At 44.8% G+C, this 144,179-nt stretch overlaps 2 protein-coding genes, 2 pseudogenes and 2 gene segments (V, D, J or C); 5 read left to right on the top strand and 1 right to left on the bottom strand.

Annotated features, from left to right (window-relative positions):
• Positions 1–20,961: 20,961 nt before the first annotated feature.
• On the top strand, positions 20,962–21,561 carry LOC119519391. The segment is given in 2 exon segments: positions 20,962–21,032; positions 21,155–21,561. Coding segments are annotated over 2 exon segments (390 nt in total).
• An 18,421-nt stretch (positions 21,562–39,982) lies between these two features.
• On the bottom strand, positions 39,983–40,581 carry LOC119519317. The segment is given in 2 exon segments: positions 39,983–40,290; positions 40,448–40,581. Coding segments are annotated over 2 exon segments (354 nt in total).
• Positions 40,582–55,823: 15,242 nt separating this feature from the next.
• LOC119519316 (translation initiation factor IF-2-like) lies at positions 55,824–57,196 on the top strand. Its single transcript, XM_037816880.1, has 2 exons — positions 55,824–55,920; positions 56,118–57,196. The coding sequence occupies exons 1-2, from the start codon at positions 55,824–55,826 to the stop codon at positions 57,194–57,196; spliced, it is 1,176 nt and encodes a 391-aa protein (XP_037672808.1).
• A 19,605-nt stretch (positions 57,197–76,801) lies between these two features.
• On the top strand, positions 76,802–102,904 carry LOC119519315 (keratin, type I cytoskeletal 9-like). Its single transcript, XM_037816879.1, has 5 exons — positions 76,802–76,848; positions 77,587–77,658; positions 96,733–97,059; positions 101,255–101,317; positions 101,622–102,904. The coding sequence occupies exons 1-5, from the start codon at positions 76,802–76,804 to the stop codon at positions 101,647–101,649; spliced, it is 537 nt and encodes a 178-aa protein (XP_037672807.1). The 3' UTR covers positions 101,650–102,904.
• A 1,915-nt stretch (positions 102,905–104,819) lies between these two features.
• LOC119519314 lies at positions 104,820–106,342 on the top strand (annotated as a pseudogene).
• A 1,974-nt stretch (positions 106,343–108,316) lies between these two features.
• Positions 108,317–132,655, top strand: LOC119519312 (annotated as a pseudogene).
• The last annotated feature ends 11,524 nt before the right edge of the window (positions 132,656–144,179 follow it).

Raw genomic sequence — 144,179 nt, 5'->3', positions numbered from 1 at the left:
ACTTACTTTAAAGAAATAGAAAAACCAACAAGCAAATTTATTTGGAAGGGCAAGTTGCCCCAAACAGCCAAAAATATCTTGAGAAAGAGGAATGAAGTGGGAGGTCTCACACTACCTGATTTTGAAACATATTACAAAGCTACAGTGCTCAAAACAGCATGGGACTGGCATAAGGATAGATGTACTGGCCAATGGAATCAAATTGGGTGTTCAGAAGTAGACCCTCACATCTACAGACAATTGACCTTTGATAAGGCAGTCAAGCCAAATCAACTGGGAAAGAGCAGCCTGTTCAATAAATGGTGTTTGGATAACTGGATATACACTTCCAAAAGAATAAAAGAATGCCTATCTCACACCTTATACAAAAATTAACTTGAAATGGATCAAAGACCTAAACAGTAGCACCAAGACCATAAGACCCTTAGAAGAAAATGTTGGGCAATATCTTAAAGATCTTGTGATAGGAGGTGGTTTCCTAGACCTCACACCCAAAGCAAGAGCAACCAAAGAACAAATAGACAAATGGGATTACCTCAAATTTAAATACTTTTTTACATCAAAGGACTTTGTCATAAAAGTAAAACGGCAACCTACACAATGGGAGATGATATTTGGAAACCACATATCAGATAAGGGTTTTAAATCCCAAATATGTAAAGAGATCCTACAACTCAATAACAGAAAGACAAACAATCCAATTTAAAAATGGGCAAAAGATATGGACAGACACTTTTCTGAAGAGGAAATCAAAAGGCTCAAAAAAAAAAAATGAAAAAATGCTCAACTTCACTGGCTATTAGGGAAATGCAAATCAAAACCACAGTGAGATATCATCTCACACTTACAGAATGGCCATTATCCAAAAAACAGAAAATGACAAGTGCTGGAGAGGATGTGGAGAAAGAGGCACACTTATTCATTGTTGGTAGGAATGTAGAATGGTGCAACCACTCTGGAAGACAGTGTTGAGGTTCCTCAGTGTGCTGGTTTGAATGTAATACGACCCCAAAAATGCCATTATCTTTGATGTAATCGTGTGGGCAGATGTATCAGCATTGATTAGATTGTAATTCTTTGGGTGTTTCCATGAAGATGTGCCCCACCCAAGTGTGGGTGATGACTCTGATTGGATAATTTCCATGGAGTCTTATCCCACCCATTCAGGGTGGGTCTAAATTAAATCACTGGAGCCATATAAATGAGCTGACAAAGGGAACTCAGTGCAGCTGTGAGTGACATTTTGAAGAGGAGCTACAGCTAAAAGGGACACTTTGAAGAATGCACAGAAGCTGAGAGAGTAGCTGTGATTGAGAGACAGTTTGAAGATAGTTGTTGAAAGCAGACTCTTTCTCCAGAGAAGCCAAGAGAGGACAAATACCCCAAGAGCAGCTAAGAGTGACATTTTTGAGGAACTGCAGCCTAGAGAGGAACATCCTGGGAGAAAGCCATTTTGAAGCCAGAACTTCGGAGCAGATGCCAGCCACATGCCTTCCCAGCTAACAGAGGTTTTCTGGACACCATTGGCCATCCTCCAGTGAAGGTACCTTTTGTTGATGGACACCTTATGGCCTTAAGGTTATATCTTTGTAACCAAATAACCCCTCTTTCATAAAAGCCAATCCATTTCTGGTGTTTTGCATTCTAGTAGCATTAGCAAATTAGAACACTCAGGAAGCTAAGTATAGATTTGCCATATGACCCAGCTATTCCATTGCTAGGTATATACTCAGACGAATTAAAACTTAAGACACAAATGAACGTTTGTAAACCAATGTTTATTGCAGCATTCACAATTGCCAAGAGATGGAAACAGCCCAAATATTCATCAACAGATGAGTGTATAAACAAACTGTGGTATATACACATGATGGAATATTATGCAGTTGTAAGACAGAACAAAGACTTGGATCATGTAATAATGTGGATGAACCTTGGGGACATTATGTTGAATGAAGTTAGCCAGAAACAAAAGGACAGATACTGTATGATCTCACTAATATGAACAGACATGAACAAACTTTGAGAGTTAAAAGCTGACAACACAGGCTACCAGGAGATAGAAAGAGGATAGAGATCAGGCATTTAATGCTGAAGGATTACAGAATGTTTAGGATTGATTGCATAGATCCAGAAATAGATAGCATAATACAGTGTGATGATACCACAGTATTGTAAGTATACCAAACAAAGATGTCTGTGAGTAAAGCTGAAAAAGGTGGTATAGGAGAATGTATGACACCAGAGAGAAAGATTGATGATAAAGTCTGGGACTGTATAACTTGGCAAAAACTGGAGTGACCAATGGCTGTTACTAAATGTACAAATATAAAAATGTTTTTGCATGTGGGAGAGCAAATGAATGTCAACCATGCAGAGAGTTGAAAAAGAGATGGTATTTCAGAAAAAACATAATCAAAGCAAACTGGAGTCTATGGTCAACAGTAACATTTTAATATGCTTCCATTAAATGTAGCAAAGACAATAAACCAATGCTAATTGTGCATGAGAGGGGGATATGGGGAGGGATATGGGATTCTTGGCAGTGGTGTTGTTTTCTGCTCTTACTATAATATTCTATTGTATGACATGTTATTTTTCTTTTATCATCTTTTTTATTATTCACACAAAAAAACTTTTTTGTAGTAATCAATATGTTCAAGTGCTGATTATGGTGATAAATGCATAACTTTATGATGATGCCATGAATGACTGTACATTGTGGATAAATGCATGGTATATGAACATAACTCTATAAAATTGTAGGAAAAATATATATATAGGAGTAAAAGTGTTTGAGAAAACATGGAGGGGGGATGTACCTATGTACTGTTGATGAGGAGGCAGAATGGTGTAGCCTTTCTTTTTTTTTTTTTTTTTTTTTTTTTTTTAAATCATCATTTTATTGAGATATATTCACATACCACGCAGTCATACAAAACAAATTGTGCTTTCGATTGTTTACAGTATCATTACATAGTTGTACATTCATCACCTAAATCAATCCCTGACACCTTCATTAGCACACACACAAAAATAACAAGAATAATAATTAGAGTGAAAAAGAGCAATTGAAGTAAAAAAGAACACTGGGTACCTTTGTCTGTCTGTTTCCCTCCCCTACTTTTCTACACATTCATCCATAAACTAGACAAAGTGGTGTTTGGTCCTTATGGCTTTCCCAATCCCATTGTCACCCCTCATAAGCTACATTTTTATACAACTGTCTTCGAGATTCATGGGTTCTGGGTTGTAGTTTGATAGTTTCAGGTATCCACCACCAGCTACCCCAATTCTTTAGAACCTAAAAAGGGTTGTCTAAAGTGTGCATAAGAGTGCCCACCAGAGTGACCTCTCGGCTCCTTTTGGAATCTCTCTGCCACTGAAGCTTATTTCATTTCCTTTCACATCCCCCTTTTGGTCAAGAAGATGTTCTCCGTCCCACGGTGCCAGGTCTACATTCCTCCCTGGGAGTCATATTCCACGTTGCCAGGGAGATTCACTTCCCTGGGTGTCTGATCCCACGTAGGGGGGAGGGCAGTGATTCCACCTTTCAAGTTGGCTTAGCCAGAGAGAGAGGGCCACATCTGAGCAACAAAGAGGCATTCAGGAGGAGACTCTTAGGCACAAATACAGGGAGGCCTAGCCTCTCCTTTGCAGCAACCGTCTTCCCAAGGGTAAAACTTATGGTAGAGGGCTCAACCCATCAAACCACCAGTCCCCTATGTCTGTGGTCATGTTAGCAACCATGGAGGTGGGGTAGGCGAATACCCCTGCATTCTCCACAGGCTCCTCAAGGGGGCACTACATCTTTTTTTTTTTTTTCCCCTTGTTTGTCTTTTTTCTTTTTTTTTTTTTTTTTTAACTTTCCCTTCTTTTTTCAAATCACCTGTATGAAAAAAAAAGTTAAAAAGAAAACAAACATACAATAAAAGAGCATTTCAAAGAGACCATAGCAAGGGAGTAAGAAAAAGACAACTAACCTAAGATAACTGCTTAACTTCCAACATGTTCCTACTTTACCCCAAGAAAGTTACATAATATAGCAACATTTCAGTGAACTTGTTCCTACTACAACCATCAGAAATTAACAGACCATAGTCATTTCTGGGCATCCCCAGAACGTTAAATAGCTTATCTGTTCTTCCTGGATTATTGTTCCCCCTTCCTTAATTGCTCTCTACTGCTAGTTCCCCTACATTCTACATTATAAACCATTTGTTTTACATTTTTCAAAGTTCACATTAGTGGTAGCATATAATATTTCTCTTTTTGTGCCTGGCTTATTTCGCTCAGCATTATGTCTTCAAGGTTCATCCATGTTGTCATATGTTTCACCAGATCGTTCCTTCTTACTGCCGCGTAGTATTCCATCGTGTGTATATACCACATTTTATTTATCCACTCATCTGTTGAAGGACATTTGGGTTGTTTCCATCTCTTGGCAATTGTGAATAATGCTGCTATGAACATTGGCGTGCAGATATCTGTTCGTGTCACTGCTTTCCGATCTTCCGGGTATATACCGAGGATTGCAATCGCTGGATCGAATGGTAGCTCTATATCTAGTTTTCTAAGGAACTGCCAGACTGACTTCCAGAGTGGCTGAACCATTATACAGTCCCACCAACAATGAATAAGAGTTCCAATTTCTCCACATCCCCTCCAGCATTTGTAGTTTCCTGTTTGTTTAATGGCAGCCATTCTAACCGGTGTTAGATGGTATCTCATTGTGGTCTTAATTTGCATCTCTCTAATAGCTAGTGAAGCTGAACATTTTTTCATGTGTTTCTTGGTCATTTGTATTTCCTCTTCAGAGAACTGTCTTTTCATATCTTTTGCCCATTTTATAATTGGGCTGTCTGTACTATTGTCATTGAGTTGTAGGATTTCTTTGTATATGCAAGATATCAGTCTTTTGTCAGATACATGGTTTCCAAAAATTTTTTCCCATTGAGTTGGCTGCCTCTTTACCTTTTTGAGAAATTCCTTTGAGGTGCAGAAACTTCTAAGCTTGAGGAGTTCCCATTTATCTATTTTCTCTTTTGTTGCTTGTGCTTTGGGTGTAAAGTCTAGGAAGTGGCCTCCTAATACAAGGTCTTGAAGATGTTTTCCTACATTATCTTCTAGGAGTTTTATGGTACTTTCTTTTATATTGAGATCTTTGGTCCATTTTGAGTTAATTTTTGTGTAGGGGGTGAGGTAGGGGTCCTCTTTCATTCTTTTGGATATGGATATCCAACTCTCCCAGCCCCATTTGTTGAAAAGACCATTATGGCTCAGTTCGGTGACTTTGGGGGCCTTATCAAAGATCAGTCGGCCATAGATCTGAGGGTCTATCTCTGAATTCTCAATTCGATTCCATTGATCTATATGTCTATCTTTGTGCCAGTACCATGCTGTCTTGGCAACTGTGGCTTTATAATAAGCTTCAAAGTCAGGGAGTGTAAGTCCTCCCACTTCGTTTTTCTTTTTTAGAGTGTCTTTAGCAATTCGAGGCATCTTCCCTTTCCAAATAAATTTGATAACTAGCTTTTCCAAGTCTGCAAAGTAGGTTGTTGGAATTTTGATTGGGATTGCATTGAATCTGTAGATGAGTTTGGGTAGAATTGACATCTTAATGACATTTAGCCTTCCTATCCATGAACATGGAATATTTTTCCATCTTTTAAGGTCCCCTTCTATTTCTTTTAGTAGAGTTATGTAGTTTTCTTTGTATAGGTCTTTTACATCTTTGGTTAAGTTGATTCCTAGGTACTTGATTTTTTTAGTTGCTATTGAAAATGGTATCTTTTTCTTGAGTGTCTCTTCAGTTTGTTCATTTCTAGCATATAGAAACATTACTGACTTATGTGCATTAATCTTGTATCCCGCTACTTTGCTAAATTTGTTTATTAGCTCTAGTAGGTGTATCATTGATTTCTCAGGGTTTTCTAGATATAAGATCATATCATCTGCAAACAATGACAGTTTTACTTCTTCTTTTCCAATTTGGATGCCTTTTATTTCTTTGTCTTGCCGGATTGCCCTGGCTAGCACTTCCAGCACAATGTTGAATAACAGTGGTGACAGCGGGCATCCTTGTCTTGTTCCTGATCTTAGAGGGAAGGCTTTCAGTCTCTCACCATTGAGTACTATGCTGGCTGTGGGTTTTTCATATATGCTCTTTATCATGTTGAGGAAGTTTCCTTCAATTCCTACCTTTTGAAGTGTTTTTATCAAAAAGGGATGTTGGATTTTGTCAAATGCTTTTTCAGCATCTATTGAGATGATCAATTGATTTTTCCCTTTCGAGTTTTTAATGTGTTGTAATACATTGATTGTTTTTCTGATGTTGAACTATCCTTGCATGCCTGGAATGAACCCCACTTGGTCATGGTGTATGATTTTTTTAATGTGACTTTGGATTCGATTTGCAAGTATTTTGTTGAGGATTTTTGCATCTATATTCATTAGGGAGATTGGCCGGTAGTTTTCCTTTTTTGTAGCATCTTTGCCTGGTTTTGGTATTAGATTGATGTTAGCTTCATAAAATGAGTTAGGTAGTGTTCCATTTTTTTCAATGTTTTGAAAGAGTTTGAGTAAGATTGGTGTCAGTTCTTTCTGGAAAGTTTGGTAGAATTCCCCTGTGAAGCCATCTGGCCCTGGGCATTTATTTGTGGGAAGATTTTTGATGACTGATTGGATCTCTTTGCTTGTGATGGGTTGGTTGAGGTCTTCTATTTCTTCTCTGGTCAGTCTAGGTTGTTCATATGTTTCCAGGAAATTGTCCATTTCTTCTACATTATCCAGTTTGTTGCCATACAGTTGTTCATAATATCCTCTTATAATTTTTTTAATTTCTTCAGGATCTGCAGTTATGTCACCTTTTTCATTCATTATTTTGTTTATATGGGTCTTCTCTCTTTTTGATTTTGTCAGTCTAGCTAGGGGCTTGTCAATCTTGTTGATCTTCTCAAAGAACCAACTTTTGGTGATATTTATCCTTTCTATTGTTTTTTTGTTCTCTATGTCATTTATTTCTGCTTTAATCCTTGTTATTTCTTTTCTTCTACTTGGTTTAGGATTGGTTTGCTGTTCATTTTCTAGCTTCTTCAGTTGATCCATTAGATCTTTGATTTTGGCTCTTTCTTCCTTTTTAATATATGCGTTTAGTGCTATAAATTTCCCCCTTAGCACTGCTTTTGCTGCATCCCATAGGTTTTGGTATGTTGTGTTCTCATTTTCATTCGTCTCTATATATTTAGCAATTTCTCTTGCTATTTCTTCTTTAACCCACTGATTGTTTAGGAGTGTGTTGTTTAACCTCCAGGTATTTGTGAATTTTCTAAGTCTCTGATGGTTATTGACTTCTAATTGTATTCCATTGTGGTCAGAGAATGTGCTTTGAATAATTTCAATCTTTTTAAATTTATTGAGGCTTGTTTTATGTCCCAGCATATGATCTATTCTGGAGAAAGTTCCGTGAGCAATAGAAAAGTATGTGTATCCTGGTGATTTGGGATGTAATGTCCTGTAGATGTCTGTTAAATCTAATTCATTTATCAGATTGTTTAGGTTTTCAATTTCCTTATTGGTCTTCTGTCTGGTTGATCTATCTATAGGAGAGAGTGATGTGTTGAAGTCTCCCACAATTATTGTGGAAACATCAATTGCTTCCTTTAGTTTTGCCAATGTTTCTCTCATGTATTTTGTGGCACCTTGATTGGGTGCATAGACATTTACGATTGTTATTTCTTCTTGCTGAATTGCCCCTTTTATTAGTATGTAGTGGCCTTCTTTGTCTCTCAAAACATCCCTGCATTTGAAGTCTATTTTATCTGAGATTAATATTGCTACACCTGCTTTCTTTTGGCTGTAGCTTGCATGAAATATTTTTTTCCATCCTTTCACTTTCAATTTCTTTGTGTCCCTGTGTCTAAGATGAGTCTCTTGTATGCAACATATTGATGGTTAATTTTTTTTGATCCATTCTGCGAATCTATATCTTTTAATTGGGGAGTTTAATCCATTTACATTCAACGTTAAAACCGTGAAGGCATTTCTTGAATCGGCCATCTTATCCTTTGGATTATGTTTGCCATATTTTTCCCTCTCTCTATTAATATCCTTTATTGTACCCATACCGAATCTCTTTAGTACTGAACCTTTCTCCAAGTCTCTCTGTCCTGTCTTTGTTTCTCTGTCTGTAGGGCTCCCTTTAGTATCTCCAGTAGGGCAGGTCTCTTGTTAGCAAATTCTCTCAGCATTTCTTTGTCTGTGAAAAATTTAAGCTCTCCCTCAAATTTGAAGGAGAGCTTTGCTGGATAAAGTATTCTTGGCTGGAAATTCCTCTCTCTCAGAATTTTAAATATATCGTGCCATTGCCTTCTCGCCTCCATGGTGGCTGCTGAGTAGTCACTACTTAGTCTTATGCTGTTTCCTTTGTATGTGGTGAATTGCTTTTCTCTTGCTGCTTTCAGAACTTGCTCCTTCTCTTCTATGTTTGACAGTGTGATCAGTATATGTCTCGGAGGGGGTTTTTTTGGATTTATTCTATTTGGAGTTCGCTGAGCATTTATGATTTGTGTATTTATGTTGTTTAGAAGATTTGGGAAGTTTTCCCCAACAATTTCTTTGAATACTCTTCCTAGACCTTTACCCTTTTCTTCCCCTTCTGGGACACCAATGAGTCTTATATTCGGACGCTTCATATTATCTATCATATCCCTGAGGTCCATTTCGAGTTTTTCAATTTTTTTCCCCATTCTTTCTTTTATGCTTTCATTTTCCATTCTGTCATCTTCCAGGTCACTGATTCGTTGTTCAACTTCCTCTAGTCTTGTACTATGAGTGTCCAGAATCTTTTTAATTTGGTCAACAGTTTCTTTAATTTCCATAAGATCATCCATTTTTTTATTTAGTCTTGCAATGTCTTCTTTATGCTCTTCTAGGGTCTTCTTGATTTCCTTCATATCCCGTACTAGGGTCTCATTGTTCATCTTTAGTTCTTTGAGTAGCTGCTCTAGGTGTGTCTCTTCTGGTCTTTTGATTTGGGTGCTTGGGCTTGGGTTATCCATATCGTCTGGTTTTTTCATATGCTTTATAATTTTCTGTTGTTTTTGGCCTCGTGGCATTTGCTGTCCTTGATAGGGTTCTTTTAGGGTTTGTAGACCAGTTGAAGTCCTTATCTCTAATTTATCAGATCTACAGCTTCGTGGAGTACACTTTCTCTAACTAACCAGCAGGTGGCGTCCACGAGCCACCTGTTCTCCACAAGCCAGATCTCCCCTGCTTAGCCTTTTTGGTGAGTGGGGGAGTGAGTCTTGTGGGGCCCACTTGGTGTCCCAAGCTTGCGTGTGTAGTTGGTGTTGCCTGCCCTGTATGTGGGGCGTGTTTCTGGGCAGTCGGGGAGGGGAGGTGGCCCTAACAATCAAATCTCCCTGATGATCCTAGAGTTTTAAAGCTACTGCAATAGTCTAATCCTTCAGTTCAGTCCTGCCACAGTTTGTCTCTGCCACTGACCCACAAGTCTTTGGTATTGGCGTATGGCTCCTGAGACTTGCAAGTGGGCCCCTCTTCCAGGCTGTGCACCCCGGGTCCTCTGTTGAGGGATGACTGTGCTATGTCACAGGTGAGTGCCGTCCCCCCAGGGCAGTTCTGGGCTGCTGGGCTGTGTTGGGAGGCTCCCAGTCTGCTCAAATGATGGCTGAATGGGGCTCTGTTAATTCACACTGCTCCCCCTTCCCAGCTCTGGGACATTCAGCTGAGGTTGCAGGGAAGGCTAATGTCCACGCCCTGTTTTGTGGTGTGTGCCTGTTATTTGAAGCACTTCCGTCACACTGGGTTGTCTGGGGCAGCTCTGGGCTATGGGGCTGGCGATGGGCAGGAGTGTTTCCTGTCCACCAGGATGGTGGCTGTGAGCGGACACCCCCCTTTTCTTGGGAAGTTGTGTTGTTTAGTGAATTTTCTCAGCCACTGGATTATTGCCTTTTGTCTCAGAGCTCTCTTATTTCTGCTCTTGACTTGACGTGCCCAAATTTCAATTCTTTGAAGCTTTCTGTATTGAGCTTCTTAGAGTAATTGTTTTAGAAAAAGCAAAAAGGATTTAAAAAAAAAAAAAAAAAAAAAAAAAACGGCCCTCCTCAGAGATCTAATGGGTTATTGAAATGCTAATAGACAAAGCAACCAGGGCCATTAAGGAAAGGTGCCCTGGGCAGAGAGATCAGCCTTGCTTCGGGATTTGCATATGCGCCTCAAGGCCTGATCTCCGCCCTTACCCTTTCTGTGTTCACCAGAACTCCAAAAATCCTCTGCTTTTACTTTGGAGCTTCTCATGTTGTTTTCCTTCTATGCCCGTCTCCTCTCTGCTGGGCTGGCTGCTCTCAGAGTCTCTGGTGTCTGGCCTCAGTCTATCTATGGTTGGAGTTTGAATCAGTAGAATGAGTTTCCGATGAGAGCAGCCACTGCAATTCTCCCTTCTCCTTCCTGGAGCTGATAGCCCCTCCTCCCCCGGGACTGAGCCTGGCAGGGAGGGGCGCGGGTCCCCTGGCCGCAAAAACTTACAGGTTTCGGTGATCTCAGCAGTTCCACGTTTTCATGAGTGTTGTATGAAGTATGCCCAAAGACAGATTGCTCTGTGGTGTCCAGTCCACGCAGTTCCTGGCTTTTTACCTACTTTCCTGGAGGAGTAACTAAAACATACAGCTCACCAGTCTGCCATCTTGCCCCGCCTCCAGTGTAGCCTTTCTGAAGGTCAGTGTGCTGATTCCACAAAAAGCTAAGTATGTAGGGGCCATAAGGTCCTGCAATCTCATTATGGGGTATGTCATTGGTAGATCTGAGAGCAGAGACATGAATAGACATTTGCACATTGGTGTTTATGGAGGCAGTACTCATGATCTGCAGTGGGTAGAGGTGGCCTAAGGGCACATAGACTGAGGAACAGGATGATGAACTGTGGTTTGGTCATAAAATGGAATATTGAGCAACTATGAGAAAGAGTGAAGCTGTGAGACATACAATGAGGTGAATGGATCCTGTACACAGCATTTGAGTGAAGTACACCAAAAATAAAGACAAACACTATAATGCCTCACCAATATGGACTAACTACAATGTATAAACTCAGAATTGAACCTTCAAACACAAAGAAGGGAATGATTATTGTAATGGTCCCTAGACTGTAAGCTCTTACAGTAGTCAAATCTATTCCTGAATTGTAACAGCTATCTCCAAACTCTGAGATGCTGATCCCTCAGTGTATAACCTGATTGGTCTCTGGAACATTGGGTATCTCTATGACACCTGAAACTCAGAGCTGGAGCTCGGCAGACATGAATGTCAGTATTAGCACATATAGCAACTGTTATTAAAAAAAAAGCTGAAACAGAGCCCAGACTTCAATTAGTGATATGAATGATGTGGATCTTGTTAAGACTAGGGCAAACCGGGCCAAAGGGTAAAGGTCAAAACTGACTGTGTTTTAAAACTTCAACTTCCATGTGAGACCAAGGGAAGAGATGTCTATTTGGTGCAGGACCTATATTTTCTAAACAATGTAACTCTACAATTGGTTTGTTCAAATACCACAATTACATGGAACTTTGAATAGGAAGCGAGATGTGGTAAGTTAGTATAGGTTAGAGTTAAGTAGTGACACATCCCGAAGTAATTTGGGCAGAGAATCAAAATATATTTACAGGGCCTCCCTGAGGAGCTGGGGGAAAGTGCAGAAGTGTTGGACTTCCTCACCTGGACTGATGCTGATGTCACAAACATTAGGACTGGTGGTTTGATGTGCTGAGCCCTCTATCATGGGACTTGCCCTTATGAAGCTCGTTACTGTAAAGAAGAGGCTAAGCTTGCATATTGTTGTGCCTGAGTCTCCCCCTGTACCTCTTTGTTGCTCAAATGTGGCCTCTCTCTCTCTAACTGAGCCACCTCAGCAGTTGAACTCACTGTCCTCCCCCCTGTGTGGGACCAGACTTCCAGGGTGTAAATCTCCCTGGTAACACAGGATATGACTCCCAGGGATGAATATGGACCCAGTATTGTAGGACTGAGAATATCTTCTTGACCAAAAGGGGGATGCAAATTGACATGACATTGTTTCAGTGGCTGAGAGATTTCAAATGGAGTCCAGAGGTCACTCTGGTGGACATTCTTATGCACTATATAGATAAACCTCTTAGGGTTTAATGTATTGGAATAGCTAGAATACCTGAAACTATCAAACTCCAAGCCAGTAGTCTGGACTCCTGAAAATGATTGTATAACAATGTAGATTACAAGGGGTGACAGTGTGATTGTGAAAACCTTGTGGATCACACTCCCTTTATCTAGTGTATGGATGGATGAGTAGAAAAATGGGGACAAAAACTAAACAAAAAATAGGGTGGGATAGGGGGATGATGTGTGTGTTCTTTTTTACTTTTAGTTTTTATTCTGATTCTGATTCTTTCTGATGTAAGGAAAATGTTCAGAAATAGAGTGTGGTGATGAATGCATAACTATATGATTGTACTGTGAACAGTTTATTGTACACCATGGATGATTGTGTGGTATGTGAATATATTTTGATAAAGCTGAATTTAATTTAAAATTAAGAACATTGCCTTTTCTGTGGTGCATAACATTTTCAAACCAGCACAAGCGACTTCGTGTGTTTTGTATCAGTTAAAATCTTTATGTGTCACTGAGTATATGGGGTACATATGTTTATGATTTAGACATTCTATTTTTATAAGTTTTTTCTGTCTTACTCACTGCATAATATTCTTGGACACCAACTACATATGTCAGCCTACATGGCTTCAAGCACATCTGATTTTTTCTCTCTTTTTCTGAATAGATGATATCTATTGCACCTGCAGTTCAGTGAATTCCTTACAATCTCTCTCTTGGTCTAATCTTCTACTAAGCTGACACATAATTTGTTTTTAATTTCATGAATGTTTACTTTTCATTTCCAGAGTTTCCATGTGGCTCTTTTTTTCATTGGTTCCATTTCTCTGATTTTATCACCTGAATATCTGTGTGTGTGTATATATATATATATATATATATATATACACTTTGCTTCAAAATGCTGTCAACTAATTCCAACATTTGCAAAATTTCATAATCTATCTCTATTGAGCAATTTTCTTTCTTAACTGCAGATCTTTTGCTTATCTCTGGGCTCCAGCCAAAGGATGCGACTGTTCAGAAATAGACTATGGCAATGAGAGTGATGAGATTTTGAGCTCTGTGGGTCATTCTATGCCTACATTTACATATGACTATTTTTACTATTCTCCTTGTCACTCCATTATCTAAAGTGGATATGTAGATTTAGTAGAAGAAATTCATGCATAATTATAACATTGAATACAATGAAAACTTCAAAGGAAATATTTAAAAGATAGCCATTCTCCAAAGTCTTATCAGTTAAAGTCCAATAAAATTTACAGATGATGTCTCAGTTTGCCAGAGATGCTATACAAAAATAACATACACAGCTTGGCTTATACAACAGGAATTATTTGTCTCATACATTTGGAGGTTAGAAGTCCAAAGTCAACTTGTTATCAGGATCATGTTTTCTCTGAATTCTGTAGCATTCTAGTGGTGGCTGCTGGCCATCCATCAGTCAATGTCTGCCCCTGTCACATGGCCATCCACCTTCTTCTGTCTCCTACTTACTGTGTCCAGGTTTCCTCTGATTATAAGGTCTCTATTGATATGGGATTATGACCTACCTGATTAGGTTTAGCCTCATCTTAACTAATAACTTTCTCAAAGATCTTACTTATGAAAGAGCCACATTTACAGGATCAGAGGTTAGAACCTGAACATTCCTTTGAGGGCTCCATGAGTCAATTCAAATGGGGGGGGGGCAATTGAATTGTTATTGAAAACAAAATAATATAAAATCCCTAAGTGTATGTTTTCCCTACTTTAGTTCTTCCATTTTCTAAATTTTATGCTGCCCTCATAATCATTTGATTTTTTTATTACATTTTCTTTAACTTTCCAGTTCCACTTCAGTATCTGCTGTGGAACACATATCTTTAAATTATTTAATCACAAAATATAAAAGTAAATTAGCAATCATTTCATCTAAAATTCTCATTTTACATTTTCATGTATCTGGCTCAAACTTCCATCCATCTTTCCATCCATGAATACATTTAACCAGAAAATATTTACTGAGGGCCCATTCTTGGTGACCCAGTGGACTCAGTTGGTCAGGGAGGGCATAATACAAAACAAAGAAGAGGAGTTACTTCTGTCAAGGAGATCACACTTGAAGACACTAGAAATGAAGTATAAACTGATAGGCAACTTACTACAACAGAAAGTAAACAAAAATGTGTGAAAGCAACTGTCCTTGACAGGGAATATCCAGAAAGAGTTTACCTAAGTACGATCATGTACCTGGAGATGGGGGTGGAAGGTTGCACAGGTGCAAAGGGAGTGAGGGCTCCCCCAGAAGAGGAAGGGACCACCACCAAGACAGGGGCTTGTGGAAGGGCTGCACCAGCCCCTGGTGTTGGGAAGATCAGTGGTGTGGGATCAGAGAGGAGAGGACACTGGGCACTTGTACAAGAACAGGAAAGAATTTCCTCTTTCTCAACTCTTCTGATGGAGTCTCCCAGACTTTCCTTTTTTTTTTTTTTTTTCATTTTTATTGAGATTGTTCAGATACCATACAATTATCCAAAGATCCAAAGTGTACAATCACTTGCCCCTGGGTACCCTCATACAGCTGTGCAACCATCACACTTAATTTTTGTTCAATTTTTAGAAACTTTTCATTACTCCAGACAAGAAATAAAGTGAAAGATGAAAAAAGAAATAAAGAAAAGGAAACTCTAATCCTCCCCTATCCCTAACCAACCCCCCTCAATTGTTGACTCATAGTATTGATATAGTACATTTGTTACTGTTTATGAAAAACTGTTGAAATACTACTAACTGTAGTATATAGTTTGTAATAGGTATATAGTTCTTCCCCATATGCCCCTCTATTATTAACTTCTAATTGTATTGTCATACATTTGTTCTGGTTCATGGAAGAGATTTCGAGTATTTGTACCATTGATCATGGACATTGCCCGCCATAGGATTGAGTTTTATACATTCCCATCTTTTGACCTCCAACTTTCCTTCTGGTGACATATATGACTCTGAGCTTCCCCTTTCCACCTCATTCACACACCATTCGGTGCTGTTAGTTATTCTCACATCTTACTACCAACACCCCTGTTCATTTCCAAACATTTACGTTCACCCTAATTGAACATTCTGCTCATACTAAGCAACCACTCCCCATTCTTAAGCCTTGTCCTATATCTTGGTACCTTATATTTCATGTCTATGAGTTTACATATTATAATTAGTTCCTTTCAGTGAGATCCTGCAATAATTGTCCTTATGTGTCTGGCTTATTTCACTCAGTATATTGCCCTCAAGGTTTTGTCATCAACCCATTTTTTTTTAATATGGTTTTTTTCACTCACCATACATTCCATCCCAAGTAAATAATCGATGGTTTTCTGCATGGTCATACATTTATGTGTTCACCACCTTCACCATTATCTATATAAGAGCATCTACATTTCTTCCACAAGGCAGGGGGGAGAGTCAAAGAAGGTAGAGAGGCAAAAGAAAGAGGAAAAAAAAAGACAGCTAGGAAGCAGCAAAAGGAAAAAATAACCTTAAATCAAAGTATCCCAGACTTTCCTTTTAAATCAAATATCATTGAAAAGTAAAGGCAGGTATGGTATAGCAAAATAATTGTCAATCTAAAAAATAAATCTATCCATAATGAGACATAAAACAAATTGTTTGAAATAAATGCCATCCACAATCATCCAGTTTAGAGATAACATTGGAAATATTTTGACATATTACATCTTTCCAGTTTTTTGTTTTCCTAGTTCCTCTGCAATTTCTTTCACAGTGGGGAATAAGGAGGTCAGACTGTGCAAATATTTTATAATCCCCTTTTCTGGCTTTGTAATGCACAGTCAACATCTCTGCATTGTTTCCAGGTTTCTTAACCAATTAATATAATTACTGATTCATATATTTATGTTGGATTTTTATGTATTTTCTCTATGACAACTACATGTTTATTTTCTCAGAGACTACTTCTTCTCAACTATCCTAGTCCCCTTTCCCTTGGAAAAACTCCTAAGCTGAAATATCTGATTCAAGAAAGGAAATAAAATATTGTGAAGACCTCATTCTCCTACCACCAAGACACACTAAAAATTAAATGCAAATAATAATTACAACAAATTATAGTAAATATATAATAATAATATGGAGGCATTTTCCATATTTTTCAAGGCACAATTAGACCACTTCCTGTTTCATACTTTAGATGAAATTCCTCCAAAGTGCTTCAAGCCTCATAAATTCTTTCAAGGAATACCTTTGTTACTCTTTCACCCTGTAGACTGACCCTGACCTGGCCTACAGGCCTGCTGACAATAGCATAGACTACATTGTGCTAAAAAGATAGAAGAACCTCTGATTCCCAAACCCTCACACCCAAAACACACACACATACACAATACATGCCCACAAACTCAGGGACATGGAGCTGGTGCAGAGCCTCATCATAAGCTCTGGGGTCCCCGCTGATGAGCAGTGCTAAGAAATGTATGTCAGGGTGGAGAAGCTCAGTGCTTCTCTGTAAAGTCTCCTGGATTCCCCATCCCTGCCTCAGCCCTCAGAGCCTCACAGCTGTGCTGGAGGCTCAGATCTGGGAGGAAAAACTGTAATACTCAGGACTTCATCATGTGTCTGTATTTTCTATTTAAAAATCCCTGATGCAAATTATTAAAATAATTTCTGCCTTAAACTGTCTCTTTATTCAATTTGAGGTTCAAAGTAAATAACCTACTCAGAGCCAGGTGGACATGGGTGTAATTATTTTGTCATTGGAAACCCTGAAGTAAATGATTAAAAATAAGGAACATGGAAATTGAAATTTTAGGGGCAACTTCTCAGGCTGTTGTGGCTCAGAAGCCCTCACTGACCATGTCCCCAGGTGTTATGGTCACTCTCACCTGTGGTGCCAGCACTGGGGAGGTCACCAATGGTTACTCTCCATACTGGTTCCAGCAGAAGCCCATCCAGGCCCCAGGACACTGATTCACTGACACACAAAACAAGCACCCATGGGCCCTGGCCCAGTTCTCAGGTTCCCTCCTCAGGGGCAAAGCAGCCTTCATCCTCTCAGGGCCCAGCCTGTGGATGAAGCTGAGCACAACTGCTGGTGGGTTTACAGGGGAGATGGACACAGAGACAGAGCAGATGGGGAAGAGCAAGACAGAAACCATCCATGGTCCAGGCCTGGGTACAGATATGATGACATGTTATGGGGATCACAGGACCTGACACACAGTCTCAAGGCAGCAGAAATGTGGACCATCCACAGAGAGAAAGGGACAGGAAAGAGTCTGAATTGATTCCTATTCTGGGGTGAGTCCCAAAGTGGAGGGAATCTGTGTATGACTTGGAAGGAACTGGTCTAGGAAAAGTAGAAAACAACTATGTTCTCATTCAGAAGGAGCAGCCACAGCTGGGTCAGATTCAAGGGCAGCCTCCATCAGTGGGGTATTTTGCCAATTAAGAGCAGAGGGAGGGACCCCTCCTTCTGTGTATCACTGAAGTTCATTATATTGTCTTGCATTTTAAAGCAATACAATATGGTGCATAAAATTTTAAAAATATAAAAATTATGTTTGGGGCTAAGGATGCTCATTCTCAAGAGCTCCCATCAGACTCACCTGCACTCTAAGACATGGCATCAACATTGCAGGAAAAAGCATAAACTGGAATTAGCAGAAGCCAGGGAGCTCTCCTGGTTTCTCCTGTTCTATTACTCAGACTCAAGCTAGCAACTGGGATCTGGGTTTTCTAGTCACTTCTCAGGATCAAAAGAGGCATCAACAAATACAGCACATTTGCTCCTTTCTGGGCTCCAGCCTGAGGATGAGGCTGATGATCACTGTTGGATATGGGAGGGCAGCTCCAGAGCTCACACAGGGCCCAGGACCAGGGGGAAGTGAGACACAAACCCCCTCTGCTCCCTGAATGAGCCCCTCCCTTTGTGACCTGAAGAAATAAGATACAATGAAAGAAAGAAGAAGGGCTTTGAAGGGACTGCTGAGACTTGTGAAAACATGAATAGTGGAATTGTTTCAATTGTTTGGACCAGGAGACTATAAAGGGAAATAAAGGAAACCAATATTCCTCTTTCCCGGAGATTGCAATATTCACCTTCATTCCATAGCCTTGGGGCTGGTGAGCTATTGCAGCTAAGAGGGGAGCTCTCTTCTCATTGCTGGTGAGGCAACCACCTCTGCTGGAACAACCATCCCTCCATCTGGAATCTGGAGCCCCCACAATCCAACTGCATCCTGATGAGCTGCAATACCAGTTGATCAGGTTGAGCTGGGACCCCCAAATGGGAGGGCCCAGACATGTCAGAAATGCCAGGTAGGTCTATAGCCTTGAGGCCATCATAGGAAACTGTGCCCAATCCTGAGATGGCCCCATCATCATGGAAAATGCCCAGGCTTCAGAAAAGCTGAGGAAATTGCATGGCCACTGAGCTGGCATGGGCCTGCAGCTCTGTCCTGCAAGACTCAAGGCCCCCCAGAGGCCAGGCTTCCTCTCCCATTGGGCCTGGGTCAGCATATCACCCCTCCTCTTTCTCCTGCTTACCTGGGTGGAGCCAGGGATGGAAGGGTCCAGGAGAGACAGCTCTAATGCAAATGTAGCAACTCCTCCCCAAGATTGTTTTGGGAAATGTAAAGAGACTGGGGGGAGGGGGGAAGCTCAGTCTCCATCAGAGCTCCAGGAGGCAGAGTACGAGCCTCTCCTTGACCAGCCCTCTCCTCCTCCCCCTCCCCACTCTCTACACAGGGGAGAGCCCACCTCATCTGGGGGGTGAGGGGTGGAACTTCCACAACCAGCTCTGACCCATGTCCATCTCTGTCTGGCACTCAGAGTCCTCTCCCTGCCCCTCCAGGGCCTGGTCTCAGGCCTGTAGCCCAGGTGAGTATGGTTCAGCTGCCCTCCACTTCAAAGGACCTGAGACAGATGCCACAGTCACCTGCTCTGGAAACAGCATCAATGCCTGTACTGAAGGGACATCTTGTCTGCAGCAGGACCAGACCCATGCCTGAAGCCCCTGAAAGCAGAAACCAAAACTGAACCTGGGTTCCTGGATCTATTTTCTGGCTCCAGGAGGAGCAGCTCAGCCTCTCTGACCCTCTCTGGTCTCCAGCCTGAGGACATGGCTGACTGTCACTGCTCAGAGTGGAGCAGCAGCCTCAGGGCTCACCCAGGGCTCCAGGCCCTCAGGGACAAGAGACACAACCAGCAGCTCCCCCAGCCTCCCCAGAGGCAGGGAACTCAGGGTGCACATTTGACCTGGACTCAGGAAAGTCAACTGATTGGTTCCACACAAAGTATGGTGAACTATTTAGGGCTATTAAATTAAATAGTATAAGTTTAAAAGCCCAGACCAGCAGGATTGACAAATGTCTATAGGTAACATCATTCTGCATGTGTCTGAGGCTATATGAAGAGGGATGCACAGCCCTGCATTAATAACAAGGCCAGCAAGATTTCATGTCCACTCCTCTTTCCAAAATAATTTATGAAAAATATGAGCTTTAAATAAGGGAATATTCATGCCCCAGATTTTTCTTTACTCATCCAACTGGAGGAGCTGGACTCACATACTCAGATGGCACAGCTCTCTGACCACAAGTGTCCATTTACCAACATCCCCAGCAACTCACCCACCCCTTTTCCTGGCCTTGTCACATGCCCTGACCTCTGACTAGAAAGCTCTTTCCCCTTCTGTGCCACAGAGACCCCCTGACTCTTCCTGTAGGTCCAAATGTCCACATCACGCTTGTGTTCAGGCTTCTTTACCCTGAACCCTGCCCACCCCTCCCTCTGAAAGCACAGAGAGTTATTTCTCTGTGTCCATGTCCCCATGGCACTCTTTTATTTCCTCTTACCATGTTCAGTGCATGGCAAAAACAGGCAAAGTTGACAGAGATTAACATTTTTATAATAATTTTATAATAATGACAGCCAAATGTAAAAAGAGTTTTCAATCAAGATAAACATCCCTGTGTGAGAGCATCAGTGTTCCAATGCAGGACCTATGGATGCCCCTTCTTGCTCTACAGTCTTGAGGAGTGACATCAAGAAAGACGTCTGTGTAAGGCAGGACACACTGCCTGTGGGTTTGTTGTAATCCCAGAGGCCAGAGGATGTTTGCCTTGTGACCAGCAGAGGGCACTGTGGGCTGAGCTGAGAGTGAGGTTGCTGGGCCTGACAGCTGGTCAACCACTCAGTTGGCCCCAGGGAAGTGGGGTCAATGGTGTCCTCACTGATGTGAGACTTTCCTGCACCTGTGATGCACCCTATGACCTCAAGAGCTCCTGCATCTGGCACCCTCCACCCATTCCATCTGAATTAGCTCACCTCCTCCTTTTCCTCTGTGTGGTCCTTGCTTTCCTCTGGTCCAAGCAAGGGCTCGTGGACAGAAGGATCCAGAAAGTGCTTGCATGGACTATGCTGGCTCCCAGAGTGGAGCCTCAGAAGAAAGAGCTCTGAGGCCTCATCATCAGGCTCCCTAAGTTCTTGGACAGGGTTTAGGGAAAGGGGCCCTGGAATACAGAGAACCTGCCTTTCTCCTCTTGGTCTCAGAGGACCAGGGTCCTGGCTGGGCTTGGCAAAGACTCCTGCTCACAGGGTGCTGTGATGTCCTGGCAGCTGCTTCCCCCTGGGGATCCCCCAAGAGGCACACTGTGTAGCCCTGCCCATCATCTGCCTCTAACCACAAGACCCTCAGCTCAGGGAAAATGGGGCAGAGAGAAGGTGGGGCCTAATTTGCATGACCAGCCCCTCTTTGCTGAGACCAATAGGGATGAATAAGAGCAGCCCAGGTGCATTGGGAGCTTCACAGACTGTGTCCACCATGGCCTGGACCCCTCTCCTCCTTGGGCTCCTCTCTTACTGCACAGGTAGGAACAGGACTCAGAGATCCAGGGCAGATCTCCCAGCCTGCTTCAGTCACTGTAGCTCAGACCTCCAGCAGCTTAGTCTTGGACCCTGCCCCAGACCCCATGCATGTCTGTGTTTGCAGGTTCCCTCTCCCAGCCAGTGATGACCCAGCCGCCCTCCCTCTCTGCATCCCTGGGATCCTCTGTGAGACTCACCTGCACCCTCAGCAGTGGCTTCAGTGTTGGCAGCTATACCATATCCTGGTACCAGCAGAAGCCAGGGAGCCCTCCCCAGTATCTCCTGTACTACTACTCAGACTCAAGTAAGCACCAGGGCTCCGGGGTCCCCAGCCGCTTCTCTGGATCCAAAGACACCTCGGCCAATGCAGGCCTTTTGCTCATCTCTGGGCTCCAGGCTGAAGATGAGGCTGAATATTACTGTGCTATTGCTCATGGCAGTGGGAGCAGCTACAGTTCCTCACAGTGACTCAGAAGACGAGGAAGTGAGACAAAAACCCCTGGGCCCACAGAGCTTAGTTCTCTTTTCAATGAGAGTCTGAGGAGGAGGCATCTGTTGAGAGACATCCATGCACCAAGATCTCTCCTTGAGTGGGGGAGGTTATGCCTGCAAAGTGAAGCAGAACAAGACTTCTTAGGGAGACACAACCAGATGAGGAAATAGACCTTATCTGCCTCATAGGTACAGGAATAATTTAATAAGATTAGATACTGTTGTCTCTAAATGCTGACCAATTCAGTCATGTTCATCCATAAATCTGTTCCTCATCTTATTTCTTAAAGTGTGAGTCTTGCGTTACTGGTGATAGAACTGTAGCTGATATATTTCTCCTTCCCCTGGTCACAGACATATTTTCCACTCTAAGAACCAGCCCCAAACAACAAACTGGTCACATCTTCTATGACCACTCCCTGATAAGATCCCTCCAAAGCATCCTCTCCTCTTCTGCTCATCTGCTGCTGCAGTCCCTGAGGCCTTTCTGAGATGTCCTTTTGGGGATCTTCAGGTCTTTACTCCATCTTCACTGAATGTTTTCAGACAAAAAGAAAATGTTGCATTCTCCAGAAACTCCCTACTCCATGGAGGATGGTTACCAGGATCTTAGACCAACATACAGCTCTCCATATTCATACTGCTACCATCTGCCACAACATCTGTTTATCTGATTCCCATCATCCTCAATCAAACTCTTTAATATCTTAATGAAATTATTTATATTCCCTAATAGTGATGTGCTCATCTTGCCTTTGGACATTTTCACATGGAAGACATTGATTTTATTTTTCCTCCTTTCAAATTAACTTGGTCCCTAACCAAGTTGATCTTGGAGAAATCAATGGATCAGCAATTTTCCATGTTTCAAGTTAGGCCATTGTTTTTCTTCTGCCTCAGAATCTGCTACTGAAGATCTCTCAGGTCAGTGTCCCAGTGGCAGAAACACAGGCCAGAGCCCTGGAGTCCCATCCATTAGCATTTTTCGAAAACAAAATTAAAGAATCTCTCCTGATCACCCAAGGAGGCCCCAAGGCATTGTAGGACATGCTGTGGTGTGTGGTCTCCCCCAGCCCTGTGCATGCTGAGACCTGGAGACCAGTAGCTCTGGGTATTTTGCTCCCATCCTGGTCCTGCAGGAGCCAATAAACAGGCCTCTCACCCTTGACAGGTCCTGCTTCTTGCATAGCACCCAGATGAATCAGAACTGTTAACAGAGCTATTCTGTTCCCCAAGTTGCCCTACCTGCCAAAGCTTCATCCTGGATGACAGAGTGGCCATGGGGACACTTTGGTGTTCATTAGCTCTGGGGCACTGGGGGCCTTAGAAAGAACCAGCTTCAGGGAAAGATTTTCATGGAGAACCCTTCCCTCTCAGGGGATGGAGAGAACAAAAAAGGGACAGGGGATCCTGGGTCATGTGCTTGGCCTCTGACAGAAATTTTCTGAATGCATGTGAGTCACATGTCTTCTCAATGAGCACATGAACAGATGCTTGGCATCAGTAGTCATCAGGGAAATACAAATCAAAACCAAAATGACATTCCATTTTATGCCAAGAAGGATGGTGAAAATCAAAAAGTGTAATAATGATAAGTGTTGGAGAGGATGAGGAGAAATTGGAAACTTCACACATATATTGCCAGTGGGACTATAACTGGGTGAAGCTGCTTTGGAATAGTGTGATTATTCCCCAAAAAGTTAAAACATGTAGTTATCATATGACCTACCAATTCTATTTCTAGGAATATACACAACAGAAATGAAAACACATATCCACACAAAAACTTGCACTCAAATGTTCATAGAAGCAAATACTTGCCATAGCAAAAGTGTGGGTCCATCAACTGATGAAGGCATAAACAAAAAGTGGTAGATCCATATGAGATGAACCTTGAAAACATAAAGATACCTGATAGAAGCCACACACAGGAGGCCACATGATTCCATCTGTTATAGGCAAATCAGTGGTTGCCAGTATCCAGAGGAAGTGGGAATTGGAATCACTGCTAAGGATATGGGGTTGTTTTTTTTTTTTGGGTGATAGAAATATTGTGGACCTACATAGGGATATTTTCACAACTGTATAAATATATTAAAGAAAAAATCAATGCATTTTAAAGGGTGAATTGTATAGTATGTGAATTATATGTCAATTAAAAATACATAAGTTCTAGCCATGCTACTGGGCTCTGGTAGAGACAGTCAAATTCTGAGGAAATAGATATGCAGCTATGATTGAGGGGGAACCCCAAGACGCTCCCTCTTCTACTCACAGCAATGACAGCTCTGTGAATTAGAAAAAACAAGGAGACTGTGATGCTTTCAGGCCTCCCATTTACAAAATTTTTCCACCGGGTTTCCTGCCTAGGATATCCAGGTACTGAAATTGACCTACTTAGGGAAAGAAAAACTGAAGCTCTGAGGAGGAGATGGGGAGGGAAGGGGAAAGCCTTGCAAAAGGGCCTCCTTCCATCAGTGCTATTCTCCTAGGGACAGTAGAGGGTGCTGGGCCAGGCCCTGGGGAAGCAGCACAGCTGGGATTTGGCCCTCTGAGCTGATTGACACCTGGTCATTGATGGGAAACATGTCAATAGCTGTTGTCTGGTCACCTTGCTCAGTTCTCCTGGGAGGGGAGCTCATTTGCATGAAAGCCCCACCCTGCAGAGGGAGTTGTGGGTTACAATGAGAGCTGGAGAAGCTGATTCTGGGATGAGTTGTCTTGGAAAGCACAGCACTGGGGGCATCTCCACCATGGCCTGGGCCCCTCTCCTGCTCACCTTCTGGCTCACTGCACAGGTCAGGGGTCAATTTCTGGGTTTTGGGTGCAGACAAACAACACAGAACCTGTCCATCTCCATCTCCTCTTCTGTCCATGGGGTCTCTCACCTGTTTTCAGGAGCTGTTTCCCAGGCAGTGCTGACTCAGGAACCTTCACTGTCCACATCTTCTGGAGGGACAGTCACACTCACCTGTGGCTCCAGTGCTAAAGCTGTCACCACCAGTAACTCTGACAGCTGGGTCCAACAGATGCCATACCTGACTTTCTGGGCTCTGATAGGGGATCCTAGTAATTGGGTCTCTGGAATCCCTTCCCAATTCTCAGGCTGTCTGCTTGGGGACATAGCCATGCTCACCATCACTGGGGCCAGCCCAAGGATGAGGCCATGTATTACTATCTTATGTGGCACAGAATAACCATTTCTACAGTGACAGATGTGAGTGGGGGAGTGAGACACAAGGCCCCTGGCTCAGCTTTGCCTCCTAACATCTTCCATCTTCTTCTCAGAGACTCTGAATCCTACCTAGTGCAGGCTCAGGGAGCTTGTGCTCATGGCCCCTGAGAGGATCATCAAACACATTTGTTCAAAGCTTAGAAAAGTTTCATTTTTTAATATTAATGGTTTATTACTTTTAAAAATGTATACTTGATAATAGCAAGCATCAGAATCATCACTACTACTTGCAAGTGAATTAGTATCTGAGTAAATTTCACTCACTGTGGAGACCATATCAACAAATACATTTAAAAAGAATACAGACAGCTTTGTATTTTTTTGTAGGAATCAGTATAGATCCTGCTTTCCAAAAATTCTGAAAAGTCCTCTTAGATATGAAGCTAAACTCTTAAATTTCCAGGAATGACAGATATACTATACGTATTCTTATAATCAAAACTTTCTTCCATAAGTATTCTAAAATAAGGATTCAAAAGAGAAGACCCATTTGATTATTAAAAGAGTAACTTCCAAATCAATATGTTCATAAAATATGTTCAATCTAAATAGAAACAAAAATCTAAGGGCAAGGAGTCTAGACTAAGATGGTAAATTGAGCACACTTCCAATATTATTCCCTCTTTAAAACTGCAGTGAAGAGACTCAGGCAAGATGGTGGCATAGAGAGGAGTGGAAGCTAAGTAGTCCCCCTGGAACAACTACAAAAAAACAGAAACAACTAGTAAATAATCCAGAATAACTGCAGGGGGACAAACGAGACCATCCACTCATCATACACCAACCTGAATTGGGAGGAATGCCAGAGAACACAGCATCTAATCTACATAAAATTACAGATCCAAGAAGCGCAGTGTACTCCAAACAGAAGAGATATGAATAGGCCTATGCCAAGACACTTAATAATCAGATTATCAAATGTCAAAGACAAAGAGAGAATCCTGAAAGCAGCAAGAGAAAAGCAATCCATTACATACAAAGGAAGCTTAATAAGAATATGTGCGGATCTCTCAGCAGAAATCATGGAGGCAAGAAGGAAGTGCTGTGATATATTTAAGATACTGAAAGAGAAAAACCACCAACCAAGAATCCTGTATCCAGCAAAGCTGTCCTTCAAATATGAGGGAGAGCTCAAAATATTTTCTGACAAACAGACAATGAGAGACTTTGTGAACAAGACACCTGTCCTACTGGAAATACTAAAGGGAGCACTACAGGGTGATAGAAGACAGGAGTGCGTGGTTTGGAACACAATTTTGGGAGATGGTAGCACAACAATGTAAGTACACTGAACAAAGGTAACTATGAATACGGTTGAGAGAGGAAGGTGGGGAGCATGTGAGACACCACAAGAAAGGAGGAAAGATAAGGACTGGGACTGTGTAACTTGGTGAAATCTAGAGTATTCAACAATTGTGATAAAATGTACAAATATGTTCTTTTATGAGGGAGAACAAGCAAATGTCAACCTTGCAAGGTGTTAAAAATGGGGAGGCATTGGGGGAGGGATGCAATCAGCATAAACTGGAGACTATAACTAATAGAATCATGGTATTATGCTTCCTTTAATGTAACAAAGGTGATATACCAAGGTGAATGCAGATAAGAGGGGGGATAGGGGAGTCATGTTAGACACTTGACATTGGTGGTATTGTGTGATTCTTTATTCTACTTTGATTTAAGGTTATTTTTCCTTTTGCTGCTTCCTAGCTGTCTTTTTTTTTCCTTTTTCTTTTTCCTCTGTACCTTCTTTGACTCTTCCTCCTGCCTTGTGGAAGAAATGTAGATGCTCTTATATAGATAATGGTGAAGGTGGTGAACACATAAATGTATGACCATGCAGAAAACCATTAATTATTTACTTGGGATGGAATGTATGGTGAGTGAACAAAACCATATTAAAAAAAATGGGTTGGAGAGGCGGTGCAAGATGGCGGACTGGTGAGCTGTATGTTTTAGTTACTCCTCCAGTAAAGTAGGTAGAAAGCCAGGAACTGCGGGGACTGGACACCACAGAGCAATCTGACTTTGGGCATACTTCATACAACACTCATGAAAACGTGGAACTGCTGAGATCAGCGAAATCTGTAAGTTTTTGCAGCCAGGGGACCCGCGCTCCTCCCTGCCAGGCTCAGTCCCGTGGGAGGAGGGGCTGTCAGCTCCGGGAAGGAGAAGGGAGAACTGCAGTGGCAGCTCTTATCGGAAACTCATTCTACTGATCCAAACTCCAACCATAGATAGACTGAGACCAGAAACCAGAGAATCTGAGAGCAGCCAGCCCAGCAGAGAGGAGACAGGCATAGAAAAAAAACAGCACGAAAAACTCCAAAATAAAAGCAGAGGATTTTTGGAGTTCTGGTGAACATAGAAAGGGGAAGGGCAGAGCTCAGGCCCTGAGGCTTATATGCAAATCCCGAAGAAAAGCTGATCTCTCTGCCCTGTGGACCTTTCCTTAATGGCCCTAACTGCTTTGTCTCTTAGCACTTCAATAACCCATTAGATCTGTGAGAAGGGCCCTTTTATTTATTTATTTATTTTAATCCTTTTTTCATTTTCTAAAACAATTACTCTAAGAAGCCCAATACAGAAAGCTTTAAAGACTTGCAATTTGGACAAGTCAAGACAAGAGCAGAACTAAGGGAGCTCTGAGACAAAAGGCAATAATCCAGTGGCTGAGAAAATTCACTAAACACCACAATTTCCCAAGAAAAGGGGGGTGTCTGCTCACAGCCATCATCCTGGTGGACAGGAAACACTCCTGCCCATCGCCAGCCCATAGCCCAGAGCTGCCCCAGACAACCCAGTGTGATGGAAGTGCTTCAAATAACAGGCACACACCACAAAACTGGGCATGGACAGTAGCCTTCCCTGCAACCTCAGCTGATTGTCCCAGAGTTGGGAAGGTGGAGCAGTGTGAATTAACAAAGCCCCATTCAGCCATCAGTTCAGCAGACTGGGAGCCTCCCTACACAGCCCAGCAGCCCAGAACCGCCCTGGGGGGACGGCACTCACCTGTGACATAGCACACTTATCCCTCAACAGAGGACCAGGGGTTGCACGGCCTGGAAGAGGGACCCACTTGCAAGTCTCAGGAGCCATACTCCAATACCAAGGACTTGTGGGTCAGTGGAAGAGACAAACTGTGGCAGGACTGAACTGATGGATTAGACTATTGCAGCAGCTTTAAAACTCCAGGATCACCAGGGAGATTTGATTCTTAGAGCCACCCCCCTCCCTGACTGCCCAGAAACATGCCCCATATACAGGGCAGGCAACACCAACTACACACGCAAGCTTGGTACAGCAATTGGACCCCACAAGACTCACTCCCCCAATCACCACAAAGGCAAAGCACGGGAGAACTGGCTTGTGGAGAACAGGTGGCTCGTGGACGCCACCTGCTGGTTAGTTAGAGAAAGTGTACTCCACGAAGCTGTAGATCTGATAAATTAGAGATAAGGACTTCAATTGGTCTACAAATCCTAAAAGAACCCTATCAAGTTCAGCAAATGCCACGAGGCCAAAAACAACAGAAAATTATAAAGCATATGAAAAAACCAGACGATATGGATAACCCAAGTCCAAACACCCAAATCAAAAGATCAGAAGAGACACAGCACCTAGAGCAGCTACTCAAAGAACTAAAGATGAACAATGAGACCATAGTACAGGATACAAAGGATATCAAGAAGACCCTAGAAGAGCATAAAGAAGACATTGCAAGACTAAATAAAAAAACGGATGATCTTATGGAAATTAAAGAAACTGTTGACCAAATTAAAAAGATTCTGGACACTCATAGTACAAGACTAGAGGAAGTTGAACAACGAATCAGTGACGTGGAAGATGACAGAATGGAAGATGAAAGTGTAAAAGAAAGAATGGGGAAAAAATTGAAAAAATCGAAACAGACCTCAGGGATATGATAGATAATATAAAACATCCGAATATAAGAGTCATTGGTGTTCCAGAAGGGGAAGAAAAGGGTAAAGGTCTAGGAAGAGTATTCAAAGAAATTGTTGGGGAAAACTTCTCAAATCTTCTAAACAAAATAAATACACAAATCATAAATGCTCAGCAAACTCCAAATAGAATAAATCCAAATAAACCCACCCCGAGACATATTCTGATCACACTGTCAAACACGGAAGAGAAGGAGCAAGTTCTGAAAGCAGCAAGAGAAAAGCAATTCACCACATACAAAGGAAACAGCATAAGACTAAGTAGTGATTACTCAGCAGCCACCATGGAGGCAAGAAGCCACTGGCATGATATATTTAAAATTCTGAGAGAGAAAAATTTCCAACCAAGAATTCTTTATCCAGCAAAGCTCTCCTTCAAATTTGAGGGAGAGCTTAAATTTTTCACAGACAAACAAATGCTGAGAGAATTTGCTAACAAGAGACCTGCCCTACTGGAGATACTAAAGGGAGCCCTACAGACAGAGAAACAAAGACAGGACAGAGAGACTTGGAGAAAGGTTCAGTACTAAAGAGATTCAGTATGGGTACAATAAAGGATATTAATAGAGAGAGGGGAAAAATATATATGACAAACATAAACCAAAGGATAAGATGGCTGATTCAAGAAATGCCTTCACGGTTATAACGTTGAATGTAAATGGATTAAACTCCCCAATTAAAAGATATAGATTCGCAGAATGGATCAAAAAAAATGAACCATCAATAAGTTGCATACAAGAGACTCATCTTAGACACAGGGACACAAAGAAACTGAAAGTGAAAGGATGGAAAAAATATTTCATGCAAGCTACAGCCAAAAGAAAGCAGGTGTAGCAATATTAATCTCAGATAAAATAGACTTTAAATGCAGGGATGTTTTGAGAGACACAGAAGGCCACTACATACTAATAAAAGGGGCAATTCAACAAGAAGAAATAACAATCGTAAATGTCTATGCACCCAATCAAATGCCACAAAATACATGAGAGAAACACTGGCAAAACTAAAGGAAGCAATTGATGTTTCCACAATAATTGTGGGAGACTTCAACACATCACTCTCTCCTATAGATAGATCAACCAGACAGAAGACCAATAAGGAAATTGAAAACCTAAACAATCTGATAAATGAATTAGATTTAACAGACTTATACAGGACATTACATCCCAAATCACCAGGATACACATACTTCTCTAGTGCTCATGGAACTTTCTCCAGAATAGATCATATGCTGGGACATAAAACAAGCCTCAATAAATTTAAAAAGATTGAAATTATTCAAAGCACATTCTCTGACCACAATGGAATACAATTAGAAGTCAATAACCATCAGAGACTTAGAAAATTCACAAATACCTGGAGGTTAAACAACACACTCCTAAACAATCAGTGGGTTAAAGACAAAATAGCAAGAGAAATTGCTAAATATATAGAGACGAATGAAAATGAGAACACAACATACCAAAACCTATGGGATGCAGCAAAAGCAGTGCTAAGGGGGAAATTTATAGCACTAAACGCATATATTAAAAAGGAAGAAAGAGCCAAAATCAAAGAACTAATGGATCAACTGAAGAAGCTAGAAAATGAACAGCAAACCAATCCTAAGCCAAGTAGAAGAAAAGAAATAACAAGGATTAAAGCAGAAATAAATGACATAGAGAACAAAAAAACAATAGAGAGGATAAATATCACCAAAAGTTGGTTCTTTGAGAAGATCAACAAGATTGACAAGCCCCTAGCTAGACTGACAAAATCAAAAAGAGAGAAGACCCATATAAACAAAATAATGAATGAAAAAGGTGACATAACCGCAGATCCTGAAGAAATTAAAAAAATTATAAGAGGATACTATGAACAACTGTATGGCAACAAACTGGATAATGTAGAGGAAATGGACAATTTCCTGGAAACATATGAACAACCTAGACTGACCAGAGAAGAAATAGAAGACCTCAACCAACCCATCACAAGCAAAGAGATCTAATCAGTCATCAAAAATCTTCCCACAAATAAATGCCCAGGGCCAGATGGCTTCACAGGGAAATTCTACCAAACTTTCCAGAAAGAACTGACACCAATCTTACTCAAACTCTTTCAAAACATTGAGGAAAATGAGACACTACCCAACTCATTTTATGAAGCTAACATCAATCTAATACCAAAACCAGGCAAAGATGCTACAAAAAAGGAAAACTACCAGCCAATCTCCCTAATGAATATAGATGCAAAAATCCTCAACAAAATACTTGCAAATTGAACCCAAAGACACATTAAAAAAATCATACACCATGACCAAGTGGGGTTCATTCCAGGCATGCAAGGATGGTTCAACATAAGAAAATCAATCAATGTATTACAACAGATTAACAAGTCAAAAGGGAAAAATCAATTGATCATCTCAATAGATGCTGAAAAAGCATTTGACAAAATCCAACATCCCTTTTTGATAAAAACACTTCAAAAGGTAGGAATTGAAGGAAACTTCCTCAACATGATAAAGAGCATATATGGAAAACCCACAGCCAGCATAGTACTCAATGGTGAGAGACTGAAAGCCTTCCCTCTAAGATCAGGAACAAGACAAGGATGCCCGCTGTCACCACTGTTATTCAACATTGTGCTGGAAGTGCTAGCCAGGGCAATCTGGCAAGACAAAGAAATAAAAGGCATCCAAACTGGAAAAGAAGAAGTAAAACTGTCATTGTTTGCAGATGATATGATCTTATATCTGGAAAACCCTGAGAAATCGATGATACAGCTACTAGAGCTAATCAACAAATTTAGCAAAGTAGTGGGATACAAGATTAATGCACATAAGTCAGTAATGTTTCTATATGCTAGAAATGAACAAACTGAAGAGACACTTAAGAAAAAGATACCATTTTCAATAGCAACTAAAAAAATCAAGTACCTAGGAATAAACTTAACCAAAGATGTAAAAGACCTATACAAAGAAAACTACATAACTCTACTAAAAGAAATACAAGGGGACCTTAAAAGATGGAAAAATATTCCATGTTCATGGATAGGAAGACTAAATGTCATTAAGATGTCAATTCTACCCAAACTCATCTACAGATTCAATGCAATCCCAATCAAAATTCCAACAACCTACTTTGCAGACTTGGAAAAGCTAGTTATCAAATTTATTTGGAAAGGGAAGATGCCTCGAATTGCTAAAGACACTCTAAAAAAGAAAAATGAAGTGGGAGGACTTACACTCCCTGACTTTGAAGCTTATTATAAAGCCACAGTTGCCAAAACAGCATGGTACTGGCACAAAGATAGACATATAGATCAATGGAATCGAATTGAGAATTCGGAGATAGACCCTCAGATCTATGCCCGACTGATCTTTGATAAGGCCCCCAAAGTCACTGCACTGGGTCATAATGGTCTTTTCAACAAATGGGGCGGGGAGAGTTGGATATCCATATCCAAAAGAATGAAAGAGGACCCCTACCTCACCCCCTACACAAAAATTAATTCAACATGGATGAAAGATCTCAATATAAAAGAAAGTACCATAAAACTCCTAGAAGATAATGTAGGAAAACATCTTCAAGACCTTGTGTTAGGTGGCCACTTCCTAGACTTTACACCCAAAGCACAAGCAACAAAAGAAAAAATAGATAAATAGGAACTCCTCAAGCTTAGAAGTTTCTGCACTTCAAAGGAATTTCTCAAAAAGGTAAAGAGGCAGCCAACTCAATGGGAAAAAATTTTTGGAAACCATGTATCTGACAAAAGACTGATATCTTGCATATATAAAGAAATCCTACAACTCAATGACAATAGTACAGACAGCCCAATTATAAAATGGGCAAAAGATATGAAAAGACAGTTCTCTGAAGAGGAAATACAAATGGCCAAAAAACACATGAAAAAATGTTCAGCTTCACTTGCTATTAGAGAGATGCAAATTAAGACCACAATGAGATACCATCTAACACCGATTAGAATGGCTGCCATTAAACAAACAGGAAACTACAAATGCTGGAGGGGATGTGGAAAAATTGGAACTTTTATTCATTGTTGGTGGGACTGTATAATGGTTCAGCCACTCTGGAAGTCAGTCTGGCAGTTCCTTAGAAAACTAGATATAGAGTTACCATTCGATCCAGCGATTGCACTTCTCAGTATATACCCGGAAGGTCGGAAAGCAGTGACACGAACAGATACCTGCACGCCAATGTTCATAGCAGCATTATTCACAATTGCCAAGGGATGGAAACAACCCAAATGTCCTTCAACAGATGAGTGGATAAATAAAATGTGGTATATACACACGATGGAATACTACGCGGCAGTAAGAAGGAACGATCTCGTGAAACATATGACAACATGGATGAACCTTGAAGACATAATGCTGAGCGAAATAAGCCAGGTACAAAAAGAGAAATATTATATGCTACCACTAATGTGAACTTTGAAAAATGTAAAACAAATGGTTTATAATGTAGAACGTAGGGGAACTAGCAATAGAGAGCAATTAAGGAAGGGGGAACAATAATCCAAGAACAGATAAGCTATTTAACCGGTGGATGCCCAGGAATGACTATGGCCTGTTAATTTCTGATGGATATAGTAGGAACAAGTTCACAGAAATGTTGCTATATTAGGTAACTTTCTTGGGGTAAAGTAGGAACATGTGGGAAGTTAAGCAGTTATCTTAGGTTAGTTGTCTTTTTCTTACTCCCTTGTTATGGTCTCTTTGAAATGTTCTTTTATTGTATGTTTGTTTTCTTTTTAACTTTTTTTCATACAATTGATTTAAAAAAGAAGTTAAAGTTAAAAAAAAAAAAAAAGAAAAACAAGGAAAAAAAGATGTAGTGCCCCCTTGAGGAGCCTGTGGAGAATGCAGAGGTATTTGCCTACCCCACCTTGATGGTTGCTAACATGACCACAGATATAGGGGACTGGTGGTTTGATGGGTTGAGCCCTCTACCATAGGTTTTACCCTTGGGAAGATGGTTGCTGCAAAGGAGAGGCTAGGCCTCCTTATAATTGTGCCTAAGAGACTCCTCCTGAATGCCTTTTTGTTGCTCAGATGTGGCCCTGTCTCTCTAGCTAAGCCAACTTGAAAGGTGAAATCACTGCCCTCCCCCCTATGTGGGATCAGACACCCAGGAGAGTGAATCTCCCTGGCAACATGGAATATGACTCCCAGGGAGGAATGTAGACCTGGCATCGTGGGACGGAGAACATCTTCTTGACCAAAAGGGGGATGTGAAAGGAAATGAAATAAGCTTCAGTGGCAGAGAGATTCCAAAAGGAGCCGAGAGGTCACTCTGGTGGGCACTCTTACGCACAATTTAGACAACCCTTTTTAGGTTCTAAAGAATTGGGGTAGCTGGTGGTGGATACCTGAAACTATCAAACTACAACCCAGAACCCATGAATCTCGAAGACAATTGTATAAAAATGTAGCTTATGAGGGTGACAATGGGATTGGGAAAGCCATAAGGACCACACTCCACTTTGTCTAGTTTATGGATGGATGAGTAGAAAAATAGGGGAAGGAAACAAACAGACAAAGGTACCCAGTGTTCTTTTTTACTTCAATTGCTCTTTTTCACTCTAATTATTATTCTTGTTATTTTTGTGTGTGTGCTAATGAAGGTGTCAGGGATTGATTTGGGTGATGAATGTACAACTATGTAATGGTACTGTAAACAATCGAAAGTACGATTTGTTTTGTATGACTGCGTGGTATGTGAATATATCTCAATAAAATGAAGATTAAAAAAAAAAGTTAAGCAATAATAATAAACCTATCACATCTAAGTATAAATAACAAATTTAAATAGAAATTTGTTATGCTTTCCAAAATTAAAAATATTCTCTAAAGGGAGTACTAAAATTCTTTGCAAATCTCTTTATTGGCTGACAAAACAAAGATTGTTGAATTTTTAGGTCTACTTCTGCATTCAGTCATTATAATATGTTATATGTTGACATTTTTAGGAAAATACGACACCATACTGCAATGTCATTCAGGCCTTGTTAGTGGAAGATAGAGGAGACATTGATGTTGAATTCATATTAAGAAATAAGTGAAAAGAGCAGAAAAGACTTGGCTCAGAACAATGGTCAGAAGTGTGGGGGCAGGGCTAATTTTAGATCATTGCAGAAGCATACCCTGTTTGAGATGGTGAAATAAGATTGGCATGAGGGGTGAGATCCACAAAGTGTAGGACCAAGTTCAGAATTTTATCCATGCTGTCTACAAAATTTACAGAACTTCTCATAGGAGACAAAAAATTGATTTCAATCGGGGAAAAATGGTCTGTGCTCATGGGCTGGGAATATGGTGACCCCAACGTGCTACCCCACTTGCAAAAACACCTCCCATCTGGATGAAAATGCCAACTGGCTTCTATCCTGTAAAATGCAGCAAAGTATGATAGAGTCACTCACACTATTCCTTTACATTATATATGACCCTAGATTCCATTAGCAGAAGATTAAGTTTGCAGAAGTAAAGATTAGTGACTTTGATGCTATAGCTATAGAAACAAATCAAAATAAAATGCGAGAAAAAAATCTCATAGAAGGAAAGGAAAAGGAAAAGAAAAGCAAAATGAATAAATGTTTAGTGAGATAAAATCAAGCAGATAATGCTGAGTACATGGGATGGGAATCCTCAGTGGAGAAGAAACAGAAGAGGCAAGAATGGCCAAAAACATTCCTAGCTTAATGAAAACTATAAATTCACATACCCAAGGTAGAAAACTCCTAAGCCCAAGACCCAAAGAAGCCACACCATGGCTTGTTATTACCAACAACCTTTTTTGGGGGAGGCCCCTGCAGGGCCCTCTTCATGCTTCAGTGACTCTTCAATGGTTAGTAAAATGTCAACAGCAGAAGTTTCTTCCCAGAAGATTTTACATGTTTCTTTTTCTCTCTCATCCCCCCACCATCACCACGCAAAGTCCAGTCTCAAGGTTCATTCTGCCTTTGCCCACGGTGGCTGATGGGGTGGTGACAGAATCACAAGGGAGCTGTTTCTGCAGAGCCTGTGGGATGATGGAGAAAATGCACCCAGGTGGGATCAGTTCAAGGTGATGGACTGAAAGTGAGTGACACACACCTAAGATGCGTGGCTGCCTGGAACCCGAAGAAACCTGTATCAAGAGATTAAAATACATGTCCACAAACATGGATGGCAGGAGAGGACTATAGAGAACACCACACACTTGGAAGCCAGAACAGAGATTGACAAGTGTTAACTGACTTGAACCAGGGAAGACAAATCCCCAGTCTGCAGTGAGAACCAGCCAGGGCTTCCCTGTAAAATCTCCATGGCTGCAGGTGAGGCAGGGATGGGCTGGGGGAGACTCAAATCAGAACGAGGGTGTTGAGCTGTTGGAGAAGCAGGGAGATCTCCAGATCCACTTCCCCTCCACCCACTGCCCACTCCCCACTCCTTATACCTCATTTGTTCTCTGCAGAGGGTAAAAAGCAGATAACAGGATGAGGGGTTCAGTCAGAGCACATAGGATTATTGTGTGTGTGTTATTCTGTATTTGAAATTTCACTCAACAAACATATCTCCAGTATACAATGCCCCAATCAGTATTCTCATTTTTTAAACAAGACCCTCTATGATGCTTCCTAACCTCAGGGTCAAGATCAAGCTCTAGGGGTGACCCTGAAACTCTCATCTGCCCTCACACACTCCATCCAATCCAAAAGCAAGGCCTGCTGGTTCTGCCTCTGAGATGCCCCAAGTTTTTGCCCTGAGGACATGCACATGTCCCTGTGTGGTAGATGGTTCTGTGGGTGGTCCCTGATTGCCAAAGAAGGGGACAGAGTGGCATGTATTTGCTCCTACTGCCTCTGGCTGCACAATCAGGACCCTTGTGGTGTGCTTATTGCTGTGCAAGTCCCAGACAGGAAAACATCCTCCTATTCAAGTTGGTTCAGATACACCCAGTTTTTCCCTCACATCCCAGGGCCTGGGAACTCAGCAGTGAATAAGACAAGGCCTCTGCTCCCAGGGGACTTCCAGTCTTGGGTCGGGGAAAGTATGGTTCACACCTTTGGCTTGCAGACCCCACAAACCTGAACTTCTAAATGTACCTCATCTGCTATAGTCATTTAATAGACAAATACTTGTTTCTCTTTGACCTTAGGCAGCCACGATTTTCCATGTGGCCAATGGGATGTAAATATGAGTTGTCTGGAAAACCTTACAAGGAAACTTTGTGATGTTTTGGAAAGAGATTCAATTAGTGCACCACTTGACATCTTGAATAATGTGGTAGCTGGAGCTTCAGCAGCCACCCAGAGATCTTAATTAAAGAAGAATGGAAGCCAGGCTGTCATTGTACATAGAAATTTAGAAGACATTGGGTCCCTCATGGAACTGATACCTATGTGGTATATGTATAGAGAAAAAGAGACTGATACATAAAGCCTTAGTCCATAAATCACATATCTTCCTGTCATTCTTCCTACCTTCCCTTCTTTCTTTCTATCTCCATCCATCTAACTAACAAACCAGGTATTTATTGAATGTAACAATTATTTCTTGATATCCTTAGGAAGCAGAGCCAAATCAGACATGATATCTCTGACTAGGAGAGAAGTGAGTGAAAAGACCTGCAGGGCCAGGTGAATGGGGTGATGGAGAAGAGAGGGTCTATCCCTGATCTCTGAACATGGGTCACCTCTGCAGAGGTGTATGGGAATAGGAAGGTTCTGGGACTGGCTGGCCTTGGAAAGGCTGGAAGTTGGGGCAACTCTCACTAGGCAGGGAATGTGGGTACAATTGGGCAGATTTCCCTGAGCAAGGGTGGTGCCTGGATTGGGAGAAGGGCATAGAATGTCATGGTCAGCCTGGCAGGCATGTTCAGGGGACTGGAAAAGAGGATGTCTACTGTTTTCCTCCTTCCTGCCACCCTCATGTACCTATTCCCACCATAAAAAAAAAAGGAAGAAAGAAAACCTGAGGCATTTGATATGGTGTTCTTTTTAAATTTAAGTACCTGGAAACCCAGGAAAGCCTTCCCTGCCATTGTTTGTGTGACACAGATAAGCTCCACCAATCTCAGTCCTGCACACAGAACTCACCAGCCCCCCTCAGAAGCTGGTGGCCCTCCTGTAGCAGATCTCACATTGGTGACCCTCAAACAGGGAGTCCAGAAATTGTTTCTCTGGATACAGAATGTTAAGGGGAATTATGATGTCTGCTTTGATTTCTATTTTTAAAAACTGAATAAAAATAAATAAATACTTTCTTTCCTTTAAAAGGAAAAAAAAGGTTCCTTATGAACCTGACATTTCACAGAGTCACTTTACACAACTGGAAACATCTTCAATTGTGTCTGAACTCTGCACCTTAAGAAGTCTCATCCCACTCACTCCCTGTTAATTCCCCCCATGGCTCTGGGAGGAGGTGTCCCAGTGCACAGAGCAGAGAACTGAGGCCCAGGGAGATTAGGAAGCAAATCTTTTGGGAACGAATGGCCCAGTCTGAACAAGAACCAGTGCAGGATCCAGGCAAGACTTTCTCCAGCACATACTGGAGCAGGGGAAGGATTGGGGTTGGGCAGTGAGGGAGCAGCCAGGTTGGGCCAGACTGATGTGACAGTTTCCACCCCACAGCCCAGGTCACTGTGTTGGGTTTGTATCTCCATATTGGGACAGAAAGTCCATCAGGGACCATCAAGGAGCTGCTGCTACCTCTAGGAATAACCAGCACAGGGCTGTCCAGGCTTGTGCAGAGATGGCATCTCTCCAAGGCCAATATCCTGCAAGGAGAGGTGAGCCTGAGGCTGAGGGTCCATCTCCAGGAGGCTCCCCCTCCACAGCAGCCCCCAGGCTGAGCTCAGGTCAGGGTCCTCTGGGTACTGAGCCTGTGGGCATCCCATGGGCAGAGAGTGAGGAGGGTGAGCAGGAAGAGGCTGGGCCATGGTGGAGATGCCCCCAGAGCTCTGCCTCCTGAGGCCCCCCACAGGGCAGTGTTCCCCAGGTCCCTGTCATCCTCCCTGGAAGGAAGAGGCCCTGGCAGGTTGGCTGCAGGTAAGTAGGTGCTGCCCTAGATGGTTCCTGAGGTAGACCAGAGGGGCCAATTCAGGAGGGAAATGGTGAGGGAGGGGACAGTCTCTTCAGACCCCACCACAGACCCACAGTGTCTTTTCAGAATGAGGGAGAGAACTTTGCCATTCCAGCTGCAGTTACAAGGTTTTTCATAAAACAGTTGATGTCTCTGCCCCATTTCCTGCCGGGTGCTGACTCCTGGTTGTGAACCTTATGGCAACACTGCCCCCTGCAGGGAAGTGACCATGGTGGATGTGAGGATACAAGGGGAAGGATTTTCTATGAGGAATAGTGAAAATGAGACAAAATGTTCTGAATTTTCTGATTTAATCCTCTTTGAATTATAAATGAGAGTTTTTTTGAAAGGTAGACCTCTTAGAAGCAGTGGGTATAAAATGAATGCGTGAATGCCTTTCTTCAGTATTCAAATTTGACCCTAAGGTTTTCATGCAAACATCCACTAATTAAATTCAGTTGAGAAATGGAAAGGGGCCCCAGGGTTAAACACCAAGTGGATCAGAAAGGATCTGATCCATATAAGGGGATTTGGCAGGTGGTGTGAGGTGTGGCCAGGAGGAAACCCAGAAGAATGACATGAAGGGGTCTCACCAGATGCTCCTGGGCTCTTGCTGATACTTTCCAGCAAGAAAAGGCTTCCTGGATCCCAGTTTTCCAGATTAACCATTTTCTCATCTGAGAGAATTGATCAAACCTGGGATAGCAGCTCACTTACCACAGTTTCCTTATCAGACTGTTCAAGATTTTCACCTCCCTGAGCCCCAAAGTGTGGCCCAATTCCAGACCATTTCCTTGAAGACCTCCCTTAAACCACTCATGGACAGATCATCAACCAATAAAATCATCCAAACCTTACCCACCCTTCTGAGACCCTCTAGGACACCCTCACAGTGCTGTTCTCCCTGGATACTAGCAAACTTAAAGTTGTCTAGAGAACAGGTTTTCTGATGGTTTCTGAGAAACTGGTAGCTAATGAATCAAAATTTTATAATGACTTTATATGGGAAGAAGCAGAGGCCTGACCAGGTACAGGAAGTTGCTGCATCTCTCAGGAATGAAATTACAGAGCCAGGACTAGAAGGTTCTATGCCTATGTAATATGAGATGAGCACAGGGGAAAGGTCAGAGGCTGTAAGAGACAGCCTGGGTGGGGAGGTTTTTGTCCCACTTCCCCATGTCTCTGTGTCACTGTGAGTTAATGCCAGCTGCTGCCACTGCCATCAGAGCTGGCACAGTAATAATCAGCCTCATCCTTGGCCTGGGCCCCGCTGACAGTGAGGGTGGCTGTGTTCCCCGAGTTGGAGCCAGAGAACTGGTCAGAGATCCCTGAGAGCCTTTTGTTATTATCATAGATGAGTTGCACAGGGGCCTGGCCTGGCTTCTGCTGGTACCAACTAACATATTTACCCCCGAGGTTGTCTCCTGAGCAGGTGATCCTGGCTGTCTGTCCCAAGGCCACTGACACTGAGGATGACTGTGTCAGCACATAGGAGGCCACAGAGCCTGCAGAGAGGAGGGGAGAGGTGGGATTGAGGCCACTGAGCTCACTCCCAGGAGAGTCCACCCCCAGGATGGGCCTGTGTGAGCTCAGGGTCTGGGGCAGGCCCAGTGCAGTGTCCTGTGGGGGCTGAGCCTGTGGGCAGGGCCTGGGGGGCAGCACCTGTGCAGAGAGTGAGGAGGGTGAGCAGGGGAGTAGTCCAGGCCATGGTGCAGACACCCCAAAGCTCTGCTTCTTGAGGATCCACCTGGGCAGGCTCCCCCAGGCTCTATTATCCCCCAAGGGCAGGGCAGGCCCAGGGATGTAAATCAGAGCAGCCCTCATTGGCCAGCCTGGGGAGGCAGCTGGGGTTTGTAAGAAGAGACCAGTCTCCAGAGGACCAGAGAGGGGCCCCCATATTTTCCACAGACAACTGCACATTTTCCTTCTCTCCTAGCCCAGGAGACCCTGGCTCAACCTCACCACCTATGAGGGGGTCCTGCCAGGCCTTTGACCTGTACAATCAACCCTCACTCAGCCCTCATCCTTCAGTTCCTTCCCTGATGTGCCCATTGGGAACTCAGAAGGGGTTGGCTCTTCTATGGGGCTGGTTGAGCTCCTCACTCTTGACAGTTTATGGAGTGATAAAGTGGATTTTTCCAGAATTTCAATGTTTGATTCACACCAACATCCATGTCTAGTTCTGGTGACTCTGAGATTCAGGAGTTGGCATCACCATGGATTTTAATGCAGAGAGCACTGGGTAAGTTTGGTGGTTGTCAAATACCTGCTTTCCACATTTACTGAGCTTGTGACTGGGTCACATTATACTTCTGACTTTGAAGGCCACTCATGGTTGACATTTCAAGAGGGCTTGTCATGTGACAACACTGCCACAAGCTGCCCCCTTCCATTGTCTGTTCATTCTCTCTGGGATGTCTGGGGAGCAGTGACTGCATGTATGAAACTCAGTTCTTGGGTCTCCTTCCCTGGTGAGGGGCAGCTGGAGGAAGGCTTAGGATGGGCTGAGTGCAGGGCAGGCTGGAAAGATGGGCAGGCTCTCCCTGGGCATCAGGGAGTGGGGGTGGGACTGGGAAGACCCTTCTCCCCAAGAAAGATGGGTGCCTGGATTGTGAGCCATGCTGGGTGCCCCAGGGACCACCATTGGGTCTGAGGATCTCATTCTCCAGCCCCAGTGAGTGCTGCTTTCCCTTCTCAGCCCCTCCTGACCTCCTGGGGTAAGATCATCACCTGGGTTTTCATGTGTCCAATGCCTCTTCTATGTTGCATTACAAAGTTTGGCCCCTCTCCAGTAGGCTGAGAAACTCCTAAGGGCTTTCCCTGGCTCTGGGCTCCCAATAGGGTCTCCTGAAGGCTTGGTTGAGCCTGCAACAAACTCTCATTCACCCTCAGCCCAGCCCTGAGATAAGAGCCATGAAGTCAGAAGGATTTGAACATCAGTGTCCAGGAGGAGAATGAAGAACAGGAAGGTCACCTTCTTCTCCAGGTCTGAGGCTGCTCCCCCTCCTCCCTCATTAGAGTCCCATGGAGCCCAGGGCCCACCACATCCCCAGGGGGCTTTGCCAGGTGACTCTCTGCTGCCTCCAAGTGGCTGCTGTACCTTGGCTGCTGGAGGCACAGGGGGCGTCCTTGTACAGGTGGAGATCCAGATCCTGCTGCTCAGGGCTGAGATTCCCTGATCCCTGGGCTGCTGGCTCCATCAGAGGAATTAGTCTTCTCTGTTTGGCTCCACCTGCCTCCAGACATGGAAGGAGAGTCTAGATTATCCATAAAACATGGAATAAGCAGTCTTATTTAAGGTGGAGGAAGCAGGATCTACCTGAGGCATCTGTATGTATTTCTTATAGTAGGGCAGCCATGTGGCTGGTCCTGGGGCTTGGCCTTGGGGGACACAGTTCACTGCAATTGGCTGCTAAATGGGCCAGGCCTGGGGGACAGGTCCATCTGGGTAGTGGTGGCTCCTGCACAACAGAAAAACAGAGGCGAGCATCCCCACACTCATATTTATTCAGACCCACTTTGGTCTGTGCTTTGATTTGCTAAAGCTGCCAGAATGCAATCACCAGAAATGGGTTGGATTTACAGTGGGGATCTATTAACTTACAACTTACAATTCTGAGGCCATGAAAGTGTCCAACTCAAAGCATCATCAGGATGATACCTGGACTCTGAAGAAAGGCTGCTGGCACCTGAGACCCCTCTCTCATATGGAAAGGTTCATGGCTAGTACTGCCTGGTCCCTCATTCCTGGGTTTTGTTCCTTACAGGTTGGGGTTCCAGTGGACTCCTCTCTGAGCTTCTTTGAGTCCTTTTCAATTTCTCTAGGGATTTCCTATGAATTTCATCTCTTAGCTTCTCTATGTGCCTTATCCTCTTATAAAGGAGTCCAGTAGGGGGTTTAAGACCCACCTTGAATGAGGTAGGTCACATCTCAACTGAAGTAACATAAAGTGTCCTACAAACAATAGGTCTGCATGCTCAAGAATGGATTAAAAAAAATATGATACTTTCTGGAGTACACACAGCCTCCAAAATACCCACAGAGTGACACACACCCCAGGGCCTGAGAACTCAGCAGTGAACAAAATAAGCTCCCTGTTGCCTGGGAGTTTACAATCTTGTGTGTTGGGTAATGTGATCAACACAGTTGTTAGCAGAGAGAGCAGGTGTTCAAAACACCTTCTAATTTGCCTCTGCTCTTGTATTTATTTAATGACAGGCACTGGCTTCCCAAAGTCCCTCAAAGCTGGAGTGACCCTGTGACCACCCCTGGCCATTGGAATCTAAGGTCCAGTTGCTGGGCTCTATCTCAGGAATCTTTTGTCTTGTGATGGAAATAAACATGACACATTTGTTCAGCATCTTTTCTCTTGACTAGGCTGTGATGACTGGGCAGCAGCAGCCATCCTGAGAACTGAAACCAAAAACAAATGATAGTAAGGCCAGCAGAGTATATAGAATAGATCATCAGAAAGATCCTGGGTCCCTCATGGAATTGGCACATCTCTAGAAAGCCACAACAATCCAACTGAAGGCTCATGTTTTGGAAGGAGAAGAGCCTTCAGCTTGTTCTTGCCTCTTGGTTGTGTGTGTCTTTGCAGTGTAAAATCATTCCCAATTTGTTAAGCAAATAGTTAACAGAAATTCTATGTCTTTGCTTTTTAAAATTTCTATCTCTTCATTAAGAGTCCATGTTTATTCATACATCATTCTGATGTCTTCTAGTTCTTTATCCATGGTTTCCTTTTAGCTTTTTGACTATATTATAAACAGTTGATTAAATATCCTTGAGTAGCAAGGTCAATGTCTGGCATCCTCAGGGATCGTTTCAAATTACTTTTTCCCATGAATGAACAATCTTTGCTTGTTTCTTTGTGAGCTTTGTAATATTGTGTGGGAATGACATTTTGAGCATTACGATGTCACTTGGGAAAGATTCTCTCTCCTCATGGATTGCTTTTGAAATCTATAATCATCTAGGTGTACAGTGACTCTCCAAACTATTTTTTCAGACCCTGTGTTACCCATTGTGTGTGGTCATTGAGGATTCTGATCCATCATCTCTGTGATCTGTCTTTAACCTGATGGAAATTTCCTTAAATACATGGATCTGGATCCAAAAAACAAAACACAATCACCACCACTAAAATGATGTGTGTGTCTTTATATTACATTTGCTGATTGGAGCAGCTGGGAATGTCACATATTTTGGCAAAACAAGTCTGCACTTGAGCTGGTCCCCCAGAGACCTACTGAACTGACCAAACCACATGACACACATTTGTTGAGAAGTCCCTGACTGCTCAGCTCCATGCTGCCCAACTGGAACCCAGGCCACCATCTCCATGGCTGCAGCTCAGTGAGGAACTGGAGGTGATGGCTGCTGTGTGGAGGCCACTCTCCTACCCAACTTTGCCAGCCTTGCCCTTTACCACACCCTCCCCATATAGTGGCAAGTGTCTTTTCAGGTTCCAAGGTAACAACATGCTTGATTGGATGGTTGTGGGTATTTGCAGCAGGATGCATTTTCTTGGTTGTTACCATTATTTGCAGATTGTAGCAATGCTAAGAGAGAGGTTCTGAGTGAATTTTTGCCTTGTGCATCTGGAGAGAGAAACCGTGGTTGAAAGTGAGAAAGTGAGCAGGAGAGGAGACCAGGGCACCCCCAGAGCTCTTCCTCCTGAGGTCCCATGGCTGGGACCAGGTTCTGTCACTTTCCCTGCCCAGGTGACCACTCACTGCTGCTGCTGGGAGCTTGGTCTGCATGAGGTTGTCTCTCAGAAGAGGAGGGCTACAGCCTAAGGGGTAGAGGGAGGTCCCAGCCTGCCCATGTGAGGACGGAATCTTGCCACCTTGGGACCCCCCATCTCAGTGCTCCTTTGTGAGTAGGTTCCACCTGGGCAGCCTCAGCTTCTCCTGGATAGTCCCAAGTGCAGCACTGCTGACCCCTGCTGGTGGAGGAGACCCCAGATTTGGTTTTCCTCCTCTGGGTGACCCCAATGCACTTCTCACCAAAGAGGTTCTGCACCAAAATTATCACAGTATCATTTTCTTTAATATTCAAATTCACATTGACAGAACTGTTTCACTTTTCTAGGAGAATTGATTTGATTTTGAAACAAAAGCTCAACAGTTTCAAAACTATTATGTCTGCCCAAATTAAGGAAACTCATTAACTCATGTATCATCTCATTATTATTAACACTAAGCTCAAAGTTACTGCATGGGTTGAAAGGCAGCTCTAAATTTGAAAACATCAACAAAGGTTCATATGCTCTTTTATGTTTTTTTTTTCATGTATGCAGTCAATTTACAAAATCCTGCCTGCATGGCTCCAACACTTGGATTTTCATATAGTGTTCATTCATATGCAGTGTGGTATTCATGGGAAAATATCAGTCAAGTTATCATTGTTTTTTACTTGATTATTGACTATTTGGCAATCATTCATTGAGTATAAGAAAGTACTGAATAGCATTTCACAGTGTAGTAAGTTTTGTCAAAGTCTTCCATGGCTGACAAGAGGTTGAGATCCTTCCATTCCTTGTCTTTTACTTCTTTCAGCAGTTCCATGAATGGGGGTGACTCACAGCATTTGCACAGATGCACTGACAGATGTTACAACTGATGCAGAGGCTTTTCTTAGAGTCTGTGGAGAAAAATGAGCATGATTATTACAATGTGTTCTATAAAATGGAAATGATCAGCAAGAAATAAGCCCTTTTAAAAATAAATCCAATAAATCTATTTTTTGTCTATCATAGCTGAAATCCATCTATTTTGTTACATACAAATATTTCATATATAACAAGTTATTTTGTCAAAGATGTAAAAGATTCAAAATATACCTTTGCAAAAATTTCAGTTTTTTCAGGTTGCATTTCATTGTAGATTTGGAAGTCCTTTGATACATAATATATTATATATTCATTGTCATGCTTTATATTGTACAATTAATCTAAAGCTAGATATTATACTTGTGAATTTGGAATATTGAACAAATCTTACTTTGATATTATCAGAAGGGTCTGATTTCTAATGGATTCAGTGATATAAAGAGCTTTTACTTTCACTAAAGTGTATTTAATTGAATTAAAATGTAGATAATTGAAATGATTCTTTTACCATTTCTCAATCTAAGAAACATTTTTGTGTGCAACAATAAAAGCCATTTTACAGCTGGTCAAATCCATAAGATCAGATTATCAAAAAATCATTTTAATTTTTTGTTGTAGAAATCATAATTCTTTTACCAATTCTTTTTTTAATTTTCTTTTTTATTCAGTGTTTCCAAATGTAAAAAATAGTCATGATCCTTACACCACCTATCTCAAATGAGACCATGTAAAGTAATTCAAAGTATGTACAATAATCTTTTCCCCCCTTTGGGCACTTTATACAATGTTTTATACAACATTTTATACAAGGTTTTGATCAACAGGAAACTGAATGTCATGAGCTTTGTTGGAAAATGCCACCTGTTTTACAAAACATGCAGGACAGTTTCTACCTCATGTCTGTAAGTCTTAATTTATAGTAACTAGTTCTTTTCTGTCTTTTATTTGGGAGGCACATGGGACTGAAAAATTTAGCTGCCCAATTTTATGCAACTACCACACTAAAAAGCAGAAATTATGGACCCAAAAGTGCAAACTTTGGAGGGTTGAGATAGTAGACATTATTGCCTCTTGTAGGTTCAACTATTTACCTTGAAAATTTTGGACTTTACTTTAAAGAGAATTAAATTTCCTTAGGGGCTTTCCTGTAAGTTTGCTAGACTGGGTTCCAGAAGAATCCCCATGAATTTAATGGGAGACAACTGTAATGTATAAATTAATACAAATAGAAGACCACAGAATATCCCTACTACATAGACTAAAGGCAGTTGTTTGCTAAATGGCACTGAAGAAAATCCTGACCCAAGTGGCAGCACTTAGTCCAAATGTTTCTGACCAAAAAAAAAAAAAAAAAACAACAACAATATTATAGGCTAAATGTTAAAGCAATGGTTGATATCGATATTGCACATATTTTACATGTCAAATACATAGTTCAAGAGTTTATAACAGAAGGTCATGCATTATTACCTCTAAGAATATCATATACAAGAGAAGTCACCCCTTGGGAAAGCCCTGGGAGGAAGCAGCTGGTGAGATGACACACAAAGCTCCTTGCTCAGGGGACTCTGCCAGGCAGAGAGGACACAGCTGCTGAGTCCCCATCAGTGAGCACAGGGCCCAGCCCCCCAAGATGGGCCCTTTGATAGAATAGTCTTTTCTGAGCCCAGTGTAGGCACCCCAGGGCAGTCCCACAGCACCCCCTGATGGTCACAGGGCAGGATGACACCATTTCTGAAAGGCCTGAGAACCCAGCTGCTTATTTCCCCTCCCAAGATCACTTTTTATGTCCAAACATCAATGGCCTGGTTTCTACCTTTTGTGATTCCAACACACCGTGCTTGATTACTAAGCAGTTTTCCACTGCCAGAAAGGCTGCAGCAGTTGCAATCATGTGCAAAAACTACATTCTACAGGGTTAGCACCAATATAGAAGATTCTGACAAAAGTTAATACATGTTTTCCATCAGTCAAGTATAAGATGAGATGAGGGGCCACTGGGCTGGTTTGAAGGCCATGGAGTCCTTTTCAAGGAAGCTGCTTGGGAGGGGTATTTTCCAGGAAGGATAATTTGCTCAGTGGCTTGTTCAACAAATGGCAATTCAAAAGCTTTTAGAATTTTCAAAGCTTTTAGAATTTTGATAAGAATTTAATTCACATTAGTGATTTCAGAGAAACTAACAACTACACGACTTAACATTTATCAGCAAATAGTGTAACAGTGTTCTCTCTTTTATGAATCAGACTTCATCTCCTTAAATAAAGGTTGTATTTTGTGCATATTTTATAACTTTCAAGTCAGGATTTTGTCCTGGGTGTCACAAAAATTGTTCTTATTTGTGAAAAGATTTTTTTTTCTCTCTAGACTTTTGTATGGTTATTTTAAGTTTAATAGGAACCTAAGTATATCTTTTAATGTCACACTGTTTTTGTGGAGATGTTTGATTCCTGGGCAGGTGAGGGCAGATGTCATCAGGCCTCCCCACAACCACTGTCCTCACTGACTTGAATTCTCCAAATAGTTCCCACAGGCCCAGACTCATAGGGACATTTCCATAGATATTCTAGGACATGCTCTGACCTCTGGGCCTCTCTCTTTATGGTGTTTCTGGAATGTCTAGAGGTTATTTCTAGATTCTGAATGCCAAGTGTTTGTTGTGGGAAAACTATTCTGTCCCAAGGAATTTTCATCATCACACTTTTTTCATTGTGAGGGCTGAACATTTTCATGTGTATTCTTTCCTCTTTCATTGTTTTTCACCAGCAAGAATTACAACACTAAGACACTAGCAATGAGAAGGCAGCAAATGTCTATGCACCCAATCAAGGTGCCACAAAATACATGAGAGAAACACTGGCAAAACTAAAGGAAGCAATTGATGTTTCCACAATAATTGTGGGAGACTTCAACACATCACTCTCTCCTATAGATAGATCAACCAGACAGAAGACCAATAAGGAAATTGAAAACCTAAACAATCTGATAAATGAATTAGATTTAACAGACATATACAGAACATAACATCCCAAATCACCAGGATACACATACTTCTCTAGTGCTCACGGAACTTTCTCCAGAATAGATCATATGTTGGGACATAAAATAAGCCTCAATAAATTTAAAAAGATTGAAATTATTCAAAGCATATTCTCTGACCACAATGGAATACAATTAGAAGTCAATAACCATCAGAGACTTAGAAAATTCACAAATACCTGGAGGTTAAACAACACACTCCTAAACAATCAGTGGGTTAAAGAAGAAATAGCAAGAGAAATTGCTAAATATATAGAGACGAATGAAAATGAGAACACAACATACCAAAACCTATGAGATGCAGCAAAAGCAGTGCTGAGGGGGAAATTTATAGCACTAAACGCATATATTAAAAAGGAAGAAAGAGCCAAAGTCAAAGAACTAATGGATCAACTACAGAAGCTAGAAAATGAACAGCAAACCAATCCTAAACCAAGTAGAAGAAAAGAAATAACAAGGATTAAAGCAGAAATAAATGACATAGAGAACAAAAAAACAATAGAGAGGATAAATATCACCAAAAGTTGGTTCTTTGAGAAGATCAACAAGATTGACAAGCCCCTAGCTAGACTGACAAAATCAAAAAGAGAGAAGACCCATATAAACAAAATAATGAATGAAAAAGGTGACATAACTGCAGATCCTGAAGAAATTAAAAAAAAATTATAAGAGGATACTATGAACAACTGTATGGCAACAAACTGGATAATGTAGAGGAAATGGACAATTTCCTGGAAACATATGAACAACATAGACTGACCAGAGAAGAAATAGAAGACCTCAATCAACCCATCACAAGCAAAGAGATCCAATCAGTCATCAAAAATCTTCCCACAAATAAATGCCCAGAGCCAGATGGCTTCACAGGGGAATTCTGCCAAATTTTCCAGAAAGCACTGACACCAATCTTACTCAAACTCTTTCAAAACATTGAAGAAAATGGAACACTACCTACCTCATTTTATGAAGCTAACATTAATCTAATACCAAAACCAGGCAAAGATGCTACAAAAAAGGAAAACTACCGGCCAATCTCCCTAATGAATATAGATGCAAAAATCCTCAACAAAATACTTGCAAATTGAATCCAAAGACACATTAAAAAAATCATACACCATGACCAAGTGGGGTTCATTCCAGGCATGCAAGGATGGTTCAACATAAGAAAAACAATCAATGTATTACAACACATTAAAAACTCAAAAGGGAAAAATCAAATGATCATCTCAATAGATGCTGAAAAAGCATTTGACAAAATCCAACATCCATTTTTGATAAAAACACTTCAAAAGGTAGGAATTGAAGGAAACTTCCTCAATATGATAAAGAGCATATATGAAAAACCCACAGCCAGCATAGTACTCAATGGTGAGAGACTGAAAGCCTTCCCTCTAAGATCAGGAACAAGACAAGGATGCCCGCTGTCACCACTGTTATTCAACATTATGCTGGAAGTGCTAGTCAGGGCAATCCAGCAAGACAAAGAAATAAAAGGCATCCAAACTGGAAAAGAAGAAGTAAAACTGTCATTGTTTGCAGATGATATGATCTTATATCTGGAAAACCCTGAGAAATCGATGATACAGCTACTAGAGCTAATCAACAAATTTAGCAAAGTAGTGGGATACAAGATTAATGCTCATAAGTCAGTAATGTTTCTATATGCTAGAAATGAACAAACTGAAGAGACACTCAAGAAAAAGATACCATTTTCAATAGCAACTAAAAAAATCAAGTACCTAGGAATAAACTTAACCAAAGATGTAAAAGACCTATACAAAGAAAAATACGTAGCTCTACTAAAAGAAATAGAAGGGGACCTTAAAAGATGGAAAAATATTCCATGTTCATGGATAGGAAGGCTAAATGTCATTAAGATGTCAGTTCTACCCAAACTCATCTACAGATTCAATGCAATCCCAATCAAAATTCCAACAACCTACTTTGCAGACTTGGAAAAGCTAGTTATCAAATTTATTTGGAAAGGGAAGATGCCTCGAATTGCTAAAGACACTCTAAAAAAGAAAAACAAAGTGGGAGGACTTACACTCCCTGACTTTGAAGCTTATTATAAAGCCACAGTTGCCAAAACAGCATGGTACTGGCACAAAGACAGACATATAGATCAATGGAATCGAATTGAGAATTCAGAGATAGACCCTCAGATCTATGGCCGACTGATCTTTGATAAGGCCCCCAAAGACACTGAACTGGGTCATAATGGTCTTTTCAACAAATGGGGCTGGGAGAGTTGGATATCCATATCCAAAAGAATGAAAGAGGACCCCTACCTCACCCCCTACACAAAAATTAACTCAAAATGGACCAAAGATCTCAATATAAAAGAAAGTACCATAAAACTCCTAGAAGATAATGTAGGAAAACATCTTCAAGACCTTGTATTAGGCGGCCACTTCCTAGACTTTACACCCAAAGCACAAGCAGCAAAAGAAAAATTAGATAAATGGGAACTCCTCAAGCTTAGAAGTTTCTGCACCTCAAAGGAATTTCTCAAAAAGGTAAAGAGGCAGCCAACTCAATGGGAAAAAATTTTTGGAAACCATGTATCTGACAAAAGACTGATACCTTGCATATATAAAGAAATCCTACAACTCAATGTCAATAGTACAGACAGCCCAATTATAAAATGGGCAAAAGATATGAAAAGACAGTTCTCTGAAGAGGAAATACAAATGGCCAAGAAACACATGAAAAAATGTTCAGCTTCACTAGCTATTAGAGAGATGCAAATTAAGACCACAATGAGATACCATCTAACACCGGTTAGAGTGGCTGCCATTAAACAAACAGGAAACTACAAATGCTGGATAGGATGTGGAGAAATTGGAACTCTTATTCATTGTTGGTGGGACTGTATAATGGTTCAGCCACTCTGGAAGTCAGTCTGGCAGTTCCTTAGAAAACTAGATATAGAGTTACCATTCAATCCAGCGATTGCACTTCTCGGTATATACCCAGAAGATCGGAAAGCAGTGACATGAACAGATATCTGCACGCCAATGTTCATAGCAGCATTATTCACAATTGCCAAGAGATGGAAACAACCCAAATGTCCTTCAACAGATGAGTGGATAAATAAAATGTGGTATATACACACGATGGAATACTACACGGCAGAAAGAAGGAACGATCTCGTGAAACATATGACAACATGGATGAACCTTGAAGACATAATGCTGAGCGAAATAAGCCAGGCACTAAAAGAGAAATATATGCTACCACTAATGTGAACTTTGAAAAATGTAAAACAAATGGTTTATAATGTAGAATGTAGGGGAACTAGCGATAGAGAGCAATTAAGGAAGGGGGAACAATAATCCAAGAAGAACAGATAAGCTATTTAACATTCTGGGGATGCCCAGGAATGACTATGGTGTGTTAATTTCTGATGGATATAGTAGGAACAAGTTCACAGAAATGTTGTTATATTAGGTAACTTTCTTGGGGTAAAGTAGGAACAGGTTGTAAGTAAAGCAGTTATCTTAGGTTATTTGTCTTTTTCATACTCCCTTGTTATGGTCTCTTTGAAATGTTCTTTTATTTCTTTTTATTTATTTATTTATTTTTCCATACAGTTGATTTAAAAAAGAAAAAAAAAAAGGGAAAAAACATATGTAGTGCCTCCTTGAGGAGCTTGTGGAGAATGCAGGGGTATTGGGCTACCCCACCTTGATGGTTGCCAACATGACCACAGACATAGGGGACTGGTGGTTTGATGGGTTGAGCCCTCTACCATAGGTTTTACCCTTGAGAAGACGGTTGCTGCAAAGGAGAGGCTAGGCCTCCCTATAATTATGCCTAAGAGCCTCCTCCCGAATGCCTCTTTGTTGCTCAGATGTGGCCCTCTCTCTCTGGCTAAGCCAACTTGAAAGGTGAAATCACTGCCCTCCCCCCTACGTGGGATCAGACACCCAGGGGAGTGAATCTCCCTGGCAACGTGGAATATGACTCCGGGGGAGGAATGTAGACCTGGCATCGTGGGACGGAGAACATCTTCTTGACCAAAAGGGGGATGTGAAAGGAAATGAAATAAGCTTCAGTGGCAGAGAGATTCCAAAAGGAGCCGAGAGGTCACTCTGGTGGGCACTCTTATGCACAATTTACACAACCCTTTTTAGGTTCTAAAGAATTGGGGTAGCTGGTGGTGGATACCTGAAACTATAAAACTACAACCCAGAACCCATGAATCTCGAAGACAATTGTATAAAAATGTAGCTTATGAGGGTGACAATGGGATTGGGAAAGCCATAAGGACCACACTCCACTTTGTCTAGTTTATGGATGGATGAGTAGAAAAATAGGGGAAGGAAACAAACAGACAGAGGTACCCAGTATTCTTTTTTACTTTAATTGTTTTCATTTTAATTATTATTCTTGTTATTTTTGTGTGTGTGCTAATGAAGGTGTCAGGGATTGATTTTGGTGATGAATGTACAACTATGTAATGGTACTGTGAACAATCAAATGTACGATTTGTTTTGTATGACTGCGTGGTGTGTGAATATATCTCAATAAAATGAAGATAAAAATAAAACAAAACCAAATAGCATTAATAAGAGATTAAGTCAAAGATCTGACCTAAAAAAAAAAAAAAATGGGTTGATGACAAAACCTCGGGGGCAATATACTGAGTGAAATAAGCCAGACACATTAGGACAATTATTGCAGGGTCTCACTGATAGGAACTAATTATAATATGTAAACTCATAGACATGAAATATAAGGTACCAGCATATAGGATGAGGCTTAAGAATGGGGAGTGGTTGCTTAGTATGAGCAGAATGTTCAATTAGGATGAACTCAAATGTTTGGAAATGAACAGGGGTGTTGGTAGCAAGATGTGAGAATAACTAACAGTGCCAAATGCTGTGTGAATGAGGTGGAAAGGGGAAGCTCAGAGTCATATATGTCACCAGAAGGAAAGTTGGAGGTCAAAAGATGGAATGTATAAAACTGAATCCTATGGTGGGCAATGTCCATGATCAACTGTACAAATACTAGAAATCACTTCATGAACCAGAACAAATGTATGACAATACAATTAGAAGTTAATAATAGAGGGGCATATAGGGAAGAACTATATACCTATTGCAAACTATATACTACAGTTAGTAGTATTTCAACATTTTTTTCATAAACAGTAACAAATGTACTATATCAATACTATGAGTCAACAATTGAGGGGGGTTGGTTAGGGATAGGGGAGGATTAGAGTTTCCTTTTCTTTTTTTTTTTTTTCCATCTTTCACTTTATTTCTTGTCTGGAGTAATGAAAAGTCTCTAAAAATTGAACAAAAATTAAGTGTGATGGATGCACAGCTGTATGAGGGTACCCAGGGGCAAGTGATTGTACACTTTGGATCTTTGGATAATTGTATGGTATCTGAACAATCGCAATAAAAATGAAAAAAAAAAAAAAAAAAACAGAAGGAAGGAAGGAAGAAAGGAGGGTGAAAAGAGAGGGGGAGAGGGAGAGAGAAAGAGAGAGAGGAAGAGCCACCAAGGTCTGTAACAGTAAAGCACGTCCTCTTAGCTTGTGAGGAGAAGGGACAAGTCTCTGTCCCTGTAACTGGGCTTTCCTCCCCAGTCCACCTAGGCCTCATTCTCAACAGTTACCAAGGCGACCACCTCAGAACTCTTTCTCATCTTCAGGTCTTAAGGTCTGGAAAAGTGGCCCCATGGGAAGGGTAGTGATGCTGAAATATTGTCCTCAGGACTTTCTCACCAGTAAAATCTCTGTGCCCCCATCCCTCCCATTCCCAGTAGGGTCAGGGAGGGATTCCCTTTTCCATTCACTGAGTTAGCCAAAGTCCCTATTGTCTTTTTAGTCACATCTCTCTGGGAACCTCCCTCAAAGTCTCTGTGCCAGAAAGGAAGAGACATTTCTGTGGGATGGAGGTGACCTTAGAATCCTGGTTCCCAGGATGACCAGAGACAACCCCAGCCACCTCCTCCTCTGTGCTGACAAGGACCTCAGTCTGACAAGAGTTCCTGGATGGGGAGCCTCAGGCCAGTGGGATCCAGCTGCTCCCAGGTCTTTAACTCATTTCCATAGCCCAGGGAGCAGAGGTGATCCCAGTGAGATTTAATTAGATTTTCTTAACTCCAGAATATGCACTCCTTGGGCTTTCTCAGGTTTCCCTCCTTACAATTTTTTTCCCAATCACCAATTCCTTCATTGCTCTCTTTTCCTCTGGAGCTGATCCTGATTTCCTGAGATGATTTTGTCTACCAGAGAGCACTGTGGGCCCAGAGTTGACTCCCTTGGAGAGTTCCAAAGAAGGAAGGTGGCTGGGGGAGGTGTCACAGTGAAACAGGGGAAAGTGGAAAGTAGGTTTGGGAGCTCAGATGTGGATGCCCGGGGCAGGGGTTTGCTAAGAGAAGTGACAAGTTTGTAAGGCAGGTCATGACATGACTGGAGGTACACTTATAGGCTTCCCTGTGGCTGCCGTGTGGGCAGTGTCTGGGGGGAAGAGAAGGAGAATGGAGAAGACCAGGTGGGAACCCCAATGTTGCTCTATGTGGGAGGTCCATGCTTCCACCTGGGGCTGGTGGACAGTTTGGGTGATTTTTTGGAGGCACGATCAGCAGGACTTGCTTTTGGATTTGAGATGGGGCATGAGGGTGAGTGAGGGATGAAGGTCACCACAGTTCTCAATCTTGACCCCTGAGTTTGAGAAGGATGACAGAGAAATATATTGGAAAAAAATTGTGTTATTGGGCCATGTGTGATTTAAGATGTTAATATTGTTGAGTGGGAAAAAAGTACAGAATAACACATACACAATAATCCTATTCTCTTCCTGTCCTTGCTTGATTACTCTTTGCAAGCACATCCCATGGAATTTACATTCTGGGTTGCAGGGGATAGAACTGTGAGCACAATGCTGGAAACTGCTCCTTGATGATTTCTGTCTAATTTATATTAAGTGCCCTTTGGATACAGAAGAATGTGTCTGGAAGTTTGGTCACTTAAAGAGCAGGGCCCTGGCAGGCATTTAGGGACAGTTGGTGGCAGGATTGTCCCTGGGAGGAAAATCTCTTCTCTTCTATGTGACATCTGTGGGCATCGATCTGGGACACAACATGGAACTTTTGGGCACTGGGGTCCCTCCCACAGTCCTGAGGTTCTGGCTGGTCTGTGCTGAGTGGAGTTCTCTGGGCTCTGGCCAGGACTGTGAGGGGCCGGGGTAAAGGCTCGGGTTCCTTGACTCCTGCAACCTCTGCATAGCAGCTCTGTGACTCGAGGGACCAGCCTGAGAGCTACTTGGGGGTGGAACACATCTCTGAGTCTGCCCTCTATGCCAGGGCCCAGGTCACACTGAAGGGTCCCATCCTCAAGGCTCTGTAGCCACAACAGGCTATGAGGAAGATCAAGGCTACACTAGATGTTCATGAGTCCTCCTCTCCCCCACCCCTCCCCTCAGAGTCAGGCAGCCTGGAGGGATCAAGTCCTCAAGGTGCCCTGCCCACCTGGGTGTCTCAGTGAGCAGAACTGTGGGTGCCTCCACCGTGGCCTGGGCTCCCTCCTCCTCACCATCCTCACTACACAGTTGAGGCTCCCTGTTATTGGTTCATGGGTGACCCCTTTCTTTACTCCTCCCCTCACTCACCTGGGGCCTGGTCCTGAACTCACTGTCTTTCTTTTCCTTCTCAGGGTCCTGGGCACAATCAGCACTGTCTCAGCCTCCCTCAGTGTCCAGGGCTCCTGGACAGACAGTCGCCATATCCTGTGCCGGAAGCAGCAGTGACTTTGGGGTTAAAACTGTTTCCTGGTACCGACAGCACCCAGGCCTGGCTCCCAAACTCCTCATTAATGAGGTCAGTAAATGTCCCTCAGTGATCCCGCTTGTGGCACCTGGGGCGGGAGGGGGGAATGTGCCCAGAGAGCCAGGCGCTGGGAGCCAGGCAGCTGGCCTGAGGGATGTGGCACTTTGGGGCCAGGAGGTGGGCGTGTGCGGGCCCCCGCCTGAGTGTGTTTCCAGGCCCCTGTGCCTGTTTCAGAACCCTGGGCTCTCCCTCCCAAGTGCCGCCGGCCCTGAGCCCTCCACGCAGCAGCCAGCTCCTGGGCCCCGGTGCTCCTGCCTCTACCGAACCCTGGGGCGAGGCAGGGGAAAGGGGCGCCCCCACCACGCAGGGGGCCCGAGGCACACGCGCCCAGCTCTGGGCAGGCTCTACAGAGAAGCCCCCGCGCGACTAGGTGGAGTCCGACCCGCGGGCTCCAGCTGGATCCGCCGAAGCACCAGGCGGGGGACGCTGCAGGGCTCAGGCGTCCCCGGGTCCCCTCCGGGCCTCGGACGAAGTGCAGACGCCGCGGGGCCGGAGCCGGGGCTGAATCCGAGCCTTCACCGCCGGCCCTGGCAGCCCGGAGTGGCAGCGACTGCATCGCGCTCCCGGCCCGCCGCTTTTCCAGAGGTCCGGGCCACCCGAGCGCGCTGGCGTCTGCCAGTCCGGGGCAACGGGTCCCGCGGGCGGCCGGCGCCGCATTGCCTGGAGTCTGGTCCCAGGCGGCAGCGGCGCGGCAGCCCCCTGATTCCCCGGCAGGAGCGAGCGCGGGAGGGAGCGATCGATGAGACCCTGCATGGCAGAGCGGCTGCGCAATCCGGCCGGGGCTTTCGGGGCCAGCGTGCGCGCTGCTCCGGGGGCGGCAGGGCGCCCGGAACCCCCGCGCTCCGCAGCCTGCCATGGTGGCTGAGCGAACAGAGCGGCGGCTGCCGCGCTCGAGATATTTTTTAAATCTCGGTCCCACGCTGGCTCCTCCCCGGCGCCGTCCCCAACCTTCCCCGTGCCCTAACAGACACCGATCACTTCTGGGAGTGGCGCTTCCAATCGCCGCGGCGGCGGCAGTGGAGACCGCTTCCCTAGGCCAGCTCCAGTCCGTAGTCTCCGCGCCCCTCTGGCATTCGGCTGGCTCGGGGCCCGGGTGCAGGGGCCCTGCCCCTCCCGCGTCGAGCCTCGAGCCCCGTCCCAAGCCGAAGCCACCATCCACAAGCCCGTCCCCTGCAGCAGCGCTCCACCCCCGGCGGGCCGGGCTTCGCGGTACCTGGCGGCGAGGCCTGCGCGCCCGCACCCGGTGCCCCAAGTCGCGCTTCCTCGGGAGCAGGGCTCGGCCGCCGGGACCGTGCAACGTTGGTCCTCTCCGTTCTCTGGGCCGTCCAAGCGCGGGGCTCCGGGTCCCCGTGCTTGGAACTTTGGCTGCGGGCGCGTGGGGTGTCAATGAGACCTATGCGGCTTGAGAGGCTCTTTGGCCTAGAGACCCCAGCACTGAGCTAGGGGCACAGGGCGCTCTGGCAAGAAGCTGCAGGGACCACGTGCACCCCGAGCGCACTCTCAGAAACTTCCCAGCCCCGGGCTCCCCTCTCCGCATCCCCAGGGCCTTCTTAGCCTGAAGGGCCTGCGCTGGAAGGCTGAAACAGGAGGCGCCTGCCGCCTGTGGTCCCCAGTGCTCCCTGCTTGTTGCCAAATGTCCGCTGAGTGCCCTGTGCGCACCAGCCACGCCAACGCTGGCAGGTTGGCAGTGAAAGCCCAGCATGGAGAGGGCTGGTGCAGCCAGTGCCTGGAGCCTGATCTCATTAGCTCCGGTTCTACAAAGGGCTTTGCCACTTTAGCTGCTTCTCTCCCTGATTGAGGATGCTCTGGGAGGGAGGTTCAAGGGCAGAGGGGATTTCAGGAGACCTGTGCTCTCTAATCCTACACCCAGGCCAGGCCCAAGCCTTACCCTACCCACATCGTGGGGATACACACTCCAAGCCCGGCCCCAGCCTCTGCCTTCTACACTATAGGTATGTGGGTTCCAAGCTGAACCCAGCCTCCCCCATCTACACGGTGGAGACATGGGCACTGAGCAAGACCCCAGCCTCCACCCACCTACCCCACAGGTATATGGACTCTGAGGCAGGCCCCAGACCTCTACCCATCTGCATTGCAGGAATATGGGTTCCAAGTCAGGTGCCAGCGACCACCTGTCTTCACTGTGGGGTTATGGGCTCCAAGCTGGGCCCCAACCTATATCCATCTACACTGTAGGAGTATGGGGTCCAACCTGGGCTGCAGCCTCCCCCCATCTAACCCACAAATATATGTACTCCAGGCTGGGCCCCATGCCTCCTCCTGTCTGTACCACAGTTATATGGGCTCCAAACCAGGCCCCAAGCCCCAACTAGTCTACACTGTGGGATATGGGCTCCAAGCTGGGTCACAGCCTTTACCTGTCTAAATTGCAGGAACATGGGTTATGAGATGGGACCCAGCTTCCACCTGTTTACCCCACAGGTATATGGGTCTGAGCCAATCCCAGCCTCCACCCCTCTACACTTTGGGAATATGGGCTCTGAGCTGGGCCCCGGCCTCCAGCCATCTACCACACAGATATATGGGCTCCAAGCTGGGTCACATGCATCCACCTGTCTATACCACAGTTATTTTGGCTCTGAGTCAGGCCCCAGGCTCTACCTGTCTACACCATGTTTATATGGGCTCCAAGCAAGCCCCCATGCCCCCAACTGTCTACATTGTCAGGATTTGGGTTCCGAGCTGGGCCTGAGCCTCCACCTGTCTATGTTGCAGGCATATAGCCTCCGAGCCACACCGCAACCTCTACGTATCTTCCCCAATGTATATGGGATCTAAGTGGAACCCCAAGCTCCTTCATAGGTATATGGGCTTCAAGCTGGGTTCCATGCCTCCACCTGTCTACACTGAGGAGATATGGGCTCCGAGCCCAGATCCAGCCTCTACCCATTGAAACTGTGGTGATATGGGCTCCAAGCCAGGCTTGAGCCTCAACCCGACTACACTGTAGGGATATAGGCTTTGAGCCGTGCCCCAGCCTTCACCAGTCTACACTGTGGGGATATGGGCTCAAGCTGGGCCCCAGCCTCCAACTGTCTACTCCACATGTGTATGGGTTCTATGCTGGGCCCCATGCCTCAACCTGTCTACATTGTGTGGATTTTGGCTCTGTTCTGGTGTGCTAATGTTGCCATTTTGCCAAATACCAGAAATAGATTGGCTCATATAAAGGGTGTCTATTTGGTTACAAAGTTCCAGCCTTAAGGCCATGAAAATGTCCAAATAAAGCATTAACATGAGTATACCTTCATTGAAGGAAGGCCAATGGTGTCAGTAAAACATCTGTTAGCTGAGAAGGCACGTGGCTGGCATCTGCTAATCCTGAGTTGTGTTTCAGCTCCTCTCTCAGCTCCTGTGCTTTCTTGAAAATGTTGCTCTTGGGGCATTTTGTCCTCTCTTGGCTTCTCCAGAACAAACACTGGACTAGCATCTGCAAGGTGACAGCAAAAATTTGCTTTCAACAGCCATCTCCAAAATGTCCCTCTCAGCTGCTCTGAGGTCCTTCTGTTTATGAGCTGTTTTATAGGACTCCAGTGATTAAATCAAGACCCACACTGAATGGGTGGGCCCACACCTCCAAGGAAATGATCTCATTCAAAGGTATTACCCACAGTTGTGTGGGTTGCATCTCCCTGGAAAAAACTGAATCCAAAGATTCTAACCTAATCAACACTAGTATGTCTGCCCTCACAAGACTGCATTAAAGAACATGGCATTTTGGGGGACATAATATATCCAAACCAGCACAGGCTCTGAGCCATGTCCCAGCCTGCAGTCATCTTCACCCTGGGGATATGGGCTCCAAGCTGGGACCAACGTGCACCCATCTACCTGGCAGGAATGTGGGCTCCAAACTTGGCCTGACATCTCCATCCGTATACACTGTGGGGATATGGTCTCTGAGCTGGGCGCTAGTCTCCACAGGTATATGGGCTCCATGACAGGCTCTAGGTCTCTACCCATCTGCATTATTGTATATAGACTCCAAGCTGTGCCCCACCCTCCACCTGTCTACCCCACAAGTATATGGTCTCCAAGCTGGGCCACAGCCTCCACCTGATTATACCACTGGTATATTTGCTCCAAGCTGGACCCCATGTCTCCACCCATCTACACTCTGGGTTTATGGGCTCCGACCCTGGCCCAAACCTCCACCCTTCCACACTGCAGGAATATGGGCACTAAGCTGGTACCCAGCCTCCACCTGTCTACACCAAAGGTATATGGGATGCAAGCTGGGCACCATGCTACCACCTGTCTACACTCTGTGATATATGCTCTGAGCTGGGCCTAGCCTCCACCAGTGTAAACTGTGGTGATAGGGGCTCTGAACTGTGCCAAAGCCTCCAGCATCTAACCCACAGGTATACAGGCCCCAAGCTGAACCCCAGCCTCCACCCCTAAACACTGTGGGTATATGGGCCTCAAGCCTGGTCCCAGACGACACCTGTCTACCCCACAGGTATATGGGCTCCCAATCATACCCCAGCCTCCCCCTCTCTAGCCCACAGGTATATGGACTCCTGGCTGGGCCCCACACTTCAGCCTGTCTAAAACACAGTTATTGGGTCTCTGAGCTGGCCCCAGCCTCTACCTGTCTACCCCATAGGTATATAGTCTCCAAGCCAGACACCAGGCTCCAGGAGTCTACACTGTGGGGATATGGGCTCAAAGCTAGTCCCCAGGCTCCAAATCTCTAACCCAAAAGTGTATATAGGCTTGGAGCCTGGACCCATCCTCCACTGTCTACATTGTGGGAATATGGGCTCCGAGCCAGGCCCCAGCCTCCACCTTTCTACTCCAAAAGTATATGGTCACAAAGCTGGGTGCCACACCTCCACCTGTCTACACTGTGGTGATATGGGCTCTAAGCCAGGTCCTAGAATATACCTGTCTACCCAACAAATATATGGGCTCCAACCATGCCCCAGTCTCTTCCTGTCTACACCACAAGTATATGAGCTCCAAGATGGGCCCCAGCCTCCACCCGTCCACACTGTGAGGATATGGGCTCCAAGACAGGCCCCAACCCCCACCTGCCTACCCCAGATCTATATGGGCTGAAGCTAGGCCCCATCCTCCGCCTGTCTACACTAGAGGTAAATGGCCTACAAGCTGGACCCAAGCCTTCATCTGACTACACCAGAGGTATATGGGCTCCAAGCTGGGGCCCAGCCTCCACTCATATATATTTTGGTAGTTTGGTCTCCGAGATGGGTCCCAGCCTCCACCTGTCTACACCACAGGTTTATGGGCTCCATGCTGGGCCCCGTGCCTACACCTGTCAAAACCACAGTTGTTTGGAAGATGAGCCAGGCCCCAGACTCCATTCATTGAACCATAATGTTCAGTTTGCTAAGGCTGCCGTTTTGTGAAACACCAGAAATGGATTGGCTTTATTAAGGGGGTTTATTTGGTTATAAAGTTACAGTCTTAAGGCCATCAAGTGTCCAAGGTAAGGAATCAACAATAGGGTACCTTCACTGAAGGATGGCCATTGGCATCCGGAAAGCCTCTGCTAGCTCAGAAGGCACAGAGCTGGCATCCGCTTGCTCCCAGGTTGCGTTTCAAAATGGCATTCTCCAAAATGTTGCTTTTGGGGCATTTTGTCCTCTCTGAGCCGCAGCTCCTCTTCAAATGTCACTCTCAGTTGCTCTGAGTTCCTTCTGTCTGTGAATTCCTTTATATGACTCCAGTGATCCAATTAATACCCACCCTGAATAGGCGTGGTAACACCTCTATGGAAATTATCCAAACATTTCACTCACAGGTGGGTGGGTCACATCTCCATGGAAACACTCAATCAAAAAATTCCAATCTAGTCGACCCTAATATGTGTGCCCCCACAAGGTTGCATTAAAGAATATGGTGTCTTCTGGGGGACATAATATATACAAACCAGTATGCATAAGTATATGGGCCCCAAGCTGGATCCCAGCTTCCACTTGTCTACACCACAGGTATAGGGGCTTGAAACTGGTCCCAATCCTCCACCTGTCTACACGGTGGGGTTATGGCTTCCGAGCTGGGCCATTGCCTCCTCTTGTCTACCTAACAGGTATATGGCCTCCAAGCTGGGCCCCATGCCTCCACCTGTCTACACCACAGTTATATGGGTTTAAAGCTGGGCCACAGCATCCATCCGTCTACACCAAAGTTATATGGGGTCCAAGCTGGGACCCAGCCTACAGAGTTCTACACTGTGGGGATATGGGCTCTTAGCTGGGCCCCTGCCTCCAGCCATCTACCCTACAGTTATATTGTCTCCAAGCTGGGCCCCACATATCCACCAGTCTACACTGTGGGGATACAGTCTCCTAGCCAGGTCACAGCCTCCACCTGTCTACTCCACAGCTATATGGGCTGAAGCTGGGCCCCACACATCCAGCTGTCTACACTGTGGGGATATGGCTTCAAGTTGGGCCACAGCCTACACCTGTCTATACTGTTAGGATATGGGTTCCTTACTGAGCCCTAGCCTATACTCATGGGTATATGGACTCTGAGCTGGGCCCCAGCCTCCACCTCTATACAGCAAACTTATATGGGATCAAAGCCAGGCCCCACACCTCCACCTGTCTACATTTTGGGAATATATGGTCCAATCCGGACCTTTGCCTCCGCCAGTATACCCCACAGGTATATGGGCTCCAAGATGGGACATAGACAATACCCATCTATACTGTGGGGACATGGGCTCAGAGCCGGACCCCAGCCTCCACCTGTCTACCCACAGGTATATGGGTTCAAAGGTGGGCCACAGCATCCACCTGTCTACACCATAGGTATATGGGCTCTGTGCTGAGCCCCAGCCTCTACCTGTCTACACCACAGGTATATGGACTCCAAGCCAGGGCACAGCCTATACTCTTCAACACTGTGCGTATACAGGCTCTGAGCTGGGTGTAAGCCTCCTCCTGCCTAGCCCACAGGTATATGGGCTCCAAGATGGGCCCTAGCCTCCACACGTGGACACTGTGGGGATATTGGATCCAAGCTAAGCCCCAGCCTCCAACCATAAACACTGTGGGGATATGGGCCCCAGGCCTGTCCCTAGGCTACCCCTGTCTACCCCACTGTTACATGGTCTCCAAGCTGGACCCCAGCCTCGTCTCCTCACTTGTGTGGACATTTGGACTCTGAGCCATGCTCCATCCTTCACCCATCTACCCAACAGGTATATGGGCTCCAAAGTTGTCCCCAGGCCTCCAGCCTCCACCTGTCTATACCACATGTTTTTGGACTCTGAGCCAGGCCCCAGCCTCCACCTATCTAACCCACAGGTTCATAGGCTCCAAGGTGAGTCCCACACCTCCACCCATAGACACTGTGAGGATATGTGTGCTCTAAGCTGTGCCCAATCCTCTGCTCATCTACCCCAGAGGTAAATGGGCACTAAGCAGAACCCCAGGCTCCTCCTGTCCACACCAGAGATGCATGGGTTCCGAGCTATACCCCAGCCTCTACCTATATACACTGTGAGGATATGGGTTGTGAGTTGGGCCCAAACCGCCACCCATCTGTCCCACAGGTATATGGGCTCCAAGCTGGACCCCATCCTCCACCTCTTTAAATTGTGGGGCTGTGGGTTCTGAGCCAGGCCCCAGCCTCCACCTATCTACATCACAGGTATTTGGTATTCAAGCCAGGTCCCACAAATCCACTCACCTATACTGTGGGAATTTGAGGTACGAGCTGGAACCTGTCTACCCCAAATATATGTGGGTTCCAGGCTTGCCACAGCCTCCACCTGTCTACACCACAGGTATATGTGCTCAAAGCTGGGCCACAGCCTACACCTGTTTAAACTGTGTGTATACGGGCTCCAAGCTGTTCCCTGCCTGCACCTGTCAAACCACAGGTATATGGACTCGAAGCTGAGCCCCAGGCCTCCAGCATTCTACACTGTGGGCATATGGGCTCAAAGCCAGGCACGGCATCCACCTGTCTACACTGTGGGGATATGAGTTCTGATCTGGGACCCAGCTTTCACCTGTCTACCCCACACATATATGAGCTACAAACTGCGCCCCATGCCTCCACCCATCTACACTGTGGGCATATGGGCTCAAAGCCAGGCATCAGCATCCATCCATCTGCACTGTGGTCTTATGGGCTCTGAGCTGGGACCCAGCTTCTAACCATTTACCCCACAGGTATATGGCTTATAAGCTTGGCCCCAGCTTCCAGCAGTCTACACCATAGATACATGGGCTCTAATCTGGGTCACAGCCTCTACCCATCTACACTGTGGGGATATAGGCTCTGAATCAGGCCCCTGCTTCTACCCATCTACACTGCAGAATATGGGCTCTTAGCCTGGCCACAGCCTATACCCGTCTTTACTGTGGAGATATGTGCTCCAAGCCAGACCCCAGACTCTCTGTCTACCCCATAGGCATATGGGGTCATGCTGGGCCCCAGCCTCCACCTGTCTACTCCACAGGTATACAGGCTCCAAGCCTGGCCACATGCCTCCAACAGTGTATCACACAGTTATATGGGCAATGAGCCAGGCCCCATGCCCAAAGCCATCTATATTGTGTGAGTATGAGCTCCAAGCCTGGGCCCAGCTTCCACCTGTCTATAGTGTGGGGATATTGGCTCTGAGATTGGACCCAGCCTCCACCCGTCTATACTGTGTGGATATGGGCTCCAGGTAGGGCCCCACTCTCTCCCTGTCCACCCCACAGTTATATGGGCTCTACCCGGGCCCCAGCCTCCACCCTTCTGCCCCTCGTGTATATTGGTCCCAAACTGAGTTCCACACCTCCACCTGGCTACAATGTGTGGATGTGGGATCTGACCTGGGCCCAACATGTACTCTTCTATACTGTGGGAATATGGGCTGTGAGCTGGGTCCCAGCCTCCAGCCATTTACCACACAGATATATGGGCTCCAATCTGGACCACATATATCCACCTGTCTACACCGCAGTTATTTTGTGCTCCAAGTCAGGCTCCAGGCTTTACCTGTCTAGACCACAAGTATACGGGCTCCTAGCTGGGCCACAGCCTCCACTGTCAACCCTATAGATATATGGGTTTCAAGGTAAGTCCCAGCCTCCAGCATCGACATTGATGGGATATGGGCTTCAAGCCGTGCCCCAGCTTCCACCTGTCTTCATTGCAGGAATATGGGCTTTGAAACGGGCCCCAGTATCCAGCTGTCTACACCAAAGTTCTTTGGGCTCCATGCTGGATCCCAGCCTTCACCTCTCTTCACTATGGGGATAGGGGCTCTGAGCTGGACCCCAGCCTCCACCTGTCTATCCCACAGTTATATGGGCTCCAAGCTTGAGAAATGCCTCCACCTGTCTACCCGACAGGTATCTAGGCTCATAGCCAGGCCCCAGACTCCACTGTCTACATTGTGGGAATATGGGTTCTTTGCCGGGCCCATCCTCCATCCATCTTCCCCACAGGTATATGGTCTCCAAGCTCTGCCCCAGCATCCACCTGTTTACACCACAGGTATATTGGATCCAAGTCATACCCAACACCTCCACACATCTTCACATAGGGATATGGGCTCTGAGCTGGGCCCCAGCTGTTACCTGTCTATATCATGGGGATAAGGGCTCCATGCTGGGCCCCAGTTGTCACCTGTCTACCCCACAGATATATGGGTTCCAAGCAGGGACCCAGACTCCACACATCTATCCCAAGATACATCAGCTCCATGCAGGTTCCTAGCATCCTCCTGTCTACACCACATGTATATGGACTACAAGTCAGGCCCCAGCCTCCACCTGTCTACCCCCATAGATATATGGGCTCCAAGATGGGCCCAAGCATCCATGCATGTATACTGTGGGGATATGGGCTCCAAGCCTGGCCCCAGCCTCAACCCATCTACATTGTGGAAATATGGGTGCCGAACTGGGCCCCAGCCTGCACCTGTCTACATCACAGTTATATGGGCTCCAAAATGGGTGCAATGCCACCACCTGTCTACACTGTGTGATATGTGCTCCCAGCTGGGCACCAGCATCTCCAAGTCTGAACTTTGGGGATAGAGGCTCTGAACTGGGCTGAAGTGTCCACTATCTACCCGACATGTACATGGCCTCCAAGCTAGATTCCAGCCTCCACCCATCTATACTGTGGGATATGGGATCAGAACCTGGCCACAGGCTATATCTGTCTACTTCACACGTATATGGATTCCTAACTGGGCCCCAGACACCACCCATCTACAATGTTGGGATATAGGCTCCCAGCCATACCCCAGACTCCTCCCAACTACACTGTGAATATATGGGTTCAGTCAGGACCCAGACTCCACCTGTTTACCCCTCATGTGTATGGGCTCCAAGCTCTGGCTCACACCTCCAACTGTCTACACCACAGATATTTGGACTCTGAGCCAGGCTGTAGTCTGGACTTGTCTACACCATGGGTATATGGGCTGTGAGCCATGCCCAAGCTCCCACCTGACAATGCTACTGGTATCTGGGTTCGGAGTTGGGCCCCAGCCCCACACATCTGCATTGCATGAATATTGTCTCCAGGCCGGGCCCCAAGATCCACATGTGTACCCCACAGGTATATGGGCTCAGAGCCGTGCCCCAGCCTGCACCCATCTATACTGTAGGAATATGGGTTCTCAGATGCGCTCTGGCCTCCTGCCAACTACACCACAGATACAAGGGTTCCAAGTGGGACACCCCACCTCCACCTATCTACACCACATTTATTTGGGCTCAGAGCCCTGCTCTAGCCTCAGTCTGTCTACACTACAGGTATATGGGCCCTGAGCCAGGTCCCACCCTCCACTTGACACTCCTACTGGTATCTGGGTTCCAAGCTGGGCCCCAGCCTCCACCAGTCTAAATTCTAGGGATATGGCTTCAAGCTGGGTCGCCTACTCCAACTGTCTACACTGTGGGGATTTGGGCTCTGAGCCAGACCCCTTGCCTCCACATCTCTACACCAACATCTGGGCTTCAACCCAGGCCCCAAGCCCCCATCCATCAACATTAGGGGATTTTGGCTCCAAACTGAGTCCCAACTTCCACACGTCTACACTTTGTTGATATGCGGTTTGAGTAGCGCCCAGCCTACTCCTCTCTACTCCACAGGTATCTAGGCTACAAGATGGACCTCAGCCTCCATCAATCTAATCACAAATACGGGCTTTGAGCTTTGCCCCACCATCCACCTCTCTGTACTATAGGTATATGGGCTACAAGCTAGGCCCCGGCTTCCATGCGTCTATACTGTTGGGATATCAGCTTTGAGCCTGGCCGCAAGCACTCACCTGTCTACACTGAGGGATATGGGCTCTAGCTGGACCCTAGCCGCCACCTGTGTGCCCCTCATGTATATGGGTTCCAAGCTGGGCCCCGTCTCCACCTGTCTACACAGGTATATGTGCTGCAAGCCGGGCCCCAGCCTACCACCATCTACATTGTGGAATATGGGCTCTTAGCCAGGCCATAGCCAACACCCGTCTATACTGTGGGGATATGGGCTCTGAGCCAGGCCACAACCTCCACCTGTCTACACCACAGTTATATGGGCTCTGAGCTGGCCCCAGCCCCCACCTGTCTACCCCATAGGAATATGGGGCCAAGTTGGGCCCAAGGACGCTGTCTACATTGTGGGGATATTGGCTCCAAGCCTTGCCCCAGCCTCCACCCATTTACCCTGTGGGGATATGGGTTCCAAGCTGGACCCAGCCTCCATATGTCTACAATGTGGCTATATTGTAGCCTCCTCCTGTCTAAACCACAGGTATGTGGACACAAAGCTGGGTTTCATGCCTCTACCGTCTACACCGTTGGTGTGTGGGCTCCATGCTGGGCCCCAGCCTCTACCTCTCTATCCAACAGGATGTGGACTTCGAACCAGGAACCAGCCTCCAACTATCTACACCACAGGTATATATGCTCTGAGCTGGCCCCTAGGCTACACCTGTCTACCCACAGGTATATGGCTTCCAAGCTGGAACCCAGCCTCCATTTGTCTAACCCAGTTATATGGGCTCTGAGTCAGGCCCCAGCCTCCACCTGTCTATGCTGTTCAGATATTGGCTCCAGTCTGTTCCCCCCCGTTCCAACCATCTATACTGCCAGGATATGGACACCAAACCGGACCCAAGCCTACAACTCTCTTCCCCATAGGTTTACTGGCTTCAAGCTGGGCCCTATGCCTCCATCCATCTACACTCTGGGGATATGGTATCCAAGCTGTACCCCAGCATCCACCTGTCTACACTCTTGGTATGTTGGCTCTGAGCAGGACCCCATCCTCCACTCATCACAGAGGTATATGGGCTCCATGCTGTGCTGCAGCATCCACCCGTTTATACCACATGTATATAAGATCTGAAGAAGGCCTCACCCTTCACATGTCTATAAAACAGGTATGGGGGACTCAAAATGGGCCCCAGCCTCCACCTGTCTATACCACATGTATATGGACACCAAGCTGGGCCCCAGCCTCCACCTATCTATACCACAGTTATTTCAGCTTCAAGAAGGGCTCTCGCTGCCACCCATGTACACTCTGGTAATATGGGCAGGATCCTAGTTGGGCCCCAGTCACCACCTGTCTACCCCAGAGTGATATGGGCTCCGAGCAGGGCCCTGGGCCTCCACCTGTGCACACTGTGGGGATATGGTAGCCAAGCCAGACCCCAGCATCCACCTGTCTACACTCTAGGGGTATGGGTGTCAAGCTGGGAACCAGTCTCCAAAGATCTATCCCACAGGTATATGGGCTCCATGTTGGGCTGTAGTATCCAACCGTCTACACCACAGGTATATGGGCTCTGAAGAAGGCAACAGCCTCCACATGTCTACCTAACAGGAACATGGGCTCCAAGCTGGGACTCACACCTCCACCTGTCTACACTGTGGGCATATGGACTTGGAGCTGAGCACCAGCCTCCACCCATCTACACTGTCATCATATGGGCTCTGAGTCGAGCCCCAACCTCCCCCTGTCTATACTGTTCACATATGGGCTCCAGGCTGGGCCCCTCCTTCCAACTGTCTATACTGTTGGAATATGGACACTATGCCACACACAGCCTCCACCTGTCTACACCACAGGTATATGGGCTTCAAGCTGGCCCCACGCCTCCATCCATCTATACTGTGGGGATATGATATCCAGACTGGACCCCAGCATCCACCTGTCTATACTTTGGGTATATGGGCTCCGAACCAGGCCATGGCCTCCACCTATATGTACTGTGGGGATACAAGCTCTGATCTGGCCCCAAACCTCCCCTTGTCTATACACATTTATATGGGCTCCAAGCTGGGCCTCATGACACAACCAGGCTACAGGGTGAGGATATGGGCTCCGACCAGGGTCCCAGCCTCCAACTGTCTGCACCACAGGTCTATGGCTCCAAGCAGGGCTCCATGCCTCGACTTTTTACACTGTGGTGATATGGGCTCCAACCAGGGCCCCAGACTCTACCTATCTACACCAAATGTATATGGGTTCTGAGGTGAACCCCAGCATCCACATGTCTACACCACAGTCATTTTGACTTCGAGCCAGGCCCTATCTTCTTCCTGTTTAAACCACAGGTATATGGGCTCCAAACAGGCCCCAAGTCACCACCCATCTACCTTGTGGGGATATGGGCTGAAGCTTGGCCCCACACATCCAACTGTCTACACTATGGGGATATGGGCTCCAAGCTGGGCCCAATGCCTGCACCCATCTACAATGTGTGGATATGGGATCTGACCCGTGCCCAGCCTAATATCCATCTATACTGTGGGAATATGGGCTCTGAGCTGGACCCTGGCATCCAGCCATCTACCACACAGATATATGGTTTCCATGCTGGGCTGTATGCATCCACCTGTCTATACCACAGTTATTTGGGCTCCAAACCAGGCTCCAGGCTCAAGCTGTCCACACCAAAGTTATATGGGCTCCAAGTCAGTCCCCAGCCTCCACTGGTCAACCCTACAGGTATATGGGTTCCAAGGTGGGCCCCAGCCCCCAATGTCTATATTGATGGGATATGGGCTCCAAACCGGGCCAGAGCATCCACCTGTTTTGATTGCAGGAAAATGGGCCCTGAGCAGGGTTCCAGCATCCATCTGTCTATACCACAGATATGTGGGCACCAAGCTGGGCACCAACTTCATCCTGTCTTCATTGGGGAAATATGGGCTCCAAGACAGGCCACAGCATCCACCTGTCTACCCCACAGGTATACGGGCTCTAAGCTGGGACCCAGCCTCCACCCATCTACACTGTGTGGATGTTGGCTGAATGCGGGGCCGAGCCTCCTCCTGTCTACATTGAGGAGAGCATATCCAAGCCACTTCCCAGCCTCCACCTCATTGCTTTACAAGTATATGAGCTATAAGCTGGGTACAATGCCTCCATCTGTCTACTCTACAGGGATATGAGCTCTGAGACAGGCTCCAAGCCTCCACCCATCTACATGGTGGGGATATGGGCTCCAAGCTAGTCGGCAGCCTCCACATTTCTATCCCACAGGTTTATGGTCTCCGTGCTGGGCCCCAGCCTCTACCTGTCTCCACCACAAGTATATGGATTCCAAGCTGGGGCACAGTCTATACTCATCAACATTGTGGATATACAGGTTCTGAGCTGGGTTCCAGCCTCCTGCTGTCTAATCCACAAGTATATGGGCTCCAAGCTTGGCCCCACATCTCCACCTGTCTACACTTTGGGGATATGGGTCCTGAGCTGGACTTTAGCCTCCACCTCTCTATCACAAAAGTATATGGGCTTCAAGGTATACCCCATCTTTAAAATGTCTAGACCACAGGTACATGGGCCCCCAGCCAGTCCACAGCCACCTCCTGTGTACATTTTTGGGAATAAGAGCTCTGGACCTGCCTCAGGCCCCACCTGTCTACCCCACAGGTGTATGGACTCCAAGTGGGCCTCAGCTTCCACCTGTCTACACAACAGGTATATGAACTCCATGCTGGGGCGCAGCCTTCACTAGTCTATGCTACAGTTGTATGGGCTCTAATCCAGGCCCCAACCTCCAGATGTCAACACTGTGGGAATCTGGGCTCAGAACTGGACCCAACCTCTACCTGTTACCCCAGAGGTATGTGGGCTCCAAGCTGGGCCCTGGCCTCCACTTGTCTACACCACAGGTGCATGGGCTCTGAGCCGGGCCCCAGCCCCAGCTGTGTACAACACAGGTATATGGGCTCCAACCTGGGCCCCAGAACATAGTCATGAAATCTGTGGGTATGTAGACTGTTCTGAGCTTCCCCCTGTCTTCACACGGGTACATGGGTCCAAGCTGGGCCACAGACTACACCCATCTACCCCACAGGTGTATGGGTTCCAACACAGGCCCATCTTCTCCACCCATCTACACTGTGTGGATATGGGCTCCGAGTTGGTTCCTAGCCTCTGCCTGTGTACCCCAGAGCTAGATGGGCTAAACCTGGCCCCAGCCTCCATCCATCTACCCCACAGTTATATGGGCTCCACACTGGGCCCCATGCCTCTACCTGTCAGAACCACAGTTGTCTGGACTCTGAGCCAGGCTCCAGGTTCCACCTGTCAAAGCCAAAATTATATGGGCTCCAGACTGGACCCAAGCTTCCACTTGTCTATACCTCAGGTATATAGGCTCCAAGCTGGGCCTCAAGCCTCCACTTGTCTACACTGTGAGGTTATAATCTCTGAGCCAGCCTCCAGCCAGCTATCAAAAATATATATGGGCTCCAAGTTAGGCCCTATGCCTCCACCTGTCTTAACCAGTTATTTGTGCTCCAAGCCGGCCCCAGCCTCCACTTGTCTACACCACAGGTATATGGGCTCTGAGCCGAGCCCCAGCCTCCACCTGTCTACACCAAATTTATATGGGCCCCAAGCTGGGCCCCATGCCACAACCCATCTACGTTATTGGGATATGGGCTCTGAAAGAGGCATCAGCCTCAACCTGTCTACACCAAGCTGGTCCCTACACCTCCAACCAACTACACTGTGGGGAAATCGGCTCTGAGCCAGGCCTCAGCCTCCACCTGTCTACCACAGAGTTATATGGGCTCCAAGCTTGGCCCCAGGCTATACCTGTCTACACTGTGGGGAGTGGGGCTTCTAGCTGGACCTCAGCCTCTATCAGTCTACACAGCATGTATGTAGGCTCCAAGCTGAGCTCCACACCTCTACCTGTCTACACCGTGGGTTTATGGTTCCCAGTCAGGCCCTAGCCTCCACCTGTCTAGGCAACCATATATGGGTTCCAAACTGGGACCCAGCCTCCACCAGTCTACACCACAGGTGTATGGGCTCCAATCATGGCCACATCCTGCACACATCGATACTTTGGGAATATGGGCTCTGAGCTGGGTCCTGACCGCCAACCATCTACCATGATGGTACATGGGCTCCAGGCTGGGCCCCAAGCATCCACCTGTCTCCACCACAGTTACTTAGGTTCTGAGCTAGGTTCCAGCCTTGAGGTGTCCACAGGTGTATTGGCTCTGAGCTGGGCCTTAGCCTCCACCTGTCAACCCTACAGGTATATGGGTTCCAAGGCAGGCCCCAGCCTAAATCCATCTAAATTGAGGGAATTTGGACCCTGAGCTGAGTCCCAGCCTCCACCCTTTCACAATATGGGAATATGTGCACCGAGCCTGGCCCCAGCATCCACCTGTCTGCACCATAGGTATATGGCTACCAAGCTGGGCCCCAGCCTACACCCATCTACACTTTGGGTATATAGGCTCTGAGCTAGACCCCAGCCTCAACCTGTTTACCCCACATGTATATGAGGTCCAAGCTGGGTCCCATACCTCCACCTGTCTACACTGTGTAGATATGGGCTCTGAATGGAGCCCCAGCCTTCACCATTTACCCCACAGTTATATGGGCTCCAAGCTGGGCCCTAGACTCCAGGTGTCTACACTGTGTGGATATGGGCACTGAGCTGGGCCCCAGCCTCCAGCCATCTACCCCACAGCTATATATGGGCTCCAAAGTGGGCCCCATATTTCCAGTTGTCTATACCACAGTTATTTGGGCTCCAAGCCAGTCTCTAGCCTTCACCTATCTACACCACAGTTATATGGGTTTTGAGCCAGGCCCTAGTCTCCACCTGACAATCCCACAGATACATGGTCTCCAATCTGGGCTCAGCTCCACCCATGTAAAGTGTGTGGATATGGGCTTCTAGCCAGGCCCCAGTTTCCACCCATCTACCCCACAGTTGTATGTGCTCAAGTTGGGCCCCACGCCTCTACCTGTCTTCACCACAGCTATATGGGCTCCAAGCGGGGCCCCACGCCTCCAAATATCTACATTGTGTGTATACGGGCTCCAAGCCAAGCCCTAGCATCCACCTGGCTACCCCTCAGTTATATGGGCAACAAGTCAGGCTCCACACCCCCACCTGTCTATACTGAGGGGATATGGGCTCCAAACCAGGCCCCAGATTCCACCCATCTACATTGTGGGAATATGGGCTCTGAGACAGGCTCTAGCCTCCACCTGTCTAAATTGTGGGAGTACAGTTTCTGAGCAGTGTCCTAGCCTCCACCTGTCTATACTGTGAGGATATGAGTTTCAAGTCAGGCCCTATCCTCCACCTGTCTACCACAAAGATATACATCCCAGGCTTTACCTGTCTACCCAACAGGTATATGGGCTACAAGCTGGAACCCAGCCTCCACCTGTCTTTCCCACAGGCATATGTGTTCTGAGCCAGGCCCCAGCTTCCACCTGATACCCACAGGTATTGGGGCTCCTCACTTTGGCCCATGCCTCCACCCATCTATACTGTGGGAATATGGGCTCAGAGCCTCCACCTGTCTATCCCATAGTAATATGGGCTCCAAGCTGGGCTCCACACCTCCACCCATCTACAATGGGGAAATATGGGCTCTGAGCTGATCCACAGCCTCTGCTCATGTACCCCCCCCCCATTATATGGGTTCCTAGCCAGGCCTCAGCCTACACCCTCACCCACCCTGTCATCCTGAAGCCCCAGCCCTCCTGTCCACTGTGTTGCACCTGCCTCAGCTGCCCATGTTGCCATGGTCCCCTTAGCCTCACCTGCCATCCCAGCATGCTCCACCATCTTTGCTTTGCAGGGAAGCCCAGGCCTGGAGCTCACATTCCCACAGGCTGTTCATGGGAGAAATGCTGAGGACTACTGATGGGATGACAGATGTCAGGCCCTCTTCTGTGCTCCCAGCCAAATCCACCTGTGTGGAGGGAAAACAAAAGTCATGCATCCCCCTTTCTGGATTGGTACATTCCAGCACTCAGGGTTTCACAGGAACTGCCCTGGAAGCTGGTGCACAGGCACAGAAGAGAATGAGGGGCTGTGTGTGCAGGTGAGGGAGGGGGTGGTCCCCCTGACACCGTGTGCACATGCGGGGGTCCTTCTCCACACAGGCCCTTGTGCACAGGTGCAAGGTGGCCTGCTCTCTGCACCTCTGCAATGCCGAGTCCCCACCCATTGTCAGCCTTGGGGCCTGGGCTCCTGGGAAGGCAGCTGGGAACCCTGGGCTGGCCCCTAGCCTGCATCTCCTCCCAAAATCCCACAGGCTGGGCCACTTGGAATTCCTCCTTCCACCCCACAGACATCTCGGTCACCCCAGAGCTTGGCATCCTCCCCCTCATCACCCCACACAGTAGGGTCTGCTCCTCATCCAGTCTGGCCCCACAGGACTTCCAGCCTGGCTCTTCAGGTGGGGAGGGGAGGGGTGTCTCCAGCCAGCAGGCAGTATGGCTGCACTGTCCCTGTGCATCTCCTGGAGCCCTGCTCTGGAACAGACAGGTTGGAGGACTGACTGCCACCTCCTACATCAAACACCTCCAAGATTGGGCAGCACAATAAGATCCTCAAGCTAGCAAGCACCTGGCAGAGGACTCTGCAGGGCCTAATGCAATTCCTTTCAGGCTGAGAAGGGCAAGCAGGAGGCTATGCCAGCCACAGGTCCAGGGCCTTGCATGCACACCCCACAGATTGTATCCACAGCATGGGCTGCTTCCCAGCATCGACACATGCACAGTTGAAATTAGTGGGCTGGGAAGTCACCTGCCTGAAGGTGGACAGTTAGAACATGGATGGGGAGAAACTGTCCTGGGTGGTCTGACCTCAGGCTTTATCGGGGCTGCATCTGCTAACTTGGGATATCTCAACTGCACAGGAGCCGAGTCATATAAAGTGGGGTGCAGGGACATGCTTGAGCACCTCCCTGTGCTGGTGCCATGCTCAGGAGCAGGGCATAGAGGCACTGGATAAAGCCAGGGTGACCCTGTGCCCCCTCCTGGGGAAGGGCAGGCAGGAATCTGATGAGCACACACAGGCATCACCCCGGGTGTGATGAGGACACAGAGGAGGAAGCTGTGGGAGGTGGGGGTGTGTGTCCTAGTGCTGGGGCCAGGGAGGAAATGACAGAGGCACGAATGACAGCAGGACTGGCCAGGGGGTGTGAACACCCAGTTCCTACAACTGAAAAAATGTCACAGTGTCTGAGGAGAGAACTTGACAGGTGTGAGGGGGTGAGGAGCCCCTTCCCGGGAGCCCAGCGGCTCATCAGGGGGCAGAGCCCAGCAGAGCTTTCCCTGGAACGGCAGTGATGGGGCTGCTGCTCCCTGTCAGATCCTCTGTGGAAACCCTGCAGAGCCCCTCTGCTAAAAGTTCATTACATGATCACCCCAGGGGGTCAGGGAGCCAGGGAGACACTGTCCCATTAGACTGGGCCTGCGGACCCCAGTGAACTCCTGCTGTTAGGGGGAAGGCATTGAGACACGGTGCTGCTTTCACACCCCTGGAGTGCTCCCAGCCCAGCCCAGGAGGCATGAGTGTGACTGGCCCAGACATGCATTTCCTGGGCACAAGGCCCCTCCTGGTGTGGGAGCCTCCCCAGCACCCACCTCTGCACTGGGGTCTCCCCTCCCCTGAAGTTCTCAGTCCACAGACCCAGTGTCACAGCCCAAAGCTCCACCAGCAAAGGGAGTGGGGGCAGCACTGGCAGGTGAGGGGTGAGCACGTTCCCCATGGAGACCCCAGACCCACCTGCAGTGAGTTGGTCATGGCTTTGGGCAGGGGCAGGACTCTGGGCTAAACTGCACCATGTTAATGGAAGTCCCCCTCCCTGCCCCATCCCAGAGCCCCCCGGGTCCCTGAGGAAACGTGGTGGTGGCAGCTACCCAGGCTGCCCACAGTCACCTCAGGTGAGGCCCGAGTGCTGGTCACCACCCCCAACCCAATGGCCACATCCAGGACAGACTGAGGGAGGCGGGGGCTGCACGGAGGGAGGATGGTGGTGGGGAAGGTCCCCTGGGCAGGGAGTCAGCAGGGCACAAGCAGGGGGCTGGGGGGATGGAGGGCGCTGACGTCATGGGGGAGGGGAAGGTGACCTCAAGGGGAGAGTAGGCGGCGATGTCACAAGAAGCAAGCTGAGTTCTGCCAGCTGATTGGTGGGTGGGTTTGGGGGCGGGGCCTGTATGTAAGGCAGTTGCCAGGGCCTGAGGCTGAGCAGAAAGGCTGAGTGAGCTGAGATGGCGCCGCTGCTGCTGCTCCTGCTCCTTCTGGCCGAGCTGTTCAGGTCAGTGGAGGGGTCCTCCCTCACAAACACATCCCATACCAGGAACCCCACCCAAACGGGGGTCCCCCTGGATGGCATCCCGCTTCACTTCCTGTTGTGGGACAGGGAATCCATGGACCCACACTCAACACCCGATGTGCCCCCTCCTGCCTGGGGAAACCCAGTTCAAACCATCCAACTTTGCATCCTCACTGATCCACTGACAGCCGTGGACCCACACTCGATGTCCCTGGGTAGACCAACCACCTGCACAACCCCTGTCCCAACCATCCAGCTTCCAGCCCATAATGATCCACCAGTGGAAGTGGACATGCACTCAGCAATCCTTGGACCACCACCTGCCTGCAGGACCCCTGTCCCAACCACACAACTCCAGGCCCTCACTGATCCACCAGCAGTGCTGGAACACACACTGCACCTGGGAAGACCTCTGATGTGCACAACTCCTGTCAGTACTGTCCACTTTCAAGAAGCCAACATACCAGCAGCTGAAGAACTGCAATCGGCAACCCCTGAACCACCTACCACGGAACCCATGTCCCAATTGCCAAACTTCAAGCCCCTGCTGATCAATCAGAAGTCATGGACCCACACTCAGCGCCCCTTGAATGACTTCCAATGTGCACAAGTCCTGTCAAAACTGTCCACCTTCAAGGTCCCGCCAATCCACTAGTAGCTGTGGAAATGCACTCGGCCACCCTTGGACCACCTCATGCCTGACGAACCCCTGTCCCAAAGGTCCATCTTCAAGTCCCCACTGGTCCACCAGAAGTCATGGACCCACACTCAGTGCCCCTTGGATGACCTCTGGTGTGCGCAAGTCCTGTCAGAACTATCCACGTTTGAGCCTCTGACAATCCACGGGCAGCCATGGACCTGCACTCAGCAACCACTGTACACCTACCACCTGCCAAACCCTGACTCAACTATTCACTTTAAAGCTCATGCTGATCCACCAGCAGTCATGGAACAACACACACTGCCCCAAGGATGACCTCAGGTTTGCACAACACCTGTCAGGAAAGTCCTCTTTCAAGACCCTGCTGATACACAGGCTGACACAGACCTGGACTTACCAACTCTTAGACCACCACCTGCCTGCACAATCCTTGTCCCAACCATCCAACTTCAAGTACCCACTGATCAACCAGAAGTCATAGACCCACAGTCAATGCCCATTGGATAACTTCTGGTGTGCACAAGTCCTGTCAGATCTGTCCACCTTTGAGCCTCTGCTGATCCACCAGCAGCCACAGACCCAAACTTGGTGACCCTTGAACAACCTCCCACCTGCAGAACCCCTGTACCAACTGTTCAACTTCAAGCCCCCACTGATCAACCAGGAGTCATGGACCCACACTCAATGCCCCTTTCATGACTTCCTGTGTGCACAAGACCTGTCAGAATTGCCCTCCTTCAATCTCCCACCCACCCAGCAGCAGCCGTGGACCCGCACTTGGTGACCATTTGACCACCTCACGTTGGCAGAAACCATGCCACAACTATCCACCTTCAGGCCCCCATTGATCCACCAACAGTTGTGGAACAACACACACTGCCCCTTGGATGACCTCCAGTGTGCATAGCTCCTGTCACTACTGTCCATTTTTTTTTCTTTTTTTTTTTTACATATATTTTTTTATCTTCATTTTATTGAGATATATTCACATACCACGCAGTCATACAAAACAAATCGTACATTCGATTGTTCACAGTACCATTACATAGTTGTACATTCATCACCTAAATCAATCCCTGACACCTTCATTAACACACACACAAAAATAACAAGAATAATAATTAGAGTGAAAAAGAGCAATTGAAGTAAAAAAGAACACTGGGTACCTTTGTCTGTTTGTTTCCTTCCCCTATTTTTCTACTCATCCATCCATAAACTAGACAAAGTGGAGTGTGGTCCTTATGGCTTTCCCAATCCCATTGTCACCCCTCATAAGCTACATTTTTATACAACTGTCTTCGAGATTCATGGGTTCTGGGTTGTAGTTTGATAGTTTCAGGTATCCACCACCAGCTACCCCAATTCTTTAGAACCTAAAAAGGGTTGTCTATATTGTGTGTAAGAGTGCCCACCAGAGTGACCTCTCGGCTCCTTTTGGAATCTCTCTGCTACTGAAGCTTATTTCATTTCCTTTCACATCTCCCTTTTGGTCAAGAAGATGTTCTCCGTCCCACGATGCCAGGTCTACATTCCTCCCCGGGAGTCATATTCCATGTTGCCAGGGAGATTCACTCCCCTGGGTGTCTGATCCCACGTAGGGGGGAGGGCAGTGATTTCACCTTTCAAGTTGGCTTAGCTAGAGAGAGAGGGCCACATCTGAGCAACAAAGAGGCATTCGGGAGGAGGCTCTTAGGAACAACCATAGGGAGGCCTAGCCTCTCCTTTGCAGCAACCGTCTTCCCAAGGGTAAAACCTGTGGTAGACGGCTCAACCCATCAAACCAGCAGTCCCCTATGTCTGTGGTCACGTTAGCAACCATCGAGGTGGGGTAGGCGAATACCCCTGCATTCTCCACAGGCTCCTCAAGGGGGCACTACATCTTTTTTCCTTGTTTTTCTTTATTTTTTTTTAACTTTCCCTTCTTTTATAAATCAACTGTATGAAAAAATAGTTAAAAAGAAAACAAACATACAATAAAAGAACATTTCAAAGAGACCAGAACAAGGGAGTAAGAAAGAGACAACTAACCTAAGATAACTGCTTAACTTCCAACATGTTCCTACTTTACCCCAAGAAAGTTACCTAATATAGCAACATTTCTGTGAACTTGTTCCTACTATATCCATCAGAAATTAACAGACCATAGTCATTCCTGGGCATCCTCAGAACGTTAAATAGCTTATCTGTTCTCCTTGGATTCTTGTTCCCCCTTCCTTAATTGCTCTCTATTGCTAATTCCCCTACATTCTACATTATAAACCATTTGTTTTACATTTTTCAAAGTTCACATTAGTGGTAGCATATAATATTTCTCTTTTTGTGCCTGGCTTATTTCGCTCAGCATTATGTCTTCAAGGTTCATCCATGTTGTCATATGTTTCACGAGATCGTTCCTTCTTACTGCTGCGTAGTATTCCATCGTGTGTATATACCACATTTTATTTATCCACTCATCTGTTGAAGGACATTTGGGTTGTTTCCATCTCTTGGCAATTGTGAATAATGCTGCTATGAACATTGGCGTGCAGATATCTGTTCGTGTCACTGCTTTCCGATCTTCCGGGTATATACCGAGAAGTGCAATCGCTGGATCGAATGGTAACTCTATATCTAGTTTTCTAAGGAACTGCCAGACTGACTTCCAGAGTGGCTGAACCATTATACAGTCCCACCAACAATGAATAAGACTTCCAATTTCTCCACATCCCCTCCAGCATTTGTAGTTTCCTGTTTGTTTAATGACAGCCATTCTAACCGGTGTTAGATGGTATCTCATTGTGGTCTTAATTTGCATCTCTCTAATAGCTAGTGAAGCTGAACATTTTTTCATGTGTTTCTTGGCCATTTGTATTTCCTCTTCAGAGAACTGTCTTTTCATATCTTTTGCCCATTTTATAATTGGGCTGTCTGTACTATTGTCATTGAGTTGTAGGATTTCTTTATATATGCAAGATATCAGTCTTTTGTCAGATACATGGTTTCCAAAAATATTTTCCTATTGAGTTGGCTGCCTCTTTACCTTTTTGAGAAATTCCTTTGAGGTGCAGAAACTTCTAAGCTTGAGGAGTTCCCATTTATCTATTTTCTCTTTTGTTGCTTGTGCTTTGGGTGTAAAGTCTAGGAAGTGACCGCCTAATACAAGGTCTTGAAGATGTTTTCCTACATTATCTTCTCGGAGTTTTATGGTACTTTCTTTTATATTGAGATCTTTCATCCATTTTGAGTTAATTTTTGTGTAGGGGGTGAGGTAGGGGTCCTCTTTCATTCTTTTGGATATGGATATCCAACTCTCCCAGCCCCATTTGTTGAAAAGACCATTATGACTCAGTTCAGTGACTTTGGGGGCCTTATCAAAGATCAGTTGGCCATAGATCTGAGGGTCTATCTCTGAATTCTCAATTCGATTCCATTGATCTATATGTCTATCTTTGTGCCAGTACCATGCTGTTTTGGCAACTGTGGCTTTATAATAAGCTTCAAAGTCAGGGAGTGTAAGTCCTCCCACTTTGTTTTTCTTTTTTAGAGTGTCTTTAGCAATTCGAGGCATCTTCCCTTTCTAAATAAATTTGATAACTAGCTTTTCCAAGTCTGCAAAGTAGGTTGTTGGAATTTTGATTGGGATTGCATTGAATCTGTAGATGAGTTTGGGTAGAATTGACATCTTAATGACATTTAGTCTTCCTATCCATGAACATGGAATATTTTTCCATCTTTTAAGGTCCCCTTCTATTTCTTTTAGTAGAGTTATGTAGTTTTCTTTGTATACGTCTTTTACATCTTTGGTTAAGTTTATTCCTAGGTACTTGATTTTTTTAGTTGCTATTGAAAATGGTATCTTTTTCTTGAGTGTCTCTTCAGTTTGTTCATTTCTAGCATATAGAAACATTACTGACTTATGTGCATTAATCTTGTATCCCGCTACTTTGCTAAATTTGTAGCTGTATCGTCGATTTCTCAGGGTTTTCTAGATATAAGATCATATCATCTGCAAACAATGACAGTTTTCCTTCTTCTTTTCCAATTTGGATGCCTTTTATTTCTTTGTCTTGCCAGATTGCCCTGGCTAGCACTTCCAGCACAATGTTGAATAACAGTGGTGACAGCGGACATCCTTGTCTTGTTCCTGATCTTAGAGGGAAGGCTTTCAGTCTCTCACCACTGAGTACTATGCTGGCTGTGGGTTTTTCATATATGCTCTTTATCATGTTGTGGAAGTTTCCTTCAATTCCTACCTTTTGAAGTGTTTTTATCAAAAACGGGTGTTGGATTTTGTCAAATGCTTTTTCAGCATCTATTGAGATGATCAATTGATTTTTCCCTTTTGACTTGTTAATGTGTTGTAATACATTGATTAATTTTCTTATGTTGAACCATCCTTGCATGCCTGGAATGAACCCCACTTGGAAATGGTGTATGATTTTTTTAATGTGTCTTTGGATTCGATTTGCAAGTATTTTGTTGAGGATTTTTGCATCTATATTCATTAGGGAGATTGGCCGGTAGTTTTCCTTTTTTGTAGCATCTTTGCCTTGTTTTGGTATTAGATTGATGTTAGCTTCATAAAATGAGTTAGGTAGTGTTCCATTTTCTTCAATGTTTTGAAAGAGTTTGAGTAAGATTGGTGTCAGTTCTTTCTGGAAAGTTTGGTAGAATTCCCCTGTGAAGCCATCTGGCCCTGGGAATTTATTTGTGGGAAGATTTTTGATGACTGATTGGATCTCTTTGCTTGTGAGGGTTGGTTGAGGTCTTCTATTTCTTCTCTGGTCAGTCTAGGTTGTTCATATGTTTCCAGGAAATTGTCCATTTCTTCTACATTATCCAGTTTGTTGGCATACAGTTGTTCATAGTATCCTCTTAGAATTTTTTTTAATTTCTTCAGGATCTGCAGTTATGTCACCTTTTTCATTCATTATTTTGTTTACATGGGTCTTCTCTCTTTTTGATTTTGTCAGTCTAGCTAGGGGCTTGTCAATCTTGTTGATCTTCTCAAAGAACCAACTTTTGGTGATATTTATCCTCTCTATTGTTTTTTTGTTCTCTATGTCATTTATTTCTGCTTTAATCCTTGTTATTTCTTTTCTTCTGCTTGGTTTAGGATTGGTTTGCTGTTCATTTTCTAGCTTCTTCAGTTGATCCATTAGTTCTTTGATTTTGGCTCTTTCTTCCTTTTTAATATATGTGTTTTGTGCTATAAATTTCCCCCTTAGCACTGCTTTTGCTGCATCCCATAGGTTTTGGTATGTTGTGTTCTCATTTTCATTCGTCTCTATATATTTAGCAATTTCTCTTGCTATTTCTTCTTTAACCCACTGATTGTTTAGGAGTGTGTTGTTTAACCTCCAGCTATTTGTGAATTTTCTAAGTCTCTGATGGTTATTCACTTCTAATTGTATTCCATTGTGGTCAGAGAATGTGCTTTGAATAATTTCAATCTTTTTAAATTTACTGAGGCTTGTTTTATGTCCCAGCATATGATCTGTTCTGGAGAAAGTTCCTTGAGCACTAGAAAAGTATGTGTATCCTGGTGATTTGGGATGTAATGTCCTGTATATGTCTGTTAAATCTAATTCATTTATCAGATTGTTTAGGTTTTCAATTTCCTTATTGGTCTTTTGTCTGGTTCATCTATCTATAGGAGAGAGTGATGTGTTGAAGTCTCCCACAATTATTGTGGAAACATCAATTGCTTCCTCTAGTTTTGCCAGTGTTTCTCTTATGTATTTTGTGGCACTTTGATTGGGTGCATAGACATTTATGATTGTTATTTCTTCTTGTTGAATTGCCCCTTTTATTAGTATGTAGTGGCCTTCTTTGTCTCTCAAAACATCCCTGCATTTAAAGTCTATTTTATCTGAGATTAATATTGCTACACCTGCTTTCTTTTGGCTGTAGCTTGCATGAAATATTTTTTTCCATCCTTTCACTTTCAGTTTCTTTGTGTCCCTGTGTCTAAGATGAGTATCTTGTATGCAACATATTGATGGTTCATTTTTTTTGATCCATTCTGCGAATCTATATCTTTTAGTTGGGGAGTTTAATCCATTTACATTCAACGTTATAACCGTGAAGGCATTTCTTGAATCAGCCATCTTGTCCTTTGGTTTATGTTTGTCATATTTTTCCCCTCTCTATTAATATCCTTTATTGTTCCCATACCGAATCTCTTTAGTACTGAACCTTTCTCCAAGTCTCTCTGTCCTGTCTTTGTTTCTCTGTCTGTAGGGCTCCCTTTAGTATCTCCAGTAGGGCAGGTCTCTTTTAGCAAATTCTCTCAGCATTTGTTTGTCTGTGAAAAATTTAAGCTCTCCCTCAAATTTGAAGGAGAGCTTTGCTGGATAAAGTATTCTTGGTTGGAAATTTTTCTCACTCATAATTTTAAATATATCGTGCCACTGCCTTCTTGCCTCCATGGTGGCTGCTGAGTAGTCACTACTTAGTCTTATGCTGCTTCCTTTGTATGTGGTGAATTGCTTTTCTCTTGCTGCTTTCAGAACTTGCTCCTTCTCTTCCATGTTTGACAGGGTGATCAGAATATGTCTCGGAGTGGGTTTATTTGGATTTATTCTATTTGGAGTTCGCTGAGCATTTATGATTTGTGTATTTATGTTGTTTAGAAGATTTGGGAAGTTTTCCCCAACAATTTCTTTGAATACTCTTCCTAGACCTTTACCCTTTTCTTCCCCTTCTGGAACAACAATGAGTCTTATATTCGGACGTTTCATATTATCTATCATATCCCTGAGGTCCATTTCGATTTTTTCAATTTATTTCCCCATTCTTTCTTTTATGCTTTCATTTTCCATTCTGTCATCTTCGAGGTCACTGATTCGTTGTTCAACTTCCTCTAGTCTTGTACTATGAGTGTCCAGAATCTTTTTAATTTGGTCAACAGTTTCTTTAATTTCCATAAGATCATCCATTTTTTTATTTAGTCTTGCAATGTCTTGTTTATGCTCTTCTAGGGTCTTCTTGATCTCCTTTGTATCCCGTACTATGGTCTCATTGTTCATCTTTAGTTCTTTGAGTAGCTGCTCTAGATGCTGTGTCTCTTGGTCTTTTGATTTGGGTGCTTGGGCTTGGGTTATCCATATTGTCTGGTTTTTTCATATGCTTTATAATTTTCTGTTGTTTTTGGCCTCTTGGCATTTGCTGAACTTGATAGGGTTCTTTTCGGATTTGTAGACCAATTGAAGTCCTTATCTCTAATTTATCAGATCTACCGCTTCGTGGAGTACACTTTCTCTAACTGACCAGCAGGTGGCGTCCACGAGCCACCTGTCCTCCACAAGCCAGTTCTCCCCTGCTTAGCCTTTGTGGTGAGTGGGGGAGTGAGTCTTGTGGGGTCCAATTGGTGTACCAAGCTTGCATGTGTAGTTGGTGTTGCCCGCCCTGTATATGGGGCGTGTTTCTGGGCAGTTAGGGAGAGGGGGTGGCTCTAACAATCAAATCTTCCTGGTGATCCTAGAGTTTTAAAGCTGCTGCAATAGTCTAATCCTTCAGTTCAGTCCTGCCACAGTTTGTCTCTGCCACTGACCCACAAGTCCTTGGTATTGGTGTATGGCTCCTGAGACTTGCAAGTGGGCCCCTCTTCCAGGCTGTGCACCCCGGGTCCTCTGTTGAGGGATGACTGTGCTATGTCACAGGTGAGTGCCGTCCCCCCAGGGCAGTTCTGGGCTGCTGGACTGTGTAGGGAGGCTCCCAGTCTGCTGAAATGATGGCTGAATGGGGCTTTGTTAATTCACACTGCTCCACCTTCCCAACTCTGGGACAATCAGCTGAGGTTGCAGGGAAGGCTAATGTCCACGCCCAGTTTTGTGGTGTGTGCCTGTTATTTGAAGCGCTTTCATCACACTGGGTTGTCTGGGGCAGCTCTGGGCTATGGGGCTGGCAATGGGCAGGAGTGTTTCCTGTCCACCAGGATGATGGCTGTGAGTGGACACCCCCCTTTTCTTGGGAAGTTGTGATGTTTAGTGAATTTTCTCAGCCACTGGATTATTGCCTTTTGTCTCAGAGCTCTCTTAGTTCTGCTCTTATCTTGACCTGCCCAAATTGCAAGTCTTTGAAGCTTTCTCTATTGCGCTTCTTAGAGTAATTGTTTTAGAAAAAGAAAAAAGGATTAAAAAAAAAGGGGGGGCCCTCCTCAGAGATCTAATGGGTTATTGAAATGCTAAGAGACAAAGCAATTAGGGCCATTAAGGAAAGGTCCACAGGGCAGAGAGATCAGCTTTTCTTCGGGATTTGCATATGAGCCTCAGGGCCTGAGCTCTGCCCTTCCCCTTTCTATGTTCACCAGAACTCCAAAAATCCTCCGCTTTTATTTTGGAGTTTTTCGTGTTGTTTTTTTCTATGCCTGTCTCCTCTCTGCTGGGCTGGCTGCTCTCAGATTCTCTGGTGTCTGGTCTCAGTCTATCTATGGTTGGAGTTTGGATCAGTAGAATGAGTTTCCGATAAGGGCTGCCACTGCAGTTCTCCCTTCTCCTTCCCGGAGCTGACAGCCCCTCCTCCCACAGGACTGAGCCTGGCAGGGAGGGGCGCGGGTCCCCTGGCCGCAAAAACTTACAGATTTCACTGATCTCAGCAGTTCCACGTTTTCATGAGTGTTGTATGAAGTATGCCCAAAGTCAGATTGCTCTGTGGTGTCCAGTCCACGCAGTTCCTGGCTTTCTACCTACTTTCCTGGAGGAGTAACTAAAACATACAGCTCACCAGTCTGCCATCTTGCCCCACCTCCTCACTACTGTCCATTTTTGAGATGCCAATACACTGGAAGCCGCAGACCCATAAAAAGCAAACCTTGGACCACACACTGCCGGCAGAACCCATGTCCTAACCACACAACTTCAAGTCCCCATTGATCAACCAGAAGTTGTGGACCCACACTCAATGCCCCTTGTATGACTTCTGGTGTGCACAAGTCCTGTCAGAACTGTCCACCTTTGAGCCCCTGCCAAAAAACAAGCATCCATGAACCTGCACTTGGCAACCCTTGGACCACCTCCCCCCTGCAGAACAATGTCCCATCCATCCAACTTCAAGCCCCCATTGATCCACCAGAAGTTGTGGAACAAAGCACACTGCCACTTGTATGACCTCCAGTGTGCACAACTTTGGTTAGAACTGTTCATTTTCAAAGTCCCACAGATCCACTGGCAGCTGTGAACCCACAATCAGCAACCATTAGATCACTTCCTGCCTACAGAACCCATGTCCCAACCACACAAGTTCAAGCCCCCACTCATCAACCAGAAGTCACGGACCCACACTCAATGCCCCATGGATGAATTCCGGTCTGCACAAGTTCTGTCAGAACTGTTAACCTTCCAGCCCCTGCTGATCCACTGGCAGCTGGGGACCTGCCCATGGTGATGCTTGGCCTGCTTCCTGCCTGCAGAATCCCTGTCACAACCATCCAACACCAAGACCCCAGTGATAAACCAGAACTCATGGACCAACATTCAATGCCCCTTGGATGACTCCTAGTGTGTATGAGTCCTGTCAGGTCTGTCCAACTTTGAGCCACCAACAAGCCACCAGCAGTTGTGGACCTTCATTTGATGCCCCTTGGATGACCTCTTTCCAGCCCAACTCCTGTCAAAACTGTCCACCTTTGAGCCTAACATCCACTGGCAGCCACAGACTTGCACTTGGCACCTCTCAGTCCCCATCATGACTGAGGATCCCGTGTCCAAACCGTCCATCTCCAAGCCCCCACTGATCAACTGGCAGCTGCCAACCTGCATTTCACACCCAATGGAACATCTCCTGCCTCTAGACCCCTTCACCAAAGTTTCTGTCTTCCAGCCTCTGCTAATCCACCATAAGGCATGGACCTGCTCTCCATGCCCCATGTATTCCTTCCTGTGCACACAACCCCTGTCCCAAACCTCCATCACTGAGCCCCAAAAGATCCACCAGCAGCCATGGATCCACACTCAATGTCCCTTGGACCCCTTCCTGCCTGCAGAACCCCTGTCCCAAGAGTCTATCTTTGAGCCCTCAGAGACCCAGTGGCAGCCATAGACCTGTGATCAATGCCCCATGGACCTCCACCCACCTGCAGAACCCTCATCATAGTCCTCCATCTTCCTGCCACTGCTGATCCATTGGAAATTGACACCCAGAGTGCTGGTGACAGCTGCCTGCCAAGGAACCCAGGACAAAGTGGACTAGGAAATATTGTTCTCCCTCTGACTCACTGTACCCAGGGGATGGCATTCCCATGGCCAGAAGACCTTGGTCTGGAGACTGACTTCAACCTACTGTCCTTGCATGGCATCTTCTGGGGAGTCCTTTTCTTCATTGGAGTTCTCTTGTTTAAAGAATGTAAAGGATGGTGACATTGTGAAAAGCGATGGACCTGGAGTTGCAAGGGCTCTGCAACACCAGAAAACTTGCAGGTAACTCATTTTTAGTCTGTGAGGAAGCACTTGAACACACAAAGATGAATTCTAAAGCCACCATGAGTGTTACTGACAGTCTGTTGTAGGAAGTCTCTGTGTTAACAGAGTGCATGAGCAGGAAGACTTAAGGTTGCTGCAGATTTGACTTCTTAGCTTGGTGACCCAGGAAGGACAGGATTTAAAGGTCATGCTGGAGAGCCAGTTCTCCCTGTGAACATTATAACAAAGGGAGCTGTGAACATGTTCCTGAGGATACCCAGGCCCTGGGGATGATCACGCTGGACCAGTGGAAGCTCAGCCAAGGACTCCCTTACTCAGCATGATCATCCTCAGGGCCTGGGATTCCTCAGGAACTTATTTCCAACTCCTCTTACCATCTGCTAATGTGCTGAGGGAGAGCTGGATCTCTGGGATGTTCTTTAAATCCTGTCCTTCCTGTGTCACCAAGCTGAGAAGAAAATATGCAGCAACCATTACTTTTCTTGCTCGTGCACTCTGAGTGCATCTTTTAGCTCAGAGACTTCCTTCAACAGATTGTTAGTAACACTTATGGTTGCTTTAGAATTCATCTTTTTGTGTTCAAGTGCTTCCTCACAGTCTAAAAATGACTTAGTTATAAGCTTGCTTGTTTTGGAGAACTCCAGGTCCATCTGCTTTTCATGACCTCACCATCCTTTACACCCTCTAAAGGAGAGAACTGTAATGAGGAAAAGGGATCCCTAGAGAATACAGTGCAAGGACAGTAGGTAGAAGTCAGTCCCCAGACCAGGAACTTCTGGCCATGGTAATGCCATCCCCTGAGCAGAGTGAGTCAGAGGGTGGACTGTGCTCTGAAGAGTTCTGGGTACTGCTGTGGTGTGCCAATTTGTATTTATTATGTCCCCCAGAAAAAGCCATATAATTTGATGCAATCTTGTGGAGGCAGACTTATTAGTGTAAGTCAGAGCTTTTCAATTAGATTGTTTCCATGGAGATGTGACCCACCCAACTGTAGGTGATAACTATGATTAGATAATTTCCATGGAATTGAAGCCCTGCCCATTCAGCATGGGTCTTGATTAGTTTACTAGAGCCCCATATAAGTGCTCAGAGAGAAGGAGTTTGGAGCTTCAGCCAAGAGAGTGCAACTGAGGGTGATATTTTGAAGAGGAGCTGCAGCAAAGAGAGGACAAAATGCCCAAGAGCAACATTTTGAAGAATGCACAGGCGCTGATGGAAGAGCTGGAACACAACCCAGGATCAGTAAATGCCAGCCACGTGCCCTCAGAGCTAACAGATATTTTCCGCATGCCAATGGCCTTTCTCCAGTGAAGGTACTGTTACTGTTTGAAAACACAGTTCTAAATAGTTAGGCTCACCTGATCCCCCATCAAACAGAGAAACAGGTCTCTTTGTTTGGTGAGAAGGTTAGTTTATTGAAGATGCATCATCCAGGAACAGGAGGGAAAAAAAAGAGTTTCCAAGACCAGTTCACAGTGAGAATTATTTGGGCTTTTATAAACCCCAAACAGACAAAGAAATGGCCAGAAGTCAGAAGAAAGTGGAAAGGAAAAGAAAAATACAAGTAAGAAGGCAGTTTGGTCAGCATTTCCTTGTTACCTTCAGGTCCTCCCCTCATCCAGCCTTGTTTTTCAAGGTCCTGATTATGAGACCACATGGTTACATCCCTCATATCTTACTCAGGCAATGCTGGGAACGTTCCTGGGAGCAGAGAATATGTTTTTGTTGTTGAGATTAGAGCAATAGCAAGTTATTTTAACAAGGGCTTTTCATGATCAGAATAACTTAAAGCTGCTTGAGTGAAGTGATCTTAATAAACAGTTTTCTTTTTCCTTTATTGGCTATTGAAGACTATACTAACCATTTTCCAGCTAAAGAATTACATTGAATATTTTACACTTATCCAGCTATCAGTACCCTATTTTTATTGCCTTACCTGGGACAATTTATGGCCTTAAGACTATAACTGCATAACCAAATAAATCCCCTTTATAAAAGCCAATCCATTGCTGGTATTTTGTATAATGGCAGCATTAGCAAACCGGAACACATGGCAATATTAATTCCATGATATTCTTTCAAGCATCAGGGACTACCAGTTTGGTAGGTTGAGCCCTTGATTTTTGGGCTTTTAATTATGAAGCTTGTTCCTGCAAAGGAGATGATAAGACTCCTTATAACTATGCCTAAGTGTACCTCTTTTGTTGCTCAGATCTGGCCTCTCTCTCTAAGCCAACTCTGCAGGGTGTCGTCATACCCCCACCCGCACATATGGGACATGACTCCCAGGTGTCCAAAGCTCCCAGGTATCATGGGGCATGACTCCTGGGGATGAGCCTGGCCCTGGCATCATGGGATTGAGAAAGCCTTATGAACCAAAAAGAGAGAGAGAAATGAAACAAAATTTCAGTGGCTGAGAGACGTCAAATGGAGTTGAAAGGTCATTCTGGAGGTTATTCTTATGCATTATATAGATATCCCTTTTTAGTTTTTAGTTTAATAAAATAGTTTTAAGGAAATACCTAAAACTGTTGGACAGCAGCCCAGTAGCCTTGATTCTTGAACATGATTGTATAACTATACAGCTTCCATTGTGTGACATTGTGATTGTGAAAACCATGTGGCTCACACTCCCTTTACTCCGTTTATAGACAGATGAGTAGAAGAATGGGGACAAAAAGTAAATGAACAATAGTGGGGAGGAGGTGCATTAAATGTTTGGGTATTCTTCTTTACTTCTATTTTATTCTCATTTTTATTTTTTGTAGAAATTAAAAAGTTCAAAAATGGATTGCGCTGATGAACGCACAAGTATATGATGTTACAGTGAACAACTGTACATTTCAGATGATCATATGGTATGTGAATATATCTCAAAAAATGCATTAAAAAAAGAAAAAAAAGAAGTAGCCCAAAGTTTTCCTCCTATTCCCTTCCAGTCACCCTCCTCCTAGGTAACACCTATTCTAATCTCTATTCTCATGGGTTAGTTTTGTCTGTTTTTTAACTTCAAATAAACAGAATCACACAGCATCGTTTTGTCTTTGTCTTCTTTTAAATATTGTCTGTAGATGCATCCTGGATGTGTGTCCCAGTAATGCATTCCTTTTCATGGTCTGGTGGATCTCTAGTAAAGGAATATGGCACAGTTTTATGGATCCATTTTACTGTTGATGGACTTTTAGGCTGACTCTTTGGCTGTTTTTAATGAAGCTGCTATGAGCAGTGTTGTGCATCTCTCAGTGGGCACAAGGACTCACTTTTTCTTGGGTATATACAGCTATGAGAAGAAGTTCTGGAACTGCCAATAAAATGTAGATAATATCAAATATTTTTTCAAAAGTAATAGAAACAATGTATATTCCCACCAGATATACTGAGAGTTCTCTTGTTACAAATCCTTTCCAAAACTTGGTACTGACATCCAGTTGAGGTTGTAGTGGTATCTCATTTAGTGCCTGTTTAAATTGTGATTTTTTTAAATTCAGTTGTCAGTTGGGAGGGGGCTGAGGGCAATGCTGGGGCACTGAAGTGTCCTGTGTCTTGATCTGGTGGTGGTTTAATGCATATGTTTATGGACATTATGGTTGATGCTTTGTGTATCTTTTTAAGAAATTTAAGATATTCCAGCTATATTTTCTTCTGTAAGTTTTACTATCTAACTTTTTACATTTAGATTTATGATCTATCTCAAATTGATTTTTGCTTAAGGTGTGAGAAATTAAGATATCAAGGTTAATAAACTCCCATATGCATATCCAAATTCACCAGCACCATTTACTGAAAAGACCACTGTTTCCCCCACTGTATTGCAGAAAACCTTTGTGTGAACCAGGTAAGTGACTATATATGTATTTCTGGATTTTATTCCATTCTGTTTGTCCAGTTCTCTCTCATTGTGCCTAATTCTACCTTAATTATTGCAGCTTTATATAAGTCTGTGTATCTGGGATCTTAAGTGCTGCAGCTTTGGTCTTAAATTTTCTTGGCTATTGCAGATGCTCTGTTGACTTGAAGTGGTTACAGCAGGCATTTGCATCATGTTCTTAAAATTATGTTTGATAGTTCACCATTAATTATGATACTAGCTGTAGGGCTTTTTGTAGGTACCCAATGACAGTAGTGGAATTGAACTAGAAATCAATAGCATTTAATTTTTAAAAAGCAAACAATAGTTTTGAAATATTTAGCAATGTATTTTTAAACAGAGCTGGGCATAGGGTGAGGCAAGCAAGGGGCCTAAGGTGCAAAGTGCCATTTCTCCCTGCACTTTCACAGACCTGAGAAGCAGCGGCTCCTTCATTTTGTGCTTGAGGCTCCTTGTTTTCCCCATTCTAGTCCTGCACCTGGTGCTAAATAATCCATAGATCCAAATTACGGAAACAAAAATATTTATGGGAATGAGTGAAAGCATTTTTTTTGGAAATTTATATCTTTAAATTCATATGTTTGAAAAGAAGAAAGGTTGAAAAATCAAATCACTGCTCTCCAGAAAAATTTCTGAGATGATGGAAATGTTCTGTATCTGCACTATCCAATATAATAGCCACTAAACACATGTGACTTGATCTCTTGTTCTGTGGCTAGTGTGATTGATGTATTGAATTTGGAATTTCACTTTGATCTTCCTTACCAAAGAATCCCAAATAACTTATGTAGATACACTTCCCCAATGTGGTGGAATTTTACTCCCTTCCTCCCCATTTCCAAACCCCTCCATTACCTGAGTGTAGTTTGGACTTAGTAACTTGCTTCCATGAAGTGTGTGAAAAGGGGAAAATACCTTTACAGTGGAGAAACTTGTCACATAATCCTCGGCCAGTTGTTCAAGGCTAACTCCCCAGTGAGAAGTCAGGTTGAGAGCAGGTATCCCTGCTGTGAAGTGATGAGAAGGGCTCATCACTTTTGTAGTATTCCTAAAAACCCATAACCCATGTGTGATAAGAAAAACAGCAGACAAACCCAAATTGAGGGACAGTCTACAAAACACTTGACCAGTAGTTACTCTTTAAAATTGCCAAGGTTGTGAAAAACAAGGAGAGTCTGAGAAACTGTCACAGACTAGAGTAGGCTAAGGGATGTGATGACTAAATGTGTTGTGGTATCCTGGATGGAATTCCAGAACAGACAAAGGACAATAATGGAAAATCCGGTGAAATCCAAATAAAGACTAGAGTTTATTTAATAGTAAAATACAAAAACTGCAGTTATGGTTAGGCCTAAGGATGTCAGTTCACATATATAAATTTTACACATTGCACATATCTTTAAATCTATGATGTCTTACTTTTAACTATGAACAGAACTCTTTAAGTGCAAAGTATTGGTCATACTTAGATTGTGTGATCTTGATACTGTTAGAAAACCTGGTTCTAAATAGTCAGGTCTGCCTGATCCCATATCAAATAGAGAAACAAGTCTCTTTCTTTGCTGAGACAGTAGTTTATTGAAGATGTATCAACACAGAACTGGAGGAAAAATAAATCTTTCCAAGACCACTTCAGAGTGAGAGGAGTTGTTTGGACTTTTATAACCCAAAACAGACAAAGAAATGGTCAGAATCCAGAAGAGAACAGAAGGAGCATGTCCATGTGATGGGGTTGACACCGTCATAGTTCTAGGGACCACAGAAACGGGTCTCACCAATATCTCCGATGGGGAGAGAGCATGCAGGCACAGTACCAGGAGCCTGGTTTAAATATGCAAGCACTTCAGTTAAAACAGGGGTCTACCTCTCTCTCTCTAACTGAGCCATCTCGACAGGTGAACTCGCTGCCCTCCCCCCTACGTGGGACCTGACTCCCAGGGGTGTAAATCTCCCTGGCAACGCAGAGTATGACTCTTGGGGATGAATGTGGACCCGGCATCGTGGGACTGAGGGTATCTTCTTGACCAAAAGGAGGATGCAAAATGAGACGAAATAGTTTCAGTGGCTGAGAGATTCCAAATGGAGTCGAGAGGTCACTCTGGTGGACATTCTTACGCACTATATAGATAACACCTCTTAGGCTTTAATGTATTGGAATAGCTAGAAGCAAATACCTGAAACTACCAAACTCCAACCCAGCAGTCTGGACTCCTGAAGACAATCATATAATAATGTAGATTACAAGGGGTGACAGTGTGATTGTGAAGACCTTGTGGATCACACCCCCTTTATCTAGTGTATGGATGAGTGGAGGAATGGGGATAAAAACTAAAGGACAAATGGGGTGGGATGGGGTATGATTTGGGTGTTCTTTTTTCACTTTTATTTTTTATTCTTGTCTGGTTCTTTCTGATGTAAGGAAAATGTTCAGAGATAGATTATGGTGATGAACGCATAACTATGTTATCATACTGTGGACAGTGGATTGTATATCATGGATGATTGTATGGTGTGTGAATGTATTTCAGTAAAACTGAATTTAATAAAAAAAGTACAAGCTAAAAAAAAAAACAACAGAGGTCTAATTTATTTTTCTTTATAGTTTTACTGGGGTTATATTAAATAATGGATAGAACATAATTTATATGCTTGCCTTGTCTCTTTTTAAAAGTCTTTCTTTGTTGTTATTGAAGATGAAGCCCTGACTTGTAGCTAACTGCAAGCACTTTCAGAGAAGCATCAGAGTAAAACAATGCAACCGACAAGGAAATTTGGCTGTATCTGTGACATGTAACATTTCATAAAATAACTTGCTTCCACACTGTTGTGTAATATTACGCAGATCAGTAACCAAAAGGTTAGAAAAATATTTTTATAATATTGTCTAAACATTTCTTATGCAACTTAAAACATATTAACCATTTTTAGCACTTCATTTTTTTTTCAAGGTGAAAGAACAAATTCTTTGCAACTGTTGGGAATAAAAAGATATTTTTTAGGGCTTGACTTTGAGAAAGCAAAATGTTAAAAGTTGTTAGGATTGAATCTGACTATAACACCACAAATTTACAAATTGATAAAGGAATAGCTTTTTAAAAAAAATCCCACATTTTTGGAAAACAACAAAATATTTCCACACAACCCTTGCAGTAAAAGAGAATCACTAGGCAAATTAGGGAATACATGAAATTGAGTGATAACGAACATATTACAGTCAAAAGTTGTGAGACAAAGCTAAATGAGTAGTTAAAGCCAAATTTGTAGCATTAAACATATGGGAGAAGGGTGTAAACAATGAGCTAGACTTGTTTCTAAAAAGTTGCGAAGAGTAGCAACAGAGCAAACCCACAGGGTCAAGAATGAAGAAATTATAAAGAATGGGGAAAATACAAATGAAATAAAGGAGAGAATAGCTTTACAGAAGATTACCAAAATAAAAAGCTGGTTCTTCAAAAGATTATTAATTTAAACAAACTTCTGGCTGAACTGGTCAATAAATCAAAGAAGAAAAAGTACAAGTAAACAAATGACCTGCAAACTTTTTCTTTAAATAGCCAGGTAATAAGTATTTTAGGCTTTGCAAGCAGTAAGCCCAGTTTCTGTTGCAATTAATCCACTCTGGTGATGCTGCAGGAAAGCAGCCAGAGACAATACAGCAGGGAACGGACCGGTCTGTGTTCCAACAAAAAAGTTACTTATGGATACAAATGTGAATTTCATGTAAACTTCACATCACCAAAATAACCTTGTCCATTTAACCTCCTCCCCCAAACACTTAAAATTGTAACCACCATTCTTAGCTAGCTGCAAGTTGTGCAAAACCAGGTAGCGAGCTGGATTGGATTCGCCCCCAGATGCAACCTCAGAGGAGGGGGAGTCAAGGCCCAGCTGCATTGTCAAGCTCCATAACCATGGAGCACGCACTAGTGCTTTTACGGAAAAGGTGACACACCTGAGGTTATGAGCGCTGGATGCTAGAAGGGGAACCATATTCCTGGAGGGACCGAACCTCTGCTACCCAAGCCCTTCCAGGGACCCCTGGTCTTTGCTGCTCTCTCTGCTCCTCGCAGCCAGACTGTGTAGCACCGGGTCGCAGCCGGGGGCACCAGAGCGCGCACATGTGCCTGACCAGCAACCGGCCTCAGGAAGGGAACTGGAAGCCAATCAGAGGTCCCAGTGGGTGCACAGAGGGGACTGCAGCCGCCAAGGCCTGAGGAGGCTTCCTTGTGGTGGGCTTCACTTGGAGCGTGCCTTGGGCCTGGTGCCTTCACCAAAAGGAAAAGAGCACACACCCTGAGTCCCTTTTCAATTGGACGTATTTTTCATTTGGTGAAATGTCCTCCACCTTGGAAATCGCTCAGGCGAAGCAAGGGGAGCTGGCTCCTGGCTATCTTGGGGGCTGCTGGTCAGCAGACAGCCTTTCCCTTTGAGAGTGTCTTCTCCTTCTCTGCCTTAAGCGAGTGCATAGACGCACAGATAGGCAGTACCACCCCTCCAAACCTTAGGGGCACATCAGGAGCAGGACCAGCCTTGGCCTAATCCTACTCTTTATTAATTAGCTCTGCCTTCCGGAGAGTGATCTGCAGGTGGGCTTGAAGCTCTGAGGCAGGCCTGGGGCGCGGGATGTGGTAAGAAGACACAATTCCTAAACTAAAGACAGGGCAGAATGGAAGTGCCGGCTCCCACCGCTGGCCAGGCCAGGAAGTGGGACTAAGCCAGCAGGGGCTCCCCATCCAAAGGGGTGCTTGGGTTTGGGGGCAGAGCCCTCACTTCTCTCGGGTACCCCAGTACCCCGCTTGGCTCCGGGAGGCAGAGTGTCCTAGGCATCTTTGGTCCCAGGGGGACTCTCCTTGCCCTGAGCTGATTCCGGGGGGGCGGGGAAGGGAAGGGGGCGGTGCGGGACGGGGGCGCGGGGACCCGGGAGCTGCGCCTTTAAGGCCTGACTGTAGAGCAGCGACCGCAGGGGCCGGGCGCGGGGCGGGGCCTCGGCGGGGCGGCCGCGCGGCTTCACCTGCCGCTGGGATCCCGCGGAACCGAGGCGCGGGCCGCTGCGAGGCCGACGGACTTGGCCTAGTTCCGGGGAGCCCGGGCGGCGAGGGCGGCGGACGCAGCCAGGCTGGAGGTTCCGGGCAGGCGCGGGGGAGCGGTGGCGGCGGCGAGCGGACTCCGGACACCGGGCAGGCGTCTGGGCACGGCGCGGCGGGGAAGATGACTCGGGCTCCTGCTCGCTCCTCCTGTTGCTCTCACTCTGCGGCTCGCTCTGGGTAAGTTGCCGCCCCCCCATGCCAGCCTCTTGGGACTCCGGGGCAACTAGGGGCCGGCCCCGGAGGTAGAGGGGCGCGCACACGCCGAGCGGGGCTCTTCTGAGCTCCATGCCAGGATGATGGCATGGAAGTGGATGATGTCCTCTGGTACCAACAGAAGTCAGGCCAGGCCCCTGCACTGCTCATCTACGGTAACAGTGAACTGGCCTTGGGGACCCCTGACAGATTCTCTGGCTCCAAATCAGGTGCCATGGCCACCCTGACCATCAGCAGTGCCCATGCTGAGGATGAGGCTGCCTGTCAAGTGGGATTTTATAGTATCCAGTAGGCTTACAGTGACATAGGCAGATGGGGAAGTGGGACAAAAACCTCCACCCATGTCTGGCTCACATGGCCCCTCCCTTCCTGCCCTGGTCTCATTGATGAGACCCCAGGATGAAGCCTGAAATGGAGAGCAGCCTTGCCATATCATCCCTCCATTTACAATCCTCAGAGATGGGGACATCATTTTGGCCTCTCTGAGCTTCAGTTTATTCCATTGTAAACTGCTGAGGTTTGGATGACCAACAGCCAATTTCCCAAAGCTGATCGAATATCCTATCAGGCAATACTAAGTTGATAAGTATTAAGGGAGAGTGCCATCTGAAAGAAAAGGGAGGTCAGGGGTGGAATTCCATAGGATTTTGGGATATGCATCTGAGTGGCTAAAGCAGGTCTTTCAGTGGAGGAAACTGACCCCCTAAGATGAATAACATGAGCTTGGTCTTGAATAAAATCTTAAAGCATCAGCTTTTGTCTGAAGTGCCTGCTGTTTGCCCAGGTGATAACTTCTACTCAAATGCACAGCTATTTATCTGGATAATCAGTTTTCAGGAATATCCTGAAGGAAGTAGTAATGTTATTTATTGGTTTATGTCCTTATTCTCCTAAGCAAGATGTCCTGAAACTAATAGTTAAGTCCTATTGATATGGGAGGTCTCAGTTCTCAGAACCAACAAGTGTTCATCCAAGTTTTAAAAGTGAGAGTGAAAGAGAAAGGAGTGATACGGACATAAGCAACTCTGTGTGCAGGTATGAGAGTGCGGTCGCAGTTGATTCGTCTGGGGGGGGGGGGTGGCGGCCGGTAGCTAAATCCTAGGCTCCCAGGCTTGCTCTGAAGGTACCGGCGGCGGGGGCTCTTTCCCGGAGGCGAAGGCGAGGCGGGAGATTTGGCCAGGTCCCCGGCGGGGGGGCGTGCAAGGTGTGGAGGGCGGCGAGAAGGAACAGGCAGGACACGGTACTTTGAGGGATGATGAAACCAAGAGAGCTTTATTAGGGGAGAACACCAGCTTATATTGGGCGCTTAGGGGGCGGGGTAGCTGTAGAGGTTAAAGGCTTGGATTGGTTCAGAAAGGGCGCGGAGGTTGATAGACAAGGGGCGGGAGTAGTTCCGGTGACTGTGCATGCGCACTGGCGGTGGGGGAGTTGCTCTGGCAACGGGGAGTGTCCAGGCGAGATAAGGGGGTGGGGAAAAGGCGGTTCCCTCCGGCAAGCCTCTCCTAACAGTGGTATTTTGGGTGAGGAAATGGGGCTTGCCTCCGGCCTCACTTTCCCAGGCCCGGGGGGCTGTGAAGGGCGCTGTTCACCCGTACCCACTACCCTCCCCAGGGGTGGCTGATCCCCTGGCCCAGGCCCGCCAAGTCGAAGCACGTAATCAGTGTCCCGCATGAGAGATGTCGTGTAAGCTGGTCCAGTCCTATAGGATCTCTTGTGCCCTTTGATGGAAACGGCCATATGAGAGGCCCAGAAAGAGGTGATTGGGGGACTGGTTCCAGATGGAGAGAACAGGCTGCCCCAAGGTTCACCACCGGGCCTCACCCTGGCTTGAGAACTCCCCACCTTATCCCCTCTGGCTCCTGCTTCCCTCTGCAAGAGGTCACCTCTAGTCCTGTGAGCCTCTCATGCCTCTCTCAATTTCATTAACTCCCACCTCTCCAGGCCTAACCATGTCCCCAAACTGTTCCATCAGCATCTTCCCCAGATCCTATCTCCTGCTCATGGTAGTCTGCTGACTCATCTCCATAGTGTTCCCCCAACTCCTTGCTTTGCCTAACCCCAAGATCCAACCCTCAGCACAATCCCAAGCTCCTCCTTCTGCTCCATGCCCAGGACTTCACAGAAGACCAGGCCAGAGATGCTGTCAGAAGCTTCCTGCGACTACACCCATTAGGAGGCATCATAGCAAATGTCTTCTGAGGACTTCATCCCCTGTACAGGCAGGTAGGCTCCAGGAGACCAGCCTCAGCCCTGCCAGGTCCCTCTCCAATGCCCCCTGAAATTGGCCAGTAGGACCTCTAAGGAGACAGCAGACCACCCAAGCTTCTGGTGAGAACATCTGTAGCCACTCTTGGGTGTTTCTTCCCGACCACATCTCACTGTACCAGATATTTCTGACCAAATTTGTATTGTACCCTGTTCCCCAGTCCATTTATCATTTGAATTGAATGACTAGGTGTGCCAAAGAAAAACTCAGAGTCAATTTCAATATTGAGTAAAGAGATTCATTCATTCATTTTATTCGTCATCCTTTTAGGGGAGTCAAGCTTTCACAGGAACTCACTATTGAAAGAGAAAAGACAGTATCTGAAGAGGCAAATCAGAAATTTATATTTGTTTTATTCTTCATACAAAAAGTTGTCCTATCTAGTTATAATCACTCCCACAAAGGACACCCATCGTGCAGAGGGCAGTGTTATCATGAAATGGATGTTGAGAAGTCAGCACCTGGCCAAAAAAGAGACTGAGGCCTCCAGTATGTTTGGACAAGCTGTGAGACTGCAGTTTGAAGGGCCCAGTCTGAGGATGAGGCTGTTACTGTCACATGGGGGTTATAGCAGTGATGAAGCCCACAGTGACAGATGGAAGGGAAGTGAAACACAAACACTGTTCCCCTGACCATGTCACACTTTCCCTCAGGCCCCAGGAAGACCTCAGACCTGAAGGAGCAGGTGCTCTTCTTCCTCTACCAGATTGTCCCCAGGGGGCATGTACAAATTCTTCTGACTCCATGTTCCTCATCTGCAGTTCTTGACAATGTCATGACTTTTTCTGAAACTGTTCCAGACACTCATTTCCTCTCCCAGATGATCCCAGTCCTGTTTAAATGCTGTAAATATCCCCAAACACCACATCCTCCCTGTGATCCCATGTTTCTGACCTCCCACCCCTTTACAGCTGTCTTTCACTTTCCCTGGAAGCACCTCCCAGAGTCCCTGGACCTGCCCTTTGTCCAGAGGAAGTTGTTGAATGTTGTTCTCAATTTCTCAGAACCTGCACACATCAGTATCTCCTTAAATTTACCATGATTTGGTTAATTACCTTAAACTTTGTATTGAAGATTGCTGTTTTCTCCAGCAATTGAAAACAAATTAATTATAATAAAAATGACTTGAGTTGTTCTTGGGGAATGCAGCCCAGTTTTGTTGCTTTAACTAGCAGGCAGCACCAGCCCTGAGTCTGGCCCTGACCTTATACTGGAGACCATGAGGCAAAGAATCCCTGACCTGTCCAAGGAGCTCACAGCTGAAGGCAGGAACCAATCCTGCCTCAGGGTCTCTAGGAGCACTTGCCAGGAAGGAATTTGATTCTGTCCCTGCTGCTTAGGAAGGGGGAGCAGGGGAGGCACATCCCCTCTCCTAGTGTCCTCTTGTTGTCACCTGTGAGATGGGGAGGGAGAGGATCACTGCACTGGGTCTTTGAAGTTCAGATATGATGGCATGAAAAAGCTTCCAAAGGGGGAGCTAAGAAAAGATCCTGGAATCTGTGCTTCTCCACAGAGTGCTTGTGGGTCTATGGACCAGACACCTCTGGGTCTCTCCTGAGCCAGGTGAGCAGAGGAAGGGCCTGGGGACAGGGTAATCCCAGCATTACCACCAGGATCCCCTGGCCACCTCCAGGACAGTTCTAGGACCATCCAATGAGCAGGGATGTTGTGAGCCCCAGAGGACTCTGCACCTGCCAAGAAATGATTGGGTCACTGTAATTTCAGCAAAGGCTCCTTCCACCAGTGCAGCCCTGGGCCACTGAGCAGGGGCTGCTGTGAGGGGGATTCCTCTAGGGTCACAGAATCCTGGAGCTCAATCCAGGAAGGAGGGTGCAGTAATCTCCTGGGGATGAGCCCCTCACTTTAGCCCACCTCTCCTCTCCTCTCTTGCAGGCCCCATGACCTCCTACAAGCTGATCCAGCCATGCTTGATGTCAATTGCCCTGGGACAGACAGGTGGGCTCACCTGCTCTGGAGATAGCATTGGGGTAAATATACTTATTGGTACCAGCAGAAGCCAGGCCAGGTCCCTAAGCTGGTCATATATGAGGACAGCAAATGGCCCTCTGGGATCCCTGAGTGATTCTGTGTGTCCAACTCCAGGAGCATGGCCACCCTGACCATCATTGGGGCTGAGGATGAGGCTGACTATGACTGTCAGGTGTGAGATAGTGACAGTGATGCTTCTCAAAATGACACCAAGCAGATGGGGAAATAAGACAAAAACCCATTCCCCTGTCTGTGTCTCACTCTCCCTCAGCCCCAGGAGGATTGAGGACAAACAATGAGCAAGTTTGGCCTGGAGCACTCAGATCTGAGACCCCCAGGCTGCCCAGGCTGCCCAAAACTCCACAACACTCTGAGTTCCCGGCCAGGTCAGTGGGTCTGAGAGCATTGGGGAAAACGGAGCTGGGTCACCCTTGTAAGACTCTAGATGGGGTCCAGGACCAGAGGTCCCCTCAGGGCCCAGGGGCCCCCAGACCAATTGGAGGGGACAGAATTGAGGTGGCACACATGGAGCTTGGTGGCCACACTACCCAGTGTCCTCAGCCACCAGGAAAAATATGGAGACATCAGGGAGCTGGATGGAGCCCACCTGAGGGACCCTGTCCCAGGCCAGGAGGACCCACCTGGAGGCCATAAGTCCCTGCTCAGCACCTGCCCAGGTCACCTGATTCATGTCCTGGAAGTTCTGTTTTACCACCCCTGACCTCACAACCCCATCACCCCCTCACCCCCAGATTCCTCTTTCTTAACTAATGTCACTTATACACGTTCTGGCTTTGATTCTCGACTCCCACAGGGATGGCCCCTGTTCTCTCAGCTCCTCAAACCTACCAGAGCCCCACAGGACCCAGATGTAGCTCTTCCCCCATGCTCTGCCCATTCCCTCTTTCCTCTTATCACAACAGCAGCTCCAAGGCCAACTTTGGGGAAGATTTATGCCCACCCCAGATGAGAGAGCTCCCACCTGTCATTTCCTGGCACATTCTCCAATAATTTTCTGCAGAGCCCCTACCTCTGTGTGGTTCTCTCATTGTCATTATTTTTCATGTGATTAATTTATGTTCAAAATTTCCATAAACCCCCCAGGAATGCTCTGTCACTCCAAAGGCATGTGTGACAGAGGGAGACATGACCAAGTCAAATGTTATTCTTCTTCTCCAAAAAGTCTGTGTAGATGGTTGTTTATCCCAGTCACACACCAATCCCTTGAGGGTCCCAGGATCTTGGAGTCCCCTTTTTTGTGCACTATGGTGATTTTGCTTTCATCTTTATGCACTTAAGGGCTCTCCAGTCCCTGCTCAGCACCTGCCCAGGTAACCTGATTTATGTCCTGGAAGTTTCCTTTTACCACCCCTGACCTCAGAACCCCATCACCCCCTCACCCCCAGATTCCTCTTTCTTAAGTAATGTCACTTATACACTGCGGGATACTGATTACGTGCTTCAACTTGGCGGGCCTGGGCCAGGGGACTGGATCCGCCCCTGGGGAGGGTGGTGGGCACGGGCGGTAGCGCCCTCCACAGCCCCCCGGGCCTGAGAAAGTGGAGCCGGATGCAGGCCCCATTTCCTCACCCCAAAGTACAACTGTCAGGAGAGGCTTGCCGGAGAAAACCGCCCCCTTTACCTTGCCCGCCCACTCCCCGTTACCAGAGCAACTCCCGCCCTCCCCGTTGCCGGAGCAACTCCCGCCCTTTTCAAACGACCTCCGCGCCCTCTCAGAACCAATCCTAGCCTTTAACCCCTACAGCTAGCCCGCCCTCTAAACCGCCCTATATAAACGTGTACTCTCCCCTAATAAACGCTCTCGGCTTCTTCACCCTCAAAGAAACGTGTCCCGCCTGTTTCCTCACGCCGCCCTCCACACCTTGCACGCCACCGCCGGGGACCTGGCCCAGTCCCCCGCCTCGCCCTCGCCTCCGGGAAAGAGCCCCCGCCGCCGGTACCCTCCGAGCAGCGCCAAGAGCCGAGGGTTCAGCAACCGGCCGCCCCCCCAACGCAGTAGACGCGACGGCAATACACGTTCTGGCTTTGATTCTCGACTCCCACAGGGATGGCCCCTGTTCTCTCAGCTCCTCAAACCTACCAGACCCCCACAGGACCCAGATGTAGCTCTTCCCCCATGCTCTGCCCATCCCCTCTTTCCTCCTGTCACAACAGCAGCTCCAAGGCCAACTCTGAGGAAGTTTTACACCCACCCCAGATGAGAGAGCTCCCACCTGTCATTTCCTGGCACATTCTCCAATAATTTTCTGCAGAGCCCCTACCCCTTCTTATTGTCATTATTTTTCATGTGACTAATTTATGTCCAAAATTTCCATAACCCCCCCAGGAATGCTCTGTCACTCCAAAGGCATGTGTGACAGAGGGAGACATGACCAAGTCAAATGTTCTTCTTCCCCAAAAATGTCTGTGTAGATGGTTGTTTATCCCAGTCACACACCAATCCCTTGAGGGTCCCAGGATCTCAGAGTCCCCTTTTCTGTGCACTATGGTGGCTTTGCTTTCATCTTTTTTTTTTTAATCTTCATTTTATTGAGATATATTCACATACCACGCAGTCATACAAAACAAATCGTACATTCGATTGTTCACAGTACCATTACATAGTTGTACATTCATCACCTAAATCAACCCCTGACACCTTCATTAGCACACACACAAAAATAACAAGAATAATAATTAAAGTGAAAAAGAGCAATTGAAGTAACAAAGAACACTGGGTACCTTTGTCTGTTTGTCTGTTTGTTTCCTTCCCCTATTTTTCTACTCATCCATCCATAAACTAGACAAAGTGGAGTGTGGTCCTTATGGCTTTCCCAATCCCATTGTCACCCCTCATAAGCTACATTTTTATACAACTGTCTTCGAGATTCATGGGTTCTGGGTTGTAGTTTGATAGTTTCAGGTATCCACCACCAGCTACCCCAATTCTTTAGAACCTAAAAAGGGTTGTCTAAATTGTGCGCCAGAGTGCCCACCAGAGTGACCTCTCAGCTCCTTTTGGAATCTCTCTGCCACTGAAGCTTATTTCATTTCCTTTCACATCCCCCTTTTGGTCAAGAAGATGTTCTCCATCCCACGATGCCAGGTCTACATTCCTCCCCGGGAGTCATATTCCATGTTGCCAGGGAGATTCACTCCCCTGGGTGTCTGTTCCCACGTAGGGGGGAGGGCAGTGATTTCACCTTTCAAGTTGGCTTAGCTAGAGAGAGAGGGCCACATCTGAGCAACAAAGAGGCATTCGGGAGGAGGCTCTTAGGCACAATTGTAGGGAGGCCTAGCCTCTCCTTTGCAGCAACCATCTTCCCAAGGGTAAAACCTACGGTAGAGGGCTTAACCCATCAAACCACCAGTTCCCTAGCTTTCATCTTTATGGACTTAAGGGCTCTCCTGCTCACCCTCCTAGCTCACTGTTGTGGTACCTACTGTCCAGCCCCCAGGGCCCTGAGACATGCCCAGTCCTGACTGTGAGCTCAGTGGGGTCTCATGCAAAATCTGCTGGGTCAGGGCTTGACCCCATTGACCACCCTGCTCCCAGCTTCCTGGACCCACCCTTCACACAAGCCTCAGGCCCTGGATGAGCTGAGGTCTGAGTGAGGGCCAAGGCCTCCTGGCTGCTCTCAGTTTCCACCCCTGGAGGTGTCCCTGCTTCTGAAGCTCTTTCCTTTTGTTTCCCTAACATGGAGAGGAGGGTGGGTGAATATTGTTAAGGGTTTCTGCTGTGTGTTCCCTCACTCCAGCTGGGACATGGCTGCTGTGGAGTGAAAGACACCTGGGACGTTGAATTAAAAAGTGATTCCAACAACAAGAAATGAGAAATGGAAACTTCCTGTTCCCCTTCTAGCAGGTACAGTTCTTGAGGATATGGAGGGAAAGAAGCAGATGCTGGACAAAATGAGTGGCTGTGGAGGATTTGGACTGATATATTTAGCTTACCCCTGAATAAACCATATAGCAAGACATGTAATAAAAGTGGAATATCAAGAAAATTGTCCATTGTTTTCAGAACTGAAATTTTATAATAGAGCTGCAAAAAAAAAAAAAAAAAAAAAAAAGAGGGACTATCAAAAGGTGGATAGCACTCAAACAACTTTACTATTTAGGATTTCCTCTGTTTTATGGATCTGGTCTGGCTGTACTCAAGGGAAGAAGTTACAGATTTATGTTAATTGAAAGACTAGGAGTAGATTTACAGAAGATCTCAGACCAGAATGGCACTTTTAAAAAGTCAACTCTCCTGCAGCTAGATATCTGAATGTTGGATGTGTTAGAATATATACATGAAAAGGACTATATTCACATTGATATCAAAGCAGCAAATCTCCTTTTGGGCTACAAAAATCCAGAGCAGGTTTATCTTGCAGATTATGGACTTTCCTATAGATATTGTCCCAAAGGGAACCACACAAAGTATCAAGAAAATATTAGAAAAGGCCATAATGGGACAATAGAGTTTACCAGCTTGGATGCCCATGAGGGAGTAGCCCTGTCCAGGGGAGTAACCTTGAAATCCTTGGCCCCTGCCTGCTGTGTGGGTTATGGGGAAACTGCCCTGGGAACACATCCTGAAGGACCCTGTGGCTATCCAGACTGCTCAAACCAACTACAAATTTTCAAGTACCCCAACATTTACTGGAACAAGTCTGAAAAGATATCCTGGAAGCAAATACCCCAGAGAAAATTAAATTGCCATTCACCCAACATGAAAACCAAAGCTACTTAATTTTTTAAATGGTGCTAAACACACACACACACACACACACACGCACACACGCACACACAAACAAACCAAAACCAGCAAACACACATAAAACCCATTAAGATAACATCTATAAATCATGTGTATGTGAGTTATATTACAAAATATTAAGTGAAATGTTTGTTCGTTTAGAGAATTTTTGAAAGTTTAGATTCTAGGTGGAGGTATTTTCAAGGAAGAATATTTCTAAATTAGTATTGGGCAAGTATATAGAGATAGTCTGAGATTTGTATGATTTTTATTAACTGTGCAAAGCAACATTGTGAAATAGGACAAATAGGGCTAATTTTTTCAAGAGCAATATATCACTTTCTTAATCTCATATCTTGGAGGGAGTATGTTTCTTTTTTCATGAGAAATTAACAAAACTTTTACATAAAGTATTTATATGAGAGAATCTTGCAGCTATATAAACATTTTTAATATTCCACATTGATTTTATCTCCTAGAAAATGTTAGCATGAGAATTAAGTCAGACTATAAACAATGTGTTACTACTTTATTGTCCTGTCATTGATCAGGCCTGACAAAAAATCAGTTGCATGAATACAGATCAGCCAGTTTTTCATTATACACACCAAGATCTGTTCAACATTAGTTCTCCACAGATGTAATACCACAATTGAAAAAGGCAGGTAAGTTTTAAATACGCGCCGTCACAACAGAAGTGATCCACAGAATCAGTCTTCAAGTTCAGTGTAGCATCAGTTCTTAATAGAGAGAAATGTTAGCCTACATATTCAGAACAATACAGATTACATTGTGAACACTGACATATTTGTAATATGTCTCCACTTGGAATCTTGATCATCCTAATCCCTTAATCAAAACTAACACTTGTATATCAGTCAATATTGGAACTATCTAATGAGTCACTAACTGCAGTGATTGATGGGTCTGTATTAACTCTCATGTACCTGATCTTTTTCGGAATATGAGTCAATTCAATGCACAGCAATGGGCATATATTGTCTTGGTATCCAATTTTTCAACTAAGTTTACATAACTTGTATAATGTGTTTTATTTAAAAAGACTAGCATTTGTATTCTAATAATTACATACATGTTTTCCTTTTAAAAGGGCTTACCAGATACTTGTATTAGTCTATTATAAATGTACATATACAGATACCTACAACAAATGCATCTACAAAGGTATATTGATGTAGAATAACAGGACATCAGGTAAATTAAAGGAATACAGCCCTGTGAAATCAAGGATAAGCTCCATTTACATTCTGAGGACTCATACAAATGTTACTTTCTTCATTTTACCTTGATTAATGATCTAAACCTATAGACCAGTAAAGCTTATTTCCTATTATGGAATTCATAATTGAAATACTATAAATATTTTCAAAGTTCTTATAATACATAATCATAATTTATTCAACTTGTAGAAGGATAACACTAAATTTTCCCATAAGAGCACGCTTGTATATTCATTCATAATATTATAACTGTCATATGACCTTTGCTTTCCAGAAATGGGGTTATATTAGATTGATACACTTATTGTTGCAATTCTACCTGTACCTGTGAATCACACATCAATAATTTCAGTTGGATGTTTATATATTTGTGCTAGAAGTGTCTTTAAAACTATCAGTTCAGTCTAAAACATTGTAAAATATCACAATATTGACTTTCCTGTTTGTTTTTTTGCTTGTTTTGGATATTTTTTGTTGACCTGCTTAATTATAAGGTAACATAAAACACCACCAATTTCAATAATTAAATAATTGGCCTCTCTCCCAAAAGAAAAAAAAAACCCGCGCAGCCTCTTCCGGCTCCTCCCTGCTGATGCTCAGCTTGGCGGCTGCAGCCCCTGCCTGACCTGGGCCTCCCGTTTGTCCCCCGGCCAGCCCGGCGCCCCGCGGGCTCCCGCTGCTGCTCGGCCTCCTCGCCCGCAGCGGCCGCGAGAACCAGGCGAGTCGGGCCCTCAGCCGCAGCAGGCCCGGCCCGGCCCGGGGGCGCGACTCGGGAAGGCGGCGCCTCCTCAGCGGGCCGCGGGCCTCCTGCGGGCACCGGGGACAGGAGCACCGAGCAGCCCCGGCCCCGGCGCAGACCCGGGCGCAGCACCCGGTCCCTGCTCGCGCTGCGTCCTCTGCGCGCTGCGGCCCGGCCCGTCTCCGGGGCGCACATGATGCTCCTATCGGGAAACAGTCTCCCAACACTCGCTTCCCACCATGACACTGATAGCAAATTTCCACAAGGTGGAGGCTGAAGCGTCTCCATTTCTTAAGATGCCGTAATTGATTCAGAGGCAGCAGAAAAAATATATTTTCAAGGCAGTTATACCTGCATAAACCACTGTCCATAAAATTTAGTGGACACAAGTCTAAAATCATCAAGCTATTCAACCTCCCAAATTCCACCCACCGTTCCTAAATATTACATCTCTAGTATCCTCTATACTTGTAACTAATGGAATTTTAGGCAGTAACCCATGTGGAAAACATGTAGAAATTCAATCACAGATAAGGATAACCATGATCACTAACCAGGATTTCTTTCAAAGAGACTGCAAAGGTTACATAATAATGCAATAGCACTTATGCTCTCTATTTGTTAGGCACTGTTCTTAGCACTTTCTTTCTGTTCAATGTAATCTTCATAATAGACCCATGAAGAAAATATGATAGTACTGTGCTCTTCAAAGATGAAAAAGACTCAGGCATAGAAGGTTTCAAAACCTGTAAGTAGGAAATCAGGATTTGGGTAATGGCAGTGTTGACCCCAAATCCCTACTTTAACTCCTCATTCTATATTGCTCTGATACATCTTTATCCTTGGGTTTTTCATTATTTCAGTCACTGTCCAATTTTTGTGCTATTCTTTCACCTACTTATTTCTATTTGTTCACTCACCTGGAGATTTCCGTGAAGGAATTCTGGCATTTTTGTCACATTGTCCCATTGAACAAGTCCAGTGACTACAATTCATTTACTTCATTCACTCATTCAATTAAAAAGTGACTGAATATCCAATATATGTCAGAAATTAAATTAGGTCTTAGGTTTTGTTGGCCAAAAGAATGAAAAGGGGTGTTTGGGATGTAAACTTGGTTAGAATTTAGTTGAAGTGATAAAGATCTGGGCCAGATCCTATGGGAGCAAAGAGAAGAGGAGCAGGAGGGGGTGTTCCAGGCCCAGTCTTAGAACAGGGATGGAAACCAGTCAGTCGATGGAGAGGAGACCTGAGGGACAGGCAGGTACAAGGAGGTGAGCAAAGATGCTGAGGCAAAAACAAGGACAGTCAGTTGGAGAAATCCTGAGTGGTTCAGCTTGTATTCAATATTTTTCAAGGTTATTGAACACCTACTAGGTGTCATACCCTGAAGAGTAAGACTCAGTCCCATCCTCAGGAAACCTACAGGAGGGATCAACTGTCTTCCAGCATGTTATTGGAGACCCTAAAATAGTCCTTGTGTGTTAATTACAGCTGCTGATGAGGAGCAAAAGTCAATACCTGGTAATTCTTGGGGACTGTCGTTCTTATTTAGAGGATATTCCCAAGCCCACTTAGTGATCTTCCCATAGCCAGAATGAGACAGGGACTTTGAATGAGTGGAGCAGCCTAAGGGTACACCCACAAGTGAACATTAGGGCAAACTGTGGTGTTTATATACAGTGGAATATTGAATGGCTGCAGGAAGGAATGAAGTCATGAGTCAGGCAACTAGGTGAATGAACCTTGAGGACCTTTTTTTGAGTGAAAGAAGCCAGAAATGAAAGGACAGTCTAAGTCCTCCCTAGTATAAACTAATTATAATGAGCATATGCTTAGAAATGAATGTGAGAGCATAGGTTATCAGGGGACAGAACATGGGCAGAGGTTGGGCAATCAAAGAAGCAGGAGTGCAGACTATTCAAGGAGGCTGGTTGTAAAGGTTTGTAGATTGTAAGCTCTTACAACAGTCACATCTATTCCTGTGTTTTCATTGTCAAATTTTAAGAGATTTTTATTTGGTACAATATTTATATTCTCTATAGGATACTTTCTAATATAACCTATATGGTCATTTTATTTAAAAAATATTATTGCATGGAACCTAGAATGGGGAATGAGATCTTATTGTTCTGTACAGTTTAATGTGGTATCCTGATGTGCCCCAGAGTATTTTGGACAGAAAATAAAAATATATTTGCAAATAACTCTTGAGGGAATTGGGAAAAATGTGAAAATATTAAGGTTTCTAACCTGGGGAATTCCTGTTATTCCCACAAACATTAGGGAATCCCGATTTCATAAGTCAAGTCCTCGATCTTGGGGTTTGCCCTTATGAAACTTATTCCTTCAAAGGAGAAGCTAAGTCTACTTGTAATTATGGCTAAGAGTCACCCCCAGAAAACCTATTTGATTGCTCAGATGTGGCATCTTTCTCTCAGCCCACTCTGCAAATAAACTCACTACCCTCCCCCTGCATGGGACAAAGTCCCTGTTTCATTCTGGCTATGGGAAGATCACTAAGTGGGCTTGGAAATATCTTCTAAATAAGAACTACAGTCCCCAGGGGTATCAGACTCCCAGGGGTATCAGTCTCCCTGGCAACATGGGACATGACTCCAAGGGATGAGCCTGGCCCTGTCATCATGGGCTTCAGAATGCCTTCTTTACCAAAAGGGGGAAAGAAATAAAACAAAGCAAAGTTTCAGTGGCTAGTGATTTCAAATAGGGTCAGGAGGTTGATCTGAGGTTATTCATATGCATTATATAGATATTCCTTTTTAGTTTCTAGTGTATTAGAATAGCTAGAAGGAAATATTTGAATCTGTTGAACAGTAATCCAGTAGACAATTCTTGATGATAATTGTATAGCAATATAGCTTTTACCATGTGACCATGTTATAGTGAAAAACTGGTGACTGACACTCCTTTATCAAGTGTATGGGCAGATGACTAATAAAATAATAAATATATCTATATCTATATGTGTGTGTATATATATATAATGGCAGGGTTTAGGGGTATGGGATGGTTTTGGTGTTCTTTTTTATTTTTGTTTTTATCCTTTTCTTTGTTTTGGAATAACAAAACTGTTCTAAAATTGATTATGATGATGAATGCACAACCACATGGTAATACTGTGAGCCATGGACTCACATGGATTATATGCTGTGCGAATATATTTCAGTAAGATTGCATTAAATAAGAACCTTAAAAAATCAAGGACATACCACTTCACAGATGCTAGGATGACTATAATCAAAAAGGGGAAAATAACAAGTGTTGGAGAAGATGTGGAGAAACTAGAACCATCATACCTGGATGGTGGGAATAAAATGGTGTAGCTGCTTTGGAAAATGATTTGTATATTAAAAAAAAACAAACAAACAGAATTTCCACAAGCCCAACAATTCGACTTCTGGTTATACACCCAAGAGAATTGAAGACACGAGTCCATGCAAAAAAACACACAACTATTCATTGCCTCATTATTCATAATCCAAAAATGTGGGAAATGGCATGACATGTCCACCAATTAATGAATGGATAAACAAATGTTACTATATTTGTATAATAGATTATTCAGTGATACAACAGAATGAAAAACTGATGCAGGCTACAACATGGTGCATTGAAGGAGACCCTGGGAGAAGCATCCCCGTTACCCTGGCTGAGGCTTCCTCCTGTCCCCCTGGTGCTGGTTCTCCTTTCCCTTCTGAGCCTCCCAGGGCAGCCAGCTTGTACCTGTCTGTTGGCTTTGGGTGGTGGCTCCTGGTCCACAGGGAAGAAGGGTGGCCTAAGTCTCCAACCCAGTTACAATGGAGGGAGACATCCATTCACCTTTTTCTGGGGACCCTGAATCCCTGCTTTACACAGCTCCTGCCAAAGAGAAGCCTGCCTCCTGTGCAGGGAGGAGCCGCTCAGGACCACCCACTGCTGTTACCACAGATTCATCCAGAATATTCTCACAAATAGTATGAGAATATTTTAACAAAAATAACACAGACTTCAAATTTTCATCAAGGATATCATTTTTATGAGTTTTAAAAAACAACTGAAAATTGCCTGTATAAACTTGGCTTCATCTGTGATGGTGCAGCCAACTGGAGAGCAGCTGCAGGTTCTTTAGAAATACACTCATGTAAGGGGCAGGGTTGATGACAGGGCAGAGGTGAGCCAATTTCTAGTTAAAACACTCAGAGTCTGTGACTGAGTCCTCTGCAGGGCCCAGGAAAGCAAGATCCCAGCTCCTTGTGTGCAAGAGAAATAGCACAGAGTGACACAGATTGAAGCAGGAGATCTGGGATGACTAGGTTGGCAAAATAGATAGATGCCTATGGGGACAGGGCTGCCTTGGTCTTCAGCCCCACTATTACTAACCTTTAAGCCCCTTGATGGGACAATAGGAGGAAGTTGAGGAATCAACCCTGAGCTTGTCCATCACAGGCCCTTGAGACATTGGTGGCAAATGAACCATAGTGCATGGGTTGGTTGTGGAATGTCTGCTAAGGTTTCACATAACTAAACTCCTGTAAGACAGTCTTGAGCAAGATGTTTGATACAGAGCTCAAAATCTACCATAAAATTTCAATTCTCATATACAGCTCCCTACACCAAACTCCCACCCACCAAAGGCCCAGGAAATGAGATAAGAATGAAGCAGTTTGTAAATTCTGTGTCCACAGAACAGGTATGTCTGCAGAGGGAGAAATGGATGAAGAGGGTTATGGAAAGATTGTCTGACAATTTATGAGTCAGTCTGGATTTAATTCTAAAAAATATGTCATGCCTTGAACTGTATAATTGCAAAGGTTAATATCCACTGTGATTCCTTCAATTTCCAATCAGTTCAATTATTAGCTAAACATTGTGGAAAGGAGAACAAAAAGCCATGTACAGAAGAGTTGTTGGAATCCAGTGTTTTAAGGAACAGAAGCTTGGGAACATAAAATATGGATGTACATAGTAAATCATACACCAATGAGTGATATCACTTCTAAGTTTTGTTCTAAAGCTATTAAGCAAGAGTTTGTGTTGAAGGCTGCAGACAAGTGAAAGATTAAACAGAAGAGTCATAGTGAAGATGGTTGAAGCTGGATCAGATGGTGCACTGTTCAAATGTGATAATTTCTGTTTTTTGTGACTTCAACAATTTCCATAACAACAAATGTTTACAAAATCCCTGACCCTATTTATGATGATGGGCACATTTTCTACTGTTAACAGATGCTCAATGTTGCCACAGTTGGCTGTGTCCATCGTGATTTCATGGGGAAGCTCAACTAATCCCAACAGGCAGAAGAGGAGCTAGTGTGGAGACCTGGGAAGGAAAAGAGTTCAGGGTTTTCAAGAACAGGGAAGTGAGTGCAGCTGGAGGCTGAGAGCAAGGGGAGAGTGCTGTGAGGTGGGCTGCAGTGGTGGGCAGGGGCCTGACACTGAAGGGCATGTCAGAGGATGCTACAAAGTTTGGGTTTTTCAGGAAATATCCATGAGGAGAAACTAAAGGATTTTGAATCAGGGGGTACCTGCCTGACCTGAAGGAGAAAGCTCTCTCTGCAGGCCATGCATGGAGACAGCCCCAGGGAAGAGGGTGAGCCTGGCCCTGTGCCATTTACAAGAAGACCTCGGGAGTCTACACATGCAGGCCATTTGCACAGTTAGAGCAAGTGTGGACCTGGGGTACAGTAAGTGGGTGGTGCTTTTACTGTTTTTATCTCCTCAGGTATTCAAACACATCTGCAACCAGCATGACATTAAAATGCCAAACTCAACATCCTGCTAATCTGAAAACAATGAGTAAGAAAACACAGATGGAAAAAAAAAAAAAACTGTTTTTAAAATGAAGAGTCTATAATCCCTAACAAAATCCTGATAATAAATTGCAATGTAAAAATACATCAAACTGTAAGCTTTACTTAGGGGAAGAAGGATGACTTCATAAAATAAATCAATGCATTACATTGTATTTAGCGAATGTTAAGCTTACCAAAGGAATTTGTTTTTCCAAAATGCACTAAAAGCAATCTATTCACTATCCAAATTAAAAAGCTTTGCAATTGTTTTCAATTTTGGACTGAATGTCATCTTTTGAGCTTGCCATGAGGCATTTTATTCCCTAAAAAATGCCAAGTCTATGCTGTTTTCTTGAAAAGCCCCTACACAGTTTTCAGACCATGTGACCCATCCTCAGTAGCACCTGACCTGATGCCCACAAGGTCACTTAGTCTTGGCAGCATCTTCTCTGGACATGCCAACAGCACATGTTTCCAGCTACCATGGGTCTGGGAGCTCCATCAGGAGTAAGAAACTAATTAGAATCACAGTATCTAGAATAGACATCAATATTTGGACACAGGCAGCAACCTGGTGAAGGGGCAGAAATCAGCTGGGGTCTCAGTCTTTTGGGTCATTCTGTGGTTGTGTCCTTTGACCAGCAGGGGGTTCTGTGGGACTGCTCTGGGGTTCCTACAGTAAGGACCATTCACTCAAAGGGGCCCAGACTGGGTAAATGTCAGTAGCTGGAACTGTGCATGAATTGTGCCTCAAATTAAGAATCAAATGAATCTTGCCACACTCCTGGACCCTGATAGAGACTGAGTGATCAAGGAGTCACTCAATTGCCCTTGAGCCTCAACATGATGTTATTGGATGAACTCCTGGGAACCTAAGTTAGGACACCAGGGGAGCCCCAGGTCTCGCTCCTATTCACAGAGTGGTGGCTGCTGTGGGGGAGGAGTGAGGGAGAGAGGGAGGCAGGGATGCAGTCAGGGCTCCACCTCCCATTTCTCCACCAGGTTTCCAGACTGAGGAACCCCAGGCACTGAATTTGACCCACTCAGGAAACAAACCTGAAGATCTGAAGAGCAAGTGGGCTAAAATAGAATTTAAGCATGATCTAGCAATTCCAGTAGATACATACTGAAAATAATTGAAAGCAGGTGTTCCAGACAAGAACTTGTGCATACATGTTCTTAGCACTGTTCACAATAGCCAAAAGATGGAGACAATCCAAATGTTCATTAACTGGTAATTGTATAAACAAAATGTGATATATCCGTATAATGGAATGTAATTCAGCCACGAAGAAGAATGAAGTTCTGGCCCATGCTAATACATGGATGACCCTTGAACACATTAAACTAAATGAAAGAAACAAAGCACAAATGCTACATATTTTATGATACTATTGTAAGAAGCCTCTGGAATAGACAAATCCTTACATACAGAAAGCAGTGTTGTGGTTGCCAGCGGCTGGGAAGAAGTGGGACTGAGAGTCACTGCTCAATGTGGATGGGCTTTCCTTTTGGGGTGATGAGAACATTTTGGAGTTAGGTAGAGGTGACAGTTTCACAACACTGTGATTGTTCTAAATATCACCAAATGTTTAACATAAAAAGTTCATAGACTTTCACATTCTGTGAATTTTACCTCAACATCAAAGGAAAAAAATGGAAATTACAAAATTAAAAAAAAAAATGAAGAAAATTAACTTGCTGGATGGGCTCAAGAACAGGTAACATTTACATTAAAATTGAGAATTTGGAGAGTATATCTAACACCCTGTAGAAAGAAATGCAAACAATATTTAACAAATTTAGGAAAATCAATGAATCTGGTTTGACCCAGAGAATAAGTTGGAAAATGTCAAAAACAGTAAACAATGTTTATGTGTTGAATATTTTCCATGCAGCATTTAATTCCCACCAATGTTAATATTCTCCTGAGAACAGCACCAGAGGGCATTGTGGAGAGTCTCAGAAGTGTGCAAACACTGAAGTAAACTCAGTTTTACTTTTATTATTAGTCCTGGACCTCTGCTCAGTGACCTGAATGAGAGCCTAAAGCAGCTGCTCACAGCCAGCCCAGGCCACCCTATGGCAGTGGAGATGCTCTGTGGGTGGAGGACCCAGAATTAATTGGTGGTGGTGGTGGGAGGGTGGGGTGATAAAGAGCTCAACCCTTAAGAGTTGCTCTCCCTCCAGTAGTTTGACATTACTTTCAGGGCTAGCTCTAATTATTCTTCTATCAGCTATGTATGTTTTCCTCACTTGACACATTCTTACCAACACTGAACCCTCTAACTTTTGGGCTAATCACCAATATTCAGCACTACTATAATTGTGTTTCAGTGTTTGCTAATAAAAATGTAGCATTATCAAATGTTTGATAACCAGCTTCTTTACTTTTGTGAGTATTCAGTTAGTTTTCTATGCTTTAGAGCTGTTACTTCTTTAGATCACATTTTTACATTAACTATAGCAAGCTTTGTCCTTATTTTAACAATTATTGGGAGATAAATTTTATTGTAAATTTCAGAGTGAATATTACAGTCATTTTTTGGAATTTTGAAGACAACTCTGAGAGCTGATATAGTGTCACTCAGTATATCTCAGAGTTCCATCATTTAAATGGTATCAGCACATCCATCAACTGAATTTTACACAGTTGAAAACAATCATGTGGAAGCTTATGTATTTGCAAGGAAATACTTCTAAGCATATGGCTAAGGGGAAAGCATGATGCATTGAAATGTGTTCAGTAAGGCAGAATTCAAGTGAATTAGGAAGGGAATAAAATGTATTAATGTTTTGGATTATAATGAAAAAATAAACTCTAGAGAAGATTAAACAAACAAGACCTTAAGAGCTGCAGTCACTACAGAAAGAGGGTTAGGAAATAGAAAAAAAGGATAGTAAAGCTTTTTATACTCCATAAATTTTTTGGATATCTATGTTATCTTTGAACCACATGTATATAGAAATTGTTCAAATTTCAAGTGGATTTACTTAATTTTGAATGAATTTCCTGCAAGGAAGCAATGTGTGTGTCTGCCCTAAGAACACAGAGATCAGTGGAAAAGAAGTGGGGCCTCCTGTGAGACCTTGCTTCATGGATGAAGGTATGTTTCCTGGCAAAAAAAAAAAAAAAGCCCACTGAGAAAAAGAGCAAGAGTTGAAGGATAAGGTGGGGGAACTGTCTGTACAATTGCCAAGGGAAGGGCATTCCACTGGAGGGAACAGAATGTGCAAAATTTCCAAAGCAAGAGGAATCTTGATAAAGTTTGGGCTAAGGGAAAGCAAGAGAGGAGAGTGGAGGAAGAGGGGTTCAGAGAGGGGTCAGGGGCAGATGTGGTGCCTTCTAGGCCACTGAAAGGGTCATTTGCTTACTTAAAGAAAACATTTTAATGCAGTAAAAGTGTTAACACTATGGGAAAACTCAGAAAAAATACATAATACATAGACATACAAAATACCATAGGAGTCATAAGTATAATTTTGTCAGCATGTGTCATATGTATAATTTTGTCACCATTTGTTCTGAGCAGGAATTTCCATGCTGGCACCAGAAATACCAGAAGCAATGAAGAGAGGTAAGAATAGTTTATTTTTCCTACACTTAGTAAAAGTGTTCAAGCTGAAATAAATTTGATGAAATATATATATTTTTTTGTTCCAAACATAAGCAAACTAAATCAACGGGCCTAGACTATTGTGGCAAAATACAGAAGCTTCCAGTCAATATATCAAGCAATAAATTTAAGGAAATGTGGAACAGATAAATCCCACAGGAAGTAAGCTGAAATTTGGGCAAAATCATGCTTACAAAAGTGTTTGTTGCATGGTCAATAGGATGACAGAATAATTAGTTGAAACCATAATTTTTATGTTGTTTTTTGTATCCACCAAACCTTAACATTAAGCTCATTTCTCAGGTCCCTTAGAAGTTACTTGAAGGTAACTGTGCCTACATAGGACACCTAGAGGTCCCTATGGATGGCACTGACTGCATCTTGTCTGCCAACTTAGTCATGGGTTTCCAGAACTCAGATTTCCTGGATGACCCATAGAAGTTTCCATCCTTCCTGGGTCTCTCTGACCACAGCATGGGGTGGGGTGCTGGTTCCCCTCTACCCACAGAAGCCACAATCCTCGGTGTATCCCTGAGCTTGATGCAGGCTCCCTGCCCTTTCAGCAGTGTCTTCCTCCTTAAAGGCACTTCTCTTACCACATTCTTCTCTCTCTTAACCTAGTTATGTTTTCTTTGATAGGTACAGTATGGGATGTTGGTTGGAGGTGGGGTGGGTGAGTGGAGGTTCAGACCTTCAATATGTTTTATGATCCCCTTTTCCCATTTAGTAATACAGATCAACATCACTGCATTATGTCAAGTATATTTTATTGTAAGGTCATTATTGTCAAATACTTTTATATTATTTTTATGTTTCTCTCTATTATAAACTACATGTTGTACTTCTTTCTAATGACTTCTTTCCATATAGCATAGCTACTGAAATATCTGGCTCAAAGGAAGGATGGACAATTTTGTAGAGAACTCGATCTTTTACCAGAGAGATATTGCTGGAAATTACAAGATAGTGATAGTAATAATTATAGGACACCTTTGATATTTTTCATGACATAAAATAGATATTTTGGTCCTCCAATAAGCATAAAAGTTTATAAATCCTTTCTAGGATGCCTGTGGTCAACTTCCACTCTCTGACTGGACCCAGCCATGGCTGTGTGAGCTGCTGACAGTCCTACCTACTGGACATGTGCTAATATGACAGATGAGCCAAAAATCCAGAAAGCAGGATCTCACACACACACACACACACACACACACACACACACACACACAGTCACATGTAATGGTGCACACAAGCACCGCAGACACACCTGTGAACACAGACATGCACATGCAGGTGCACACACTCACAAATATGAACATACACAAGCCTCCAAGGAGAATTGTTTACCCGAAGCATCATCGAAAGTTCTGGGGTAGGTCCCCCTTCCACTAGTGGCTCCCCATGGAGGCGGTGGTACGCATGCCCAGGACGCTCACGCCCCCCCACCTCAACAGGGCAGCGACTAGGGCAGTGGCTGCGTAAGTGCAGCTGGGGCAACCGTGGCGGCCTGAGTCGGCTGTGAGCCGCGGTGACCCAGCCACAGATCCAGGAGGGACAGACCTGTCAGCTGCCTGCTGAAGCAGTGCTGGTCACAGGGAATGCTCAGTTCCACAAGCTCCATGTCATTTGATTTGAAGACTGCATGTCCTGCCTCCAGCAATTTCTCTGTTCTGTGATCAATGGGATTCACAGCAACTTAAATAGAAAACTAAATGATCCAGGGGCATGGAAAGGATGGCTCATATTGGTCTAGGATTGGCTATGAGTCCAGCATTTTCATTGAAGGGAGTTTCATTTTGAATAAAAATAAAAGGTCTCCTGTGACTTGCCAGAAAAGGCACCATGAGAGCAAGTCAAGGTGGCCGTGCATATCTTAAAGAATGGTTGTGGTGGGCTGGACTGCTGTTGTATGTGTAGAGAACATTTCAATAAAATATTTATTTAATATGATATTTATATATTAAATGTTTGCATACACCCTTGTAGTCTCATCTTACTAGAAAATTTTAAAACTTTACTGTTTTTTAATGAACAAAATTCAAAATGTGTAAAATTAAGCCTGTAAATGTCATTCAGCAGTTTAATCATTTATCTTACTTAACTTGAACTAGAAGACTGTTTGACCAGATTAAAATATGTCTAGTATGTGTTTTTAAAAATTCTGCTCCATTAAAAAGAAGGGACTTTTAAAAATGAAAGATCCTAGAAAATACCCTGTTTTTAGTTCCTCCTCTTCCATTAGTTCTCATTCCAGACTGAAAAGGGTGTATGTAATTAATAAGACTGTCCAAGGTTATTTTGATTGTGTTACCTTTAAAAAGGTACATGGAACAAATGATCCTTAGGACACTGAACCTTCAGAGAAACCATTCAGGATTATACAATTATTTAAGTGATTTATATTAAAATAACAAATAGATATTGAAACAGGAGAGTGAAGAACTTTCTAAGCTTAAGAGCAGATGAAATAATAAAGAAACTGATGAATTTGACTATTCATTCAACAAATGCTTACTGATTATCTTTTATATGCCAGGCACTGTTCTAGATGCTAGAGATATACTGGTGAGAAGAAATCAGAAAAATTCCTACCCACATGAAGCTTACATTCAGGATGGGAAGACAGACAATAAACTAAATAACTTTAAATGTGTTATTGATAAATGCTAAGGAGAAGGAATAAAGTAGGAAAGGGAGATGTGAAATAGAAGATAGGTTTAAAATTTAATAGGGGGTTAGAAAGTCCTCATTGAAAATGTATTATTTGAGACAAAGAGCAAAAGAAAATGAGCAAGCTAGCCGTATGGATATTTGAGGGAAAGAACATTTAGGCAGGAAACAGCAGTAAATGTGAAGACCATGAGCTGGGACCAGGCCCTGCCTACTCAAGTGTGAGGCAGCCTCCAAGATGCCCCCGGTGAATCTTGCCTTCTGGTCTTCACACCTTTATGTACACTTCTCACCATGAGTCAGTCCTGGCCTGGTGTGATCAAAGAAGATGGCAGAAAGGATGATGTGTGACTTCTGAGGCTACATCATGAGAAGCGATGCAGCTTCTACCTTGGTGTCTTGGAACATAGGAACTGTGCTGTGAGGACACTCAGCCTGCAGAGGGGTCCCCAGGCTACAGCCAGTACCCATCTCGCAGTCCTGTGAGTGACCCACCTTGGAAGTGGACACTTAAGGTCGATTCAGATCTTCAGATGACTGCAGCCCCTGACTACAACCTCGTGAAAGTCTATGACTTGGAGCTACCTACTGAGCCCTTCTCAAATACTTGACCAACAGAAACAATGAGAGATAACGTTACAGATGTTAGAAGCTGCCAAATTTTGAGGTGTTCTGTTATGGAGAACTCAATTACTAAAATCTCTTGTGATGAGTTCAGAGAGGTTGTGGGACCAGAACGTGCAGGTGTTATTGGTCATAGGACTTTGGTTGGAAGCCATGGGAGGCTTTTGAGCCGAGGGGTTGCATGACCTGACTGAGGGGTTGCATGACCTTGATGGGCTCTCTCTGGTTGCTGTGCTGAGAATAGACTTCTTTAGGGCAGAAGCATCAAGACACTAGGTTAGAGGCTGCTGCAGTGATCAGGTAAGATGAGGTGGCCTGGACCAGGGTAGTGATAATGAGGGTGTAGAGAAGTGGTGGAATTCTGGATACATTTTGAAGGTAGAACTAACAAGACTTGCTGACTGCCCAAATGTAGGGTGGGAAGGAGTGGTATCAGGAATGACATGGAGATTTTGGCCATAGTACCTGGAAGAATTGAGTGGCCATTAACCAGGTGGTAAGATTATGGGAGGATCTGTGCTGGTGAGGTGGGATGATATCAGAAGTTGACCTGGACATGTTAATGATTGAAATGCCTATAAAATGTTCAAGTACAATGTCAAGTTTCCAGTTAGATACACAGGTCTGTAATTCCATGTAAATCCAGGCTGTAGAGAATAAAAGTTTGGGAATCATCAGTTTATAGATGGTATTAAAAGTTTTGTGATGGGATGTGAGAATCTAGGGAATGAGTATAGATACAGAAAGAGGTTCAAGATCAGAACTGAGAACCATCCCATGTTCAGAATTCAGGGAGATGAGGAGGAGCTGTTAGAATAGTCTGAGAAAGAGGAATCAGGGTGGTGGGAGGAAATTGGGTGAGTGTGGTATCCTGGAAGCCAAGTGAGGAAAATATTTGAGGGAACAGAGAGTGCTCATTTGTGTCCAATGGTGCTGAAGTAGCCTAGGTACAATGAGGAGTGAAAAATAACCATGGAGTTTAGACATATGTTAGTCCTTGGTGAACCTGAGAAAGTAGCCTTGGTATTAAAAGTATACAAAACATTTGATGTCAAAAAGCAATGTTGAAACGAGGCGGGGCAAGATGGCAGACTGGTGAGCTGTATGTTTTAGTTACTCCTCCAGGAAAGTAGGTAGAAAGCCAGGAACTGCGTGGACTGGACACCACAGAGCAATCTGTCTTTGGGCATACTTCATACAACACTCATGAAAATGTCGAACTGCTGAGATCAGTGAAATCTGTAAGTTTTTGCGGCCAGGGGACCCGCGCCCCTCCCTGCCAGGCTAAGTCCCGTGGGAGGAGGGGCTGTCAGCTCTGGGAAGGAGAAGGGAGAACAGCAGTGGCTGCTCTTATCGGAAACTCATTCTATTGATCCAGACTCCAACCATAGATAGACGGAGACCAGACACCAGAGAATCTGAGAGCAGCCAGCCCAGCAGAGAGGAGACAGGCATAGAAAAAAAAAAACAACACGAAAAACTCCAAAATAAAAGCAGAGGATTTTTGGAGTTCTGGTGAACACAGAAAGGGGAAGGGCGGAGCTCAGGCCCTAAGGCGCATATGCAAATCCCGAAGAAAAGCCAATCTCTCTGCCCTGTGGACCTTTCCTTAATGGCCCTGGTTGCTTTGTCTCTTAGCATTTCAATAACCCATTAGATCTCTGAGGAGGGCCCTTTTTTTTTTTTTTTTAATCCTTTTTTCTTTTCCTAAAACAATTACTCTAAGAAGCCCAATACAGAAAGCTTCAGAGACTTTCAATTTGGGCACGTCAAGTCAAGAGCAGAACTAAGAGAGCTCTGAGACAAAAGGCAATAATCCAGTGGCTGAGAAAATTCACTAAACACCACAACTTCCCAAGAAAAGGGGGGTGTCCGCTCACAGCCACCATCCTGGTGGACAGGAAACACTCCTGCCCATCGCCAGCCCCATAGCCCAGAGCTGCCCCAGACAACCCAGTGTGACGGAAGTGCTTCAAATAACAGGCACACACCACAAAACTGGGCGTGGACATTAGCCTTCCCTGCAACCTCAGCTGATTGTCCCAGAGTTGGGAAGGTGGAGCAGTGTGAATTAACAAAGCCCCATTCAGCCATCATTTGAGCAGACTGGGAGCCTCCCTACACAGCCCAGCAGCCCAGAACTGCCCTGGGGGGACGGCATTCACCTGTGACATAGCACAGTCATCCCTCAACAGAGGACCCGGGGTGCACAGCCTGGAAGAGGGGCCCACTTGCAAGTCTCAGGAGCCATACGCCAATACCAAGGACTTGTGGGTCAGTGGCAGAGACAAACTGTGGCAGGACTGAACTGAAGGATTAGACTATTGCAGCAGCTTTAAAACTCTAGGATCACCAGGGAGATTTGATTGTTAGGGCCACCCCCCCTCCCCAACTGCCCAGAAACACGCCCCACATACAGGGCAGGCAACACCAACTACACACGCAAGCTTGGTACACCAATTGGGCCCACAAGACTCACTCCCCCACTCACCAAAAAGGCTAAGCAGGGGAGAACTGGCTTGTGGAGAACAGGTGGCTCGTGGATGCCACCTGCTGGTTAGTTAGAGAAAGTGTACTCCATGAAGCTGTAGATCTGATAAATTAGAGATAAGAACTTCAATAGGTCTACAAACCCTAAAAGAACCCTATCAAGTTCAACAAATGCCACGAGGCCAAAAACAACAGAAAATTATAAAGCATATGAAAAAACCAGACGATATGGATAACCCAAGCCCAAGCACCCAAATCAAAAGACCAGAAGAGACACAGCACCTAGAGCAGCTACTCAAAGAACTAAAGATGAACAATGAGACCATAGTACGGGATATGAAGGAAATCAAGAAGACTCTAGAAGAGCATAAAGAAGACATTGCAAGACTAAATAAAAAAATGGATGATCTTATGGAAATTAAAGAAACTGTTGACCAAATTAAAAAGATTCTGGACACTCATAGTACAAGACTAGAGGAAGTTGAACAACGAATCAGTGACCTGGAAGATGACAGAATGGAAAATGAAAGCATAAAAGAAAGAATGGGGAAAAAAATTGAAAAAAATCGAAATGGACCTCAGGGATATGATAGATAATATGAAACGTCCAAATATAAGACTCATTGGTGTCCCAGAAGGGGAAGAAAAGGGTAAAGGTCTAGGAAGAGTATTCAAAGAAATTGTTGGGGAAAACTTCCCAAATCTTCTAAACAACATAAATACACAAATCATAAATGCTCAGCGAACCCCAAATAGAATAAATCCAAATAAACCCACTCCGAGACACATACTGATCACACTGTCAAACACAGAAGAGAAGGAGCAAGTTCTGAAAGCAGCAAGAGAAAAGCAATTCACCACATACAAAGGAAACAGCATAAGACTAAGTAGTGACTACTCAGCAGCCACCATGGAGGCGAGAAGGCAGTGGCACGATATATTTAAAATTCTGAGTGAGAAAAATTTCCAGCCAAGAATACTTTATCCAGCAAAGCTCTCCTTCAAATTTGAGGGAGAGCTTAAATTTTTCACAGACAAACAAATGCTGAGAGAATTTGCTAACAAGAGACCTGCCCTACTGGAGATACTAAAGGAAGCCCTACAGACAGAGAAACAAAGACAGGACAGAGAGACTTGGAGAAAGGTTCAGTACTAAAGAGGTTCGGTATGGGTACAATAAAGGATATTAATAGAGAGAGGGGAAAAATATGGCAAACATAAACCAAAGGATAAGATGGCCGATTCAAGAAATGCCTTCACGGTTATAACGTTGAATGTAAATGGATTAAACTCCCCAATTAAAAGATATAGATTCGCAGAATGGATCAAAAAAAATGAACCATCAATATGTTGCATACAAGAGACTCATCTTAGACACAGGGACACAAAGAAACTGAAAGTGAAAGGATGGAAAAAAATATTTCATGCAAGCTACAGCCAAAAGAAAGCAGGTGTAGCAATATTAATCTCAGATAAAATAGACTTCAAATGCAGGGATGTTTTGAGAGACGAAGAAGGCCACTACATACTAATAAAAGGGGTAATTCAGCAAGAAGAAATAACAATCGTAAATGTCTATGCACCCAATCAAGGTGCCACAAAATACATGAGAGAAACACTGGCAAAACTAAAGGAAGCAATTGATGTTTCCACAATAATTGTGGGAGACTTCAACACATCACTCTCTCCTATAGATAGATCAACCAGACAGAAGACCAATAAGGAAATTGAAAACCTAAACAATCTGATAAATGAATTAGATTTAACAGACATATACAGGACATTACATCCCAAATCACCAGGATACACATACTTTTCTAGTGCTCACGGAACTTTCTCCAGAATAGATCATATGCTGGGACATAAAACAAGCCTCAATAAATTTAAAAAGATTGAAATTATTCAAAGCACATTCTCTGACCACAATGGAATACAATTAGAAGTCAATAACCATCAGACACTTAGAAAATTCACAAATACCTGGAGGTTAAACAACACACTCCTAAACAATCAGTGGGTTAAAGAAGAAATAGCAAGAGAAATTGCTAAATATATAGAGACGAATGAAAATGAGAACACAACATACCAAAACCTATGGGATGCAGCAAAAGCAGTGCTAAGGGGGAAATTTATAGCACTAAACGCATATATTAAAAAGGAAGAAAGAGCCAAAATCAAAGCACTAATGGATCAGCTGAAGAAGCTAGAAAATGAACAGCAAACCAATCCTAAACCAAGTAGAAGAAAAGAAATAACAAGGATTAAAGCAGAAATAAATGACATAGAGAACAAAAAAACAATAGAGAGGATAAATATCACCAAAAGTTGGTTCTTTGAGAAGATCAACAAGATTGACAAGCCCCTAGCTAGACTGACAAAATCAAAAAGAGAGAAGACCCATATAAACAAAATAATGAATGAAAAAGGTGACATAACTGCAGATCCTGAAGAAATTAAAAAAATTATAAGAGGATATTATGAACAACTGTATGGCAACAAACTGGACAATGTAGAAGAAATGGACAATTTCCTGGAAACATATGAACAACCTAGACTGACCAGAGAAGAAATAGAAGACCTCAACCAACCCATCACAAGCAAAGAGATCCAATCAGTCATCAAAAATCTTCCCACAAATAAATGCCCAGGGCCAGATGGCTTCACAGGGGAATTCTACCAAACTTTCCAGAAAGAACTGACACCAATCTTACTCAAACTCTTTCAAAACATTGAAGAAAATGGAACACTACCTAACTCATTTTATGAAGCTAACATCAATCTAATACCAAAACCAGGCAAAGATGTTACAAAAAAGGAAAACTACCGGCCAATCTCCCTAATGAATATAGATGCAAAAATCCTCAACAAAATACTTGCAAATCGAATCCAAAGACACATTAAAAATATCATACACCATGACCAAGTGGGGTTCATTACAGGCATGCAAGGATGGTTCAACATAAGAAAAACAATCAATGTATTACAACACATTAACAAGTCAAAAGGGAAAAATCAATTGATCATCTCAATAGATGCTGAAAAAGCATCTGACAAAATCCAACATCCCTTTTTGATAAAAACACTTCAAAAGGTAGGAATTGAAGGAAACTTCCTCAACATGATAAAGAGCATATATGAAAAACCCACAGCCAGCATAGTACTCAATGGTGAGAGACTGAAAGCCTTCCCTCTAAGATCAGGAACAAGACAAGGATGCCCGCTGTCACCACTGTTATTCAACATTGTGCTGGAAGTGCTAGCCAGGGCAATCTGGCAAGACAAAGAAATAAAAGGCATCCAAATTGGAAAAGAAGAAGTAAAACTGTCATTGTCTGCAGACGATATGATCTTATATCCAGAAAACCCTGAGAAATCAACGATACAGCTACTAGAGCTAATAAACAAATTTAGCAAAGTAGCGGGATACAAGATTAATGCACATAAGTCAGTAATGTTTCTATATGCTAGAAATGAACAAACTGAAGAGACACTCAAGAAAAAGATACCATTTTCAATAGCAACTAAAAAAATCAAGTACCTAGGAATAAACTTAACCAAAGATGTAAAAGACCTATACAAAGAAAACTACATAACTCTACTAAAAGAAATAGAAGGGGACCTTAAAAGATGGAAAAATATTCCATGTTCATGGATAGGAAGGCTAAATGTCATTAAGATGTCAATTCTACCCAAACTCATCTACAGATTCAATGCAATCCCAATCGAAATTCCAACAACCTACTTTGCAGACTTGGAAAAGCTAGTTATCAAATTTATTTGGAAAGGGAAGATGCCTCGAATTGCTAAAGACACTCTAAAAAAGAAAAACGAAGTGGGAGGACTTACACTCCCTGACTTTGAAGCTTATTATAAAGCCACAGTTGCCAAAACAGCATGGTACTGGCACAAAGATAGACATATAGATCAATGGAATTGAATTGAGAATTCAGAGATAGACCCTCAGATCTATGGCCGACTGATCTTTGATAAGGCCCCCAAAGTCACTGAACTGAGTCATAATGGTCTTTTCAACAAATGGGGCTGGGAGAGTTGGATATCCATATCCAAAAGAATGAAAGAGGACCCCTACCTCACCCCCTACACAAAAATTAACTCAAAATGGACCAAAGATCTCAATATAAAAGAAAGTACCATAAAACTCCTAGAAGATAATGTAGGAAAACATCTTCAAGACCTTGTATTAGGCGGCCACTTCCTAGACTTTACACCCAAAGCACAAGCAACAAAAGAAAAAATAGATAAATGGGAACTCCTCAAGCTTAGAAGTTTCTGCACCTCAAAGGAATTTCTCAAAAAGGTAAAGAGGCAGCCAACTCAATGGGAAAAAATTTTTGGAAACCATGTATCTGACAAAAGACTGATATCTTGCATATACAAAGAAATCCTACAACTCAATGACAATAGTAGAGACAGCCCAATTATAAAATGGGCAAAAGATATGAAAAGACAGTTCTCTGAAGAGGAAATACAAATGGCCAAGAAACACATGAAAAAATGTTCAGCTTCATTAGCTATTAGAGAGATGCAAATTAAAACCACAATGAGATACCATCTAACACCGGTTAGAATGGCTGCCATTAAACAAACAGGAAACTGCAAATGCTGGAGGGGATGTGGAGAAATTGGAACTCTTATTCATTGTTGGTGGGACTGTATAATGGTTCAGCCACTCTGGAAGTGAGTCTGGCAGTTCCTTAGAAAACTAGATATAGAGCTACCATTCGATCCAGCGATTGCACTTCTCGGTATATACCCGGAAGATCGGAAAGCAGTGACACGAACAGATATCTGCACGCCAGTGTTCATAGCAGCATTATTCACAATTGCCAAGAGATGGAAACAACCCAAATGTCCTTCAACAGATGAGTGGATAAATAAAATGTGGTATATACACACGATGGAATACTACGCGGCAGTAAGAAGGAACGATCTCGTGAAACATATGACAACATGGATGAACCTTGAAGACATAATGCTGAGTGAAATAAGCCAGGCACAAAAAGAAAAATATTATATGCTACCACTAATGTGAACTTTGAAAAATGTAAAACAAATGGTTATAATGTAGAATGTAGGGGAACTAGCAGTAGAGAGCAATTAAGGAAGGGGGAACAATATTCCAAGAAGAACAGATAAGCTATTTAACGTTCTGGGGATGCCCAGAAATGACTATGGTCTGTTAATTTCTGATGGATATAGTAGGAACAAGTTCACAGAAAGGTTGCTATATTATGTAACTTTCTTGGGGTAAAGTAGGAACATGTTGGAAGTTAAGCAGTTATCTTAGGTTAGTTGTCTTTTTCTTACTCCCTTGTTATGGTCTCTTTGAAATGTTCTTTTATTGTATGTCTGTTTTCTTTTTAACTTTTTTTTTCATACAGTTGATTTAAAAAAGAAGGGAAAGTTAAAAAAAAAAAAAAAAGAAAGAAAAACAAGATAAAAAAAATGATGTAGTGCCCCCTTGAGGAGCCTGTGGAGAATGCAGGGGTATTCGCCTACCCCACCTCCATGGTTGCTAACATGACCACAGACATAGGGGACTGGTGGTTTGATGGGTTGAGCCCTCTACCGTAAGTTTTACCCTTGGGAAGACGGTTGCTGCAAAGGAGAGGCTAGGCCTCTCTATATTTGTGCCTAAGAGTCTCCTCCTGAATGCCTCTTTGTTGCTCAGATGTGGCCCTCTCTCTCTGACTAAGCCAACTTGAAAGGTGAAATCACTGCCCTCCCCCCTACGTGGGATCAGACACCCAGGGGAGTGAATCTCCCTGGCAACGTGGAATATGACTCCCGGGGAGGAATGTAGACCCAGCATCGTGGGACGGAGAACATCTTCTTGACCAAAAGGGGGATGTGAAAGAAATGAAATAAGCTTCAGTGGCAGAGAGATTCCAAAACGAGCCGAGAGGTCACTCTGGTGGGCACTCTTATGCACACTTTAGACAACCCTTTTTAGGTTCTAAAGAATTGGGGTAGCTGGTGGTGGATACCTGAAACTATCAAACTACAACCCAGAACCCATGAATCTCGAAGACAGTTGTATAAAAATGTAGCTTATGAGGGGTGTCAATGGGATTGGGCAAGCCATAAGGACCACACTCCACTTTGTCTAGTTTATGGATGGATGAGTAGAAAAATAGGGGAAGGAAACAAACAGACAAAGGTACCCAGTGTTCTTTTTTACTTCAATTGCTCTTTTTCACTCTAATTATTACTCTTGTTATTTTTGTGTGTGTGCTAATGAAGGTGTCAGGGATTGATTTAGGTGATGAATGTAGAACTATGTAATGGTACTGTAAACAATCGAAAGTACGATTTGTTTTGTATGACTGCGTGGTATGTGAATATATCTCAATAAAATGATGATAAAAAAAAAGCAATGTTGAAGCTTCTTGTAATGGTGGCTTAGTAATTGAATCAATATTCCTGTTGGAAATAAGTTAAAGGGCTTAAGATAAAAAGTATCTTAAAAACATCAAAAATTAACATTGTGTTAAGAACTACTTCACCAGAATCAAGGAAAAGATTAGGGCTTAGAAGAGTAAGCTGGAGACATTTTGGCCCTAAAGGTGTTTGCAGCCTCCAGAGGAGGCAGCTGAGAGACAGAGTAAATCTTTGAACTGGATTAATAAGAGTCAGAGTCTGATGCTGCCAAGGATGGTAATTCTGATTTAAAAACCCTGCTGTGGGCTGGCGATGTTGAAAGCTATACCTTTTGAGTGAGGTACAGACTGTGCAATATCTGATCATTTGGGTGCACCAGACAATGTCAAGCATTAGTCCTAAATTGCCAGTGCTCTCTGGAGCCTGGCAGAAGGAATCAAAACTACTCTCTTAAAAGGGATTACATCATCTTGGCCTTAAATTGTTTCTATAAGTAATTTTTAAAATAAAATGTCCTGTTAAAAACAGAGAGGAAGTACATGAGAACAAGAAAAATTAACAAAAGTGACTGGTAGAAACTGACCCATAGACTCATAGATATTGGATGAATCACAGATCATAAAAACATGCTTTCTACAAGAAGCTGTTGTTCCAGTGATGAGATGGGAAATATAGCAACATTGCATATTTGCAAAACAAAAACAAAAACAAACAAAAAAACCCTAAAAGAAGTCATGTAATTAAAAATGCAATAATGAAAATTAAATGAGTAGATTTAATATTTAATAGAGGATTAGGTGTGACTGAAGAGAGAATTTGTGAACTGGACAATAGTTTGGAAGAAATTATCTAGATCGAGAAACAGGAGATCAAAAGATGAACAGTAAGTATAGGAGGGTTATGAATCTTAGTGGATTCAATGAATAATTAGATTCACAGAACTGGGAGAAAAGGGAATGGAGCACGAGTAATGTTCGAAGAGAAAATGGCTGAGATTTTTCTAAAATCTGACTAAAATTATCAAACCATGGAGTAAAGAAGTTCAAGAAGACTGAAAGAGGATCTATGAAAAGAAAACCCAGACTTAGATACATCATAGCAGAGACAGAATATCTTAAAATCAGTCAGAGAAAACAGAGAGTACCCTCAGAGGGGGTTACAGATTGGCAGTTGACATCTCAACAACATTTGAAGATGGAAAATAGTGGTGCCAAAAATAGGTAGTTGGCAGTAGAATTCTCTACTCACTGAAATTATCCTTCAAGAATAAGAACTAAATAAAGATGTTTTTGGACAAAGTAAAACTGATAACATTATATTCAAGTAAATTAAAAGAGTTTTGTGCAGGCAGAAAGAAATTGATACATTTGGAAAGTTAAAGATGCAGGAAGGAAAGAAACATTTATATAAACAGTGAAAAAAAGCAATAAAAATGACTTGTGGACTTAAACTTTCCATATATAAAATTAAAATATACAAGAAAAATAACAAAAGTTGTAAGGGAGAAAATGGATTAAAGTGTTCTAAGTTTCTTGCATTGTCAGAAAGAGAGTAAAGGTAAATATTAACATTAGAATTAACAAGCCCTAGATACCTGTTGTGATATCTAGGATACACAGGAGAGGAACAGAGCAAGTGTACAACTTCCTAATTAATGGAAGAGAGAACGTAATGTTTTTAAAAAGTTTGAAAAAGCAAGGAAGATGAGAGATAAGAACAGACGGATAAGAAGACAGCAGATAAGAAAATGAAAATAATCATACAAATCCATGTTTTTGTTTTGTTCTGTGGTATGTAATAGAATCAGTAGGGATAGAGGACTATCCTAGATGAAAAAGTATTTGAGACGTTACAGACAAATTCCTTGATTGATTCCTAGAAGGAAAAAACCAACTCTAAAAGACACTTTAGGGATTTTAAGGGAAATATGAATAAGGATTTCTTAATAGATGGTATTCTTACTTTATAAGATAGTTATATTTCCATGTAGTATTTAGGAGTGGAGTCATGCTGTTTGTAATTTGTTAAAATATTTTAGCAAAAATAAAAAGCATTTATCTTAAATATAAAAAGACGAACAGCACATTTGGGGGAAAAACATTTGAAATTGGTTACCTCTTTTAAGTCTGGATGATGGGTATATTTTATTCTGTTTCTGAATAGTTGGAATGCTTTGTTATTATAATTTGGAATGTTTAAGAGTTTTAAAATAAAACAATCAGTGTGGACCGGGAATACAGGCCCACATTGGGATCTAGTACATCTTTAACGAGGACGAGGACGTGGAGCCACAGGCCACCCCCCCCACCCCCCACCTGAGCCCCGATTGCAGCCACGGCTTGACCGAAGGCGGGGACGGGCCACCACTGATCCCGCCGCTGACCCCGCCGCAGCCCTACGACCCGCGGGTGCATGGAATGGTGTATCCTGTGTTCTCCCGCGATGGGTGCATTCACCCGAAGAGCTTCGGGCCGGCAAGAGGCGCTGAGCACCTGCACGCCCGAGAACCTGCTCTGCAAGTGCAAGCCGGGCGACCTGGTGGAGTTTGTTTCACAGGCGCAGGTTACGCACTGGGCGGTGCACACGGGCAACTTCCAGGTGGTGCATCTGGCCCGGCGGGAGGTGAGCAACAACTTCCTGATGGACACGAACCAGGGCCGGCACGGCCAGGGGGTCAACGAGCCAGCCGCGACAAGCCGCTGAGCCCCAGCGCCATGGGGCGCAACGCGCTGGCTCACTGGGCGCCAAGGAGCGCGATCGCCGCTGGCGCCGCTCCCAGAGCTCTGCCGCCCGGTGTCCTTATGGCGAGCGTGGGTTCAAGACGGGCGGTGAGCTGCGCATTGACAAGCAGCCCCACCTGCTGCAGATCCAGCTCTCCCTGCAGCACAGCTACCTGCTCCAGTTCCGGATCCTAGAAGACCTGATCACGGAGAAGCGGCACAAAGACCAGATCAGGCGCACCGCACAGGGCCGAGAGTGAGAAGAGTGAGGGCTCCAAAGAGGACCCGGAGGCGGTGGCTCACTGAAGGGCCAGCGGAGTGCGAAGCTGAGAAAGGGAGCCCTTTGCTCAGCCACTACCTTTTCCCTCCCTCGCTCCTTCCCTCCTAACTCTGCCATGTTCTGGGCCCCATCTGGGCTATGTGCCTTCTGGAAAAGGGAGAGTTGGGGAAATGCACAGCCCACTGTGGCTTGAACTTGTCATTTTGGACCGGGAAGGAGAAGGGATGCAGAGGGAGCAGGTAGACTCGTTGTACAAGACACAGTACAAGCCATTTTGTGGCCTATTTCTTAACGTTGGAATAGAACCCTTGTTTCACAACCACAGCCCCTAACCCCCACCCCCTGCCTGGAGATCCCTGAATCAAGGCCACACAACTTGAAGGATTTTCCTATATACTTCCTTTTTAGAAACTCTGAAGTCGAGGTTAAAATTTCTAAAGGTCTGGCCCTTCATAATAACTCAAAATGAAATATTTTAATTACAGGGCATTAGCCATGTTCCCTGCCTTCACAGTTACCACCAAACCAGGTCCTATCCCTTTCATTGGTAAAGATCAATTACAAGCCTAAGTATTAGACTGAAACTTTGGAGGAAAATAAATTTTTTGTTGGAAATGAAGATGATTTGGTCTGTCTATTCAGTCTATTAATTGTTCACATTTAATAACCTCACATCTTTGTTTTCTTGCTCATGGAAAAGTGGGGCAAGTTTAAATGTGAGCAAATACATTTAAAAGAACCTATCAGATTTTTTATTCTGCTTAATAGTAGTGAACAGTAAAAGTAATGACTGATGTGCAGACAGCAGGTGGGAGGAAGAGAACACCCTGCCTGCAGCTCTGGCCCCACCAGCCCTCTTTGCTTCTCTCCCACCCTGTCTGCCTCCTTTCTCCCCAAATGGAAAGCCAATGTCCAGTCACACTAAGGTACAGCAGTGATCATCTGTGGTTAAACGTGAACTGTTCTTTCTGAGAGAGCCCAACTGGAAGGAGGAGCTCCTGTAAAAGCCACACCAATGTCCAGAGAAGAAATTTTATTTTATAACAGAGCTGGAAAATAGAATAGGAAATAGAGACCTAATCCAGATGTTGAGTTTTTATAAAATGCAAGCATCTTTATAGGGTATCATTGATGTGAAATATGTAATACTTAGTACCAGTGACTCCATTGAAATTTCCTTAGGCTTTGTGATGGTTGGGTTCATGTGTCAACTTGGCTAGGTGGCCTAGCTGTCTGGTCAAGCGGGCACTGGCCTGACGATTCCTGTGAGGCTATTTGAGGCTGGTTGGTTTGTCAGATCATCAGTCAATTGACTGCGGCTGACTGATGACTCATCAAGGGGCGTGCTTCCATAGTGAGAGAATGCAATTGGCTGGATTTGGTCCGGGTGATCAGTTGGAGGCTTATAAGCCGGACGGTTAGAGAACCTTCACCACTTCTTCAGCTGCTCAGTGAAGCTTTTCCTGGGGAGCTCGTCGAAGTTGCCAGTTCGTTTCCTGAGGAGTTCGTCAAAGTTGTCGGTTCGTTTCCTGAGGAGTTCTTCAAAGTTGCCAGTTCGTTTCCTGAGGAGTTCGTCAAAGTTGTCGGTTCGTTTCCCGAGGAGTTCGTCGGACGTCTCCCTTGGAGTTGACAGCTTGTTGACGGCTCTGCAGAATTTGGACTCGTGCGCTCCCGCAGTTGCGTGAGTCACTTTTACAATTTGATAATCAGAGACATCTCTCATTGATTCTGTTTCCAAGGAGAACCCTAACTAATACAACTTGGTACCGAGAGTGGTTCTTGAGAAACGGAATCTTAAAATGGGCTTTTACAACTTGTTTTCTACTCTGATTAGATTCAGAGACACTAATGACTCTATTTCCAATAATCAAGAGGGTACTAAGAGTCCATGGCAGGAGTTGGCAAAGGAAATACGTAAAATAGCACCATTTGATTCTCCTAATTGTGCTCTAGTACGAAGCGAGGCTCTGGGTGACAGCGTTTTCAACACTTTCACAGAGTTTTGCAGTATTAAGAAGTATAATGATGTTGGCTGGCTGCTCTTAGATACTTTGGATACAGTTGTAAGAGAAAGGGATGAGCTAAAGGCTTCAAATTCAAAACTTGAATGCCGTATGACAGATGTTAAGGGTTCCATCTGTGCCCTGAAAGAAAATCTTATTTCCTGTGCCCGCAGACTGGAGGTTTCTGAAAATCAGACGCAGTCTCTTATTGTGCAAGTAGCACATTTACAGCGTAAACTAAAATTTCAACCTCTCAGGGTGTCTGCTGTTAAAGTAAAGGCATTGATTGGAAAAGAATGGGACCCAGAAACTTGGGATGGAGACATATGGATTGATAATAATGACAGTGAGGACATTGGAACCCTGGATTCTGCTGGGTCATTGTTATATTTACTTGTAGAGGGCTGTCCTGGGGAAACAGCTTCTCTGCCTCCAGTCTGCCCTAAGGAGCCTGCCACGCAACTCCCACCTAAGGAGATTGACCCTTCAATGCCTGCTAATCTTGTAATCACCTCCCTTGAGGAAGCAGCCCTCACTCTTTTGTCTGGAGAGACTTAATCCTGTTTTAAGAGATGAAAATGCAACACAGTGCCCTGAGGTGAATGGCTTGAGAGATAATTCTAACTCTTTTCATGACCCACCCCCACCACCAGTTTTTGCTTCAAGACCTATAACTAGGTTCAAGTCCCAACAAGCCCCAAAGGGTGAGGTACAAAGTGTGACCCATGAGGAAGTACGCTATACTCCAAAAGAACTGTATGAGTTTTCCAACTTATACAGACAGAAACCAGGGGAATATGTGTGGGAATGGATATTGAGAGTGTGGGATAATGGTGGAAGGAATATAAGGTTGGATCAGGCTGAATTTACTGATATGGGCCCACTAAGCAGAGATTCTGCATTCAGTGTTGTAGCTCGTGGGGTTAGAAAGGGTGTTAACAGTTTGTTTGGGTGGCTGGCTGAAATATGGATCAAAAGGTGGCCAGCATTACCAGAGGTTGAAGTGTCAGAACTGCCCTGGTACAATGTGGAGGAGGGGATTCAAAGGCTTAGAGAGATTGGAATGTTAGAGTGGATTTATCATGGAAGACCTGCTCACACAGCCCTGGAATGTCCAGAGGACACACCTTTTACCAGGACTGTAAGGAATAAATTTGTGAAACTAGCTCCATCATCCCTGAAGAGCTCTGTAGTCGCCCTTCTCTGTAGGTCAGATATTACTGTAGGAACTGCTGTCACTGAACTGGAATCCTTAAACACAATGGGGATTATTGGGTCCCGAGTCAGCAGAAGCCAAGTGGCTGCAGTTAATCGCCACAGACAAGGTGGACAGGGCTACCATAATGGAAAACAGGCTCAAAGCAGCAATCAAAATAATATGACTCACAGAGACTTATGGCGTTGGCTAGTGGATCATGGAGTACCAAGTAGTAAAATAGATGGGCAATCGACTAAATTCTTGTTTGAACTATATAAGCAGAAAAATTCTAGGTCATGTGAACAAAAGTCTCCCTTGAATTACAAAAACAGAGAGTCATGGCCCCTTAATCAATTCCCAGACTTGAGACAGTTTACAGATCCAGAGCCTCTTGAATGAAGGGAAGGCCGGGTACCCTTGGAGAAGGACTCTGTCACACTGCCAAAAATTTACACTGTTAATCTTCCTCCCAGCCTTCCCCAGGGGGACCTACGGCCTTTTACCAGGGTGACTGTGCATTGGGGAAAAGGAAATGATCAGATATTTCATGGATTATTAGACACTGGGTCAGAAGTGACATTAATTCCCGGAGACCCAAAACGTCACTCTGGTCCACCAGTCAGAGTTGGGGCTTATGGAGGTCAGATGATTGATGGAGTTTTAGCCCAGGTCCGTCTCACAGTGGGTCCAGTGGGTCCCCGGACCCATTCTGTGGTTATTTCCCCAGTGCCGGAATGCATAATTGGAATAGACATACTCAGCAACTGGCAGAATCCTCACATTGGTTCCCTGACTCCTGGAGTGAGGGCTATTATGGTGGGAAAGGCCAAGTGGAAGCCACTAGAGCTGCCTCTGCCTAGCAAAGTAGTGAACCAGAAGCAATACCGGATTCCTGGAGGGATTGCAGAGATTAATGCCACTCTTAAGGACTTGAAGGATGCAGGGGTGGTGATTCCTACCACATCCCCATTCAACTCTCCTATTTGTCCTGTGCAGAAAACAGACGGGTCTTGGAGGATGACTGTGGATTATCATAAGCTTAACCAGGTGGTGACTCCAATTGCAGCTGCTGTCCCAGATGTGGTATCATTGCTTGAGCAAATCAACACATCCCCTGGTACCTGGTACGCAGCTATTGATCTGGCAAATGCTTTTTTCTCAATTGCTGTCAGCAAGGACCACCAGAAACAGTTTGCATTTAGCTGGCAAGGCCAGCAGTTTACATTCACTGTGCTACCTCAGGGTTATATCAACTCTCCAGCCCTATGTCATAATATTGTCCGCAGGGATCTTGATCATTTCTCCCTCCCACAAGACATCACACTGGTCCATTATATTGATGATACCATGTTGATTGGACCTAGTGAGCAAGAAGTAGCAACTACTCTAGATTTGTTGGTAAGGTATTTGCATGGGAGAGGATGGGAGATAAATCCAACAAAAATACAGGGGCCTTCCACCTCAGTAAAATTTCTAGGTGTCCAGTGGTGTGGGGCCTGTCGAGATATTCCTTCTAAGGTGAAGGATAAGCTGCTGCATCTGGCCCCTCCTACAACCAAAAAAGAGGCACAACGTTTAGTTGGCCTCTTTGGGTTTTGGAGACAACATATTCCTCATTTAGGTGTGCTACTCCGGCCCATTTACCGAGTGACTAGAAAAGCTTCTAGTTTTGAGTGGGGACCGGAGCAAGATGAGGCTCTGCAACAGGTCCAGGCTGCTGTGCAAGCTGCTCTGCCGCTTGGACCATATTATCCAGCTGATCCAATGGTGCTGGAAGTGTCAGTGGCAAATAGAGATGCTGTTTGGAGCCTTTGGCAGGCTCCTGTAGGAGAATCACAATGCAGGCCCTTAGGATTTTGGAGTAAAGCTTTACCATCCTCTGCAGATAACTACTCTCCATTTGAGAAACAACTGTTGGCCTGCTACTGGGCCTTAGTAGAGACAGAACGCTTAACCATGGGCCACCAAGTTACCATGAGACCTGAGTTACCTATCATGAGCTGGGTGTTATCTGATCCACCAAGCCATAAAGTTGGGTGTGCACAGCAGCACTCCATCATAAAATGGAAATGGTATATACGAGATAGAGCTCGAGCAGGTTCTGAAGGTACAAGTAAGTTACATGAGGAAGTGGCCCAAATGCCCATGGCCCCCACTCCTTCCACCTTACCTTCTCTTGCCCAGCCCACAGCTATGGCATCTTGGGGAGTTCCTTACAGTCAGTTGACTGAGGAAGAGAAGACTCGGGCCTGGTTTACAGATGGTTCCGCACGATAGGCAGGTACCACCCGAAAGTGGACAGCTGCAGCACTGCAGCCCCTTTCTGGGATATCCCTGAAGGACAGTGGTGAGGGGAAATCCTCCCAGTGGGCAGAACTTTGAGCAGTGCACCTGGTTGTTCACTTTGCTTGGAAGGAGAACTGGCCAGAGGTGCATCTGTATACTGATTCCTGGGCTGTTGCTAATGGTTTGGCTGGATGGTCAGGGACTTGGAAGGAACATGATTGGAAGATTGGTGACAAAGAAGTCTGGGGAAGGGGTATGTGGATAGACCTTTCTGAGTGGGCAAACAACATGAAGATATTTGTGTCCCATGTGAATGCTCACCAGAGGGTGACTTCAGCAGAAGAAGGTTTTAATAACCAAGTGGATAAAATGACCCGTTTGGTGGATACCAATCAGCCTCTTTCCCCAGCAACTCCTGTCATTGCCCAATGGGCTCATGAACAAAGTGGTCATGGTGGTAGGGATGGAGGTTATGCATGGGCTCAGCAACATGGACTCCCACTCACCAAGGCTGACCTGGCCACGGCCACCGCTGAGTGTCCAATTTGCCAGCAGCAGAGACCCGCACTCAGTCCCCGATATGGCACCATTCCTTGGGGTGATCAGCCTGCTACCTGGTGGCAGGTTGATTACATCGGACCACTTCCATCATGGAAAGGGCAGCAATTTGTTCTTACTGGAATAGACACATACTCCGGATATGGGTTTGCCTTCCCTGCACGACATGCTTCTGCCAAAACTACGATACATGGACTTACAGAATGCCTTATTCACCATCATGGTATTCCACACAGCATTGCTTCGGACCAAGGAACCCACTTCACAGCAAATGAAGTGAGGGGATGGGCACATGCTCATGGATTCTGTGGTCTTACCATGTTCCCCATCATCGAGAGGCAGCTGGGTTGATAGAACGGTGGAATGTCCTATTGAAGACTCAATTACGGTGCCAACTAGGTGGCAATACCTTGCAGGGTTGGGGCAGTGTTCTCCAGGAGGCTGTGTATGCTCTGAATCAGTGTCCCCTCTATGGTGCTGTTTCTCCCATAGCCAGGATTCATGGGTCGAGGAATCAAGGGGTGGAAACAGGAGTAGCACCACTCACTATCACTCCTAGTGATCCACTAAGAAAATTTTTGCTTCCTGTCCCTGCAAGTTTAAGCTCTGCTGGTCTACAAGTCTTGGTTCCAAAAGGAGGAGTGCTTCCACCAGGAAACACAACAATAATCCCACTGAACTGGAAGTTAAGGCTGCCACCTGGCCACTTTGGGCTTCTTATGCCTCTGAATCAACAGGCAAGGAAGGGGATTACTGTACTGGCTGGGGTGATTGATCCTGACTATCAAGGGGAAATAGCACTGCAACTACACAATGGAAGTAAAGAAGAGTTTTCCTGGAATACAGGAGATCCCCTGGGGTGTCTCGTAGTACTACCATGCCCCGTGATTCAAGTCAATAGAAAACTGCAACAACCCAATCCAGGCAGGACTACCGATGGCCAAGAAACTTCAGGAATGAAGGTTTGGGTCACCCCACCAGGCAACGAACCACGGCCAGCTGAAGTGCTTGCTGAGGGTAAAAGGAACATGGAATGGATAGTGGAAGAAGGTCGTGATAAATATGAACTACAGTCACGTGACCAGTTACAGAAATGAGGACTATGATGACATGAATATTTCCTCCTCATTTTGTTATGATTATGTTTGTATTTGTCTGTAAAGAAAATATTTTTGCTTTCTTCTCTGTCTTATCCCTTTATCATATGGCATAAGCTGTAACATTCATTTTGAAGGTATGGTTTTAGGTAATGTGTACAACTGCCAAGTTGACAAGGGGTGGACTGTGATGGTTGGGTTCGTGTGTCAACTTGGCTAGGTGGCCTAGCTGTCTGGTCAAGCGGGCACTGGCCTGATGATTGCTGTGAGGATATTTGAGGCTGGTTAACAAACCAACGGGCTGGTTTGTCGGATCATCAGTCAATTGACTGCAGCTGACTGATGACTCATCAAGGAGCATGCTTCCACAGTGAGAGAATGCAATTGGCTGGATTTGGTCCAGGTGATCAGCCAGTTTGTTGGATCATCAGTCAATTGACTGCGGCTGACTGATGACTCATCAAGGGGCGTGCCTTCCACAATGAGAGAATGCAATTGGCTGGATTTGGTCCCGGTGATCAGTTGAAGGCTTATAAGCCGGACGGTTAGAGAACCTTCACCACTTCTTCAGCTGCTCAGTGAAGCATTTCCTGGGGAGCTCGTCAAAGTTGCCAGTTCGTTTCCTGAGGAGTTCATCAAAGTTGTCGGTTCGTTTCCCGAGGAGTTCGTCGGACGTCTCCCTTGGAGTTGACAGCTTGTTGACGGCTCTGCAGAATTTGGACTCGTGCGCTCCCGCAGTTGCGTGAGTCACTTTTACAATTTGATAATCAGAAACATCTCTCATTGATTCTGTTTCCAAGGAGAACCCTAACTAATACAGCCTGCATCACTACCTCTTGTTACATGTCTAAGGTTCCAGGAGGAGCCTGATGCTCCCCCACCCTCACTGTGTGTGACCTTGTTCGGAAGGTGCCTCCATCCTGCACGTGAAGCATTTGTGATATGGGTGAGCTTGTGTCTGGTTTGGGATTGGATGGACCCATTTCAAGTCTTAGGTTTCTGGACAAATGCACAACCCTTGTGTGGTTACCTCTTATAAGTGAAAGGAATTTTGAGATCCTTATGGGGATGAGAAGAACATGTGCAGAGGCAATTTTATAATTCACCATTTATTTTTTATTTAATTCTATGCTTTTATGAAGTTTTAAACTAGGCATGTACTTGTGCATGATATTGGATCTCAAGTGCTGCCATGACTCCATTTTCAGAAGATGTGACCACAGTGTCCTGAATTTAAGTAATGTGAGATGAAGGTGTTTGGAGGACACTGGGCTCCAGCACTCCCTGAGTGGTTGTATCTGAAAAGACCATCTACAGAAATGAAGCCCCTGCCAGCTGTTCTCAGGGGCTTTAGGCAGCCCTGTGGAGCTGATTATATAAGGGCAGCAAACATGGGCCAGGCCAGGTGGGAACCACTGGGCTTTCCCCAGGCCCAGGGAAACAGACACTTCCTTGCTCTGAGTTTTCCCTATTTCTGTGAGCCTCCCTCCCCCATTTCCCCCTGACTGGGCCTGGATCCTGCAGACCATTGCTTCTGGTTCTCATCATATGCTCCTCAGCCCCACATGGGGTCCCTACCAGCTCAAGTTCCAGAATGAGGTTAGAGAAAAAGGGGCAACAAGAACATTTGTCCTGAAATAACCCTTGCCCAGGAGACAGAGCTCTGTGGCACCCACACCTGAGCCTGAGCTCCATGTTCCACAGTGTTGATCTTCCACACTACTGGGCAGGGACCTGCTGCTGGAGATAGGGGAAGGGACATTTGGGGTGCACACAGGACCCCCTTCCTCTTCTGGTTCCAGGCACATGGTAAAGTGGAGACACAGCTTCTGCCTCTTATTGCTACACCCCCATTTCTAAGATGCTGGGTGGGGCCTCCTGCCCTTACCTGTCTGTGCCCTTATCCAGAAGGACCCTCTGTCCTGCACTGGGGTGAGGTATGAGGATTACAGTTATGGAGATGCCCAGACCACCATCACTCAGGAAGAAGCCCCAGAGCCATGATGACAGATAGTATTCACCCTCAGGGTCCCAGACTTATCCTGGGTCCCAGGACTGTCACCACAGCCTTGCTGACCATCTCTGGGCTGTGTCCTTATCATTGGGTTTGTCATGAGATGTCAGCATCATTCTTACCTGTGGGCACAAATCTCCTGTGGGCACCTCCTGCACAGCCAACCTGTTACCCCTGTCTTGCCTGTGACAGCACCACCTCAGGGCACTTCTGCTATCAGCACTGAGGATGTTGGGTTTTATCACCACCATGGACTTCTCAGTGGTGTATTGGTCTGAGCCATTGTCAGTGGCAGGATTCCAGCCTGTTGTCCCTGCACAGGCAGACAGGACTTGCTTGTGGGTTTTGGGAGATTCTCCATAGGGGAGACATTGTGTTGACAGCAGATCATTTGTTTTGGTTCCAATAGAGTTCAGGGGTTTTGGGAACTCAGGGTCGTCCCTGCAGACAACAGATTCTGGAGCCAGCTCTTCTGACCATCCTTCTCAGAGCTGACACCCTTTTCTTAGTCCTGATGGCCACTCATTCTCATCCAAGTGGGCTAATCTCTTTTCACTATGATCTCAGTTATAGAAAAAATACTCATGGCATTTCCTTAATGCCAGTTGGAAAGTCATTATTGTGTTTCAAAATGAATTTCTAACTTTCAAATAATTTAGAAAATAAGTAAAACAGTTCCAAATGAAGGGATAGATGGTATTTTTAAGGAACAGTTAACTGGGCTAATCCAAGGAAACAAGGGGCTAATCATTATCATTTCAACTGGACTTTTCTGCCCATAAAGGCCCAGAAGTTCACATTCCTATAGGACACTGCCCAACTTACCACCTCACTCCCAGCCACCCGGGAATCCCTCACTCTAGAAGGGCATTTCCAACAGGAATATAATGAAAGCCACATAGGTCATGAAATGCAGAACCTAATATAAAAATATAAAAAATAAACAAGTAAATAAGGAATATATGAAAGTAATTTTTTCCTATAGTTTATTCTAAGTATATCCAAATAGTGTCATTTCAATTTTTGACCAAAATAGCAAATTTTTAATGAAGGTTTTGATGTTAAATTTTTAAATAAATTTTCTAAATCTGGTATCTATTTTAAACTTTAGCATATCTCAGGATTGCCTGTAGCTCAAGTCTCTAACAGGCATGTGGGGCCAGTGGCTGTAATTTGAAAGAGCTGGTCTAGAGCAGAGGGAGGCAAACACATTTGGTACAGGGCCATTTTGAAAATACGTCCAAATTTTTTTCAAGCCAAATGACCTCAGTAGCAACTGCTCAAATTGAGCTATGTAGTGAGAAAGCAACTACAGACAACATATAAGGGAATTGATGGGGTTATAACTCAATAAAATTTTATTTACAAACACAGACAGGGGTCCTGACTTGACCTGTGTGTCTTCTTTTCTTACCATTGGTCTAGAGTCCATGTAACTTATTCTCTTTCCTCACATCATGGCCAATTTAACCCAGATGCACACCCAGGAGCCTCTTCTGTTAGATCCCCTCCTCTCCCTTCAATCCTCTGCTACCCAATCCCCCCATCTGTCTGTGGACCCCCACACCCTGGCCTCCATCAGCACTGGGTCTGATCTCACACTGAGGAGACCCTCCTTGGCTGAGGGAGGCTGTGGGGTCCCTCATGCCCCTCAGAGTGGAGCAGCCCAGGGTGAGCTGAGCTCTCTCTCCCTGACACTGGCTGCCTCTCCTCCCAGCCTCCCTGGGGTGTTTCCCCATCAGGGATGAGGGAGGGGAGGGACCAGGAGGGTTAGGGGAGCCTCCCACCTGCCCTGAGGGAAAGGAGCACCAGAGAGGACAGGATTCTGGGCTTCACAGCTGCTAAGTCTTGGCTGGTCTATCACTGTCCTTTGCCCCCCCTGGTTACTGAATCCAGAGCAAATTCCCTCAGTGACCTACTCAGTGGATAAACATCTTCAGTGATTTCCTGCTGGGGAAGTCCCTTCCCTGAGCCCCTGGATTAGATGCAGTAAAGGGGGCTGTGGCCAGAAGAGGAGGCTCCTTGGCCAGGAAGACACCCCTCTCTGTGAGGAGGGGCAGCAGGGAGGAGGTAGGACCAGTTCTCTCTCCAGGGTCCCTTCTCCACATCTCAGACTTGAGTGACTCTGGCTCTGAGGCAACAGAGGGTGCTGTGGGCCTGCCCAGTGGAGACACCATCCACTGGCTCCTTGTGGGGGGCCTGCAGTCCAGCACCCCTGGGGCAAAGCAGGCAAGTGTCCTTGTCCCCTGTGGGAGCTCAGGCCAGGCCCTGCCAGCCCCAAGCAAAGAGGACTGAGGGAGAGATCAGGGGTGGGGAGCCCTCCAGGGGCAGGTGATGATTTGCATATG

This window comes from Choloepus didactylus, chromosome 23 (genome assembly GCF_015220235.1).
Source record: "Choloepus didactylus isolate mChoDid1 chromosome 23, mChoDid1.pri, whole genome shotgun sequence".
NCBI lineage: Eukaryota > Metazoa > Chordata > Mammalia > Pilosa > Megalonychidae > Choloepus > Choloepus didactylus.
This window is presented reverse-complemented; position numbering and strand designations above follow the sequence as displayed.

Excerpts from the sequence above, each read along its gene's own strand:
- LOC119519316 (XM_037816880.1), top strand. The coding sequence starts at position 55,824 with ATGAGGAAGATCAAGGCTACACTAGATGTTCATGAGTCCTCCTCTCCC. Across the intron at positions 55,921-56,117 it reads GGAGGGATCAAGTCCTCAAG|GGTCCTGGGCACAATCAGCA; the intron begins GTGCCCTGCCCA and ends TTTCCTTCTCAG.
- LOC119519315 (XM_037816879.1), top strand. The coding sequence starts at position 76,802 with ATGGCGCCGCTGCTGCTGCTCCTGCTCCTTCTGGCCGAGCTGTTCAG. Across the intron at positions 76,849-77,586 it reads CTTCTGGCCGAGCTGTTCAG|GTCCATCTTCAAGTCCCCAC; the intron begins GTCAGTGGAGGG and ends CCTGTCCCAAAG. Across the intron at positions 101,318-101,621 it reads AATTGCCCTGGGACAGACAG|CCCCAGGAGGATTGAGGACA; the intron begins GTGGGCTCACCT and ends ACTCTCCCTCAG.